Source organism: Nelumbo nucifera, chromosome 4 (genome assembly GCF_055504915.1).
Source record: "Nelumbo nucifera cultivar China Antique chromosome 4, China Antique-T2T, whole genome shotgun sequence".
NCBI classification, from domain to species: Eukaryota; Viridiplantae; Streptophyta; class Magnoliopsida; order Proteales; family Nelumbonaceae; genus Nelumbo; species Nelumbo nucifera.
Window position 1 is genome coordinate 12,332,276 of NC_142652.1, and position 105,862 is coordinate 12,438,137.

Genomic DNA, 105,862 nt, shown 5'->3' on the forward strand with positions numbered 1-105,862 from the left:
GTGAGTTCTCAGTTTTTGTCCCTTTTGTTTCTTTTTCTTTTTAAGTTATCATCCTCCATCATTGGCATCTCAACTTGTGGATTAAACATTCTATCATCTCCAAATGCTAAGCACAGGTATATAATATCTTCTGCAAGAATATGAAACATTGGGTTTCCTCTCTTTTTGCTCTTATAGGACCCAAGAGTTCTTCAGAAGGCAAGCTTTACATCCGGTCCATACCAGAAGCCGCCTAAATCATCAGTCAGGCCCCCTTTAATTCCAACTGATGATGAACTAGAGAGGCAAGAAGACGGCTTCTTTGGTTCACTGGGGAGACTTTTCATTAACACTGGAGCATCTGTGACAGAAATCTTTGGAGGATTATTCTCAGGTTTCAGAAAGAAGCCAGTGAACCATCAATACCAGCACCAGTACCAGCAACAGAGCAAGCGTCAAAATGTTTGGCCACTGCAGGAAAGCTATGTAATACCAGATGAAGATGAGCCACCCTCTATAGAAACCAGGACCCCAACTCCACGGAAGACATATGCTTTTATGACCAAGGACCCAGAAAAGACTCATCAATTGCGACAAAGTAGGGCTTTCTATAGTAGTTGGGATGGTGACTTTCAACAGCAGCAACAGCAACAACAGCAGCCGCAACAACATCAGCATCAGCAACAACATCATCAAAGGCACTACTCTTCAGGTTCGCAGACATACTACGAGCAGAGCTGCGAGACGACCAATGAGATTGTGTTTGGGGCAGTTCAGGAACAGGACGGTCGCCGGGAAGCTATGGTAATTAAGGCCGTGGATTATGGAGACCCGATTTATGATCATCACAATATTCGCTCTCGACTGAATTATATGGGTTACAGCCATGGTTATTGACTTTTAATACATATAGAATATAAAATATTTTGGGTGTTTTCCCTCTTAATATCTCGTCATTTGTCTTTCAAAGTTTATGGATAGAGAGAGAGAGAGAATCAGCATAAGAATTATTGTAATGGAGTAAGCTCCAGTTATGGTTTTTGAGGAAGGTTGGTTCTCTATAGTTTAGCCGGTGAATGAACGGATATCTTCTTTTTCATCTCTATCCCTATGTGGATAAGGTATGAGTATATGGAATTGAATTGCAAAACGCATTAACTTCAATCAGGCTTTTAAAATAATCAGTAGAATGTGAAATGGACAGATGAGTCAACTAAAAGATTTTACATTTTAGAGTCGATAGTTGGATCGATCGGGCATTCTTAGTGCTTATTGGCTATTGCTTAAGCACAAGACGTAACGCTTGCATTACCGACACTAGCAAACAAAAGATCATACGCAACAAGCCACACCTGAACTGAATGTTCTGTAGAACTTTTTTGGTAGGTAAATATAAAATAGGATTAGATGATAAAAATGAAATTTTATTTGTCAATGAGAATACATATATTATGGCCTTATGGGAGGATGCAAACGTCTTGGCCCTTTTAAATGACAGCGCAGAGCATCTCGTTGGAATTGATGCTGTAAATCTATGAGGATGGCGCGATCTGGTAACTCCATGGTTTTCAAAACCGGACGGGATCGGACGGTCGGACCGGAAAAACCGGTAACTGTTCAGCCCCTCGGGTCCGGTTGTACTATAAACCGGTAAACCTTTAAAACCCATTGAAAAAGTCAGAAAACCACTGACCCAGGCGGTTGAATCATTAAACCATTCGACCCAGGCAGTGATTCGCAGGTTGTCATTTTTATTTTCACGGATTTAAATAAAATAAAAAACAAAAAAATAAAATGACCCCATATCCCCAATCCCGTCTCTTACGTTTAGGGTTAGAACGGCTCCATTTTCGTTCTAATCCTTAGGGGTGTTCACGGGTCGGGTTGGGTCGGTTTCTTGAGATTTTCCCAACTGACCCGACCTGGTCGGGTTAGCTAGGTGGGAACCGAAACCGACCCACTGACAGGCCAAACCGACCTGATCGGTTTGAGTCGGGCTGGGTCGGTTTCAGTTTTGCTCCTGTACAAAGCCAAATTAAATCTGAATTAGTTGATAATTTGATATTCAAGAGTCAAAGATAAATATAAATTTAATTCACGTAAAGAATAAAATCAATAAATTCTTCATGTAAAAACAAGTGTCAATAATGGGCCTTCTAGAGTAAAAAACTAGGTAAATCTAGGTAAGTAAATCAATAAAATAAAAATTTAGAAACCTTCTAAATTCTAATCTAGGTAAAAAACTAAAAAAGGACACCAAATTGAATTCTAATTGTAATTGCATAATGGGCCTTCTAGAGTTCTAGTTCTAGTAGAAGTCTAAAAATAGAAGACTATTAGGAATTAGGAAACTACTCAAACTATGAATGTTAGACAGTTTATGTATGCCCTTAGCTTCAATCTGATTTGATGTACTTGTTATTTAGTGGAAATAAATAAAGTGCATGTTTTGATTCATGTTGTTTGGTTTAATTCTGTGTAAAACCCTAAAACTGGACATTTATAGAGATTCCTGTTAGTTTTAAATGTTCACAGCCGTTGGATAAGTCTGGGGAGATTTATCCTGCCAAGGCTGATGCTGGTGTGCCACCAAGTGTTGGGATGGCCTGTCTCAGCCATCAGGGTAAGACCCGAGGCACATGCAGTATGGGATTACTTGAATCCTTGAACCGGACCAGATTTCCAGTCTTGCCCTGGACCTTGGAGATAGATGGGCAAAACTGGAAAGTTACACCTGACCCCTAGACTCGATTATGACACTTCACTAGGTGCTGGATCAGGCTGCCTTTGATATGCCAATCAGTGAGATCCTTAGCGGGGATCAAAACCTGGGTAAGTTGGGGCAGTTTGAGAATTCATCTGAGTGGGTGGTCATAGTGACAGAATCAGCCACTTTGTCGGACAAAGGGTAATGATCGGGGATGCACTCTCTCTGATGGAAACCAAACTGCCGGCAGTTGATTTCAATCGTTGGAATTTTGTTTTGCAAAATTAATATACTTATATTATATGTACGGTTTCAAAAATGTTTGCAAATGGTTTTAATTCCCGGGATCCATATGAGAGGGAGGTGCGGCGCTGTTCCTTGCAGCCGAGGGAGAGGTCTTCTCTTGTCGGGCAGTGCTTGATCATTAAGGGCTGAGAGGTTAAGTGTAAGACCATTTAGGATAATACCTGATGGGCTAATCTTGCACCTGCCCACAGTCCCTGGGTTTTTATAAGATGGCTTGGCCCAGGGACCACTTAATGTAAGTGTTGGGCCCATAGGGTCCATACGATGGACTCAAGGGGTTCATTGAGCTTTTCAGTGAATTCGGCTGGGCCTTGTTTTAAAGGCTGGGCCGAACCCATGTGGCTGGTGTGTAGATCAATGCTTGGGTCCCACGCCATACAAAGAAGCCCAACTGGGCAGCAGATTGGAAACTAATTAAACACTGAATACTTAGTGGGCCAAAAGCCCATTTCGAGCTGGGCTGATATGATCACCCAAAAAGATGGGGCGAATCTGAGATTAATGTTAGTGAAAAGGATGGGGCTTTTAACCTATCCACTCTGGGAGACCAAATTCAAATCAGATTTGAATCTGGTAACCTCCTGATAAGATCAGGAGTAAACTAACTTTATCTGCAGATAGGATTAAGATGATCCTCTATCTAGATACTGATTTGGATTGGGATAACTCCTGATTAGGAGGTTTCTTAATCAAGAAGAAAAGAGGAGAAACCCTAAGAAAATACATCAGATTTCGAACCATCCTTTGGATACACAAGGGATACCTTCTGCGATTTTGAGATAAGATCTCATACTCTCCAGAAAAGAGAAAAAGCAGTTCAGCTTTTTTTGTTTTGGTTCTCTCCTCCTGCCGCCACCATCTGCCATTGCAAGATTGGATCTTTGCAAGAAAAGAAAGTCAAGAAATCTGTTCTTGACATCAGTCTTGCAAGAAAGACTGAAAAGGTTACAGTGTTTAGTTCTTCCAGAGGATTCTTGTGAAGGATCCTGTGTGTAGGACGCACCCTGCTGGTTCTGTTCCATCCACAGCTGTGTCATCTTCAGCAGGAACGGATCTTGGAGCGTTCTTTGGGCGTGAACACCAACTTTGGGAGATAGTGCTTCTCCGGATCAGGTATATTCCTCCCATTTACCTTTTGGTACAGATCTGGTTTGATTATGGTTCAAGTAGGATCCTTGAATAATATATTCTAAATTTAGGGAATATGATTCCCAGTTGGGAGAAGGTAGGAAATTTTTGAAATTCGCCCACCCATTCCGCAACCTTTATGGCGTCCATTGGATGGATCCTACCATTCTTTCAGTAGGAACTACCAAACTAGTAGAATACTAGTTCAGTTCGGGTCGGGTTGGTTTCGGTTTTCACGCAAGAAAACTGAAACCGACCCGAGATTTTGGTTTATGTGTGTGCCCAACCCAAAACCGACTGGTACGGATGAAAACCCGGCTGACTCGGGTTGGGTCGGTCTAGGTTGGTCGGTTTGGTCGGGTTGGGCATTCTTATGAACAGCCCTACTAACCCTTCCCTCCTCTCAGCCGCGACACCCAACCGATCACCTGCGGCGGCCACAACCTATGGCATCCGATGACGACACACAGCGACCGATGGCAGTGAGCTTTATCTATGGCGGCCAGCATTGATTTTGCAGCAGATCCAGCCGTAACAGTTGTGGGTTGCGGCAGTAGCAGGTCTAGCAATGGACAATTTTGCAACCTTACCTATAGTGACGGTGATTCCTACCCACTATTCTCCCATGCTTGCGAGAGTAAGTTTATTCTTCTATCTGCAACTTCTAGGAACCACCCAACCTTCAGTCCTTCGAGCTTGAAGGTATAAAATTCAAAAAAAAAATGTAAAACTTTTGGTTTCCCACCAATTTCGAGCTTGACAAGCTGACACTCAGTTGGGAACCCAAAAGTTTTGCTTTTTTTTTTGAATTTTATACCTTCAGGTCCGAAGGACTGAAGGTCAGGTGGTTTCCAAAATTGAAAATATATTTTTTATTTTTTAATTTATTTATGACATCACGGGCCAAATCGTTCGACCTGGATGATTGAACTGCTTAACTGGAAACCAATCCCCTGATCGGTTCTGTTTCCAATTTGTTTTTAAAAACCTTGGGTAACTCCATGCTTGGAGGACAGTTTGGACATCGGGCTAGTGATGTCACTTGGTCGAGTTACAAAACAAGGCAATCAGAGTGCATGGAGTGTTTTACCCGATGTGAGCACTTCGATGCTTAAGTTAGCGATGTGGAGATTTGAGAGAGATGAGAACTTAATTGCAGGGAAATTCGAGAGTTAAATCACGCGTACCTTGTGAGGCTAGATGTAAGGCCTTTATAAGTTCATATAGGCAAGCTACTATGGGCCTCACAATACGTGTCTGAGATCGTGGGTCCGTCTAGTCCGGAGTTAGTTTCGCACCCGAAGATGGACTCTAAGTAAACTGATAAGGCTTATCCAGGTCCGTCCAAATCGGGGGGGGGGGGGGGGGGAATAGATAAGATCCATTGACATATATTGTGATTCTGATAAGATTGAAGATAGCTGGATTGCTTCTAAAAGAAGACTACGTGGCACCTTGGCAGGTTGGTGCATGTAATTGAACTACTTGGGCCTCAGTCTAGCTAGGTGACCCGAAATGTCCCAAGGTGACTGGAATCGCTGAAGTGTCATTACATCATTCCGTCACTCCACATGTCATATCATTGGACATGCCAAATTATTGCTCACCAATTTCTATTATTGTTTCTCTCACATAGTCATTTTTTCCATAAAACATGAAATGTTGTTTGGTCAAACTGTTTACCAAATAGATATTTTTTTTGGGATTGCGTGAGTTATATGTTCGGGATATTTTCCCCATCGGATTTCATCCTCACAATATTGTGCTCACACCATTCACGCAGTCCCTTACAGCCTTTGCATTGGGACTATCTCCCCATAATAGTCCCAATGCATGACTGTAAAAGGCTACAAGGACGGTCTTGTAAGCATTGAATCTGATCTCTTCCACCTCAGTGTCGGCTTTGGCTTTTGAACTTATGCGGCACCTAATATTGTCAAAATGCGCTTAAAAAAAAAAAAATTCAACAATTTTTGTTGCCTTTCAAGATATGTCATACAAAACATTTTTGTAAACAAATGGCAATAGAATTAAATAGAATTAAACAGCCCCTCCCCTACATTATCGAGTGTCCAAGTGTGGTATCACAAGGGACCATTCCAACGTTGTAAGACCACAAAATGGGGGCCTTTTCCGGGTCCTGATTTTAATGATGGTTTTGGCAGTTTTACAAGTTTAATGGGATAACTACCTGGTTGATAAGCAAAATCAGAACCCGTAGAGCATTTCGAGTCTTGGTCCAATTCAAGGATTGCAACATTGGACCGTTGCGAACATCTCCATGACAAATACAAATATGTAGAATACAAAACCTTAAATATTGTATGTAATATTTGTATTTGTAATCTTTCCAAACTGAACCATACTATTTGAATCTACTGAGCCCCACTAATGATGTGGTTGAAGAAACCATACCACACTTCATAAGGTGATTTGAACTGTGGCATGGTCCGCGTGGATGCATTGTTAGAAAATTTTTAAGGAAAAATCTATGCTGACAAAGAGCTTTGACCAATCAAATCCCCCTCCCCTCCCCATGAGTTGTAATAAATAGAACCTGACTGGTTCCAACTTTTATTTCAGCGGTTTCATTGGTTAAAAGTTTTTCCGGGTATCATAGTCGAACCCAAATTTTAAATAAAATATTTCAGCAATCATCCAATTAATGCTGTGTGGACTGCTCCACAAGATTAAAGAAATTGCAATATTTTGTTTTCCGCTCCAAAACCATGTGTGACTGGGTGGAGGATGTGGATCACTTGTTCTTTGTCCTTTTGCCAGAGCAGCGTAGTTGGAATCTGTGGTGAGTTGTCTAGTGAAATTGGATGGCCAGTTTGTTGGAATTGCTTGGCTGTAGCCTGTGACAACAGATCAATGCGATGAGGAGAGATTTTGCCAAGAGGAAGCGACTCGTACCTTTGGTGGATATGATCTATGAAAGCAAGAACAAGGTTATCTTTGAGGGAGGGGAAGCAGATCCGAGATGGGTGTGGTTGAACTCTGGTGTGGCGGTGGGGGATGCCGATCCAGCACACAGACTGAATCCATTCGACTGGATAAACTGCATTGTTTCAAAATTAAAATCATGGAGCAAAGGGGTCACTATGGCTTCCGAACACCATTTCTAAATTAGTTAGTAAGAGAGAAGGGAGCAGAAAGTGAAGCACTTTCTGGGACTTTATTCTTCAAAGTTCAGAATCAAGAAGACCATTGGGATAGAAACTATAAACTAGAAATTGACATATATTCACATAACTATCCAACTTGTACTTACAAACAAGAGTCTGAGTGCATAAAGTTTCATTGAAGAAAGCCATCCTCAGCTTATCTTTATCTCCTCTTAACTATCCAACCAGCAGACAGAGACCGCTCTGATGGGCTTTCCTGGCGAGTGAAATCCATAATGGCAGCTTGTATCATTCCATCTAATATTCCACCATCGTAAGTTGAGACATCACTGTTTTCATGTTCCTCATCTCCTTTCTGGAGGTCTTCCTTCAGAACCATGGATGTATCCGGCTCACCATCAAAACTAATCATATCCTTCAATTGGTCAGCTAAGATTTGTTCTTTTGACAACTGATGGTGACATGAAACATCCAAATCAAGCGAGTAAACAGGCTCCCTACAAATCTTCTGATTTTCTACTTTATGAATCTTAAATATTAGACAAACATGAGACTGAATCAGCCCAGCAAGCCTAAGCAAAAATGCCCAAGGAGTTGAGCTAGCAACTGCGCTTCTGATGTCGGAGAAGATTATCACTACTTGAGTCCCCAGAATGATTTGGCAATGCTTCCATGTCTTGCTGAAACAGTGAGGGCTGAAGACGTCCTGTCTACACATTGACATGTCAAGGTATAAGTATTCAATACTCTTCATGCAATACGGGTATGAAAGAAGAAAAACTCACGCGAGCGAGAAACCGATGAGCTGCAAGCCACATTGCCAGGCTTAGTAAACATGCAATTCCCAGTCCAAGCGCCCAGACCCAGGTTGATCCCAGCTCTGGAAGAAAACAGACAGATGTTACTTGATTCACATATGAGAAAAGAAAATCTTCATTCACATGGCAAATAAAGTTCTTATAATGTTCCCAGGGTATGAGAATGACACTAAAACAGTATACTCGGCAGATGTTGTGTTCCCAAGAATAAGTATACAATTGAAAACCAAAAGCATGAAATACAAAAAAAGGCACCAGAATACTAGAGGTATAAAAACCGGTTAGAGTTCCCAGAATGTTCTGGTAAAAGAATTCTCTTAGCCATCCAGCCAGGTCATTGCGATCTAACTTTGTATTACTGTGTAGTGTCAGCTGCAACTTTTGGTTTCATGACTGTCCCTTTAGTCCTTAAACAACACTAAATTTTAAACCTTTAGTTATATTATATATGACCTCAATGGTAAATTAGCTGCTAGGGACCATAAAGAAGCATCCTCCATGGTTGCCATGGCATGTGTACCTACAATCTTGATGACAAATGGGCTTCACAATACCTGTACTAAATCAGTCAAATAATTGTGAACCAGTCCATGTAAAATTTGCTGGAAGCTTACTTAATTGAGAATGCGCACAATCCTCATGCTTCAGAATCATTTCTCGGACCAACCTATTTCCACGATCAGAAATCAATAAGGAGCATCTTTCAGATATGAAGATAAGCTCAAAATCTTCTGAGAAAGATGCACTCTGTGCAGGTCCATCCATTTTCCCTGGACCCTTTGAGTAGCCTCCAGCAATAGTAGTAACACCTGAAAACGTCATCAACAGTCCAAAAACTCACTCATAATTACAAAAAAAAAAAAAAACAATAATAACAGAGATTTATTCAGGTAGGAAAAAAAAAAGTAGAATGAATTGGATAACAAGAAACACACCGAAGACAAAGTAAATCACAAATATTACCACAAGGTATTATTGTTATTTTAATTGTAGGCATATCAAATAAATTTCATTCTGTATCCAGTCCAGCCTTCCCAATACCCCACACATCTGTGACCAACATCAGGTAATGGCCCTTTTCACATTTCATGATAAATATCAGTAGGAAGAGAAAATAGAAATTAGATACGGACCACCTAAACCCTAAGCACATTAACTTCCAGATTTCCAAATCTCCAAGTAGAAATTTGGTATCTGTGTTGGCTCTGAAAGAAGGGACCTACTTGCCTCCTAGAGTTGCAAGTGAACTGCGAAGACATAGAGTCTAAAACTCTAAATCCGTCCAAGAAGTTGAAGTTATGCTGTAAGGAATGTGGTAGGTGCATAACCATCTAAGCTTTAAATTTTGAAGAAAAGGAAAATATAACAAAAACAAATAATATAATACCCAAACAAAACATTGACCTTTTAACATTTCCAAGTAATTTTGTACAAATAAAAACAAAAAAAAAATCACCAAGTAAATGGCACATCCTAATGTCAATCCATTTGATGTCATCAGTTGGAAAACCCCAACCAATAGGCGGCATCTACGGTTCAGTAGGCTGGCCAGCATTGTTCTATCTGTGTACATTCTTAGGAGCTATTAAGATGAATGAGAAAACACATATTACATTGTTTTTGAACTCCATAATTGTAATTTGGAATTCTATGTCTGGAAACAGCAATTTAGCCTCATAATCAGTAGCACCTGTAAAGTTTCAAAACAGCATTAGTGCAATATGAAGGGAAAGGTCCTCTCCATTTGGACTGCTAAATTGTTCTACCACTCCCCTTCCCTCTTGTAAATGTTTCCTTCACACCCACCATCCCGTCAGAAATATGCCCACTTATCTGGATAATCCAATGAAAAAATAATAGAGCCACAAAGAACTAAAAATGAATACAGGCAAAACTACGTCAAAGAAAGTGGTTAGATGTGAAATTAATTATCATTCACTTTGTTCAACTGGTGGGAAACCTATTGATGAGTCTCAGAATCAAATCAAAGTTGACGAAAACTACTATTTCGTGAATTCATGCTCAACTTCAATTCCATGGGTATTGCAATTTTTTTTTTCACTTGATTGCTAGGAGTAGCCGAGTAGAACTACTCGATCTTGTGCAGTTGGAATCTTCATTTTATTGTTAGATGTGAAATTAATTATCATTCACGTTGTTCAACTGGTGGGGAAACCTATTGATGAGTCTCAGAATCACATCAAAGTTGACAAAAACTACTATTTCGTGAATTCATGCTCAACTTCAATTCCATGGTTATTGCAAATTTTTTTTCACTTGATTGCTAGGAGTAGCCGAGTAGGACTACTCGATCTTGTGCAGTTGGAATCTTCATTTTATTCTGAAAGGGCAGTTACAATCTTCTTGTCTACAGCCAATATTATGGCTTATGGATGACCAGACCCTCTGGATGCCCAAGTTCAATGTGCATGAAATGTGAACAATAGTGGAGGTTAACTGGTAAACTTGGCTAGGTCGACCTTTTTATTCTTGATGACATAAAATCAATCAATAGAAGAGATCAATGGAGATAAAACCAAAAAAGACTACCCAATAAAAAGAATTTTCACCCACTTAGCATACCAAAAAAAAGGATTTAGGAAATATATGTTCTTCGCAAATCTCAATCCAGAGGGGGGTAGTGATGATTACCTATCAAAAAAAAAATTGTAAATAGCGATGGAAATGTAGTATCTAAAAGAAGTAAAGATAACAAAGTTTCTACTGTGCAATGACAACAGATGAAACCCCGGAAAATAAAACGAAGAAGTCGAAATACCTGACTTGCTAATCTTCCGTATAGCATGGTTGGACCTATCAGCGACGTAAATATTTCCCTTGAGATCAACAGCAAAGCTCCGTGGATGACTGAACATTGCAGAAACGGAATCTCCATCAGAGAATCCGCGAGAACCATTTCCCGCTAACTGCCTGACCTCACAATCTGCGAAAGGTAAACAGCGAAACCCTAAAAAAAATCAACTACATTCGTCTCCCTGTGTTGTTTTAAGCTTCTGGGTTTAAGGTGTTACATACCTTGAGAGAAAGGGGACGAAACAGTGTAGAAGGCATTGCCAGAGGAGTCGAGGATGATAAGGTCATGAGTTCCGGGTCGGGGGAGGACGGATGAAGGGTTAACACGTAGTTTGTTACCGTCGAGTATGGTCGACACTGTATATCCCTCCTCCAATACGAGTTCAGATGTCACTGCAAGAACAAGGAAAACTATGACCATTGTTGCTTTGTATAAGAAGCCAAATAAGAAATAGAAGAAGAAAAGGAAGAAGTTAAGCCCATTAATTCAGAGAAAGCGTGATGTTTGTCATCACCTCGATTCGAAGCTAAACAGAGGATAACTAGGAGAAGGAGATGGAGTAACATCGCCATGAAGTTCCAAGTTTGGGGGTGCTTCTGCTTGCTGCCTGAGAACAAAGATGACAGTGCGGACTGCGGACTTTATAAAGAAAAAGGTGACACTCGGGTGACCTCTGTGTAAAAAGGTGAATGAAACAAAATTTGGTGAAATTTGTGAATTACTTTGGAGGCCTGGTTAATTATTAGTGATTGATTCTCGTTCTGCGGCTGCGTTATTACTACGAGTGTAAGTGCTCGCCCACGGCTCGTTCGACAGTCATGGCCTGAACAAAATATCATGCGCCCGTCCCATCCACCGGCCGGTGCGGGGTGTGCGTGTGTGAATGATCCGTTCACAGTACGCGACACCCTGCGTAAGTACTCCGGATCTCCACATTTCCAGCATCTTTTTATGAGATCGTAAAACCCCTTAGGCTGTGTTTGGTTGCAAACTTGCAATTCAAATTTATTTTCACTTATGCAAAAGCATGGTAGTACAAATGATTTCGGTGCAAATTATAATTTATTTGTTTCAAAATTTATCACATTTTGTTTGATTGTCGTACAAAATGAAGTAAAATAAGACTGACGCAAACAAAATTAAATCAGAATTTGCATTTTTTTCATTTGCACTCTTAGCCACTTGTATTAAAGACAAACAAAATAGCACTACAACCAAATACAGCCTTAGGGGTGTTTTTTTTTTGGATTTTGGGAGGTGGAAAAATTGGTTTATAGGATTTTGGTTCCCATTGATCATTGGGCAGTGTTTGGTGCCGACATCGTTGCCCCAAAAAATGGTGCTGCATTGGTGCTATGTCAGAAAAACGTTGCCCCATAAAAATGGCCTCATGTTTGGTTCCATTTTTTCAAACAAATGTTGCCCCAAACCACACCTTGAAAATCAGGAAGCAAGGTTCAAAGTATCATTATGGTCGATACGTATTGTATCGAGAGCACCCCGATACGCCCCTACGGAGGATGTATCGGGGTTTTGACCGATTCAGGGGGGGGAGGAACCGTAAACCGCCCCCTAAACCGGATTTGAAAAAAAAAAAAGTACCGATACATAGGGGTGGAGCTAGGGGGACCCAGGGGAGCCATGTCCCCCCCTATGGTTCAGAAACTCCCCACTGAAAAACAGTTTTCCCTATAAATTTTATCCTCTCCTCACTCTCCATTTCAATGGTTGGCCCCCCTATGGTCCCATCCATATTTCATTTATGTTTTGCCCCCCCTTATAACAATTTCCTAGCTCCACCCCTACCGATATGCCCCCTACTGGCGTATCAATATTTAGAACCTTGTCGGGAAGGTGTGGTCTAAGGAAACGCCAAATTCAACATTTTCTAAGGTTCCAACTCGTTGTTGTTAACGGTACAATGACATGGCACCAATGTGGCATCATCTGAAGCATCGGATAATGTAAACCAATGCTGAAAACGGTTATACAACATTGGTACCAAAGAAAAACAGCGTTGTTTCCCCATAAAACTAATTATGTGGTAGCATCAATGCCAAACAAAAAAAAAAGGAACTGTTTTTCTCAGAAAAACAGTGTAACAAAACCCTCATCCATACATCATTGTTTTCTCAAAAAATAACTCTGAAGCAATAGCATTGATGCCAAACACCTACCAAGATATTAATGTTCTTTTTTCAGATTTATGTGGAATTCATATATTCTTAGGTATTTTCGGATAAGTAGTACCAATTTCTTAGGTGGGTGAGTAACTTTCCCACATGTGGGAAACTTGTCAACACTTGAATGGAACAAAAGTGTCCCTTTTAATAATGGATTGATAGGGTTAAAACAATCATTATCTTATTTACTTGAGAAATTAAAAAAAAAACATAAAATAAATGCATTGATCCAAATAAATAAATTATGGAAAAGCAAATGGGGTCTTACCATTACAATATGCTTACATGTATGGTTTCTTTTAAACTTAACTTTATCTTTTTTGGTCCACAATGCCTTTTAACTTTGACCCCTTGGAATTATAGGCAACCTTTTTTCCTATTTTATTCTTCATCAGTCATGAAAAAGAGCATGTTCTATATCTCTAATGGAAAACTTGCACAAAGTTCCAACAAGTGAATCCATGATTCATGACTGAATAAGAACGAACTTAAACTAAGCTCTCCTCGAAAGTTCTAACACCTTCCTTGACATAGTAACCATGGTAGTCTTGCAAGGGTTTCGATTCCAAATGGGTCATGTTGATGGATGTGGAGTCAAAGTTCAATGTATCGACACGTATCAGCCCGTATCATCCGATACATATCATGTCAATGACTTTCCGATACGTCCTTCCAGGGATTGTATCAGGTCAGACAATGGTTTAGAGGGTAATCGGGCCTTAAACCAACCCCTCTAAATCAGTTTTGAAAAAAAAACAAATAAAACTTTAAAAAGTACCGATACAGGCTGATCAGGCTGATACACCCTAGTGGTGGTGTATCGGCCTGTATCGATATTTTGAACCTTGTATAGAGTTTAAGGGCATGGGGACCATGTTCGGAGTGATTTCATGTTTTTGGGTTTCTCTAGATCGATTCAAAGAAGTATTAAGAGAGATAACAAATGTTTCATTAAACTTAATTTTTTTATGTAATGGCATGTACCAATAATAACTACTAATAGAAATAATAAAGGCTTTAAGTTTTGCCTTTGTTTTTTTGTAATGGCATGCATCAAAATTTCATTTTCATTCGTTCATAAAAGTTTGGCTAAAATTTTATTGAATGATTCAATAAGGTCACTTTGACCAAGTTCCCTTTGGCTGAGTTTGGAAGGAGTACAAATGCAAATATGTAGAGCACAAAACCTTATATTTTGTATTATTTTGTATGTATTTACATTGTACATATTTGCATTTTTACTCTTTCCAAACTGAGCCAAATTTAGTTTATAAGAGGTATGATGCAGTTCATGATTACTAATGCCAGGTTTCACAGCACTGCAATGCAAAGAATGAAATAATAGTTGTGAAGATGATGAACCTAACCGTGAAGAAATCCAGCCTTCTATGAGATTCCAGCGCATAGAAACTGCTATGAGGCCCCAGCGCACACTAGTAAGCATTGCAATGCAACTATTGTAAAGTGTGATGATGACCCAAAGGTTTAGGGTCCATTTAGTTTGCAGTTAGAATTGAAGCCGAAATCTTTTGGAATTGGAATTTGAATGGTATATTCTCATAATCTGTTTGGTTCAGACTTCAGATAGGAATGAGAATGAATATTGTAATCAACAGAAATAAAATTTCATTCCCAAAGGAGGGAAAGGAAATGGCCACTCTCTCAAATGAAAAAATGCCAATAAGAATGAAAGTGGGATTCCAATTCCATCCAATCAAACAGTTAGAATCGGAACAATCCCAAACCCCTATTCCTACGACCCAAACGAGTGCTTAGTGTTCCTGTCATTGGCCCCTCTACGAGTCTTCCTCCATTTAAGAGTACCCAGCCACACCAAGATACAATGGAATAAAATCTCTTTTTAAGCTTAGTTTTGATGTCTCCACCATAGCGTCCTAAACCTGCTTCCATTTAATTTAATATTCGAAAAAAAAAAAGAAAATGAAGAAGAGAAGTCGATGGGAATAAGGGGAGAATAAGGGGATTGACTTCAAATATGATGGCAGTTGCACTGATCACTCATTTCTCAACCACAATAAGCGCAAAATAAATAAGATTTTATTCTTTCAAGAAAGGATTAGAAGAACAATTTCAAAATATGGGTTTCTTGTGTCCATTGCCCAATCCATACCAGGTAAATCTCCCCTTGTAAATCACAGGAACTCAGGAAGAAAAAATGTATTGCCCATTTGCATCTTCTCCTCACGTCTTGAGCATTGACTACTATGAATGTTTTGAGAAACAAGCTTCAATAATTAGATGTTTATTCTCCAAAGTAGCAATATAATAAAGGGAAAATTCCTAATTAGTATCCTCTATAATTTGTGCCTAATGCCACTTTGGTCTCTAAACTGTAAAATGCGATAATTTAGTATTCAAACTTTTAAAACTAACAATCCAGTACTTGTCATTAATTAGCAGTTAACTTGTCATTAAGTGACATTTGAAAAGCACATAAATGCCCTCCGAGTATCATTTAATTTTCTTTATCAACTATCTAAACATTGACAAAAAATTAACAATCCTAAATCCTCGCTTCTTCCATTCAAGAAAGTTGGGGTTGCATTTGAGTGGACATTCTGGTGACCATAACTTTCTTGAATATAAGAGTCAAGGATTTGAGACTATTAATTTTTTTGTTAGTGTTTGGGTACTGAATTGTCGCATTTTAAAGTTCGATGACCAAAGTGACACTATGCCCAAAGTACAGGGTATTAATCGAGAATTTTCCCTATAATAAAATGTATTTTGGATTAATCAAACACTTTACATGAACCCCTTGATCCATAGTTAAGAAATAGTGCCCTGAATCAATAGTAAGTCTAAGCTAACAACCTCAAAGCTCTTCAATAGCAGTAAGCCTATAACTACTGTTTTAAATTTTGGACCAGACCGAATGGTTGAACCGTTTGACCCAGGAACTAGTCAGTTTTTAGGTCCATTTTAAGATTGGACTGCTCTTTTTTTTTTGAAAAAAAAAGTTGAATTGGTGAAAGAACCGTTAACCCAAATGGTTGAACCACTAAACTGTTTGACCCAGGCAATGATTTAATATTTTTTTAAAGATTATTAACAGATAAAATAAATGAGATTGAGAGATGGGGGAGGGACTGAGAATCCGAGACACAATCTCATATCTGAGATATCGATGAAATCAGAGAGAGAAAAAGAGGTTGGAGAGAAAGAGATACAAGCTGAGATTAGAGATTAGAGAAAGAGAAAATCGAAATATGAGATCTCTAATCTGGGATAAGAGAAAGAGATCATCGTCTCCATTGTTGTTGCCAGAGAACGTTGCCTTCTTCTTCTTTTTTTTTTTATTATTATTTCCGTCTTTCTTCCTTTCTTTACTTCCCTTCCTTTCCGCTTTTTCCTTTCTTTCATTTCCTTTTTGTTTTCTTAGCCAATAACCACATAGCTCTAGCTCTCTCCTCATAAAAGAAGAGAGATAGCACCTTAATATTCCAAAGGTCAAACAACTATTTGATACGGTTGAACCATAGACCTGAAAACCAGTGATCAAAGAGGTTCCGTTTCCAGGTCGGTTTTTTAAATCATGCATAAAACTTCGAAGATAGTTATGTTTGCTCCTCATGTTTCTCTTGCGGATATATTTAAAAGGGTTGTTACTAGATTTGAATTTGGGTTATTTTCTCTAAATTTGATGTTTATGGTTAGAAAAAATGTGTTTGTTTGTAAATAAAATATTTTATTTTTGTATTTTCTACTTAATCTTAGCATTGTTGAAAATTTGGATCCATTGGGTATTATTTTGAAAACTCTAAGAGAATGAAGGCAAATTCAACATTTGAATATTTCCTTCACGATGTTAATTGACATAAAATTTATGAGTACTTAAAGGGATTTTGCAAATAGTATGGAAAGTTTTAGTATGTTTCCTAAAACTTGTGGTAGCTTAAGGGATTTAGCCTTTTATATAAATAGGTACTAGAGAATGACCCCCCATACTAAGTATGGGGCCAATATTCAATATTCAGAATTTTTTTCATGTATTTTGATGAATTTTGTTTGACACTTACTTTTGTTTAAGAGAGTTAACTTTTTATATAAATAGGCATACATATATACCATACACATCCAGTTATACTTCAATCCATTTTATACCGATTTTGGCTCTGACAACCCTTGAGCTTTGTGAAAGGGCCAATTTCAATCCTAAAGAATTTAAAATGACCATTTTCAATCTTAGACTTCGGAGAAAAATGACAACTCTAAAAAAAATAGACAGCATTTGAAAGGATGTTGATAGATTTGTTAGACAACGTTATGTAACACTGCTAAAGTTCGAAAAATGTCACTTTTGATCCTAAAGTGTGAAAATGTGCCGATTTAGTAAAGTTAATTAAGTAAATTACTTCATGGTCTAATTAAATGACCATAAAATATTTAATTTATTTAATTAAATTATATTATTTAAGATAATTAAAGGAAAATTCTGTACTTTAGGTCAAGTGCCAATTTAATATCCAAACTTTAAAATACCACAATCTAATACCCAAACTTTCATTTTGGACAATCTAATAGTTTATATTAATTCATCATAGGAAAAAAGACCCCTTAAGTTTCATCTAATTTTCTTTATCAAATGAATCCCAAACGAAAAAGATAATCTTTTCAAACTCCAACGTTCCACCACCCCCACCACTTATTGCCCTCGCGAAGTCCAACCACCTCTGCTCGCGGATGGGGGCGTTATCTGCCCCTCCTGAGAAAAGGCGAACTCAGGAGCGCATGGAGAGCGTTTTGGACCTTGTTTACGTGCTTGTGGTGGCGGATGCGTCGAAGGACGTTGTCTTTGTCCAGAGTTTCGGAGGCGTGAGAAGGTTTTAGATACATGCAGTTTGTGATGGGGTTTTGGGTTTCAGGGTTCTTCTTCTAATCTCGATTTTTTTACTGCTCATCGTCTCCTTCGTTGAACAGCGGCGGCACTCCTACTCTTCTACCACAATACTCCTATGATCCCTTCATCCCTCATCATTTTCCTGCTTTCTTCCATCGAGCAAGAATCAAAAACTCCATTTTAATTTGCTAATTCGAACCTAAATTCACTGATCACCTTCTTCGATTCAACACAGCGGCGGCTAACACTCAATCAGCTCGCAGTGGTGAAATCCAACTACTTTTTTAGCCACATTCTAGTGGCTCCTGATCATTTCTTGGGGGTAAATCTTCGTACAAAATGCTTCATCTGTCTCCCCGTCATCGTTGACTCCTCAAACACATCCAAAGCCATTACCTAAAGACAAAAAGTCAAAACTGAGCGAATAGAATCGTCTCTTGCCACATCGTCTGAGTTCAGGTTATGACATAACCCATATGCATTTTAATTCAACCTATTGAAAATGGTGCACCAAATACCAACCGCAGACCTAGCTGATGAAGCAAGCAGCCATCGGAAGGGCTTAAACGCAGTAAGTGGTGGCCAGCGCGTGCTGTTCATTAGACGGACGGTCTTAAACTCGTGATCTTCATCGTCGGTCTAATGCAAAATCAACCCATAGCTTTGTTTTCTATGAAAAGAAACAAAAAGGCTTGCATCAACACCGGGGAGCACTAGACTATCTTCAAAGACAACTAATTAATTATTAACGATTGTCTTAAACAGGGGAATATAAGCTTGCCTTTGCAATCTCTCCGCGAGGGTGGGAGAGGCTCTCGAAATTTTTGTACTGCTTCAATCTCGTCTCTTGGTACTTATCCCTCGTAAAGTTCATCCTCTCCCATGGAATTCCCTGAATATCCTTTCCATTTTGAGCCTCAAGAGCCGAAGTATCAGGCTTCGCCTTATTCTGAAACAAGATAAAAAACAAAGCCAAAGCCCAAATCAAATCAATTACTTCGACTCTAAGGTCAAATAAATTTAGTAAAGAGCCAATTACAATCCTCTAAACACACCATGTCGAAGTCGTCTTCAAAATCCGTATCTTCTCAATTTCTATTTTGCTATGTTTCTTCAAAAGGATCATCCTCGAAATCAATCAAGTCATAGTAATCATCAACCATGTATTCATGCTCGTCGTTCTGGTACTGATCCATTAGCCTATAATTCAGATAGACTTTAGTGAGCAATAGTAGAATAACCTTTACATGAACCGTTGAGTCCAAATGAAAAAAAAAAAAAAAACTAATGAGATGAAGAGAAAATAAGAAAAACAATAAGCGAAAAAATCAACATCTCTCAAACACACAAGGTCAAGAAAGAAAAGAAGAAAACAAAAGACAACAGAAAAGGCAAACCTGTAAACAAAAATATCATATAATCAACATTGGGTGGAACACAATTATCGATTCAACCCAAATCATAAAAGATGAAACCAGACAATCGTAAAACATAACCAAAGCAGGAAAACGGGAAAAAAATCGAACAAAGAACTCCACGGCACCGCTTTCTCAAAATAAAAAAGCACTGACCACAAAATAAGCAAGAGCATAACTCAAACAACGAAAGGACGACCACGAAACCTTGATTAGCACCAGTAAGCAACTAAGCACAATTAGTTAAAAAGATGATAGCGACGAATGAAAAGAAGAACATGAATAAAGAACTATAACTCACCTCCGAATCTTGAAAGAAGAAGATCGAGAAACATAATTAAGAAAGGCAGATCTCAAAAGGGAATTTTGACATTTTCAAAAGTCTTAAATCGCACATGAGGTCATGTGATATATATAATTGACGGTTCATTAACGGTAGCTACTTGATTGTTGCAAAATAAAAGGTTGGATACTAGATTGTGGCATTTTAAAGTTTGGGTATTAAGTTGGTACTCGACCTAAAGTATAGGGTACCTATCGGGAATTTTCCCTTAAATTAATTAAGAGACAAAGTTAATTAATTAGATTAATTAAAATAAAAGCAAATAAATAATAAATAATTAACAAAAATATATAATTGAAATGGATCAACCCATGACATTAAAAATTAAAATATAATTAAAATAAATCATAATTTAAAAACCATTTAATATATTGAATAATTTAGCACTTGAATCGTATGGGACAATGGTTTGTTAACCAAATCAATGTTTTTTTTTGAAAAGTTTATGGATCAGACAATTGACCAGTTCTTGGGTTGAATGGTTCTACCACCTAGGTATAAAATGGAACTAGACAATTGATTATTTCTTTGGTTGAACAGTTTGATCGCTTGAAATTTCAACAAACAACTGACCCAAAATGGTTGAACTGCTACATTATTCAATCCGATAAATGGTTTTTTAGGTCATTTTTTTTCAAAGCATCATGGATTGATCCATTTGGACCAAACAAAACGAACCCCTAAATGCCATGCTTTATGGCCATTTTTAGTTGATTACCTTCATTTATTTAATTTAATTTACTGATTTAGTTGCTTAATTATCTAAATTAGTATAATTTATTTAATTTAACTAAATAAATTAAATATGTTAGGGTCATTTGATTAGACCTTGAAGTAATTACTTAATTAACTTTATTAAATTGGCCAAATTTCAAACTTTAGGGTTAAAAGTGGTATTTTTCAAACTTTAACATTGCCACATAACCGTACTAATGGTTGAAATTGACCTTTTTGTAAAATTCAGGGGTTATTAAAGCCAAAATATTGATGTGTGTGTAACCCTTTAAAGGAGCATTCTTTTTTTTTTTTTTTTGAATTTTGAGAGGGGGGAAAGTTGGTCAATGGGATTTTGATTTCCATTGATTAAGAAACCTATGTTCTTATTTCAGATTTATGTAGGGACCAAGAAACTGGGTACCGCTTACCCGAATAAGTGATATCTATATCCTAAGTGGGTAAATAATGTTTTCACCCGGGGAAAAGTCACTAATACTTGAATGGGAATAAAAATGTCCATTTTAATAATGACTTTTTATGGTTAAAATGGTCATTACCATATTTACCTATAAAATAAAAGAACATGAATAAATGCACTTAATCAGGTAAGTATTTTCCAGGAAAGATTTACCTAGATAAATAACTTATTGAAAAAACAAATAAGACTTAAATACATGCACACGATAGATTTGGATTTGTCATGTCTTTATTGCATAATGCTGATGCTTGTGTTGCCTTGATGTCTTAGACCATAAAAGCTAAACTGTAAATATTTTAATGGCCATCGTATAATGTCAATGTTTGCAACTAGTGCTTGTCGAAATATTTTAATATTTAAACCCAATCAATGAGTTAAAGACATCTAAAGAAATATGGTGAAAAAATATTTACTAGTTATTCCCCTCATATTTTTGTTGTCCAAAAGGCATTTCCTAAATTTTAACCATTTTCTCTAAAACTAGTGGAATAATATATGCCTTGCATGTGTTCAAAGTAAAAATAAAAAGGCAAAAAGATAGAAGAATATTTAGATTTTTAAAATATATTTTTCTTTAAATGCCCTAACTCATAGATTATATTTAAAATTTAAAATATTGGAGGCACTATCATATATAAACATTAACATTGTATGATATTAATAAAATAATTCTGATTTCAATCCTATGCTCTGGACATGAAGCCAGTGCAAGTGCTCCTCTAATCTGTAAGTGTAATATATGGAAATTTAATAAAAAGGTGTAGTACATGGAGGCTGTTATTTAGGCGGTGTTTGGTTGATGGTTCTAAAAAATGTTATGGTTCAATAAATGAATCAATTTATTTTTTCTTCCTATAAAATGGATCGAGATCCCATTTTCAGACATGTAAGGCATTCTATTAGTGAGGTAGTGGTTAACTGGTTATGTTTGGACTATACGGTATTGTATATGTTGTTTTGTTTTTGTTTTTGATCAAACACGTTGTAACATTTTTCTTTGTAAAAATTTTATCTCTCACCACAGGCCTTTGATCATACGGCTAATATCGATCGAATGTCATTTTGGATAGAGATCTCAGCGCTATGCAGTACGATTCTAATGTGTAATATATACCAATCACTTGTCTTATGTATATTATTTTAACATGCCAAAAAACCCCATTTTTTTTACCATATATTGCATGGGTGGGAATGCCGTAAATCACGTGTTAACAAATGTCCATTTTCCTCCTGATTATGAAACCATGGATTAGAGGTGTCAATCGGACCTGATTTGGTCCAATGCGATCCAGTCCAATAGAAGACCATTATAAATGGATTAGATCCGATCCAATTGATGGATACTTTTGGTTATTTTAGATCGGTTCAGTTTAATGCCTAAACTCTCTAATATGTTCAAATTGATTTTAATTTTGATGGGTTCCAATGCAAATTTGGTTTATTGACACATATATTTTTATCTTCTATCAATAAATTAGATGATTTATTTGGTTTGATTGATCCAATCTAATATAAATCTATTATGGATGGATTAGGTCCAATCCAATCCAATAAATATTTTGAACCATTAAACCTGGACGGGTCCAATTTAATATGTCTATTGGTTTGTCCTATTTGTCTAAATTGGTTTTGATTTGGACAAGGTGGAATCCAAAACCCCATTGACAATTTGACACCTTAATATCAACAATTTATCAAACAACAATTCCACCTTTTTTTTTTTTGGTAGTTTAGAGATATGCACCACTATTAAGTATTAACCCCCAGTCCCCCTCTCCAAAGTTGGTAGTTGTGGGAATTGAGCCCGTGTTTATGCTGGAGGCCTGGAGCGAACCAGTTAACATACCAGCTTAGCCATCACTCAATTGGCATCAAATAGAGCTGTAAATCAGGCAATGCTTCTCGTGGTCTACACGACATGGGCTGGGCCAGCACGACCAGCCACTGTAGCACACGAGCTGTGCTGGTACGGGCCCGCGGCCTGGCCTGGAACACGATCCATATATATTATATAATTATGTATATATATATGTATGCATGTATGTATATATATAATTCTATAGGTAACAATAATTATAATATATATATATATATTCAATTTCATTATACTATTTTATTCCAATTGTATTATATATTTTTTTTTAATTTCATTTTATTATCTCATATATAAACAATTGTAAACATCAAATTTCATATAAAATAAAATCTCAAGGTTTTTTTTTTCATTTTTTTGTCTATTTTGTTAATTTATTTTAAAATTTTCATTATTTTTTTAAAATATGCCTCTCATGGCCTAGCTTAGCCTACGACCCAGCCGGCCTGAACCCTCCTGAGCTCGTGTTCTAGGCTGTGCCGGGCCTGACCTCTGAAGTATCTAAGAAGAGGCAAGCATGGTCCAACACAGCCCGCCAAAGACTGGCACGACCTGATTTACACCTCTAATATCAAATAATAATTCCACTTGTGGCACATTCTAGAACCAAATGAAACTTAAAATGCATTCTTGACCCAAACGCAACCTTGGTTAGGAACATTTTTCTCCGTCGATACGTGTTGGTGTGGTCCGTGGAGTCGTCATTGTTTTCCAGCGATTTCAATCGTAGATGAAAAATGATCTCGAGTATTTCGATTTCGAACCTTCGATGGAACCGCAGGTGGGCCATGTCTACAGATCTACTGAACTGTAAACAAAATTTACGGCCCAAAACCCATTCAAGGTCCATTCAACTGGGTCCGGAGTTCGACTTCTCGTGAGGACGTTGTGTTGGGATTAATTCACAATGGTACATGCGTTTCATAAAAATAAATAATTTTGATTAAATTTATGGAATTAAAGCCTTGAATTCGAAGATCTGTTCTCTCCCATCCTTCCGTTTACAGGACAGACGGGAGAGAAATCATAAAAGAAAAAGAAAAAAACCATCGCGGAAACAAATAGCTCTCTCAGTAGCACTATATCTTTCCCCGATCCAAATCCCTCCTCTGAATCTCTCTCATTCTCTTACATCCCACTGCGTTCCCTCAAATTGTCACCTCGGATCTTGACCTTTGTCTTCTCCCATCCCTTCTAACTTTCGATCTTCGGCTTCTTTCGTGATTGAGATTTCCCCGCTTCTGTTCTTATTTGGATCGGATCGAGCTCCCCCGGATATTCACAAGGGACCAAATCATGAATCCTTTCTCTTCAGGAACGCGGTTGCGGTAAGTGGCGAAGCACTGTTTCCTCTTTGTTAGATCGAGTATGCGGAAAATGTTGATTTTGTGTTTATGACCCTTATTGATTGCGAGATGTGAGCTTAGAGTGGTTGAACTACCGCGGATTTCAATTGGCTTCTCTATGATAGCAATGGGATTGATAATCAATGGCATTAGAATTCTTACCAACGGATACATTTCTGTGGGGAAATGAAACCAAATTTGTGGAAAAAAGTGCATTTTTTCCTCCTATTTTATGTTTTTTTGCTTAATCTGGAATTGTCACTGGAGTCTGGTTAGAGCTAAATTAGAAATTGAAACTAGATTTGTCCACTGCAAAACGAGATGCAGGTGAAAATGCTCGATTCACGCCGTATACTCTCAAATACAATCTTCTGTGTTAGGATGTTTCCTGGACGTCTTCCATTAGGTAGGGTGCAGATGACCTCAACCTTTTGCATTATGGCACACCTATGGGAGATTATTATTTTTATTGCTCCTAGAGCAAGGGGGACGGAACCTGTCTTGATAAGAAGAGGAACGTGATGTTAAATGGTGCTAAGATTCGGGTGATTTTATTTCGTTCTTATTCCATATTCATAGTTCTAGGAACGAACAAGAGAAAAAATACATAAGGCTTGCTGTCAAATTGTTCCTATAAACGGCCTCCCTTTTAACTCCCTGATCCAAGCGGGTCCCCTATCTATAGTTCTAGGAACCAACAGTCACCAACTTAACTTTCCTTCTCTATGGTTGACATGGTCTCTTTTCTTATTGATTGTCTATTGGTGAGTTTATGGCTTGGGGAGAACACGGGGACTTAAAGAAGCACGTGGGCACTGCTTTGAATTCTTCGTTAGGTTTAGCATTGGGATTAGAAGGCAAGCAAGTTGCTCACTTACTCATGGAGGCAATTGACTAGATCAAGTTGAAGGAAGACATTTTTTTTTTCTGGAAAAAATTATGGGACCTATAATAGTCTTGTTGCTGTAGGAGTGTTTGCTTCAATTAAGGGCCATTACAATTCATGAGTGATTGCTCTAAAAGAAGATAACTTATTTCCTGGAAAAATTACAGGGCCTATAATAGTCTTGCCCTTTCAGGAGTGTTTGTTCTAAAGCATTAAAATAAAGGGCCATTACCCAGTGTTTGTCTCGGCAACCTGGGCTCTTGGGAGGGTTGGCTAGATACGGACCTAACCTTTGGAATATATTAGCATTAAGTGGCTACTCTCAGACTGAAACCTGCATTCTCACAATAGGTGAGTTTGGTTTCTCTTCACCATTTATCAAGATATGAGTTCACAGAAAATACTGTCCTGATTTGTGGACAATGTCACATTCTCATAGGCAAGGTGAGTGGTTTGAGGTTCTAATTGGTAAGTTAGGGGTGGATTTGGGTTGGATTAGTGGAAGAGTGCAGAATGCCAAAAACGGTGATGTTCATGAGGTAAGGTTAGCAGCAAAGGTTTCTTGCCAAGGAGAACCTTAGAAGTACTGGGAATCATTTTAAAGGCACCAACAATCTTGGTGCATGTAACTAAAAAGTTCTCAAGGTTGAAGAGTTGCTTGTGTGGTGCATGCCCATGTTAGAAGTTCAACAGAGTTTATGAGAGAAAGAGGATCAAAGGTCAGGGATGTAGAAATTGCCAATATGAGGAATTGTCACTGCTTGATAATTCATTGGCTGAGTTTAATTGAATGGGATCTTTCAGGGAGGTAATGGTCAAAATAGACATTGGGTAGGATTTAGGCATCCAGTGTGAGACAGGGTAGAAGATAAAGCTCCTAGTGATGAGAAGAATTGTGGGAACATGGCTGAGGATGACCCTTATCAGATCAAACGTTTTAGAATTGGATTCAAGGAGGGGCTGGTGGCATTCAATTGGATGAAGAAGTGCAAGGCAATAAAAAATAGAGATCAAGATGGTGGTTGATAAAGCTAAATTTTGATGGAAGTAGTGAAGGTAACCCAGGCCCTTCAGGTGTAGGAGGTGTCTTCAGAGATGAGGAGGGGAAAGTGTTGGCATTGTATTCAGGCTCCATTGGGATTGGGGATTCTTTGAGAGCTGAGATCTATGCTGTATTGAAAGGTATTAGAAAGAGCAAGGAACTGAATATACAAAAATTAATTATTGAAGGGGACTCAAAGTTGGTGTTGATCTGGATGCAGAGGGGGAGTGGCCTTTGGAAGTTCACTAATGAAAGAAAGGAAATCAAATGACTAACTAGGGAGATGGAAATACAATCTCAGTGGGTGAAAAGAACAGCAAATGCCTTTGCAGATGCTTTGGCAAAGCAGGGTGTGGGAAGGGTTCATTTGTACTGGGCTGTATTTGTGAGCTTGTTGTTGCTTTCTTGGGAGTGTTAAGCCTTTTTAACTCTCTCTGATTGCTGTACTGTTGTTTTTATATATTAATATAATAAAATTCTGTTATTGATAGAAAAAATGGTGGTCGATATAGAGGTTGAACCGTTGAAGAGAATGCAATTTTTTTTTAAATTATTTATTTATTTTTTGTATGGAATTAGATGAAAGAAAGATAAAGAAGATTATATCAATCTTCAACCTTCAAACTGGCTGTTCTCAGGTCCGGTGGGAATAGGGTATTCTACAACGGCTGAGTTATTGGCTGCAGTACAAGGGATCCAGATTGCCAACCAACTTGGAGTGGAGAAATTATTAATTGAAGGGGACTCAGGTGATTTTGGCCTGGTTCTCGAATCCAGATTCAGTCATTTGGAGTTATAGGGATTTCATAAAAAAAGTCAAATGCTTAACAAGAAACATAATATTTAGAGTCCAATGGGTGGGTAGGTCGGCAAATGCTCTGGTTGACTCTCTTGCTAAACAAGGGTCCTCTAGGGGTGGGTTATTTTATGCAGCTTGGTAATCTTTATTTCTGATCTCTTGTAATGATTAGGAGAGGCTGCACCTCGTGCCTCTTCAAGGGATGCTTGTAAAGTCTTATTCTATTTGATTAATGAAATCAACTTTCAATTATAAAAAAAAACTTCAAACTGGGATTAGAAAAAAATTGTACCCAGTAATAACAAAGATCTATTTGGGTAGAATAAAGTAGAATGAATTGAATTACAAGCAATACACCACAGATGAAGTAAATCACAAGCAAACCCACTATTTTCCTGCAATCTGGTACAAGTCTGTCAGGGAATAAGGCTTTCAAAGGGGAGTCATTGCACCACGAATCCTTCCAGAATCTAACTCTGTTACCAGATCCAATTTTGTACTTAATGCCATTGATGAAATGAGGAAACACCTTACAAATGCCCCTCCATATGGGGACTCAGGAACATTGGCATCTCACCCACTGCTTTGAAGACCACACTTGTCCACAATAATCTTTCTCCAGAGGCCATTTGAACCATTAGAAAATCTCCACAACCAGCAGCACAGTAGAGATAAATTGAAATTCCTCACCTTTCTTATTCCCAAGCCACAACACTTGACAGGTCTGCGACTGCAACTCAATCCCACTTAATGAAGTGGGCTTTTGATTGATTGTTCCAACTTGACCAAAGAAAGTCTCTCATTGCATTCTCCAACCTATTGGCCACAGGCCCGGGAATAGGGAGAATAGACATATAGTAGGCAGGTAAGATTTCAAGGATTCTTTTAAATAAAGTTATTTTACCCCTTTTGTATAGGAATCTAGACTTTCAAGTAGGTTTTCACAAGGATAAAAGGAGGTTTGTTTGGTCTTGGACCTTAACAAGAAAGTAAGGAAACACAAAAGCGCAGCCAGAAGACAACAGGAAGTTTGCAATAAAAAAAATTAACAAGTAGTTTTTTTATTTGGAATTCATTGGGGGTTTGGTTTTTCGCAATGGGTCTTGGGTGGGGGGGGTTGTTTGCTTTGGGTATTGTACGTGCTTTTGTTTTTGGGTTGTTTGCTATTCACAAGTTGGTTCTTTTCGCTTTGTATGGGGTTTGGATTTTGAGGTTTTGGATTTGTTGGGAGGGTTTGGCCTACCTGGATGTTTTGAGAATTAGTCAGATGTCCTTTGGAGAATCTTGGAGTAGAGATGCACACCTTCATTTAATTCCTCCATTTCTGGCGAAGGTTCATTCTCATCAAGTACTCCAAAAATTCCCAATTGTCATTGTTACTGGACAGAACCATTTTGATTACAGGGTCACGTGTTGAATAATCTGACAGCTCAACTTAAATAAAAATTGTGAAAAAATAAAAACTATGAAAATTCTAAACGGATTCACACTATCTTTTAAGCTATTTTACATGAAAATAAGCTTAAATAATAAATAATATAGGTTATAGCACCTATTAACATATGTATTTGGGGGAACTCTGATCAATCCAACATTTGTAAGAACCAGGCATCACAGAATCTGTTTTGGCTGCTTGTTCCTGACCTGAAAGGTCCTATTATCACTGTCCAGTCCAATCCAAGTGTCTGAAAACACTTCCATGAATCACATTTTCATTTTTGAACTACCAATAAGCATTTAATTGAGCTGGTCTCCATTTATTTGTTTACTGCCATTGGTGTTGGTGCTGAAGAAAATAACCAAACTATCATAGTTTTTGTGAATTATCTTTTATTTTATCAGCTAATAGACCTGATTGCTTTGCTTGACCTTGTTCATATCACATTCATCTGATATAGACTTTCTGTTTCAATGCAGGGATATGATTCGAGCAATACGCGCTTGCAAAACTGCTGCAGAAGAACGTGCAGTTGTGAGAAAGGAATGTGCTGCCATTCGTGCTGCAGTTAGTGAGAATGACCAAGATTATCGTCACCGAAACCTGGCAAAGCTCATGTTCATTCACATGCTTGGTTATCCCACACATTTTGGTCAAATGGAGTGCTTAAAGTTGATAGCATCTTCTGGGTTTCCAGAAAAGAGGATAGGATATCTTGGTCTCATGTTGCTTCTTGATGAAAGACAAGAAGTTCTGATGCTGGTTACAAACTCTCTGAAACAGTATCCTATGATTTTAACTGATTGCTAGTAATGTGCTTAACTAATTGACTAATTGCATAATTTCCTTTATGGTAATTAACCACTTCACAATGAGCTAAGTATATTCGTTTTTGTTCTTTTTGGATGAATCAAAGATTCTTTCTCTTACGTATGAAGGAAACCAAAGGAAAAAAAGGAATATGCTTTACTTTGAAGAGAATCCTTAACATCTGCACAGAGACCTAAATCATTCAAACCAGTATATCGTGGGGCTTGCTCTTTGTGCTCTAGGTAATATTTGTTCAGCAGAAATGGCTCGTGATCTTGCACCTGAAGTGGAAAGATTGCTTCAATTTCGAGATCCCAACATTCGGAAAAAAGTAATTCTTGCTTTAGTGAAACATGTCTTTTCTTTGGTCAAATTTTTGATTAATTTTTATGGGCAGTTACATTAATTTGAGAGAGGATGGACCATAATTATTCGGAAAAGATGCAGAAAAATGATCTGTGACCAACCAAGCCCAAAGTTTCAAACCATACTTATAAGTATTTTTCTTTTCTTGCTTGCAAGAGAAACTTTACAAAGACTAAAAATATTGACCTTTTGTGATTTTCTTCTTTTCTCAAATTAATGGTTTGTAGATCTAACATTCTCAAACTAGTTTTCTTTTTCCCTGCTTTCACGCAGTTATTTTCATTTTATATCATTAATAATTATGGGACGAGTTTATTTGTTTATTTGTTCTTTTCTCCTACCTTGCTTTGTTTCTTTCATGGTTGTGGTTGATGGTTCCTTGCTCTTCTGTTTAGGCGGCATTGTGTTCTATAAGGATTATAAAGAAAGTTCCCGACCTGGCAGAGAATTTTATAAGTCCAGCTGCTGCCTTGCTTAAAGAAAAGCATCATGGAGTTCTAATTACTGGAGTTCAGCTTTGTACAGATTTATGTAAAATCAGCACGGAGGCCCTTGAGTACTTTAGAAAGGTATTTGGGTGCTATAGGCCACACTACATGCTACCTATAATTCATTCTTATGCAACAACTATTCTATAGAGTGTTTTGAATTTTGTTTAAGCTTCTGAAGTACTCCACAGGCCCCATGCATTGGCCAAATTGAACCACTTGAAGGCATGATTTCTAGTTTGGCAAAATCACAGGGATAGTTAACAAAAAGGAATATCTTGGATATTAAGATGCAATTTCTGAATTCCTTTCTGAAAATTTTGAAGCCCACATCTGAGGTGTTATGCATTGATTTGTGAATTTAGTTTAACTAATAGAAAGTACTTATGTTGCCCATGTCTATGCATATTTATTTTATTTTTTAACAAGTTTGTAAACAACAGAAAAAAAATCTTATGATTTACAATATGTTTCAGTATTTGATTTGATTCGATTTAACTTTCTCTATGATTTACGATACAATTATGATTTTCAGAAGTCTAGAGAAAATGGTCAAAATATGCCCTATACAATATTTAAACACTCCCCTAGTTCCTAATTCTCCTAGATCTCCCATGCTATACACATCAAAGTTCAGCTTGAGAAAATTAGAAGGTAGGGTCCAATGGTTAGGTACGTACTTTACCAGACCTGATGTTGCAATAATTTGCCATCCTCTAATTATGCCATTAAGTCTTGGTTTGGGAAGAGTACAGACACAAATATGTTCAGTGCAAAACTTTGTATATGTTATTTCTAAACCTTGTATTTGCACTCTTCCCAAACTGAGCCTAAAGGAAAAGTGGGCAAAGATTTCTGTTGTTTTTACCCAATAGGTAATATTGATGCAAATGTTTACAATCACTACTTCTTTGGTGAGTCTTTTCTCTTCAAATGTTCTTGCATTCTCTCTACCCAAATGACCATATAATAATTTCTCTTATACATTTCCATAGTATCTTCCCTCTCTTCTTAGAAGGGGGAAAAGGATGTTATAAAAATGTTACCAACTCCACAGGGGGCACTCACCTGCAACCAAAAAGAGGGAGAAGAAACTCCTAAATACTAGAAACAAAGGGACATGAGATTAGGAAATAAAATATCGTGTATCTTCTTGATACTAAATTATCTCAGGCTAATTTGTTCCTGAAAACGTATGCACCATGTTCTGCCAATATTGCCCAATTGGCTGCTAAGTATGGAGCTCCATACTGTCTTACTTTTCTTGCTTAGGCCTTTTATATACCGACCTGAGAGTGCCTCTGCCACTTCTAGAATACATGAGCTTAGATTAAGAAGCTATAAGAAATAGACCCATATTAAGGCACTCCAAGGGCTGTTAATAAAGAGATGATCCGTCAGTTTCCAAGGCCCACAGGCATCCGGGCACAGAACACAACTGTCTGTATGGTTTTCTAAACCTCTTCTTATCAATTTACCTCTTGTTAGGTCCTAGTTCTGCCACTCAATCCATAAATGAACCATTCTTGATGGGGAAAACTGCCTAGAGTCGAGAAAACTTCATGCTGAAGTCTTCCTTCAAGCAGTTCTTATCAAGTTATGGCTAATTCCCATCAAAGGTGGCATTGAACCCCTAGTACCTAAAATGTCTATATTATGGTTTTGGAGAAGCTATATGAAATGCCTAACAAGAGATAACTTGAACGGTTGAACCTTTATAGTGTTCTCTAAGTAATATTTCAATATATTGCCAAGTGCTAACAATGTATCATTTTGGAAATTGCCTTGGTAAATATTTGAGGTCCCTTTAAAATGTGAATTTTTGGAAAGTTTCAGGAGAATTTAATTCCATGCTGGCATGCTCTTATGAGTAAGGTTTTAGAACTGGTTTAATGTGGTAAATTTGGTCTTATATCTCAAAACCTTCAAATGATGCAGCTCGATGTGATACTTTTATGTGGCAGGGCATTGATGACTTTCACTTTAGGCACAATTCTGAATTTCAGTGTAAAAATTCAAGTGTTGCAGTCTATTCTGAGCAGTATTGAAAATTTGTTAGTGTTTCATTGGCCAAGTCATAAATATTTTACAGCATGCCCTGCCCCTTAATTTTTGATCAACAATAAAAAAGTGAAAATTTGATCCAGTCATATATTTTCTATGGTGTATATAAATGCATGGGCTTCTTCAAAATGCTGATAATTGGTAGTGTTTTGAATGCTTTGCACTACTTGAAAGGATTCTAGATAATAACAATATCAATTAGTTTGGTGGAGCTGCTGATAGCCTTGTGTAGTAAATGGCAAATCCTTTTTTTTCTTATAATCTTCATTTGGAACTTGGTGAAATATGTTTGTTGAAAGCAGATCTGGTTATGTTTTTGAGTATTTAAAAGTTTCCTTCTCATGTTGGAATTAATCCCTGAAGCCAATAATTTGACTTGATTCATCTCATTGGTCCGTTGCTTCTTACCATGGTTTTAATTAGTTGCACTTTTAAGAATAGGCATATTGTCACTTTATTGTTATTGTTAAAAAGTGTTGGACTTTATTCTAATTGGAAAACCTTCCATCAATTTTTTTTGTTCCTTAAGTTCTTTGGTTTATGCAGTCTTTGACATTTCAATGTATATTGCATCTTATTGATCCATACAAGTTGCTTTTTTCTTTTTCTTTCCTTAAAGTTTACTAATATAAGGTTTTCTTTCATTCATCACAGCGTTGCACGGAGAGTTTGGTTAAAGTTTTAAGGGATGCTGTCAATAGTCCATATGCACCAGAATATGACATTGCTGGGATTACAGATCCTTTCCTCCATATCCGTTTGCTTAAACTATTGCGTGTATTGGGCCAAGGAGATGCAGATGCTAGTGATTGTATGAATGACATTCTTGCCCAGGTTTGTTTCTTTCTGCAGTCAACTTCTCCTGCTTTTAGTCTTTTCTTTGCTACATTTAGAGGCAGCAATAAACACTTTTTGCTGTTTTTTTGTTCATGCATGCAATAAAATTTCTAAATGCAATTGGAATAGTGTTCATTCTTTTACCCCTTTTCTTGAGGACATAACTGTAAGCACTGCTTTGAGATGCTCTTGGAAATCCATAATGGCTATTTTTCCTGACATTTTCATGGCACTTCAAGTATGACACCACAATGGGTGAATGGGGTCAAGGGTGAAATTTTGAGGAGATCTGTTGTGGAGACACCACCATCTCAGGCCTTTTGCTAGAATTTATGCCTTGTCTGCCAACAATAATTATAAATCCATTTCTACCATGGCTTCTCTGGGTTCTCTCTCAAATGGGGGTCTTTCTTGGGATCTGTCTTAGAGGTGGTTGAGAGATTTTGAGACTCCACAAATTATGAACTTAATTTTGCCCTTAAATGGGTTTTCTTCTCCTGGTTCTGATAAGAGAATTTGTTCCCGTTTTCCAAGTGGTGTCTATTCTTTGCATCATCTTCACATCCCTTTATTTGGAAAACCCTTTTCCACACCCTTTCCCTATTAAAATTATTTGGAATGGTTCTTGTCCACCCAGAGTTAAGGCTTTGTGAGATTGTCCTTCAGATCATTTATACGTGTGAGATATTACCATGAAGGCGGAGGACTAGCTGCTTGTTTTTGAGTATTGAACCACATTATCCTTGTTGTTGGGGTATCATGATCACTTCTCTTAGATATTAATGATCTGTTTTGTACACAAACTGTTTTTTGTCACATTGATAAGGAAAAATATAATGTGGCAATGCACTAGATCAGTCATCTTGTGGAGTATATGGGTTGAGTGAAATACTAGTTTCCTTTTCAGAAAGAAGTGGAATGATAGAGTTTTTGAAGACAATGCATAGAACACAGACTCCTTTACAAGCTTCTCTTCTTATAGACAAGTTTTAGTCCTACTTATTTCTTTCTGTTGGGGACTGACGTGAAGGTGGGGACTGATGCGACCTGAAAGAGGCCCATCGGAAGGAGAAGGTAGAAGGAAAGGAAGGGTTTAATCTCGTTAATAGATGGAAAAGAATCAGAAATGGAGAGGAGGAGGAAGGAGATGGGGAGTGGAGATGTGGTATAACCCAGGCCGATCAAAAGCTAGGTTAAGGAGGAACCTCTCATTCAAGAAAGTGGAGATGGTGGGAGTCTGGCCAAGTTTTGGGCTAACAGAACCCAGGAAAGTTGGAGAGAGACTAGTTTTAGAAACCTTGGAAGAGGGAGTTTGTGTGAGAATTTCCTTCCTGCAGAGATGTCTGGTGGGCTGCTTTGACAGAAGAGTTACGGTAGAGGAAGTGGAATACTGAGTGGCAGGGTGCTGGGGGGAGGTGGGAGGGGTGGGGGTGAAGAAGCTGATTGAAGAGTTGTACCTATTCATCTCTCTTTCCAAGGATGGGGCGAATTGGGTTCTATCAAATGGACCTTGGAGTCTCAGTCAGAACAGATTGGCGCTGGACTGGTGGGAAGAGACGATGATGAGCTTTTCTCCTGAGAAAATGGGGGCACCCGAGCCAAAGGAGGTCTGGATTAAAGTATTCAGACTGTCACTGCCTCTCTGGTGTCTGAGTATAGTGGAGGGGATTGGTAACCTCTGTGGGGGCTTTCTAGGAACATATGACTTTATTGAAGAATTAAAAACTTGTGAGTAGGTAAGAATAAAGGTGAAGTCGGGGGGAGAGATCCCAGAAAAAGTGCAAATAGTCTTTGGGGACTTCTCTGTTTGGGTGTGGATTTGGCAGGAAAGAAGGCCACGGGTGGGTTGAAGGGTGTTGAGAGGGCTGGGATTAGGGGAGGAGAGGAACCTAGAGAAAGAGGGAGAGAAGGAGTCAATGGTGAGCAGGGTGCTAGTTCTGGTAGATGAAGAGGAAGAAAGCTGTGGGGAGGGGAGATCTCAGGAGACAGGGAAGACAAAGGGGGAGACGAGGCGAAGAATCAATAAGTGCTGCATACAGGTTCCATTGACCCCTCTCCACTTTCATGGAGGGAATCGATTCCTGATCCCTCTCCTGAGGGCCATCCGATGGAGCTTTGGGAGTTGGGCGGTAAAAAGATAGAGGTTCAAAATTCAAATAGTAGTCAAATTTGGGCTGGTTGTTCAAAATCGTGGCTTAAAGCAGCACTACCAGAGTGTTTACAGGAACTGAATCTGTTGCCAGCTAGCCTCTCGAAAGAATTGAAAAGTCAAGAAAGGTTGGAGGCAGTGGAGCTTATGGGAAGCAGGGGAGGGGCAGGTGTGGAAGAGCCCGGTTTGCTGAGGAGCAAAGAACCTGGTTCAACCGGTCGGGGTCAACCTAGTGGTAACTGGTTAGAAGAGCCCAGTTTGCTGAGGAGCAAAGAACCTGGTTCAACTGGTCGGGGCCAACCTAGTGGTAACTGGTTAGATTCGAACCCGGACCTGGCTCAAAAGAGCTGGGTAGAGAGTGGGCCTTTAGCTTTAGAAGGTCCAAACTGGCTTGCAGCCCCTTCCTAGACATGCACAGAAAATAGGAGGGGTCCAGTTCATCTCGAAGAATTTCGTAAGACTCCAGAGCAGGAAAGTCTTCAAGCATCTCTGCAGCAGCCAAGGAATCCCTAGCCGGAAAAACCATCTCCAGTGATGCAAGAGAAAGGTAAAAGTGGGTCTCTGGCGCTTACAACCTTCACTAGTCCAGTTTTGGCAACTCCTCTGGCAATGCCAGAAGCTACGGAAGCCTTTGTTGCAAGTTTGACTCAGAACTCAGGAGAAGACAAAAGCCAGGTATGTACTTTGGTTATGGGGAGGGAAGAGGGAGAAGGTAGTGGGGTGGCGATGTCAGAGGGAAATGGAGAAGGGAGGGAAGGTAGGGGAGGGAGGGAGTTAAGGGGAAGGGGGTAGAAGCCACTTTGGCGTGGGTAAATTCATAACTTTTGGGACTATTTAAATTCTTGGGGGTCTCCATTGCTGGTCTGGAGGAAGAAACGAGTCATTACTTAGAGAACATTGAAAAAAGGTGGCTAGAAGAAAAAGGAAAACTAAATGTAAAAAAAGGGGGGAAATGGGGCGAAGAAAAGTAGGAGATAATGAGGCTGTCATGGGGTCTAAATGAGAAGGCCGGGAAAGGGGAAGGTCCTTCGAGGGGGGGGGGGCAAGGAAGGTCAAGGTGTAGTTTCAGGGGGTTGTTGGGTTTGCTCTTCTTAGTCTTATGGAGTTAAAAATTTTTTCGTGGAACGTGAGGCGACTAGGGTTAGGTAGGAGGAGGATGGTGGTTTATGATTTACTGAAGAGGTGGAAGTCGGATGTGGTTTTTTTTCCAAGAAACTAAGCTGGGTACAGTAGATGCCAGAGTAGTAAGGAGTATTTGGGGCCAAGGCTAAGTAAGGTGGGTGGGCAAACTAGCTAGAGGCAGTGCAGGGGGCCTGTTAATCATGTGGGATAAGTTAAAATGCAAACTGATTTCTTCGCATGTTGGGAATTTTTCAGTGTTGGTTATTCTGGAACTAGAGGGGGGATTCCAAGGCCAGTTCACTAATGTGTATGGTCTAACTGAATACTCAGAGAGAGAGAGAGAGAGACTCTGGGAGGATCTTGCAGATGCTAGAGGTGCGTATTCCATCCCATGGGTGATAAGGGAGATTTCAATGTGGTGAGGTTTATGGAAGAAAGAAAGGGAGGAGCATGGAGAACCAGAGAAATGAGAAGATTTAGGGAATTTGTGAATCAGCTTGAGTTGATGGATCTACCCCTGATTGGGGCTCAGTTCACCTGGACAAACAATCAGGAATCCCCGATTTGGTTAAGTTAGATAGGTTCTTGATTTCTCTAGGTTGGGATGACAGCTTTCAGAATACAAAACAGATGGCTCTCCCGCACCCTGTCTCACCCCCCCCCCCCCCCCCCCCTACAGTTAGTTTGTGGAACTCAGAGGACCAGAAAATGTCCATTTAAAATGGAAAACACCTGGTTTGAAGAGGAAGGGCTGGTTCCCTTATATCCTCAAAATGGTAAGATTTTCAGTTCGAAGGAACCAACTCTTTTATTTTGGCAAAAAAGATCAATCAAATTAAGGAGTTACTGAAAGGTTGGCGGCTGGAGTTTCAAGGGAGTTCAAAATTAGAAAAAAAGAAATGTTTAGAGGATATCAAGGAAGTGGACTTGGCTGAAGAAATTGGCCCAACGACAGAAGAGGAGGGGAAAAGAAGGTTAACAGCTAAGCTGTCCCTAGACAAACTAGCTGTCAGGGACAAAGTGAAATGGAGGCAAAGAGCCAAAGTTAAGTGTCTTAAAGCAGGGGATACAAATTCCAGTTTTTTTCCATAAGATGGCAAATGCTAGGAAAAGGCTAAACCATCTGGAGAGGCTGGAATCAGATGACCAGGTAGGAGAAAATTGGGAGGAAATGAAAAGCATTGTCACTACTTATTTTTCAAACCTATTCAAGGAAAGTTGGAAAAGAGGACCTCTCCCGGTTGACAACTTTAGGAGACTCAGAGTTTCAGCAAAGGGAATTGGAAGCCCCCTTTTCAGAGGAGGAAATCTGGCATGTGGTAAAAAATTTGGAAGTGGATAAGTCACCAGGGCCGGATGGTCTTACCAATCTGTTCTATAAACAGTGTTGGGAGGTGGTAAAAGTGGACATATTGAAGGTGTTTCAGGATTTCCACCAAAATGCAGCCTTGGAAAGAAGCCTGAATTCTACTTTCATTTCCTTAATTCCAAAGGTGGAAGGTGCAACAAATGTTAAGGACTTTAGACCGATTAGTTTGCTAAATAGTTTCTATAGAATCTTGGCTAAGGTCCTAGCAGAGAGATTAAAGAAGGTTCTAAACAAGGTTCAAAATATCGATACGCCCGATATGCCGGTATGGGCGTATCGGGCGAATCGTTACTCATTTTGGTGGTTTTTATTTTTTTTATTTTTTTACGCCAACTGGTTCAGGGGAGCCGGTTTAGGTCTTCGCCACACCCTGAACCGGTCAGACCACCGATACACCAACTGTAGGGGCGTATCGGTGGGGTGCCGGAATGATACGTATCAGCCGATACGGGCTGATACGTGTCGATACTTTGAACCTTGGTTCTAAATACAATAATAGCAAAGAATCAGTTTGCTTTTGTGCCTGGCAAACAAATACTAGTGTTCTAGTGGAAAATGAACTGATTGATTCAAGGAAAAGGGAAGGGATGACAGGGCTGTTATGTAAGCTGGACCTGGAAAAGGCATATGATCATGTAAATTGGAATTGTCTGGATTTTGTATGGGAAAGGATGAATTTTGGTCAGAAATGGAGGAATTCGATCAAGGTTTGTATCACCTCTCCAAAATTTTCAGTTCTAGTGAATGGCCAATCAGCTGGTTTCTTTAAGAGTTCTAGAGGTCTAATGCAAGGAGACCCCTTATCCCCCCTCCTTTTCATCTGTGTAATGGAAATTCTTGCTATTTTTACTAGTCAAGTGGGGGAAGAACGGTTGTGGAGATGTTTTGAGTCAACCGGGGGGGGGGGTTCAACTACTCCAATTTGTAGATGACACACTCTGCTTCATTGATGCTGAGGTGGAACAATTGGAAGTTCTGTTTGGGGTGCTGAGCTGGTTTGAAAGTGAATTGGTGAAAGAGCAGACTAATCTCAGTTGGAAGGTGTAGAGAATTTAGAAAATCTTGCTGAGTTGCTGGCTTGTTAGGTTGGTTTCCTACCTGTAATGTATCTTGGATCCCCTTTGGGAGCAAAGTGCACTTCTTCTCTAGTGTGGGATCCAGCGGTGGATTGGTTAGAAAAGAAACTGGCATCTTCGAAAGTGGCCAAAAAAATAGAAAAACTTCAGAGGAGCTTCTTATGGAAAGGTTGGGAGGAGGAAAAGAAAATCCACTTAGTAAATTGGGACCACGTGTGTTCACCAAAAGAAAAAGGAGGTCTGGGGATCAGAAACCTGAAGACCTTCAATCAGGCCCTATTAGGGAAATGGGTGTGGAGATTTGGGAAAGAAAGGGAAAGCTGGTGGAGGAAATTATTAGCAGCAAAGTATGGTACAGAAATTGGTGACTGGGTAACCATTTCAAATCTCTCCTCTTTGGGTTGCTCCCTTTTGAAGAAAATTATGGAAGTTGCTCCACTTCTAAATAGAGGACTTTGCCTCAAAGTTGGATTCTGGTCACAAACTGAAATTCTGGAAGGATATAGTTGGTGTAATAGCAGGCCTTTAGCTGAGTCCTTTCCCCAGTTATACCAGCTTGCAGAAAATCAGGATGCAATGGTGGCTGAATGCTATGAATTGAGAGACAACAACATTTCAACCCTTACTTCAGAGGACAATTTCAAGATTGGGAAATAGACCAAGTGGTAGAGCTGTTTCAGTTGTTGTCCAACCAGTCTTTAAACCAGATGGAAGAAGATACTTGGACTTGGAACTGGACTGCAGATGGGCTGTTCTCAGTTAACTCTTTTGGTAGAAGCTTAACAGTTGGAGACAGAGCTGAGGTTCCTGCTGACAAAATCTGGAATCCGGTGCCCCCCTCAAAAGTAAATGCTTTGGTTTGGGCTATAGTGTTGGATAAAAGCCTCTCCAAAAAGAACCTGGTCAGAAGAGGGATTCAGATTCAAGACCTGCTGTGTGTGATGTGTGGCCAAGAAGAAGAGGACAACAGCCACTTGTTCATCCATTGCCCTGTTTCTGCAGAAATCTGGGGGCGTTACCTCTCCTTTGTGGGCTTATCTTGGACTATGCCAAAGACTGTGAAGGATCTGCTATAGTGTTTGGAGCTCCAAGGCCTGTCAAGGATGGCAAAAAGTGTTTGGAAGACGGTTCCTGCAGCAGTAATAAGCACCATCTGGGTGGAAAGTAACATAGTTTTCAAGGCGCCAAGGCGAGGCTAAGCGATTGGGGGGGGGCGCCTTGTCGCCTAGGCGATGGATTTTTTGACAAGTAAAACCATATATCCTAGGGTAGTTCCCTAGGTTCCACCTTAATAATTATTCATAATTTTCATAAGAGAAGTAGAAGTATAAATTTCATGTTTAAGTCTAGAAAATATAGGGGCTGAACCCCTACTTTTGTTATAAGAAAGAAGAAAAGAAAAAGGTGGAAGAAGAAGAAGAAGAAGATGTGGAAGAAGAAAAGTGTTGATTAGACAAAATTTTAAGTTCTTCCCTTGATTATTGTTTTAGGTTTTGAAGATTTTGAGGGTTCATTCAAGGATCAAAATTTCGATACAATACGCCCCGTATCGGGTGTATTGTATTGTATCTTTGGGGTCCCGATACCTGTTTACAGGTGTTTTCGGGGACCCATTTTTTTAAATAATATATATACACACACAAATGAAATCAAAAACCAAAGAAATAAAAAAATAGGGGGGCATCGTTATAAGCAAGGTTCAGAGTATCGATACGCTACTGCGTATTGACAGTATCGTATCGCTACTTAGAAACACACGAAACACTTTTTTTTTTAGTTTTTTTTTCAAATGTTGGTTTTTGGGAAGCTAAAAATAGTTTTTTTATTAAAAAAAGGTGGGGTTCCTGAAACACCTGTAACAGGTGTTTCGGGGTTGTATTGGGCGTATCGTATCGATACTTTAAACCATGGTTATAAGTACCGATACACCTCTGCCAATACACAGAGGTGTATTGATACTTTAAACCATGGGTTCAATACAACAGTTAGCAATGTTTGCGTTGGTTAAACCCTAACAAAATAAGAAAATAATAAAAAGAAATTAGTATATAAACACATAAAATGAATATTCTAGTTTAATAATGTCTATTTTATAATTATAATGTAAAAAAATTAAAAATATAAAAGTATTTTATAACCCAGTGCACAAAACTACTTAGCAACTGGGCGAGGTGAGCCTCCAAGGGTGCCTTGTCGCCTAGGCGCCCACCTAGGCATCGCCTTGACAACTATGGAAAGGAATAGAAGAATTTTCCAGAATTGTTCCTATTTCTTTTGGCAAGCTAATCTCCTGGACAACAACTGCAAAAGGTCTTCAAAGCAGGGTGCTTGGAACCCAACTGGGGTATAGAAGTTTATTTGAGTTGTAATTCAGTGTTGGGTCTTTGGACCCGATCTGTTGCTCCCTGAGTGGGGCTCCTCTGTAATCTTCTGTTCCTATTAGTAGAAACCACTATTTGCTGATTCGGTCAAGCTTCTTGTGAAAGGAAGAGGAGAAAGTTGTAGATTTCAGCAATAGGAAGAGAAAAGGGAAGAAAGGAGAAGGTCAACTAGGATTGTGTATCATAACCCTAGCCGCCAGCCCCTCATTCTATTTATATTTAACTTAAATATGAGATATTACAAAGATGCCCTTAGTTGGGCAGCAACTCAAACTAAATAGTTACAACCCTTTTAAAAATAAAAACTAATGGGCCCAAGGCCCAACGACTTCTTAATTTAAAAGAAAATAAACTAAACACAAATCGGCCCATTCAACAACACAAATCGGTGGCCCCACTCAACACTCCCCCTCAAGTTGGGAGTAGATGTCACACATTCCCAACTTGCGTAGATCATGATCCAACTTATTCTTTGTAACACCTTTTGTGAGAACATCAGCAAGCTGCAGATCAGAAGAAATGTATGGAAGACAAACTTCTCTAGAAGTTACCCTTTCTCTGATAAAATGTCTATCTACTTCAATGTGCTTAGTTCGGTCATACTGGACTGGATTATGGGCAATATTAATTGCTGCCTGGTTATCGCAGTATAGCATCATAGGTTCTTCTGCCTGTACACCGATTTCTTCTAATAGATAATGGATCCAGAGAAGTTCTGAAACTCCATGTGCCATGGCCCTATATTCGGCTTCTGCACTTGATCTTGCCACAACTGTTTGTTTTTTACTCTTCCATGAGACTAGGTTACCCCCAACTAGGGTGCACACTCTGAAGTTGATCTTCTGTCATCAAGGCATCCTGCCCAATCCGCATCTATATAAGCCTCTAGCTTCAACTGCCCATGATCAATAAACAATATGCCTTTGCCTGTATGTCCCTTCAAATAAGCAAGGATCCTATCAACTGCCTTCCAGTGCTGGTCTCGTGGAGCATGCTTGTATTGACTCACTACACTTACTGCATAGGAGATGTCTGGTCTTGTCATACACAAGTATAGTAGCCGACCCACAAGTCTTTGGTATCTCCCAAGGTCCTTTACTGGTTCACCTTCTGATGCACTGATTTTATGGTTCTGGTCAATGGGGGTGCTAGCTGCCTTTGTTCCAAGCTTCCCTGTCTCTTGGAGAAGGTCCAAGACATACCTTCCTTTGAGAGATAAAAATTCCATGTTTCGATCTTGCAACTTCGATGCCTAAGAAGTATCTCAGTTCTCCAAGATCCTTAATCTCAAATTCCTTATGCAGGTTCCTCTTCAGACTATCAATCTCACTCAGATCATTCCCAGTGACAACAATATCATCCACATAAACAATTAGGATTGACACCAAAGATCCCCTGCGCTTCACAAACAAGGTGTGATCAGATTGAGTTTGAGTGTAGCCAAAAACAATCATGGCCTTTCTGAATCTGTCAAACCATGCTCTGGGAGATTGTTTCAAGCTATATAGTGACTTCTTCAGCTTGCATACTTTTCCCTTTTTAGCATTATCATAAAAACCAGTTGGAAGATCCATATACACCTCTTCTTGCAGATCCCCATTTAGGAAAGATTTCTTCACATCCAGTTGAAACAAGGGCCAAGAGTATGAGGCAGCAAGAGAAAGGAGTATCCGAATAGAGGTCATCTTTGCAACTGGCGCAAATGTCTCTAGATAATCAATGCCATAGGTCTGTGTGTACCCTTTCGCAACAAGTCTTGCCTTGTACCTCTCTATACTTCCATCTGCCTTATACTTTACTGTGTAAACCCATCTGCATCCAACTGTCTCCTTGCCTTCTGGTAGGTCCACAATCTCCCATGTCTGATTCTTAATCAAAGTTTCCATTTCTTCTTGCATAGCTGTCTTCCATTCAGGTTTGGAGAGAGCCTCACTAACACCCTTGGGTATAGACACTGAATCAAGAGAAGAGAGAAAAGCACGGTAGGAAGGAGAAAGTCCACTGTAGGATAAGTACTGTGAAATACAATGAGCAATAGGGAGATCAAGGTTATCTGTAACAGTGTTAGTAGGACCAATGGGAACTGAAATAGTAGTGGGATCAAGAGTAATACCTGAATCCGTATCAGTCGAATCTGGAGTCTCCAAGGGATCGACAGGAAGTGGTGTGAGTTCTGCTGTAGTGGAATCAACCGCCTTATGAAGTCTCTGCCGTGAGTAATGCTGTGGGAAGGAACGCAAAGGAGGTGGCAAGGTAGGTGACATCGGGTGGTGGTCAAGCACAGGAGTAGACACAGGGACTGGAACTGGGAGAGGGATAGACTGCTGACTTACTTCCCCAAAACACTCCCCCTGAGAAGGATTCCTTGAGAAGAAGTATGTAGATTCAAAAAAAGGTAATGTCCATAGTAACATACCGGTTCCCAGAGACTGGATCATAGCATTGGTACCCTTTCTGATTCTCTGCATATCCAAGGATGACACATTTCTTTGCCTTGGGATCAAGCTTCGAACGGTAAGGACCAAGGATATGCGCAAAGCAGACACACCCAAACACCCTTAGAGGAATATGCATCTCCCCCTGAGGAAAAAGAAGGCTGAATGGAGTGCCGAATCCAAGTATATGAGAAGGCACCCTGTTAATCAGATATACTGCCATGAGAACTGCATCACCCTAAAAACGAACCGGAACTGTAGCTGTGATCATCATGCTTCTTGCCGTCTCAACAATGTGTCTGTTCTTGCTCTCTGCAACACCATTCTGCTGTGGACTGTAGAAGCAACTACTCTGATGGACAACACCATACTCCAACAGATATGAGGCAAGATGTCTCTCAAAATATTCCCTAGCATTGTCAGATCTGAACATCTTTATTCTCGTTCCAAACTGTGTTAGTATCATTTGGTGGAATTGCCTCACCAAGGATGGTACTTCATCGCGGTTTTTCATCAGGTAAATCCAGGAATATTGAGAGAAATCATCCACAAACAGGAGAAAATAGCGATAGCCGCCCATAGAGGGAACATGATAAGGGCCCCACACATCCGAATGAATAACATCAAAAGGAGAACATCTTTTATTACTAGGTTTAAAAGAGTGTCTACAATGCTTTCCAAGTTCACAACCTTCACACTTCAAACTTGTCAGACTCACAGACTCAAACAGTTTTGGAAACAAAGAACTCAAAGAAGAAAAAGACAAATGATCTAGACGATTATGCCAAAGCATAATCTGATCCACAGTTTTTGACTCACTGTCCCTGCAAACATGATTACTTTGGTGAAGAGGAAGAGCATCCAGGGGGTAGATTCCATTCACTTCACGACCACTCCCAATCGTCCTCTTTGAATCCAGATCCTGCAAAATACAGCATCCAGGAGAAAAAATTACTGAGCAGTTCAGATTCTTAGTCAAACTACTAATAGATAATAAATTGGTGCTCAATCTAGGAACATGGAGGACAGAGGGTAAACAAATGGAATCATTAATCTTGACAGATCCCTTCCCAGCAATAGGAACATGGGATCCATCAACTGTGGAGACCCTATCTCTGCCAGAACAGAGCTGGTAAGAGGAGAAAATAGTGAAGCAATGGGTCATGTGCTCTGAGGCTCCAGAGTCTATAATCCAAGGAGATCTCTCCTTACCTGAAGCAGAAACATAGTTTGCAGTGACATGTGAACTACCTGTGTGGGCAAAGGAGGTAGAGTGAGCTCCACCTGTGCTACCTGTACCTTGTTGTCCGCTTGCGGCTGAACTGGAACTAGCTGTGTCCCTCTGATTTAGAAGTAACCCAAACCTCTCAAGCTCGTCCCTTACTGCAGTAGCTGCAACGGACTCCAAAGCAGCTGTAGTAGGGGGGCCAGAGTGTCACCAGTAACTGCCATGTGCGCATTTCCTTTCTTATTCTTCAATCTGGTCGGCACAAGATGTGGGTGAAGCTTCCAACAAGTATCTCTTGTATGCTTAGGCTTCTTACAGTAGTCACAGACCAAGTCCCTTTTGTCTTCCTTCTTGTTTTCATTGCCATTCTGTTTAGATTTCACAACACTTACCATAGCAGACTGATCAGAAATGAGATTCTTCATCATTACATCCCTCCTGCACTCCTCTCCTGACACAAAGGCATATGCTTGGGAGAGAGTGACACTGTCCCTGGAAAGAAGATGCTGTCGTGCAATGTCATACTCAGGGTTAAGGCCAACAAGGAATTCGAACACCCTATACTTCTCTAAGTGTCTTTGATAGGTAGCTGCATCCTTGGTGGTTTCCCAAGCAAAAGTCTCTAGATGGTCGATCTCCTGCCACAGGGTCTTAAGGACTGAAAAATAGGCTGCAACAGATCTATCTCTCTGCCTTGTAGCAATAATCTGATTTCTCAATTGATAAGCCCTAGCAACATTCTCCCTTTGTGAATAGGTTTCTGCAACCCCATCCCATATCTCCTTAGCAGTATTTGCCCATAAAAAATTTTTACTTATATGTAGCAACATGGAATTACACAACCATGTCATTACCATATAATTTTCCTGCACCCACCAGGAGTTGCCAGTTTCAGGTTTCACCTCTTCACCAGTAATATACCCCAATTTTCCACGAGCCCCAATGGCCATCTTTGCAGTTTGGGACCATTCCAAGTAGTTTGTACCATCCAACCTAACTGTAGTAATGGTTCCAACTCTGAAGGCGTCTCCAGCACCTCCTCTCACAGGTCCCATTTCATTCTCGGGCTTATATTCAACTTTGTGTCCCTCCATGCTTCTTAAAAGGGTATAGAAACAAATAAAAAATGCAGCAAGAACAAACAAAACACCTTCTGGAACCAACGACACTCCTTTGGTGTCCTGGACTTTCTTTCCACGAAAGATTCCTTTTCTGTGGGATGAGAGAAGAGAGAGAAAAAGCAACCACCCTCTCTAGAAGCCTCCAAACCACGTGGGACTTGAATCGCCCCTTATAAAAAACTCCAAGGAACCCTAAAAAATTAGGGCGCCACTACCTTGGTCAACAATGAAGAGTCCAACAAAAACATGACTCTTCCCATTTCTCCAGTTTTTCCTGATTCTGATGAGAAACCCTAGACTAGCTACAGGGCATACAGATACATCAAGAAAATCCAAAAACTGGGCTTACTTGAGAGCTTCGATCAGCCTCTTAAATCTCCATGCAGTCGGCCGATCTAGGGCTGCATGAGAGAATCACTTCCAGAACCTTTAACCTGCTCTGATACCAAGTAGAAGCCACTATCTGCTGATTCGATCAAGCTTCTTGTGAAAGGAAGAGGAGAAAGTTGTAGATTTCAACAATAGGAAGAGAAAGGGGAAGAAAGGAGAAGGTCAAGTAGGATTGTGTATCATAACCCTAGCTGCCAGCCCCTCATTCTATTTATATTTAACTTAAATATGAGATATTACAAAGATGCCCTTAGTAGGGCGGCAACTCAAACTAAATAGTTACAACCCTTTTAAAAATAAAAACTAATGGGCCCAAGGCCCAACAACTTCTTAATTTAAAAGGAAATAAACTAAACACAAATCGGCCCATTCAACAACACAAATCGGTGGCCCCACTCAACACAATTAATACAATTACCTTACTTTTTTTCAAGAAAAGAAAAAACAATAAAATGTTAATTTTATGGATTGAAAAAAAAGACTCCTTAATTCATCTTGTTATGGTGAGAATTGTTGTGGTCAAGATCTTGACAGAACCATGAATAACTTCTTATGAGAATTAGTGAATCAAAGAGAGATCACTTGATCAGTTGGGATATAATGTGAAAAAAAAAGGATGAAGGTAGTCTTGGATTGGGGAGATTGACTTTGAGAATTAGAAACACATCATTATGGGGTAACATGTTTGCAAGTCTGGTTTGGGTTCCTGGGGAGCTGAATGCTTTAGCTGATGGTTTATCTAAATTTATAGGGATCCTTTGTACAGCAATTACAATCTTCCTTTATTATCTGTGTTTGCTTCTGTTTTCCTTTTTTTACATCTTCTCATGTAGTCTTCTTTATTAAGGAAATCTCTGTTACCCTTTCTAAAAAAGTGGCTTTGGAGGTACCCCATCAACTTACACAAGTTGTGTCACTTTGTAATCAAAAGTAGATTCATCTTCTCATGCTGCTGCCATCAAAGTTAAATTTCATCCAACCACCACTTGGGGGTAACCAAATCTCAAGGATTTTTTTGTTTCCTAGAGGAAAGAGCCAGATATTGCCCCCAGTTCCTGAAAAAAATCCTCCACTGCAAAATCCTGAGAAAAGTTTTAGTGTCTTCACTCAATGTGCAACTCTTAAGGTTATTCTAAAGTGGTTGTTTATTGTTTATTCTCTTTTCATCCATGAGTAACAGTACTTGTTAATGTTCAAAACATAAACAGAAAGTGCTTTGCATTAATAAATGCTTTTTACTTTCTAAATTGCATTGTTTTGTAATGCGTTCTTTTTATAGGTTGCAACAAAAACCGAGTCAAACAAAAATGCAGGGAATGCAATTCTTTATGAATGTGTTGAAACTATAATGAGCATTGAAGAAAATAGTGGCTTACGCGTACTTGCCATTAATATTTTGGGAAGATTCTTGTCAAACCGTGACAATAACATAAGGTTAGTTATCTTTTGCTACTGCTCATCCTATATATTTTTGTGCTCATGTCCTTTAACTTTCCTTCATTGACAAATAAAAGTCACAATATTGTCTTCAATATTTTATACAATAATGACTTTTTGTTGCAGTATCTTTTCAAAGACATCTCTTCATTGTTTTGTTTGTGAAAAAGTAATAATAGATTTATATGAATATGCCATTATCAGACTCTCTACAATGTATTCTTCTTATCCAGTTTGCAGTATAACCTTCTGAACTGTATGAAAAGATATCTGTACTTGCTGGTATTTCTGATAATTCTTCAATCTTGGCTTTGTCCACAAATGAGGTAGTTCTCTGTGTTGAGGAGTTTAGGGTCTAAATTGGAGTCTCATATTAAAAGAGCAACCCTGAAAATCCTTGAGCATGAGACTCCATCTATTTTTCTTTCTCTCTGTTCTCCCAATTAGAGACTCAACAGATGCACTTTTCATGTCGAAGATCAGGATACTACTCTCCCTTACACCCCCACAGTCCACATTCCAAGGATGAATGAACTCCAACAAATGTGCAAGGAACTGATTTATTTTTCTTATCAGCTTGAACTGGTTGCAGCTTGTATAAACTTGTCACTCATCCCCTTGAGCAGAACTTTCTTCATGATATGATCCTTCAGATGTCTAAAATTCAAAAAACAACCCATCATCAATAGTAAATTGCCGAACTAACTATAAATTTTTATCAATGTGTGGAACATGTGAACTACCTTTCAAAATCGGTCTAGTGAATCTGTTAATGTGACCAACCTGTGATTAAGATTTTTCAAAACCTGTACCATTTCCAACCTGCACTTGTTCAGTACCTGTGTAAATTCTGAGTGCAGCTTTGAGTTTTTTGAGATCAGGTATAAATGTGGTGCGACTTGTGAGGCTCCTAAATCCAGGTGTCAGTCCTGTTTGATGGTAGAATTTAATCTTGCTATATAAGCAGTGGTTTGTTTCAGTTCTGGCCAAAAATTGGCATTGCACCTATTATGACAAGTGAAGGCTGAATGATGGTAGAAACATAGGCAGATCTAAGGAATTGGTGACTTTATCTCACATAGAAATGGTATTCTTTTTAGGCTTATTGTGACCTTAAGGCCATCTTTGCTCTTGATTGAAGTAGGATCCTCTAATGCCGTTAAGAAAAGGGTTTTGGAAGAGGCCTGTGGAGAGCATCACATATGCTGAAAGTTGGGCTTCTCTTTGGTTCTGGTTCTACTGTCTTGAGTTGAATTCTTAGGGATTAGAATGCACTTCAGATGTTATAGATAGATGTGGAATCATTTAGGATGGAATTGTTGATGCAGTATGGGATTCAGGCCAACTGAGTAAACATTTACTAGGTTGGCTTTCAATGATCCATCTCAGTTTGTATTTACCAAGATAGCTTCATCATAAGATTTCTGTATCTATCTTGATTTGCAATTACCAAATTAGCATAATAATGGAATTTCCGAATTTGTCTTCAATTAGGACTTTCGTTTTGAAGAGATTTGGTAGACTTCTAATAAGGAGTGTTCGATTAGATTAGGAAACTTTCTTGTAGGAGCCTAGGAGGCATAAGGGTGCAAAAGAAGTCTACAAAAGGAGAAGAGGAGGTTCTGTTGATTTTCTCTTAATTATTCAGTGAAGAATTGTTCTTCTTCCTGTTTTTTGGCTTTATTTATTTTTTCTTTTAAGCTTCTCTGAATCTGATTTGTTTCTGAACTGTGCCAATTTCGTAGTGGGTACATGTTGCCATTTTGGGATTTTTTTTATTGCATATGCATCTTTTTGATGGCTATACTTCTTGTCTGGTACTCTGATGTCCCTTTTGTATATCACCTTTTATTACAATTTTTTTATTACCACAAATTCTTTGAAGATGTATAGTAATGGACTGACAACATCGAACACTACTAAGGCTTTAATGGACTGACAACCAGATATGCAAAGTTGCCATAACCTTCCTTTGGAACTCAGATTCTGAGATGGCCTTGTTCTCAAAAACTGTAGCATTCCTTTCCTGCCATATGGGCTGAATAAAAGCATTGTGAATGATGCTCCACACTGTTTTACTTTTACCCCTTTTTCTAAGGTTCTTGATTTCCCATTGCTCAAAGGCTCCTTTACAGTCCGTTTGGTTTATGCTACTGGGATGGGAAAATAGGAATATTCTTCACAGATTCCTATTTTCCCAGGTTTGTTTTGGGCGAAAGGGTGAGACGCGACGAGAATACACGTCTCAATTTCTGGGATGCGGGGTCTCACGAAATAGGTGCGACCCCACTGAGAAAGGAAGCTGAGTGAGAAAATTTCATCGAGGGAGGCAACTGAGCATAGTCTTCTTCGCAGACGCCATCCAACGGTTTACTCACTGGTGCCATCTCCGGTTTTCATTATCAGAAAACAGCTTCTGGCGTCTGCATCTTCCAGAAAACGGCTTCCAGCTTCCGGCGTCTAACGGTTTTCATTGCCAGAAAACGGCTACCAGCGTCTGCCTCTTCCAGATCTGGCATCGTTCTTCCACCGGCGTTTGCCTCTTCTGGCATCTACCTCTTCCAGAAAACGGCTTCCAGCTTCCTGCGTCCAATGGTTATCATTGCTAGAAAATGGCTTCCGGCATCTGCCTCTTCCAGATCTGGTGTCGTTCTTCCACCGCCGTTCTTCCACCATCGTTCTTCCACCAGCGTCTGCCTCTTCCAGAAAACGGCTTCCAATAACTTTCATTTCTTCTCCCTTGAACAAATTGGTCTCAGCAACCAAACACAGGTGACAGGGTTGAGAAAAAAAAATTTCCCTTTTCATCCCATCCTTTCTCATCCCATCCCATCTCATCTCATCCTTTCTCAGCAACCAAACGGACCATTAGTGATCTCAAACAGCAGCAACTTCAGTGAAAGAGATACAATAATTTTTTCCATAAAGCATGACCAAATGGAAAATGCAGAAAAATGTTCTCCATGGTTTTTACTTGTAGACAACCAAAATACAAAGCTAGAGGGTTGAATCTCCATCCTTCTTGATGCAGGTACGAGAGCAAGGAAAGACTCCTTGGAGAAATAAATCACTTCTCTAATTCCTGCATAAATTTCAATTTTTTTGATTGGTATTTCAGAATTTTTGGGTGATAGGTATATTAACCTTTTTTTTTTTGACTTTTGAATTTATTTTCTAGTTGTAGGTGTCTTAAGAATAGGGTTTTAATTTTTCTAGCAATTTACTGTTAATCTGTTATCTCAAAATTACTATTCATGGCAATTTTTGTACCTACTATTTATAGTAAAATCACAACTTACTACTTTTAGTGATTTCTGGTTTCTTTACATTAAGATAGTTTTAATGAGATTAGTAAAGTTTAATATTAGAGTCAAATGGGTTAGAAGGAGTGCAAATGGGCTAGCTGATTATCTTGCTAAACAAGGGGCTTTGAGGCAACAATTGTTTTGGGCTGCATTGTGAAAGGGACAGAAATATGTTATAGTGTGGGACTTCTAGTCCCATACACAAAGTTGTAAAACTTTTAAATCCAATTTCAAATAAAAGTCTCCTTTGATGATCAAAAAAAAGTTTAATATTAGACTCCTTATTTAAGTGTTTCCATGGGCTACCTATGGGGTTGTCTTAGCTTTGAAGTGGTGGAAGTTGTTTTGACTTTTGAATCAGTTTCCTAGTCCAAATTGGAGTCTGTGAAGGGGCATCTGAGTTCTTATGATGAGCCTATAAATAGAGCCGTTTTCATTGCAATTTAGAAGGGTTGCTTTAATGAAATAAAGTTTGGTTTGGTGATTTTTGGTTCTTCTAATTGATCTATGTCTTTGTTGTTTACTCGAACAGCAAGAGTTATCCTTGTTTCTAATCTCTTGCTATCTGATTCTTTGGTGGACAACAAGCTGTCTACTCACTTCTCCATCCCCATTCTTTATCATTACTGTCACCAAAGTCCCTTCATCCCACAAAGCTCACCACTAGATCTGTACTTTGTAGGCCCCCTGCCCTATCCTATATCACCTTTTCTCAACTGCTTGTCTCTTGTTAAGCATTTCACAATGCAACAGTTGAAACCATAAACATTTGTTGGGACATGGATCCCAAGAGGCTTGTGGTGGGAACTGCATCTTCCATGTGACCAAAATAAGGTAGTTTGTGTTGAGAACAACATTTCTTGTTTCACAAGGACCATCAGGGGTGGGTGATTCTCTAAAGGCTGAGCTGTTGGCACTACTACAGGGGCTAAAACTTGCTAAGCAAGCTGATTTAAAAAACATGGAGATTAAAGGGGATTCTAGACTGCGATTTCTTGGACTACCAGCAGGGATAATGTTCCTTCTTCCTTGGATTTACAGGCATGCCATAAGGGAGATTGAAAGCCTAGCAAGGGAGCTCAATGCTTCCTTTACATGGTTTAGGAGGACAGCAAATGGGATGGCTGACTGATTAGCCAAACAGGGGGTCTACAGGCAGCAGTTATTTTGGGCTTTATTGTAATATTCTGTAGGGCAATGACTATCTCTTGATGCTTTATGTAATTCTGTATTTCTGTAGCTTGTTCACTTAACTACTTTGCTGATAAAAAAAACAACATTTCTTGTTTCACTTTGTTGAATTCACCATTCTTTTCTATTGAAATTGAGCATTAAATTATGCACTTATTTTGTTTCTGAATTAATTGGATAGTCGCCAGAGGATTTAGGTGGTACTTTCTATTTATTGTGTTTTAAGTTTTCCCCCCTGTTGCTGGTGTAATCATGGGTTACCTTCTTTTGTTGTAGAACTCTGTTAATAAGCCTATGGCCTAATTTGCCAGTTATATTCTTTAAATGTTGTATAGATCTCTTAAAAAATTGGTCTCAAATTAATCAATTATGTATTGTGCAAATATCCATTGTCAGGTATGTTGCATTGAACATGCTGATGAAAGCTGTTCTAGTAGATGCTCAAGCAGTTCAGAGGCATCGGGCAACGATTTTGGAGTGTGTAAAGGTACTGCATATCTTAATGCTTTGTTACTTACTAGATCATTACTCAAAACTGTAGCAGTGTTGTATGGCTAGAATTTATTCTCTGAGGTTTTATCTGACTTGTTTTCTTTTTCGTTATGGTTGAGCAATGAAAAAGATGATTGTGCTAATGTCATGGAAAAGCTTACATGGAATTGGAAGAGCACGTTGCAGTAAAAATACAAGCTACAATTTTATCCACACATCCCCACAGCAGAAGCATCACTCCTTACTAAAAGTTCATTTTTTTAATGGCAAAAGACCTAACAACTCAGAGAAGCATTACAAATCTCATCTGGAAAAGTACAAAGTAGATTTCTTAACCAATACAGAGGGTCACTAGTGAACTTGAGCTTCTGATCATGTATATTTCTAGATCTGCTAGCTATCTTATGGGTTATACTATTTATGTTCCTTGGTATATACAAAAGTGTACATGCAACCAAGATTCAAAATATCGATACGACCGATACACCGGTAGGGGCATATTGGTCTTTGTCGAGGCTCATTTCTCCTATTTTTTAGTTTTTTTTTTCAATCTGGTTCAGAGGGGTTGGTTTAAGGCCTGTCTACCCCCTGAACCATGGTCTGACCCAAAACACCCACTGTAGGGGCGTATTGGGAAGCCCCCGATACGACACGTATCAGCCGATACGTATCGGAACTTTGAATCTTGCATACAACAAATTTACTCCTAAGAAACTTGAGCATGTTCCAGAGCAAAAATAATCACCTACCGTTCTGCATGAGCTGCCTGTCTAGCCAAACATCTTTTGTCCAATTGCTGACACAAATTTATTAGTAGAAGATACAATAATGAAACCTGTCGTAGCAGTTCGGTTACTCATGAAAGAACCGTCGGTATATATGTTATAAACATCATACTCAAATCGGTAACATTGGAACTCTTTCAGCGTTGTTTGAAGTTGTATAGTGGCCTTGTGTGTCGATGTTGCTTCAATCTCTCTGGTTTTAACGTCAAAGTACAATTGACTCCATTGCTGCACCTGTAATTCCTTACTAAAAGATCATGATCGCTATCTCTAAACTCATTCAAAATGGAAGACATGTTAAAGAGGGACCAAAAAATCTTCCCAAATCCTTGATGAACACACCATCAATATACTGCAAAAATCTATTAGCTGTGTACAGAAGAGGAGAGACTCCTTGGACCAGTTTCCTGTTAGAAAAGCAAAGGCAATAGGCAGTAGCCTGAACTGCTCGTTCAGGTGGATCTGTAGGATTTCTAATGGCATGGCTAACAGTCTCGCAAAAACTGGGGTGATGAGGCAGAGATGCAGAGTCTTGTTTGGGGAGTGGCTGGGCATGGGAGTGAATTGAAAATGGAAAATATATGTTATTCCAGCTATGAACTGTTTGGTTATCATAAAATTCTATATGTGGTGATTTGGATCCATCACCTAATGACCGAAAAGGCACTCCTAATTAATAGCCAAAAATATTCTTATCTAAAAAAGAAGAGAAGTACTGTAGTATGTTTTTTTTTTATCAGCAAGAAATTCAGAAATATATTAAATTACGAAGCTGGTTAATACAATGAAAGGGTAAATCCACCGAAATAACAATCCAGACCCGACAACTTTATAAGAAGTACTCTAGTATGTTCACTTCCTTTAATATTATGACAAGTCTTTTTTCTTTTTTTTTTGATGAATAAATTGAGTTTTATTAAAGAACTTTTTGTAAAATCTTTACAATCATTCTTTAGAGAGGCACAGGCTGCTACCTCTCACACAAAAGAAAAACACATTACAACTGTTCCCTGAATGAAATAGACCTGTTTACCCCTTGTTTAGCCAAAGCATCTGCCATCCCATTGTATTCTTAAATTCATATTCCTGGTTAGCCAAGTAAATTTTTTCATTTCACTCCTGTAGCACCAAATTATAGACTCAGGATTCCTTAGCCATTCTACCACCACTTTCGAGTCCCCTTCGATCACCACATTTGTGAAGTTTAGCTAACTAACTATCTGCACCCCTTGAATTGCAGCAAGCAGTTCGGCTTTGAGAGAGTCCTCCATACCTGCAGGGCCAGAAAAAGTGCTATGAGTTTACCTTCTCCATCTCTCACCACCCCTCCAATTCCAGAAGGGCTTGGATTACCTTGGCTATTCCCATCAAAATTCAGTTTAACAAAACCTTCAATTGGTGGTATCAAAGTCTTTTTTTCTTTTTTCTTTTGTTTTTCACAGAGGATATTACATGTTTATCAAAAAATGATTACCTAGATTAGCACCCAAAACATATTGTACAACTTATGATCTTCCAAACCCTAATTCATAAAGAGACACTGCCTCAGAAATTCAATACTTGGTTGCAAGTATTGTAAATATGGCTTTATCTTTTATGTCTATCTCATGTTCTAATGTTTTCCTAAATCATTATGCATCTAAAACAAGGAAATAATTTATCTTGCATACCATTGTATCATTGATTTATGTTGCAAAAGGAATATGAATTTGCCATGGTTCCATGCCAACCTGATATTCCATGTTTCATTGGAGTTTATTTAAACTGAAACATTCAATATACAACTAGAAAGTCTTATGGCTTTGTTTATTTGGTTGTACAGGATTCAGATGCTTCCATTAAGAAGAGGGCTCTTGAGCTAGTTTTTCTTTTAGTGAATGACAGCAATGTGAAGCCCTTGACAAAAGAACTCATTGATTATCTGGAAGTAAGTGATCAGGAATTCAAGGGCGACCTTACTGCCAAAATTTGCTCCATTGTTGAAAAGTAAGTTGAAGATATTTGTAGTTCTATATGTTTCAGTTTTGCTATTGACTTGGAAAACTTAAGATGGCTTGTTGGTTTTGTTCTTGTTGTAATAATAATGCTTTATAATTTATATAAGTTATTTATTTATCATGACTAGACCATTCTAACAAGAATGGAACCTGGCCCTGGTTGTCACCACTTCTCCTCTAGACCTTAAAATCAACGAGAACCAATATAGCTAGTAAATCCATGGTATTCAAATAGTTGGACATGCTAAGGGCACTATCTTTTTTCCGCGGTCAATAATGAGACAATGTGTTCACTAGAAAAGATGAAAGCATTAATCTAGAAAGAGGTGCCGGCCACATGATCTGCCACATAGAACTGATACAAAAACAAATTATATCACTGTGAAGATATTTCCTCTTCTATTTTCCAGGTTATCTACCACTAAGTATTGACTTGGGTGTCCATTTGAATTAGATATCCAGTTTAGCTACTAGTATGGATGTGAGGCAACCAATATTTATTCTGGAAACAATATGGATGCTGATAGATTGTTGGTTTTATTATTCTTGAATATGTGGTTGTCGTAATTTCTAAGAGTTTATGTTCAGTGTACAAAATAATGTAATTGGTCTAGCATAGCATTTCTTACTATATTCACAAATCACAAGTACTAGATTTCCTTAGCACAGTGGATACGGCTTGATCTGTTCATGGAGGTCTAGTGACCTAAGGAATCATGTTGCCATTGCATGTGATGATATCAATGTTTTCCTGTTAATTTTTTTTATAGTTTCTTTTTTTTTTAATATAATATGGTCTTATTTGAAATTCTTCCTTGTTTCCACAGGTTTTCCCCAGAGAAAGTATGGTACATTGATCAGATGCTCAAGGTTCTTACTGAGGTAAGCAATGAAGTATATCAGGTGAATTCGGCTGCATGTTGGAAGCTTGTTAGGTAGCTTTATATCCCTGTGTCAGACAGGCTATTGTGTTTATTTTGTTGTGAGTGGAATATGTATAAAGAATACTTGTATATATGGCTTTGTTTTTTCTCTCTGGGATATGCTAACCCTGCCTTCACAACCCTTCTTTTTAGCTGGTCCCTAACATCTAAGCCATTAAGAAGTGTCTACCAATTTGTATTTTCTGGTGCAATAAGCTTAAGGCATGCATTGGCCCTCTTAGATGGTTTAGAAGCTAGTGACTGGCCAAATAGATGCCTTAGGACAGTCCTAGCATCAATCAAATTACCAAATGCTTCTGCAGACATGCTTTCGGTCTAAATTTGTATTTCTTTTGTTGGGTGGGTTAGGGGGTCTTCAAACTCATCTGAAGGGGCGACCTACTCTAATGTATTTATTGGTCTATATACCTGGGCAGATGCCTCGGTGAAGTAGGGAGCAATCAGAAATCAACTATACTAGGGGGCAACTGGTTTTGGGGATCATGGTTAAATGATTGTAACATTTTGAATATATTATGGGGTTAGGTAGCATGAGCTAGCCTAATGTTTATGGGGGTGTTTGGCACATTTCTCATGTACATTACTTATTTTCTTTAATAATTAATACACATCAATAAGGTTACAAAGTTGGTCCATGCCTATTCAATTCCGTTTTCCATTATTTGATAGTTCTCTTCCAATAAAATAACTACTGAATTGCTACAACCAACGTTTTGGAAACCAGATTGGGCATTGAAGCAGAAAGGGGCCAAGCCCTGGTTTACCAGTTTTACTTCTGGTTCTATTTTAATCTGGTCCTACTGGACAATCTTACTTGGTTTCCTAAACATGGGTTACAAAAATCTTGTCATCTTGAGCTGCCCCGTTGACCTTTTATGATGAACACGTACATATTGGCCACAACTTCACTTTGCTGCTACAGAATATTGGCCATTTTTTTACTTCTCCCTATGCTAAAGAAGAAACTGCAGATCTGTTTTTATCTCATATGCTTGTTAAAGCTTATGCACAATGTCTTGATTTTATCTAAAAAATTGCTGGCATAAGATAAATACTAACCCAAAAATCTTTTACTGTCCTTACTGTTTCTCTATATCATGTAAGTTACTGGTATCATTGTTGTTTTTCTATATCATGTAAGTTACTTGTGTCATTATTGTATTTTTATATCATGTGAGTTAATGCCAAAACATGGACAATTAGCTTGAGTCATTGCAGTTGATTGGTGAGACACCATTTCATTTGGTTATGGAAAAGCCTTTTGACTTTTTATTATTTTCAGTTACTCTTTCAGTTCAGTTATTGTTTTGTTTGACTCTTGAGTTAATGTACCAGAAAATATGGTTTTTGTACAAAGTCATGCTTTATAATAGTAGTGTGTTTGTATTATTGTTTTTGTCTATAATAATAAGATTAGTTTTACAATCACTGCTTCTATTTTTAATTTCAAAAGAAAGATACCGTTTCCTGAAGAAGCAACCACTATAATCATTTTATTTATCTTTATCTGATAACTGTTTCAAGTGGCCTCCAATGTTTTCTCTTTTAGTTATTTTCCTTTTAATTCTGATGTATGTTATTCAGTTGCAATTGTACTCATTCTTGTTGTGATTCTAGGCTGGAAACTTTGTGAAGGATGAAGTATGGCATGGCCTTATAGTTGTGATAAGCAATGCATCTGACCTCCATGGATATACTGTAAGGTCCCTTTACAGGGCATTCCAAATATCAAGTGAACAGGTACTTAAATTTAAAATGCATGCAATGCTTATATACTAAGGGCCCGTTTGGCGTGTCTTTTCGCTGTTTATAATCCGGGAAGACCGATTTTCGGTCTATTCCCGTTTGGCTCGCGGAAGATCTAGCTGCCAAAAGACGGTGTGCCAAAAAGACGCGAGAAGCCCATTTCGGGCTGATTTTGGGAAGCTTCAAATGAAGTTCCCGCGTCTTTCGCGTTTTAATCTTGCGCGGAAAGACGCGGGCAGACATATGGAAAGATGTACGTCTGCCAAACTGTCTTCGGGCTGCCCAGATCTTATGTCAAAAGCTCAATGCGTCTTTTGACTGTCAGAGCTACAAGATCTTCTCAAAAAGCTGCACCAAACGGGCTCTCAGACTCTAAGAGTTTAGTCTATCTATCTTTTTCTTTTTTTTTTTTTATGAGCAATAATGTTCTCATTGATATTTTAGCATTTTACTGATCGAGAGGGAGTTCTTTCCGTTTACATTGCTTTGAGAGGTTTATTTTAATTCTCTTCTCAGGAAATTCTTGTTCGAGTGGTGGTTTGGTGCATTGGGGAATATGGGGAAATGCTGGTCAATGGTATTGGGATGCTTGACAAAGAGGATCCAATTACTGTGAGTGCATACTTCTCCCTAATTTTATTGTTTATGAGCTTTGTAGTGGCTCAACCCCCTCCCTCCCAGGGCAAACTTGGGCCCTCATGAAATAACTTGGTAGGACTGGTGTTTCTCATTTCCTATGAAGGTAGAAACCCAGATACCATTTTAATGGTGGCGAATTCAGCCCCCCTCGAAACTGTTCTTAACCACTTTTGGTCTCTACCAGTTTGTGGTTTACATTAAGCTGAATTTCAATGGAAGCAATGAAGGCAACCCAGGTCCGTCAGGCATTGGAGTTTTCAGGATTGAGGAAGGGAAAGTTATTGCTTTTTTTCTCAGGCTCTATTGGTGAAGGTGATTCACTTAGAGCTGAGGTGATGACAGTAATGGAAGGTATAAAAAGGGCTAAGGAACTTAATATAAGTAAGCTGATAGTTGAAGGTGACTCAAAGCTGGTTGTAAAAGGAGGAGAATGGATTATTGAAAGTTGCTAATGAAGAAGGTTGTTTGTTTCTTTTCAGGGAGGGTTAAGAGAGTTTTCCTCTCCCATTTCTTCTTGTATATGTTTCTTTTTAATTTGCTAATAAAGTTCTGTTATTGATTGGAAAGAAAGGCAACTTTACTAATATGCATGAGTAAAGATCTTTAAATAGACTGGAAAACAGATCCTTCATACAAGCAAGATGACTTCCTAGGAGCAAAGAATCTACAACAAATACAGTCAAGTATATTGTCGATGCTTCACAATCTTATTCCACTGATTCTTGATATCAATTCTCTTTATGTCCTTAAACTCTTTCTAAATCAAAGCCCACCCTATAATTGTAATGCAAATACCTCTGAATATGCTTGGAGACGTTACTGTTTCCACCTAAAAAATTCATATTTTACTTTTTTCCCTTATTCCCCTAAAGAAACAAAACATCAATGGTTCTCCAGCGTAGTGACCTTCTCCTCAGTGCTTACATTTGGCCGTTCTTGAATTGCAATGAGGTGGAACCCTAGAAGTTGACAACTCATTTTCAAAATGAAGACAAAGAAAGCTCCACATGTCCTTTACTGTTTGACACTTAAAAATCCTTTACATCAATGGTGTCAAGCTAAAAATGAGAAAAACTCCACATGTAGCATTTATCCAAGGCAATGATGTCATCGTTTCTTGGCCCAGATTACCAATCAATTCACCAAAGTTAGTTAGAGAAAATATTCTGATTGCAGTCATATTTTAAATCACAGAGAAGGTTAATCAAATTGTGAATTATAATTTAAATCATGAGATTATTTCTGTTTGTAAAAATCTCTCAAAAATAGAGATCGGATGATGGTTTAAGCAACTGGTTTCAAGTTCATGTGAATATGACATATACACATGTAATAATTTGGGTTTCTATTTTTCAACCTGTCACCTTTATGCACAGCATATGGTAGAGTACATCTTGTAATTGATGTGGTTGATCATATTAGAATTTATTTAACGTTTTATTTGTGAATCACAAAATTTATCCAATCATTTACAACATGGGAGTGCTAGTTTCTTCCATGAGCATGTTGTTCCAGTGGGCTATTTTTATGTCCTTTTTCTACTTGTCCCTTAATGTATTCATTTCTCTGAAAATGAGTAGGACCAACTTGAGTTTTCCATATCAGGTAACAGAATCTGATGCGGTGGATGTTGTAGAGATTGCCATAAAGCGCCATACATCAGATATCACCACTCGTGCCATGTGTCTGGTTGCTCTTTTAAAACTCTCATCTCGTTTTCCATCTTGCTCAGCGTAAGTTTTGTTAACTGAATATATATAATGAGCTTTTCTTTCTCTCTTTCATCTTTTTTATCTGTTTTCCTTTTGAAGTATTACATATTTACAGAACTTCAAAACCTTTTGTGTGAATCTATGTGCTTCGTTTAGAGATACAGAAATAAGCTATTCTTTCTATAAATGTTTCTAGTTGATGTTGCTTCTTTGATTTGATGTGCATGCAATTTTTAGTTGCCTTTCTCCATTCCTTTGTTGTTCTTTACTTCTTTATTCCTGATGTTATACTTTTTTTTTTTATCAGAAACGATAACTTTCATTAGAGATAAATTAACCTGAAATACAGAATTCAACCCTTATTAGAAAAGGTTGATCCAATAAACATCAAACATTACAGCACTGCCCAAAAAAGACTCTCCCTTGCAGTCTCTCTAGTAAAAAATCCCAGTCCACCATGTCATATGCCTTTTCAAGATCCAATTTGCAAACCAATCCCTTTTCCTTTCTCCTCCTCTTCATCTCAACACATTCATTGGCAATAAGTATTTGATCTACAGTTTGTCTTCCTTCTACAAAGGCCCCTTGATACGGTGAGATTAGAGACGGGAGGATATTTTTTAATCTTAGCACTAGGACCTTAGAGATGATCTTATACATGCTTCCCAACAGGCTTATAGGTCTGAAATCCTTTGGTTGGAGAGCGTCCTTCTTAGGAACCAAGGCAATTAAAGTTGCATTTGCTCCCGAGTTAAATTTGCCTCTCTCATAGAACTCTTCAAAAACCTCCAACAAATCCTCTCTAATTATCTCCCAACAATCTTGATAGAAGGCCATCGAAAAACCATCAGGCCCAGGAGCTTTAGCTTGACCCATGGAGAAGATTGCATTTCTCACTTCTTGGGCTTCAAATCTTCTTTCCAAAGATTCCAATAAGACACTATCTTCCACCCTCCACTCCAAGTCCTCTAAGCTCTCACTAGGTCTCCCTGGGTTGTCATACACTAATTTGAAGTGATTAACCAAAGCTTGAGCTATATCATCTTCCCTTGTCAGCAATTGCCCATTCCACTTCAATTTTGAAACAGAATTCTTCATTCTCCTCCCATTTGCCAACGAATGAAAAAACCTTGTATTGATGTCCCCTTCCTTTAGCCATTTGCACTTGGATTTTTGCCTCCAACTTATCTCCTCTTTCCTAAGAAGATCTTTCTGTTCCTGTTTCAAATTCCATCTTTCCACCCTACCCTCTTCCCCCAGCCTTCTTTCAGCTTCTAGTCCATCTAGCTCCTGCACTCTCTGACCGATTTCCATTTTCCTTTGCTCTAATCTACCAAAAACCTCTTTATTCCATATCTTGAGTCTAGCTTTCAGGAGTTGTAGTTTCTTGTAAAACCTATACCCCTTCCATCGGAATTCCACTTGGTCCACTTCCCACCATTCTTTCACCTTAGCTAGAAACTCTGGATGAAGTAACCACATATTTTCAAACCTAAAAGGGCACGAGCCTCCATCTAGTCTTTCTTGAGACAACCTGATTGGGCAATGATCTGAAATAGGTCTCGGCAATGCTGTAACACCTAAAATCCCCCATTCAGCTTCCCAATCCACTGTAAAGAGGAACCTATCCAATCGACAACAGGTAGGGTTTTCTTGGAAGTTTGACCAGGTAAAGTTTGCTTGCTGAAGAGGGAGGTCCCGCAATGCAAAATTCTCCACAAAGAGATTAAACTTCTTCATGCTAGATGTAATCCTATGACTGGGGTTATTGGACTCGTTTAAGAATCTTATTACGTTGAAATCCCCACCCAAACACCAAGGGCCATCCCACAAACCCCTAACAGCTGCTAGTTCTTCCCTTTCCCTGTAAGATGTGGGACCATAGACATTAGTTAGCACCCAAGCCCACCCATCTTCCTTTCTCTTCAATTTTATTGACACCGAGAAGTTCCCAATTAATTCTTCTTCACACTCCCAGTCTTCATTTCTCCATAAAGTAATAATTTCCCCTGAAGCTCCCCACGATTTTGCAAAGGCCCAACTCAAATTTCTTGTTGACCAAATGCTCCTCACCCATTTCTCGTCCACCTTAGACAATTTTGATTCTTGTATTAAGACCACATCTGGCTTTTCTCTTCTCAAGAAGTCTTTGATCACTCGCCTTTTCTTTGAACTCCCCAAACCTCTTACATTCCAGCTTATTAGCTTCATGGACAAACAATTCAGGTAGCCCCAACCAAACCACCCTCTTTACTCCTTTTTTCTATCCTTCCTACCCCCACTCGCTTTATCATAAACCACCCCACTCTTCAACCTCTCCACCTCACCCAGCTTTTTCTTCCTCTTCTTAGAAAGCTCTCCTACCTTCTTACTAGACTCTTCCACCTTCTCAATTCCTTCTAGTTTCTTACCTGACCCCTTTTTCTTCTTTTTCTGTTGTCCTTATGATTTTCCACTGTATCCACTTTTCTCCACTGTATTGGGAAATTGAATAATCTCCTCCCCAACCCTACCCTCTTTCACATTCAGCTCCTCTTCCATTCTGATTCTAAATAGTTCCAAGATCGACTCCCAAATTTTGTCCCCTAGTTCTCTCTCTTCTGCTTCTGAATTTATCTCCCCCACTACCTCTGTCACTTGTCCCGACTCAAACGAATTGGCAGACTTTAAAGCTGGGCTGGAATCACCTGTAGGCCAGACACACACAGGACTTGGGGAAACAGAGTTAGTAACCAAAAACTGAACCTGAAAACAATCCAAACCTTGTGAGGAAGAAGGCGCAATATTAGTTGCTGGAATAGCCTGAACCCCTTTTGTTTGACTTTCGCTGGGAATAGGACCCTCGAAATCAAGATCTGGATTGATTGCAGTGGGAAGCGGGCAGTTTATAGCTCTGCTTGGAGGAACCAGATTGCCAACACACACCGTACAAGCACTCATTCCCTGGTCTTTACAAAGGATTGAATCCCCTTTTCTCCCTGTTTCGGTTTTCTCCTCATCCGAGCCTGTTTTCTTTCTTTCCAACTCCTTTCTAGGCCGAACCAACTCTCCTGGAAGTGTACAAGCCTCTTCTTCGAACAGTAACTTTAATCCTGGGTCATCTTCCTCCCCAAACCTTGAACGACATTTACTCTGTATACTACCATAGCTGGACTCTTCAACATACAACTCCTCTTTCAGAGACTCATCATCTACACTTACCCAGTCTGAAGCAGAATCCTCCTCTTCTAACCTCGTGCGATTATTATCTCGGATTAGGTTTATCTGGGCTAGTGGAGTAAGAGACCAGTCTTGGCTGCCACGCTAAAGTCGGACCAGACAAACGTTTTTCTTTCGAGCCAGTTGCAGACCAATCTGAAGAGGACGAAGATATACCACAGCGAATGTCCATAGTCTTTTGAACCTTGTTCCACCTCACGTGCCTATTTAAGTGGTCACCTGATTTATCTATGGGCTTACTTGCTGTTGGAGTCTTATTTCCAGGCCCATCCACTTTAAGTTTAAGACTGGGCCCACCAGTACCCCTCACTTCTACCGTTGGCCCATCCTTATAATTTTGAACCTGACCCAGTCTTTTTAAAAGTTTAGTATTGTTCCCTGACTGCAGGCCTGGGCCATTTCAAATGACAATCCACCTGGTTTCTGTTCCAATCTACCTCCACCTGTCCCCACCTTTGGACACTTGTTCAAATTCAAAAAGTCTTCTGACAGACTTTCTCCACCTTTGGACGTTACTACCTGAGCAAAAGTCCTAGTCCGATCCTCTGATTTGCCAATTAAAGTGGAAGACTGGGGTACTGCTTTCCCATCCCTTGCTTTTACAGTTTCCTTCCCAGTGTTAACTCGAACCTTGGAGGCCACGTCATCTTCGTCTTCCCCACTCCTCCCCAATCTCCACCATCTAGCTTCTGTAGAAGTTGCAATCCAAACCCTGAGTTCTACATTATCTGAAGTTAAATCCAAAGACCTTGGGGTAAGCTCTGGCTTTGCTCCAGCTACATTAATCTGCACGGCACTCAGGTTGGAAGCATCAAAGGAAACCATCTCGCCTCCACATAGCTTCTCAACTTTCCTGAATACCTCCATCTTCCAAAGACCTTGGGTTCTACCAACTGTACATTGCAAAAAGGCTTCCATTTCTCCAACACCACCACACCTTGCTCTGTTACAGCCGAAACAGTAGCAAAATCCAGAGGAATCCCCTGAAAATACACTACAGCCTTGTGGTCGTCAAAGGGAGAAATCTGCAACACCTCTGTAGTCTTCAATATCTGTTGGACTTCTTCACCTAGTCTCTCCCAATCTTTTACTTTCTTGTTTACCGAGAGGACAAGTTTAAGCTGCCAATCCTCTTTAGGTTTGTTCACCTACAATTTCACCAAACCTAGTCCAGCATCAATCTGCAATTTACTTTCCGTCCCTATCTCTTCATCTCCTGGGATCTCCCTGAAAACTTTCCCTGACTGCCCTTCAGATTGTTCCTTAATTTTTTGACCATCTTTTAGGGCACTTTCCCTGTCATTAGTTACCACCATAAACTCCTGAATTGTTTCTGCTAACTGGTCCCATCCCGAGGCCTCCCTTCCTTCAGGGAAACAGGTAAACTGCTTCAGTCCCTCACCAAAGTGTTCCTGCACTCCCAAAAACCTCCTGTACTTGTTCTCTTTTCTTTCAGCCACGTACTTCCTGTTCTGTTCCAATAGACAGCACCTCCACTCCCTTGATTTTTCTGTTATTTTAGCTCCATCGAGAACTCCTTGGAACCATGGTACCGCCCTTCCTTCGAGAAGCAAAGAAGCTTTCCTCGATTCTACAATCTTTAGAGAGAGTCCATTTGTAGTCCAGATTTCTTCCAAGATGAAAGTCTTCGCTTCCACCTTCAACACTTTCTTCCATCTTTTTGCTCGCAGGAACTGACCTTCCCTCCCTCTTTCCAAGCTTCCCCCGCTGACCTTCATGTTTTTCTTCGCACTCAATGCCCAGTTGCACACTGCATCTATTAGTTACCAGTCATTCCCATGCAAATATAAATTATCTTACATGTGTAGAAGGAATTATAGACAATGAAATAAATTTGTGCCACACCCCCCATAGGCTAGTCCTACTACCAGATTACATGTAGCATTCAACTCTCCTGGAAAATAACCACCCATTGTAACTGGCATCTATTCACTCGTCTACCAAAGTACCCCTTGCTTAGCTAGACCATCTGCCAGGCAGTTCTCCTCAACCATTTCAGATTGTCGTGTCCTTTGAGAGCCATTTAAATCGCCTGAATTCATTCCTCAGATGCCATGTCACCCCTTCTCTCCCTTCTTCAGCCAGTTCACAACAGTTCTCGAGTTACCCTGGATGATCAGTCTATCAATACCCAGATACTGCAGTCAATAGTTCTGAACATGCCCTTATAAAGTCTTTGTTCAGACTAGTAATTTAAATTTTCTTGAGAAATCATTGTATGATTTTCAGAATTAGGATAAATAATATTTGTATTCCTTCTCATTCATCAGAAAAGGGATGTGTTTTCTTTCCAGCATTTCTTATTTTGTTAATAATTGCAAGTGGAACTCTTTGAAATTGTATTCCTCTTCCACCACCTCGTATACCTGTACTATGAAATAAGTTGTTTATAGTATATCTGAAAGTAAAATAATGGCTGTTTGTTGACAGAGTAAATCTACTCCAGGTGTTACATGCTTGTACATGTACAACATTTAAGCAAAAAGATGTATTATATTCATGTATATGCATCTATGCCATATTGCGAGTATCCTGTCATGAAGTTTCCATTTTGGCTCCAATAAGAGCCTCTGTCCACTAAAGCTTGGTTGTATTGATATTAAGAGAAATGAGCTGAAAACTGTACAAAATTTACGCTAACTGGTTATAAGGGAGTATGTTCAGCTACACAAAAGGTTTAAGTCAACAAGGCAATCATAAACAACCTGGTCCCTTCAAACCTTAAGCCTGGGAACTGAAAATATACTCTGAATGAGGTGATATGTGTCCAGATTAGTTGCCTACACTGTATACATTTAAAAGTGTTCATCCAAACAATTTGCATTTTCATACTCTTTTATCTTATGCATTTCTTTAGTGTTGGTGGGGTCTGTATCTTTATTTGCTTTCCCAGATGTGATCTTTGTTCTCTTTATTATTGGGTGTTATCAGCTGTAATATCAGTCGACTGATCATTATTCCTTCCATGTCCTCCTCTTGGTACAGTCTTTACCATACACCTTAATTTCATTGCACATATGATGAATCTTTAATGTATGCAGGAGGATTAAGGAAATAATCAATCAGCATAAAGGAAACCTTGTACTAGAATTGCAGCAAAGATCTATTGAATTTAATTCTATTATTGAGAAGCATCAGAATATCAGGCAAGTATTTGATGAATTCTGTTTTTCTTGAGAAGAGCAATGCTGTAATTCAATGCCTAGTGAAGCTGCTGTATGAATACGTTCAGGTCTTCTTTGGTTGAACGAATGCCGGTTCTGGATGAAGCAACTTATAGTGGAAGGAGAGCTGGTTCATTGCCGACAACTGTTTCAACCTCCAAGGGAGCTTCACTTAACCTTCCAAATGGAGTTGCCAAACCTGCTGCAGCTCCTCTTGTCGATTTACTTGACCTAAGTTCAGATGATACCCCTGCACCTAGCTCTTCTGGTGGTGATTTTCTTCAAGACCTGCTTGGTGTAGATTTGGCACTTCCATCATTATCAGGTAATTTTCTACATTATTTTATGCCATTTTCTGTAAGAATAGTGGAAACAACATTTCTCGTATTGCTTCCCTGCACAGACTACCAATAAAGGAAATAGACATGGTTATAAGTTCTGTATTTTCTTTTCCTTTTAGTTAAACTCCATTCTGGATGTTTTATATTTGATGCATCACTTAGAAATTATGTCCACAACTCACCAATTGTTATCCTTCCAATGCATTGCATTTGGTTAATTGGTTTTGGACTATCAAAATGCCATATTTTTCTTGTGGCTCAGTTTGTGTAAAATGGGAGTCAGGTAAAATTTTAAATTCAGTTTGGCTTTCCAGTTATTAGTTGAACACCATTTTACTTAGATTAGGCAGTAACATGTTACTCCTGGAACCACTATTTTACTAAAAATAATTCATGTGGACGAAAAGTTTACTTATTTTCAGAGAAATGGACAGTTATTGATTTGGGCCCATTTCCCAGTTGTGTTTCATCTAAACCTAATGCAAACAAATGAAGACAAATAAAAAGCTGGTAAAAAGTGGTGTTTTGTGCATTTAATGATTCCATTGGATTTGCAGACTTGACAAAGTGGAAGTTTGTGCTCTTTTAACAGGTTTTCAACAATGGTACCCAGATACCTATAAATGCCTAGCATACTGGTGTTGGATATGATACCAGATACTGCATGGATGCTTCAAGACATACTTTATAGCCTTTATACTTTTAAAATATGTAAAATGGTATATTTTAATAAATTATACTATAAAAAGACCTGTACATGTTAGAAATTCAATTAAATTTGACAAAAATCTTGAAAAAAATGATCTTTAGCTTTAAAGATAGATATAAGCATAGTAATGAGATAGACATACCCATATCCATGTCTAAGATTTTAGGAAATGGAGAGTCCAAATCCCTTTTCCTGTATTTGTGTCCATGTCCATATCTGTACCTGGGACTTGTAAGTTTTCCTAACCATCTTTTTTGTTGAGATATCTTTTTACATGATTCAGAGTATTGGTTGGAGGCCCTTTATTTATTGGTTTGGATAAAGTCTATATGCTTGGTGTGGCACAACTTTGTTTTTTCCAGAGTATTCATCTGTTACAGAAAGGACTGGTTATTGTTGGTTGAGTTTATTCCTTTTGCAGTATTAGTGGCAATTTCATTTGGTCTTGTTTTTCTCTATGCTTTATCTAGATTTCCATAGTTCTCTTTTCAAATTTTCCCTACAATGAGGTCAGTTTCCAGGCATATATACATTGATTTTGACATTGTTTAGCATTTTGTGTAAAGGCACAAGCCAGGCTCCATCAAGTGGCGCAGATATGCTGCTAGATCTTCTATCAATAGGAACACCTCCTGTACAAAACAACGTATCAACGGCTGACATATTATCTTCTGGTACCGATACCAAAAAACCAGTTGTGCCATTGGAGAGACTATCATCACTTTCTTCTCCACTTCCCACGCAAGTTTCTTCTGCAGGAGCTTCCCCAGTAATGGATTTATTGGATGGATTGACCCCTAATTTGTCAACCCCAGGTAACAAAACTCCAAGGACTTGATCTCTTTCTGAGAGAATCTTAAATAAAAATAACTTCTGTTAATCTCTGAAATTTTATGTTCAAAATAGTGATACCTTTTTTCTTTGTTTAAACAGGAGACAATGGTCCAGTTTATCCCTCTACAGTTGCATTTCAGAGTAGCTCCTTGAAGATAATGTTCAACTTCTCAAAGCAGCCTGGAAACCCACAAACAACATCTATCCAGGCTACTTTTACAAATATGTCTTCTAATGCCTATACAGATTTTATTTTTCAGGCAGCAGTTCCAAAGGTAACACTTCTTCACTGATCTACTAGACTTCCATACCTATATTATGGCTTTGTTTTGAATTTTCTTTTCTACCTTGCGAATTTATAACTGAAAAGGTTAATTTCTTGAGAAAAATCACTACCTTACAATAAATTTTTTATTTGATAATAGGTTACCTCTTTTTATTTTCTCCATGAAAGAAAATTTCATGGTTAATCAAAGTTTTGTAAGCATCATACATTTGGATTTTGAAGAACCATGCATGTAAAATGTTTTTAATCAAAATTTGTAAGAGCCTTATTTCATGATTAACTCACCGTACTTTTGTGCCTTATTTGTTCACTTCTCATGGGATGACATGAACTACTATTTTGTTTAGTGTGCTATTGTGCAGCGAAAGTAATAGGCCTTTAATATTAGACCCTTTAATCTTGTTGCCATTTTCAACAAGAAGGAGCTCAAGTCCCTATCATTTCTTATTTAGTTGTTGTACAAAGGAATACCTTTGAACTAGGAACAATTGAAACAAATAGCTAAGTACTCTATTTTGAGGGACTTGAATGTGGTTGCTTGCTTTGCTCCACAAAGATAACATTTGTTTTAGGCTGGGCAAGTGTCTGATTTTGGAAAGATAAAAGTGAATTTTTTGATGTCTGATCCCTTGGGAACGAAGGCCCATCAGGGGAGAACACTGGCTGACGATGATAATTCTCTAAGAGCTGAGCTTCTTTCTATACTGTAAGCTTCACCAGGCTGGCAGGATTTGTTAGTAGAAGTAGATTGCTGGGTGGTGATTGGGCAGAACTTCTGGAAATTGTGAGGGCCCATAGTCGCTTTGTCATCATCTCACAGTATAAAATACCTTATTATCTAAGTTGAACAGCTCATTCAGGTTGCTTCCTAGATCTGCAAATCTCTGGGCAGGTGTTCTGGCTAGGAATGGGTTTATGGGATTTGAGTTGGTTAGGGGACTCCAGATGTTTTGGCTAAATGGCTAGCACTTTCAAAAGGCACATGCTTGGTGTGCCTTGCGCTTCAGCCCAGGCACACGGCTTTTGAAAATGTGCATTTTTTTTGTATTTTATGACTGGAGCGGAGAGAACCCCATATTTGCTAATATTGCTCATTCATTCATCCTAATAAAAGATTTTTTTAAAAAGACACTTAAAGTTATAAAACCTTTTTATAGGGATTAAGAATTTAAGACCCTAATATGGACTTGCTTGGGCTTGCCTTGAGGGGCTTGGTACAAAGGCAGCCGTATATCAGGAATGCATAATGTTTAACATCACATTAGTTATTTGAAGTAACACAATTGGAAAAAAAATAAAGAGATTATTAATAAAAAATAAGAGTATACATGCTTGAATATGTTTTATATGTTATGCTTGACTTTATTTTTAAATTTTCATTTTAAATATGTTTTACATGTTATGTTTATGTATTTTAATTTGAGATAATAGGTTTTTTAAAACATTTATTTTAAAATTTAAGTTTATATTTTAATTAATATTGTGTATAATATTTTTAATGTTTTGCATTTTTTTTGAAATTTTTTGAATTTTTGGTTTTTTTTTTTGAGTTTTTTTACCATTTTTCGCCTTGCTTCAAAAAGGTGTGAGCCTCGCCTTGCACTTCGCACCTTAGGCGCAAAATGGCCCTTGCGCTTTTAAAACACTGGCACGCATTTATAACACATGCTCTTACACTAGGTATAAAGAATAAGGATTTGATAATCAAGGAAAGTTTAAAAGGTTAGATTTGAAGCTTTTTAATGAATTATGGGGTTCAAAGTTTTGATGGAAACTTGTAGTAAACCCATGCAATGCATGGGGTTGATTAGAAATTTGATAGTCTTTATATAAATATTTTTGTGCATACCAATTAATGAAGAAGTGTTTGAGAATTCTAGTCTGCAACTTGAGTTGGAAATATGAGCCCAGGCTGGCCCTACATGGGACTGGGTTAGGCTTCCAGGCCTATAACTTTAAATATATTATATTAAAAATATATAACATTTTATATTATGACATGTAGGCCGTCCTGTCCAGTAATTATCACCTCTAGTGAGAAGACTTTCAAATTTGAACAACCTGTCCAAGCCTAGTGGAACCCACCTGAGTCATCCTAAGTTGTTTTGGGTTTAGCTTAGGTGTGGTTTGAATTGCAAAATTGGGCTTTGGCCTTGGTCTATGGCTGGGCACAATGTACATGTCTAAGCAATGTTCTTAGTATCGATACAATACCCACCTGAGCCATCCTAAGTTGTTTTGGGTTTAGCTTTGGTGTGGTTTGAATTGCAAAATTGGGCTTTGGCCTTGGTCTATGGCTGGGCACAATGTCCATGTCTAAGCAAGGTTCTTAGTATCGATACAATACACCCCATATTGGACATATCACATCGTTCCAAAGGGTCATCAGAATGCTAAATTTTAAGAGTTGAAAGATTTAAATGGTTTTAAACATTAAAGATTGATGTGAGATAACCCCTGTCAAAATATGAAGCTGAAAATCTGAAAAAAAAAAGAGTTTTGGACCCTTGGTAACCTGAAATGCTTGATACACATGTTTGGGCATATCTAGTGTATTGGTACTTTGAACCATGTGTCTAAGGATGGGCTTGATTTGATCCTTTAGTAACCCATCCAATTTATACCCCTGTTTTATTAGAGAGTGGAGGGAGAGGGAGAGTTAAGAAGGATTTTATTTGAGATAATTAAGATTTGAGATGGTTATATGATTTTTATATTTTTTTAAATTTAAAAATAAATAAGCCACATGTGTGAGAAAGGGGAGGAGGAAAGTGCAAGCATTGAGGTGAAAGGACTCTTGACCAGGGTTCAAAGTATTGGAGATACAAGGTGTATTGGAAAGGCAACTTTAAGAGATGTATGTAATATGTTTTACATATTACAGGTGAGGTACAAAGGCAGCTCGTAGAATCATGAATGTAATATGTTTTACATTACATTAGCTACTTGAAGTAATGCGATTTAGTGAAAAAAGAGATTAGAGGTTTTATATGCTTGAAAATGTTTTATATGTTTTATTTTATTTTTAAATTCCCATTTGAATATGCTTTACATCTTATGTTTATGTATTTTAATTTTAGATAATAGGTTTTTTAAAACATTTATTTTAAAACTTAAGTTTATATTTTTTATTAATATTATGTTTAATATTTTTTGATTTTTTTGAATTTTCTGACTTTATTTATTTTTTAGCATTTTGTTTTTGTATTTTTGCACCTTGCTTCAAAAAGGTGTGTGCCTTGCCTTGCGCCTTGCGCCTTAGGCACAAATTGACCCCTGCGCCTTTTTTGCGCCTTGCACTTTTAAAACATTGGATACACATGGATATGGATGAAAAATCCAGATAAACATGGGTACACTAGGAAACTCAAATAAATCCTAAAAAAATATATTCATAACGACAAGTAGAAGTTTACTTAAATGTTGGAAGAACTAAAATGTGTATGTATATACCTTAAATTTCCGAAAATCAATATAATTTGTCTTGATATGTATTAGTATATAAACTTTAATGCATGTGATTTTGACAAGTAAATAGAGTATGGCGTAATGGTGGACTTATGGTCATTACAAACCATTGACCAGAGTTCAAATCGTATTTTTTTGGCTGATACACACCCGAAATAACCTGATACAGGCATGTATTGGCCTGATACATATGAAAGAAGAACACAACATTGGGTTTCTATGTGTTCCACATTTATTTTAAAATTTAAGTTTATATTTTTTATTAATATTATGTTTAATATTTTTTGTTTTTTGAATTTTTGGCATTTTTTGAATTTTTTGACTTTTTTTATTTTTTAGCATTTTGTTTTTGTATTTTTGCGCCTTGCTTCAAAAAGGTGTGCGCCTTGCCTTGCGCCTTGTGCCTTGGGCACAAATTGACCCTTGCGCCTTTTTTGCGCCTTGCACTTTTAAAACATTGGATACACATGGATATGGATACAAAATCCAGATAAACATGGGTACACTAGGAAACTCAAATAAATAAAAAAAAAATATATTCATAACGACAAGTAGAAGTTTACTTAAATGTTGGAAGAACTAAAATGTGTATGTATATACCTTAATTTTCCGAAAATCAATATAATTTGTCTTGATATTTATTAGTATATAAACTTTAATGCATGTGATTTGGACAAGTAAATAGAGTATGGTGTAATGGTGGACTTATGGTCATTACAAACCATTGACCAGAGTTCAAATCGTATTTTTTTGGCTGATACACACCCGAAATGACCTGATGCAGGCACGTATTGGCCTGAGACATATGAAAGAGGAACACAACATTGGGTTTCTATGTGTTCCACATTATCCCCTACTCGAACAATGTGTATTGGCCAATACAACCTGATACATTGCAAAATTTTAAACCTTGTTTTTGGCCTCCCTTTTTCTTCTATATAATATGGATGTAGATGTGTCAATCCTATGAAGTCAATGAAGGGAGTTAAGAGGTAAAGTAGGTTTTACGGGGAAAATTTGTTGAGGTTTGTGTTTGTTAATAACCAGAAAATAAGGAATTATAGGTCTGTTATGGTTACCATGGTTACCATCAAAAGAAAAAGAAAGAGTTATGTGAAAAATGATTGCCCAAATTGCTTTGGCATATGGGATAACTTCCCTAAAGTATATCAGTTGAGTGCCCGAAAAAAAGTATATTAGTTGAGCCCCCCCCCCCAATTTGTGTCCTCAGAAATATATGCTTAATAATTTAACTTTTATAATAGGATATGATGCTTTTAACTGGTTATCGATACAGTAACTTGCCACGTAAGTTGCTTCTAACATCACTATCTTTTTGTGCTTCGCAATTTGAAAATTTAGATCTTATCCTGTTATCCTCCTCTTAGAGCATATCTCCAAGCAATGTGCTTTGGTGAATGGAGTGGTATTTTGGACAGTCACACATTAAGCTAAATGTGTTGCTTAATATCTAATTTCATTGCATGTCTAATTACAAGTGGTAGTATTCTTTCATGTTCACTGCAAATATCATTGTGATCCTTTCTCTTTGTTCAATCCACAGTTTGTCCAACTGCACTTAGATCCAGCTAGTAGTAATACTCTACCTGCAAGTGGTAGTGGGTCAGTTACACAAAGCTTGCATGTGACCAACAGTCAACATGGACAGGTATTGAAATTACATTTTCTCTGGTATATTTTCTTTTTCTCTCCATATGTTGCACATATTCAAGTGAATGGAATATTCATTAGATGGCTTATTTTTTTTTTTCTTTTTTTGATGAATGATTAGGCAATTTTATTAAGGAGATAGAAAAGGGACGTACAAGCAGCCTTTGAGGAGGCACAAGATGCTACCTCCCCAAAGGAACGAGTACAGACCCAAGCACTATAAGATTACAAATTAGCCCAATACAAAGATGCCTGAGAAACCCCTTGCTTAGCCAAAAAGCCTGACAAAGCATTAGCTGATCTGCTGACCATTGGAAATTTACTGTCATGCTTCTTGTAATCCATTTTACTTTCCTCAGAAGATCTCTGTAGCCCCAAGTGACAGTGTCCGAATTCTGCAGCCAGCTAACTATTACCTTGGAATCTCCTTCAACTACCAGATTTTCCACTTCAAGTTGGCTTGCTATCTGTAAGCCTTGTACAGCTGCTAATAATTCAGCTCTTGTTGAGTCACCCACTCCTACTGGGCCTGAGAACAAGGATACAATGTTGCTGTTATTATCCCTCAAAATTCCACCAATTCCTGAAGGCCCTGGGTTACCTTGACTGCTGCCGTCAAAATTCAGTTTAATTACTCCTTCTGGAAGAGGAGTCCACCTTGCTTGTGATCTGGAGGAGTCCATCAAAATTCAGTTTAATTAGATAGCTTCTGTTTTGATAAGGCACCTCTGGTATTACTTCTCCTTTTGGGTAGATTTATACCATTTCTTTGTAGACATGATTATGTTAACAGTAAATCTACAGGGTATGTTGCTGAACTTCTGCAGCATCTGATAACCTTCTCCGTCAAAAAATGACAACCAAAAATCCTCTAAAAGAAGTAATTGGACCAATTGCTACAATCAAGTTTACTAGGGACCTTGCCCATTCTTCAAAAGAATTGATTGCAGTTTAAACTTTTTCATTTTTTTGAAAGGGTGAAGTATGATATTAAACTAATGAAAGAAAAAGATTACAAGCTCCATGTACACCAAGGAACTGTACACTTGGAATGTACAATTTAAGCTTCCTGATTTACAAAAAAAGTATCTCTATCAAAAAATGTGTTGTATGGTTTACTTTGAAACAACCTGTGAACACTAACCCAAAACAAAGTTCTGCCCTTCAAAATAGACGTCATCCCATCTTGAGATTCAAATTTATTTTAACAAATTCTTAGATTCCTCTCAGTCCATATACTCTACATCACCACATCGACATGTACAGAAGTCCTCCAAATTATGAACCCCTCTTTGCTTAATTCCTTAAGCTTCCAACTCAAAAGAAGTTCAATAAACAATTCTGAATTTCACCCTATCAACTCAAAAGCTCTCTTTACCCAAATCCACCAAGCATCTGCAACCTTGCAATGGATAAACAAGTGATTGGCAGATTCTGGAGCATCATTGCATAGGCTGCAAGTACTGCTTGGCAACCCCCTGTCCCCTCCTTATCAAGTTTTCCTTAGTCAGACACCTATCAAGAGTGGCTGTTCAAATCAGGATTGATATCTTAGAGGGAGCAACAGAATACCACACTAAAGTAGGAAAATAACCAAAATCTGATCCTGTTGTCCACTCCAATCATCATCATGCCTTATCCCCAACTATATGGGGTCAGATACATGAATCCTGTTTTGCCAATCTGTTTTATTTAATGCCATATCCACTGTTAAATTATTAGTGCTTAAATAATTTCTTACTCTTTCTACCCATGTCCTTTTTGGTCTACCCGTAGCCCTTATTAGCCCTTCAACCTGTCCACTACAATGCTATACTCAATTCCTTTATTAAATTCGGATTTAGCTTTACCAATTCCTTTCCACATAGCACAACTGTAAGAAGAAGTCACCTCTCTAGTATAACCAACCTAATTCTGTTCTTCCATATTCAGCCCCAATTGCCTCCTTCCATGTCCCCCCCCCCCTTCCTGGCTGCCAAATTTCCACAGCCACTTACCAAGCAAAGATAAGTTCACGTCTTTCATTTTTTCACTCTACCCCACCAGAACTTCTAGAAGAACAAACCTTCTTCCAGCTTACTCTATATATTTTAGAATCATCCCTCCATCCACTCCAGAGAAAATCCCTCATCCCTTTTTTTTTGACAATACTAGCTACCTTTGATGGGGTTGGGTTGGAAACAGGGACAAAAAGCAAGTTGGCAATGAAGAAAGCACACTAGTTGAAGGGAACTCTGAGCTGGTTATTTGTTGGCTTCAAAAAGAGGAGTGGAGATAGTGGGGTTACATCAATGAAAAAAACAGGAAATTTAGACGTTCGATTCAAGGAATGGATATCAAGCTGAATTGGGTGAAAAGGGATGCCTTAGTGGTGGGAAGAAACACTAAATTCTGGATGTAGTGAGAATGGGCCGAAAGTGCCTTAGCGTTCTTTATTTCTTTTAAGTAGTATTTAAAAATTATGTTTCTTAGTTATGGGCCTTCTTTTGTAATCCATTTTCTTGCCTCTTCCTGAGGGAGCTAAGAGAGTTTATCTCCTCCTTATTTGTATCTTTTGTTTATGAATTAATAATGCATTAATGATTCTCAGTTATTGTCAAAAAGAAAAAAAAAGAAGCACACTCTTGATTAGGGTAACCTTGCCCCCTTGAGAGAAGTATTTAGCTTTCCAAGAAGCTAATCTTCTATCAATCCTCTCCACAATGGGATCCCATAAAGAGCTAGAAATGCACCTAGCACCCAAGGGAAGTTGAAAGCTATTTGGAAGGTAAGGAACCATTCTTGCACCCAAGAGTATCAGCCAATTCTTACAAGTTCACCTTCATCCCTGACACCATTTCAAACTTGCTTTTTAGAATCATTACAAAGAAACAAAGTATCATTGGTAAAGTGCAATAAATTCACCTCCCTATGCACTCCCTCAATTGAAAAGCCACGCAATAGAATGGCTTCCATTAGCTCTATTCATCATTAGAGACAGAACTAAAGTTATGCAAATAAACAAAAAGGGGAACAAGGGATTGATCCCTTTGCCTCAAGTCTCTTGAGCTGAAGAAAAACCGTAAGACCCTCATAAACATAGAAAATAAAGGGGATGTGATGTAGATTTTAGTCCAACTATGCCATTTGGAGCCGGAATTCATCCTGCTCACCATGTAATTCAAGAACCTCCAAATGATGTTGTCATTAGGCCTTTTCTATCTCCACTTTGCAAATAATACCCCCTGAACCACTTCTCACTTTGGAGTCCATGACCACTAGCACCCCATCTAAGATTTGTATATTTCCTACAAATGCACTCTGAGAATCACAATGGTATACTCCACCCTCCCCTCTTCATCCTCTTTTCTAGTACTTTTTGACAGAATCTTATACACTTCCAATAAGACTTACAGGCCAAAAGTCTTTCAGCTCCATTGCCCCCCTTAGGAGTTAAGGAAATAAAAGTGGAGTTGTGACTACACATCCCGACCCCATTGTTGTAAAACTCCTCAAATCCTTTCAGGATATCATTTTTGGTAAAAGACCAACATCTTTTATAAAGTTCATCGTAAATCCATCTGGCCCTGGAGCTTTGTCTCTTTCCATATCAAGAATTGCTTATAGAATTTCTTCTTGCAAGAACTGCAGACTCCCTTGCCTAACTGTGACCTAATGTTGTATTGGATAAAATGATATTTATTAACAGCCGAACAGAGGAGAAGAGAGGTACGAGAAGAGAAGAGGAAGAGAGGAGAGAAGAGAAGAGAAGAGAGAGATTTGGAGTCTGCTATAGTGCAACTACAATTCTGGCGGCGCTAACTTATATTAATATATATATATATATATATAGATAGATAGATCACTATGGAAGTACTCTTTTGCATTGTTCGACTGGAAAATGTGAATTTCAGTTTGAAATTGAGTGAAAACCATTCGTTGAAAGTTTTTCACAATCTTTGGCACTTCATCTCTAGATCGCATAGGATACACCCAAGTATATCTAGAGTAGTCATCGATCAAAGTAATGAAATATTTATATCCAGTCTCAATAGGTAGAGAAATAGGGCCCCAAACATCAGAATAGACAATATGAAAACGAAATTCAGATCTTTTATTTCTTAAAGGAAAGGAATTTCTACAATGTTTGCTCAATTGGCATGTATGACATTGCAATTTACTAACTAACAAAGACTTAAACAACTCAGGAAACATAAGTTGTAAAGACTCAAACGAAAGGTGACCAAGACGATTATGCCACAAGTAGGCATGATTCTCACTAGAAGAACTTAAAGACTCTGTAGCCACAAGACTGGCTTTACTCTCCAACACGTAGAGGCCATCCACCATGCTTCCTCTACCAATCGTCTTCCCCGAGGTCAAATCCTGAAATACACACGAAGAAGGAAAGAAGGTCACTAAACAATTCAAGGAATGAGTAATACTGCTAATGGAAAGTAAATTGATAGGTAATTTAGGAACATGCAACACATTAGAGAGGGTAAGATCAAGAGGAAGGGAGATGGTTCCTTGACCGACTATGGTGGAATAAGACCCATCATTCAGTCTCACCTTATCTCTCCTAGAGAGGAGGTTATATGCCTGAAATAAATTTGACTTACCAGTCATGTGGTTTGAGGCTCCAGAGTCAATTATCCAAGGGGAATCAGATGTATGAGATGACACATAGAAGGCAGTGGCAGTGTTACCTGATGTAGATGCAAAGGAGGTAGAAGGAGTAGGGCCAGAATCCATCTGGCGAAGTGTCCTACCATATAATTCCAAGTGGTCACGAAAGGAGTTGATGATCTCTTCCTTGGGGTCAGAACCAGAGTGTCGCTCTTGGGGTACCATGGGACTAGTCTCTTGAGATGCCACATTTGTTGAGTTATATTTCTTCTGACTTTGCTGGGTTGGCTTCTTACTCGGATCAGACTTCTTACTCAATTCCTAAGCCCATTTCAGCTTGCCATGGAGATCCCAACATGTGTCTCTAGTGTGCCTGGACTTTTGACAGTGAGTGCACCAAATTGTCTTTGTCATCCACTCTCTTCTGTCAATCTCCCTTTTTAAAAGAACCTCCAACATTTGAACTTGTACCCCATCGAACAAGTGCAATCGGTTCCCCTTCTGTACAATTCATCACACTTCTTTTGCTCTCTTCAGACTGAACTAGGGCATAAACTTCTTGGACTGAAGGTAGGTTCTTACTTCCTAAGATTTGTACCCTCATGGATTCATATGTAGGATTCAGCCCCAAAAGAAAGGCAAATACCCGTTGTTGGGAAACAAGTGATTTTTGGGCCTTTGCATCCTCATCACACTTCCAATTCATTTGATAATGATCCAGTTCCTTCTAAATTGATGTCAAGTCTGAATAGTACACTGAGAGACTCCTCTTCCCTTGCTTGCAAGTGGAGGATTCTGCTTGTAATTGATATATCTTTGCATAGTGTCTCTGTACTGAATAGGTAGATTTTGCTTGTTCCCATATTTCACAAGTTGTTTCAGCCCACATAAAGGCCTTCCTTACTTGTGGCAGAATGGAAACCAAGAGCCATGACATCATCATGCTATTTTCTTGGTCCCATCTGTCATGTTCAGCACTACCAATCTTTGGTTCCTTGATTTTACCATTAATATACCCATTTTTTCCTCTAGCAGTAATAACCATTCAAGATAGTTCTGTCCATAAAAGGGGATTATCCATCCCTCCTATCACCAAACAAACAGTCCTAGAAACACCAAGGATGAAGCCCACATGCACACACTGCAATCTGGACACAATCTGACCACAAACCAGCCTAGATTGTCCAAAAAAGGCAATCCATATCTTGAGTGCTTATAACTTGATCAATTGATGGCTAGTCTTGAGTGCTTATAAGTTTTGACAGGTATCATATTGATGTTGTAATTTTTTAAATGACTCACAACTTGATCAAATCCATATCTTGAGTGCTTATAAGTTTTGACAGGTATCATATTGTTTCAAGTATAGGCAGCTTGATGGCTAGTCTTGAAATATCCTTGTAAACAAGATAATAAATTTTATGTTCTGTAGAATATGAAGCTTGGTGCTGTAATGTCTAAATATCATCTTTGGGGGTGTTGTCCAGCATGAATGTTTTTGTTTTTCTTCTTTCTAAACATGCCACTTCAGCAAAAAAGAAAAAAAACACATTCTTGAATCTGTTTTTATCAAAATAAAATGAAACATTTTCAGATTCATTCAAAAAAATAACCTTGTTTCTGAAAAAAAAAAAGAAACTCCTTACGAAAATAGAACATTCATGCACAAGGCTGATACAGGCTACTATTTTGTGTGTTGTACACAAGAAATCTCCCATTTAAATGAAGGGATTAGATTTATTGCATGGTGGTCTGAGTGCGAAGCCAAACCAAGTATTGTTATTATATACCAAAGACTAAAGATCAAATCACCAAATGAAAACATGCTTTTGAAACCAGAAATTCAAGAATAGGTTTCTGGTTTCCGTTTTGGAATCAAAACATCCAATACACAACCAATAACTTTTCTTTTCAATGTTCTGTTTGAAGAATCAATGTTTTTTCAAACCTGGTGTGGGGCCTCTATTTTTGAAACTTAAAACAAAAGAAAAATCCATGCTGGAGAACACCCCATATCAATTGGTGAAAGCTGGTTATATTATTTACATAAAAAATGCCATTGCATTTGTATTTGAGGCCTTTGCTGATACTTTTGCTGTCTGTAACATAGCTGAAATCCCTCTTACCTGCATGCTTGAATGTATATATGTCTTGGTATATTATTGATTGAAAAAAAATGCATATATCCCTTAGGAACATGCTGATGGTATTTCATTTGGCTGAATCATAGATCATAGTCATTAGTTTAAAACTTTCAATCAGTGAATTCTTAAAGGCATTGTTTTTCTCAGAAACCTCTCGCCATGCGCATAAGGATAGCTTATAAAGTGAACGGCCAGGATGTTCTGGAACAAGGGCAAGTCAACAATTTTCCAGCTGGTTTGTAACGTTAAGGTTAGTCTGGTGTTAGAGTTTAAGATTGTTTTCATGTCTGCTGGAGAACCTGTTTTCTCTGTTCAAAGCCTGAGGGTGCAATGCTGGTTTCCATTTGAATTCTTCAGTGTGTAAATTTTAGCACCTGCCTCACATCCATGGAGGTTGGCTTTGGTCTTCGTCAATAGCCTTATGAGCATTTTTTTTTTGTGGCTTATGTACATTATGATGTCATGCTCTTGTAAGAGAAAGTTGTAGAACTTAATTCTTCTTCCGGGTGAGAGGAAGCATCATTTGCCAGTCATGTTGTGAACATGAGGTTCTGTTTTTACATGTTCTGTTCAGATGTTTGAACTTTGCGGCTCAATTAGATGATTGGACCTAGAGTGTGATTCTTGTACCTCGAACAGAAAATGATAAAGAAAAAAAAAAGGAAAATAATTATTGATGGTCGTTTTCTTCATTTCATCTTATTTTTTTTTTCTTTTTCAATCTAAAAAGAAAAATCTCATCACAACCTCGTAAGGAGGTGTTTTTGGGAGCAAAGAATCAAACAACTAGAATCTACCCATCCCAACTCGACAACTCCTATAGTCTTAGTATATTTTATGTGTTCAAAGATAAAAACGATACCTCATCAAAGTAATTAATTAATAGTATGCCCAATAACATTTTAGTAGAGCATCTCCTTCAAAATTTCAAATGCTCTACGTTGGGGTCTTCCTCCCCAGTCCCTTGGCGGATTCACTCAGTCATTGCAGATTTCTGGGATCTACTTCAGCAAATCTCCCATTGCTCAGTTCAGTTCGTTGGCGGTTCGGGTAATCAAGTGGCTCATTCGTTATTTTTTCTTCTTATTATTATTACACTTATTCGTAACCAAGTCTGCTCCTCCATACTTTATTCGTAATGCTTTATTGTCTGATTGTAATTTGAACCGAGGATGAATGCAAGCTTCTTTGCCTTCTAGGTGTCAAAAGAAAATTACATTTTAGTAATCTAAAAATAATCTATCGAAAATACACAAATCGTTCTTTTTTTGGGGGATGGGGGTGTGGAGTGTGGACCGTGTGGTATTAAGATTAGGGTTTCTAACTTTTGGGGTTTAATATCAATAAAGGTAATATATTTAAAAAAAATTGAAAATAGGTTAATTTTTTTAAAAACAATATCAATAAAGGACAAAAACACTGTTCATCTTCTTCTTCTTGCCATTTGTTCATCAGAGATGCCGTTTGTCATTGCTTGCCACCACTTGCCTCCGTTGCCGTCCGCCGCCGCCTCTGCCTCTGCCTCTGGCAAAAGGTGGCAGCGGCGGCATTGCCGGAGGTAGAGGCAGAGGTGGGTGGAGGCGGTGGTGGGCAGCGGCTCTGGTGAACAAATGACAAGAGAAGATGAACAGTGTTTTGTCCTTTATTGATATTATTTTTAAAAAAGTTAATATATTTTTAAATATATTACTTTTATTGATATTAAACCCCAAAAGTTGTCTTTATATGCTATTACCCCCTTAAGATAATGGTGTCACAACGCACTTTCTACATCAGTGATTTGGATCTCTATCTCTCTAGTATACATAAATGGGAGAATGACGGTTCAACCCTGAGTTAGAATTTGTAGACCCAAAATACTGTTGGGGCAAGTGTCAGTTCGGAATTGACTTCAATTTGAATTCACCATCGGAGTAGAGAGCTGGGATCAAATCCCTCTGCCACAAGGGGTTGGGGGGTTAAGGGAAAGGGGATGGGCTACCCCCGTTGTCTAGCCCCATGAAGCGAAAAAGAGAAAAAGAAGTTGGCGTTAATTCTGAATTGTATTATTCACTACGAAATTCCGTAAATATTGTACTTAAATAATTATTTTTTTTAAGCGGAACTTAAATATTTGTTGGCCAAGAGTACCGTCTAGGCTTCTACTGTTCCCCTATAAATTCTTGGCGAATGTACTATGTACTATGTACGCAGTATGCGAAATTACAAATAAATCCGCATTTCTTTCCGTTATTTTATGGCTAGATAATAAAATGAGTAAGGGGCATTTTAGGGTATAAAAAAGGTGCCCTCTTTACTTTAAATGACGTGGTTGAGAGTCTCGATGGTTGCCTAAAGTGGAGCGAAAACTACAGAGCTTCGGAGGTTGGAGTTGGAGAAAGAGATCGAGAGAGAGGGAGGGAGAGAGCCTTTGAGTTTTTAATAGTCTCTCTTATTTCTTTGCAGCGAAGTAAACACCGAAAAGGATGAATTCCCGGGTCACCATGATCTTCATCTTCATCGTCTTCGCCTTCTCGTCCTGTACCCTTCCTCAGGTTTGGCAACCTCCTTCATCCGTAACCAATTTCTCCCGATCATCGAAGCCCTACACCAAACTCCTTAAATATGTTTTTCATGTCTTTTGTTTTTTGTTTTTTCTTTTCTTTTGTGTGTGAGCAGGGAGGCGCTGGGAACTTGGAAGACTTGTCTCGGTTCTCCAATGCATTAGAAGCCCTGCAGAAGCAAATCGGGTAAGTTTTGATGCTTTCACCTCTCTGTATAGCTCCATCTATTTTATTATTTATTTTCTTGATGAGGCTCTTCTAAATTGTTTTGCTTTTCTCTATCCGCTGCAGATACAAGTTCAAGAACATAGAACCTCTTCGTCGGGCAGTGACCCACCCCTCCTACTCCGGAGAGAACTACAGAGCTTTGGCGATTTTGGGTATGAACGTCATCCAAACTTCAGCGTCTCTCCGCTACCTCCAACGGGATATAGAGATGTCGGCCAAAGAGTTGAATCGTCGGGTAACCGATGTCTCAGAAATGCAGTCTTCGTGCGCTGCCGACGCGTTGCGGTTAGGGTTGGACAAAGTGGTGAGGGTTTCAAGGAAGACAGACTCTACCCTGCCGTCCGTCCTTTGTGGTGCTTACCGAGCCATCTTTGGTGCGATTGCCCTGGACATGGGTAAAGCTGATGCCGCGGGTAGTGTGTTCTGGGATGTTCACGATGCTGGCGATTTTCATGCAGAGGAGCACCATGTTCTTGGAGATGTTGCTCTCTAACCTCCAACACATAAAGAAGTTTCTGTTCTTCCGTCCATCAGATATTTACTGTTACCGTGTGTCTATCCTAGCCTGTTCCTGTGTTACTCCTTGGTGAAATGTTTAAACAATAATTTTTCTGTATTAGAGATCTTGTAGCCACTAGAAATGTTTATGTTTAGTTTAAATGCTAGGAAAGTTCAGTATTAAAATTTTGTTCGTTCCTTGTTATGGGTTTTGTGTTTTTGAAGGGCCGTCTTCTCCATCATCAAAATATTGGTTTTGGGGAAGCTGATTCATTGCTTCTACACTATGTTGGTTGTGCGTCCAACCGATGAATGAGGTGCTATCACTAATCGAGCAGTCCAGCAGATCAATGAAATGTTCTATGCTAGATTTCGAAAGCAGTTCATCGATTGCTGAGAAATGCAATTTGATTTATAGAAATAGGACGAAGCGTCTGGTTGCTAGTAATCTTTTAAAACTGATGAACTCCGAGTCAAGGCGAATTAGGGGTTTCTTTAAGGTCTCCCATCTGTTTGAAAGTTGAAACTCCAATGTTTTACTAAATTCTAATTTATCAAAACTCAAAAGAAAAAAAAAAGTTTTACTGAATTCTTGGACTTCTTCTTTTCCTATTCGATTTTAATGGATCTTTTCCTGCTTTAGGAAAATTCCAATGCTCAAATCTTCCTTTGTTGTAAATCCACATGACCTTACAAATCTAATGAACAATTATAACTAGAAATCTCAACTTCTTACTCTAGAATAGAATAAGGGGTTTTAGATTTTGGGGTCCTTGGGGTAGAACTTATAATACGAGATAGAAGTTATGTCAATTATAAGTAATATCCGTGCAAGTATAATATATATTTTTGTTTCAATAAAAATAAGTTTTTTATATGTTTTTATTTTTTTTTATCTTCAGTCAATAACAAATAAGTTGGCTTTCATCTTGGATTCAAATGGGGAGTAGGGCTCTAATCGGATTGAATCGATTTGGATATAAGTAGAATTTGAATTAGATCTTAATTTGGACTGTAGTCTGATAATGAATGATATAAATCATTAAACAAAAATGGTGAAAATATTATATATTATTAATAAAATGAACAAAACATGACTTTGATATTGTATTTCATGAAAAAAAATGTATTGAAAATTGTGTGTACCTACGGGCGAAGAAAAAAAAATTAATTGCATGAAACTTGAACCTATGATAATACAATATAAATTTTAAGTATATGAGTACATGTATTTAAATTGAGTCCAATTAGATTGGATTGGGGTAGATTCATATTTGATATAAATATATAATTATAAATGGATTAAATTTGAATTTGGACAATCAAATACCATTTATAGCCTAACGGAAAGAGAAATTGGAAGGAGGTGTTCTGTATTCTAACAAATGATTCCGGATCTCCCGCCCATCAAAACTCTGCCCATGCCTACCCACAATACACTACCCCCGTGAATTGGGAACATCTCCCCCTGTATAATACTATGAAGAGGATGAGATATTCTCCATGTATGACTGCGATAAACGTGGGCAAGAGATTCGGGCTCCAAGCAAATTGGTTATGATATGGAAATGTGGTTTGTGTAATTGTGTTATTGCACATGCAAATATATATGGTTCATGAAATTATAAACTTTTTTTTATTTTATTTTGATAAATTCTGTATTCTTTATGAATTCATGAAATGTATCTGGTTGTCACGTGTATAAACATCAATTCTAAGATTAATATTAACTTTTTTTATACATTGTCCAATTTTGAGGGCAAAGTTTATTTTTATTTTGTACAAACAAATTTTGCTTCTATTTTTGAATTCAAATATACTAGAAAAACAAATTTACTTTCACTTATGCTTCAAATCATATTCTTATCAAATGCCTGCATTTCAGTTCAGAATTTATACTCCTATCAAAATGCAAGATTAAACAGTTTGGCTTGATGAGTTCCAATTATCTCAGAACTTTTGAAGTATTAAACATACAGTTATACTTAACATAGGGAGAGAAGAAGAAAAAGAGGATGGAAAAAAATGTATTAAACATATAATTATAGTTAATACTAGTGGGGACGCATGCGATGTATGGCCTTTGTTAAAACAATTTCAGGCAATAGATCTATGGGTGCAAGTTGGGTGTATCCAATTCAAATCCAATCCGATTCAATCAAAGCTTTTGCACAGGTTGGATTTGAGTTTTTGAATTTTAAAATGAACTTGAGCCAAAAAAAACTCGAGCCTAAATTAGACTCAGATTGGGCTTAGGTTGAGGCCTCGGGTACTGATCCGATGTAATTTAAGTTTGTCCAACATTTTATGATATATATAACCCTAGCTCGAGCTGGGATGACAACAGAGTAGGTTCAGAGAGGATTTTGTAAATTATAGACTCTACCCGCCTAGCAGGTTGGATTTTGAGAATCCAAACCCTCCCCGTATTCAAGGGCAATAGTGGGTTGGATTTAAAACTCACATCTAAATTTCTATTATTTTTTATTATATAAAAACAATAAATAAATAAAATAACATAAATAGACAACAAAATTTTCAATTATTAGATTAAGAAATAAAAGAATACATAAACTATTAATTATCCTGTACATCTGATTCAAAATATTATTAAATTCATCAAAACATATAATTATATAATTATAGTTAATATAGCACGAGCAGCATATCTGTGCTCATGTCAAAACGGTCTTTGTGACTCTTTATTCTTTTTTCTTTCCTTTTGGTAAACGATTCTTCTTTGTATTCTAGTTTCGTCCAATCTCAACCCTAGTGTAACTCCATTACAATTTTTTGGGGGTTTTTTCCGGTATTCTCCTCCGTGCTTCCTCGTAAATTCCAGTTAGGTCCCACCTTTGTGATGTTGATGTTATGAAGATCAAACACGTGGCAAGTTTTTTTGGAGTTGTTATTTGGCTAGGCATCAAAACCATCCATGAAGGTACTAGCAAAAGTTGTTTTTATTAGTGGGTGAGATATGGATGGTGGGGGGTTTCTTCCTTGTTGGTGGTGTTATAGACGATGTATCCTGTAAGCTCAATTAACAAGAAAGCGCAAGTTTTGAGTGTCTCTATTCACTCTCCACTCTCTACAGATTTCTATTCTCTCTAGTTGGTCATTTCCACTTGCACGCAATCACCATTAATTGTTATTATCTCGGAAGCTTCGATCTCCATTTGAAAACATCTTGGGGCTGGGGTTGCTTTCGTTTTGATGGAGAAGCCAAGCTTTGTGATTTGTTTACATTTTTCATCACTCCAACTTCCTCACTTATTTCATATCTCCATACCTCCATATATTAAGGGTGTCAATGGACCGGTTCTGGACTGAACCCCGTTCAGTCCAAAATCAAATTGGGCGGATTGAATGGACCAAAAATATATAGTGGATTGGATCAATTTGGTCCAAAATATTTATTAGATTGGATTGGACCCGATCCATCCGTAATAAATTTATATTGGTGATTTGGTTGGATTAAGTCAATATCTGGTCCATTGATATAAGATAAGAATTTAGGTGTCAATGGACCGGATTTGGGTTGAAACTAATCTAAATTAAAATGAATTTGAACAAATTGAACGGTCCAAACATTGAATTGGACTGATCCAAAATGGTCCAAATTATTCATTGGATTCAATTAAACCTGATCCATTTGTAATAGATTCACATTGAACTGGATCGGATTGGACCAAATCCAGTCCAATTGACACCCCTACCCATACAGCCATACTGCTCTTGTCTTGGGGTCTGTAATTTCATCAAACCACAACCCAGAGATGAGGGCCGCAACCAATTCAGGAAAAGGTCAGTGCAAATCCGATCAAGAGCTTCGTTTCTCTGCATCTTTCCATTCAAATACACCATTTTGGCGATCACCTTAAATTTTATTAATCATTTTCAAAAGAAAAATCTATAATAACAGGAAAGAACTTAACCCGCCTTTCCTCATTACCCACCATCTCAGGCCCACCAGAAATCGAGATTTTAGTTCCCCGTCCAGGAGTTATGGGCCTTGTGGACTCGGAATATAACCAAATGAGCCTTGGAATTTTAAGGTCTATCCACTAATGTCAGGTGCATCTACTCTAGTCTAATCTATGCTTGAGGTTGAAGTAGGGGTGGCAATTCATATTTATGTCTCACATCAAAGGTATGGAAGGGTATTCAGATAAACATGACCTCTTTATTATACAGGTAACACCACGTAACTCGAATTAATATTAATATGATTAAACTCTTTAATTCCTTGTAAATTGACACAATTATTAATTGTATTAAACAGATTGAAACAATTTTAATAACAATACAATTAAAATAAACCAAAACCTACTAATCCTGTTCAAATTATATTCACAAATCGTGTCAAATATTACAAACCTTAACTTGGAGCATGGCACCTCAAACCGTCCGAGCTCATTTATATATATTCTACCTGAATTAACTTTGCCAAACGATTAAGTTTTATAGAGAGAATAGAAAACCTTCTTTCCAGATTTCTCTGTTTGTCCACTAAGACCATTACACTTCATTGATGGACAAGTAACCAAGTTATATGTCAACCGTCAGAGTGAAAAAATAAATGTCATTTCTGCGTTGTTTGTTAGGAATAATTTTTTTGGGGTTTTTACTTTCAGTCTACCCTCAAAAATCTTAACTCGGGGTAGGTGCTAGTTCGGAATTGATACTAATTTATAAGCAGGTATGGGTGTTATAGGTGGAGTTGTTTTAAATTTTGAATTGTTGTAGGTCTGAGGTGGAGTGCAGTCAACTTATCCCTAATTTTTTCCTAAATTACAAACACCATTTTTTGTACTTAATGGCATTGGCATTGTGACACTTGGCCCTCAAACAAAGTAGAACTCGTATTCAGTCCTCACAAAACGATGCTCACACTGTCTTTATAGCCACTTGCAATTATGTATTGAGAATATCTTTATATTTAAAAGTTTTTATTCATGGGGAGATATTCCCAATGTATAATTACAAGTGGCTGTGAGTATGGTGTGAGAACCGTTTTGTGAATATTGAATTCGATATCAACAAAGTAACCCTATTCTATTCATTATTTTAAAAGGCTTAAGCCTTGAGGCGTGAGGCATATGTCTTGAGGCAAAGCGTGCAGATTTTGCCTCAAGCTTTGTGAGGCTTAAGCCTTTGTTAGAATGAGGCGTAAAAAGGCGTAAGCCCTAAGTGTTAACGATTAATTAGTGATTTAATGCAAAAAAAATGTATTTTTATAATTTAAAACATATAGAAAAAACACTTCAATAATTATCAGCCAAATAAAAAATAAAAATGAAACGCCAACAAGGCAAATCAAATTCTATTAGCTTTTCTTAACATTTTAAGAGAGTCCAATGCAAAAAGGACTAATCAAGTTCTTAGTTTCTTGTACATAAATCAAGTGAGATCTTTCTTATTATTCTAAATGTGATGCCCCAAGTTTGTTATTTTTTCTCATTTCTTCTCATAAAGAAGATGACAACAACAACAACAATTATTATTATTTGCATAGATTAAATTAACTAAATTGTTTCCTTTCTTTTTAACTCTTGGATGGCCATAAATTTAATATCAATTATGTGGATGATTCTTCATATATTTCTTTTCTAATAAATTGGTTTGGTTTTTTATATGGATATGTGTAACTTCTATCATTTTAATTTGGTATATTATATATTTACAAAGTTTAATTAATTTTTTTTGTTAAACTTTGAGTCTTTCGCCTGACCTTTTTGGGCCATTACGCCCCAATTACGCATTCAGCCTTTTAAAACCTTGATCCTATTCCAACACTTTGTTCTTGATTAATTAACAATTTAATCATACAAGTAGAATTATCAAATTACCCCTCAGATTTTATAAGCTAACTAACAATAATGACAATTTTCAAAAAAAAAAAAAAAAAAAATCAGGATGGACTCGTTCAAGACATGGAAGATGAACCATTGGTTCAGTACCACTTCGGTAGAGGATAGATGGTGCGACCGTGTGAGTCTCTATGAGCCTTTATCGATCGAGAAAAACGTGTGAGAGTTATATATATATATATATATATATATATTTAAAAGGACATAATGGTCTTAAGGTGTAGTTTTGAATTTTAAAACTTGCAGATAAAATCAAATGGAAATATTCCATATGATTAAAAGCTGGGGGCAAAGTGACAAAATCCGCAAGTGTAAGAGGTCTTTGCTGTAAAACAAAAGTGGGCTAAGTATCAATTCAAAACTTCTTTAAGTAGAGAATGGGTAGAAGAGGGAAAATTTGTCTAAGAAGAGCTGATTTATTGGAAATGGTATCTATTTATTATCTGAATTAGATTTGAATTTGATCTTTATATATATATATATATATATATATATATATATGATTATACTCGTAAGGTTGTCAACTGGCTAATCGGTAAGGTCTCCAGCAGAGACTTGGGATGAAAGCATGCCTACACAAGGGTTTATGGGTTACTAAAATAAAATTACAACATTTCGTTCTTGAAATATAATATTAAAGTATTTTATTAATAAATATGATATTTTGAGAATTTTGAATTTAACGGATAATACTATTCAGTTGAAATCCAAATTCGATATACAGAGAAAATGGGGACTCGGGAATCTAACAGATCGACTATCTAAAGTAACGCTAAAGATCAGCAAGATCCTGCTGTGCACGCCAACTGTTCGATGGAGTTCAGTCTAGATTAAGATGAGCGATCGAAGATCATGTGGTTGGAGTTCAGTCTGTGTAGTTCACTAATTAATCATCACATGCATTTCTGTTTGATTGTACAAACAAAACAAACAGAATAAGAATTCTCATCTTCTTCACTAAAACACGTATCAGGTCACAGGAATAAGAATATTGCCCATCTTATGACACATTATTTTCATACTTTACACAATCAAGTTTGCGTTTTGAAGTTTGAACTACTACTTATATAAGATATCAACTCCTCCTCGTCCAAGCAACTCAATTAATATGATGAAGAATTAAAAATCTCTGTCGCTAATCGCTATGAAGAAGAAACCGTCGTAAGTCGTAGGTACAGGCCACCACTAGTGGCCAACTCCCGGACTTGGGCCGGATTTCTTTATCCCTTCCATCAAGTAGTTAACGTCTGCAAATCGGTTCCCCTTCTCTCTAGAAATCTTTATTGCCTCGAGAGAGAGATTGCTAATAAGTTGGAATGTATCTCCTTCTTCCATGCATCCGTGCTGTTTTGGATCGCTTAATGGTCGGGCTTGAGTGGTGGAGAAGAGAGAGGCGATGGAGCCCAACAAGAGAATAATTAGGAGAAGGAAGCGGCCAAGGTGGGAGTGGGATGATTTAGACTGCTTTCTAGCCATGAATATATCTTGTATGTATGTGCGGTATCCTAATTAACCAGCTTCGATAAATTATTCTCTTCTTGCTAATGCCTAATGCTAGGGAGGAGGGCTATATATGCTACAAAACTGAGCAGTTTGGTACTAGTATTTATAGCAGTAGTTGATAAGTTCATTTGACCAGGGAAATTAATTGCATGCATGGGACATTTCTATATTGATAATATTTTCTTCAAGCTCATGTGGTGATGGGTCTTTGAAGGAAGAAGCATCGAGGGGGATTCATGGAGGGTTTATGTTAACATAAATTAATTAAAAATGTGAGAGAAATTAAGTTGGATATATAGTTAGAGAGAGAGAGAGAGAGTTTATTATATCATTTTATATATGGGCTTAATTAATATTAGACATGATATTCTGTCAAAGTGCTTTTCAATAGTCAAAGATGAGCATGATAGTAACCGTGAAAATTTTCCAACCTCCAAACAACGGTCATTATTAGCCGTTATCTCAAAAGTAATAATTTTATAACTCTAGTTTTACTAGTCTTGACATATATAGAGACTAGAGAGAGAGAGAGATGTTAAAATAAAAAAAAAAAGTATAGTATAGTGCCGAGAATGGTGATCGGGATCGAGGATCCAAAACCATTGCTAGCGGTTTGTGTGATTTTCTTCACAAGAATGGGAATGAAATACTTGTGGTAGAAGAAAAGAAAATTTGATCCAATCCACATCTTTGAATGGAATGGAGTCACTCGATCGGAAGTTGGAAAAGTAGAAAATGGATTCAAGTCAGCCATTCTTGGTTAGCTACCTACCTACCCATGTGACGTTGCTTTGATCGAATTTGAAGGAAATGCAGGAGCCGTATGCTGTATGCATGGAACCTCATGAGTCTCGTTCAAAAGCTTATAATTAACTTAATTTGGACAATGATGGTTGATGGAGGTTGGTTCTCGTTGGGGATCAAAATATATACATATATATATATATATATATTCCCATTTGATTAATAAGATCGATCCGACCAGCAGTGTATCATCGCTCGGTATATGTGTATGTGACTCGCACTCGCTCCACTTTGTGACCCGGCCCGGCCGTTCTGGTCAAAGTACGTACGTAGCAGACCACCAACCACCCAAACCCTTTGGGTTACTTTCTGTCTTGCAAGCCAAGTTTCAAGCTGCAAGCATTACTGGATTGAAAATAGTGTGGTTAGGACTTGGAATTAATTAATTCCATTCGCAGCTGCGATGATATCGATGATGTAGAGTAGAGTCAGTCATGCACGTGTTGAGTACTGCTTGTGAAAGTCATCAAATTGATGGAGCGAAATGTTTGAATAAAAAACCTCACGAGAATATGTTTCAACATTCAAGAGCGTGTTGCAACCTTTATTCATTTATTTTCCTTTCTAATAAGCAAAACCAACCCTTCATTCCATCAGTAATCAATCCCTCCTGATTATTATGGTTATGTTGGAGAATAGCTTAATTTCTCTAATCCACGTCAGACCCACATCACATTCAGTATCCCTTTAATTTTTTATTCTCCGTCTGTGAATGCCGCTTAGTTAACTTAGGATTAGGAGGGTGACAAGTGACAACTACTTGGAAAATAGGAGGCTTTATTTTCCAGAGTAAGAAAAACCAGCCCAGCCCAGTCCGGCCCTAAGCATGGACTGATGATGCACTTTAATTGGTAGGAAAAATAACTGCAATATCAGCAAAAACCAATGACTTAGATGATGTTGCACATTCATGTGGGTTGTCTTGTTCTTTCCTAGACCATCTTATTTGTGGGCTTGCTTGAGTTCCAAGTCTGACAGAGCCCATCTTCTATAAAAATAGCCCAAAGTTTATATCCAAAGAAAGGCCATTTTTATTCACAGCTCTTCTTCAAAACGGTTCAGTCGGTGTATGCAAACTCAATCAAATCTGAAAGCCTCCCACACCCAACACCCACACGGGCTCATTGTTTCATCAATCCAACATTCTGTATCACTAATTGTAATTGCGAGCTCACAACTTTGCTACTTATTCAATGTATAAGAGGTGGTATCTCGATAATCCCCTGAATACTTTCAATAATAAATAAAAATGATAATTCACATCCCATTCAAATATATGTAAGATATAAAGAAGTCCAAGACTAAAGTGGGGCCTATTGGCTGATGGTAATCGAATTGGCATTGGCATTAGAATTCACATCACAGCAGCGTGCCCCAAAAATGTCCCACAGCACATTCTAACCGAATATTGAAAATATTTCTCAATGACAAGTAGAAAAATGTTCCCAAAATACAGATTGAAATATGATGTGAGACATTTTTTGGGCGTGCTCTATGGGGGTGCAGATGTGAACTCCTGGCATTATTGGAATTTGAAGGAGTGGTTATCTCATGAAGACGCTGGTATTTTGTTAAGTTCATTTTAATAAATTTATATAATATTTTAATTATTTTTTAAATCAAATTTGGATCAAGATGAATATAAGAGCGCTCTTATATTTATTTGTTTGGGTTGGGTTTTATATATAACGTCTTCACTTATATATATATTCCCTTTACTTTCTTCGATCGTTACAAGAATTTTTTTTAGTACGTCCACCCACCACATTAATAACCCCCTCAATCAGCGGGATTGAATCGGCGTTTATACTGGAACTTGGAACTGGAACGAACATGTTAACGTACAAATTATCAACTGAGCCACCCCTCAGTTGAATAACGGGGATTTGCGGGAGAGACGGGCGGGCGGTAGGCCTCCACCTCCAGGCTCCAGCAAAATAGTTATTCCGATGCAATGTCAATGAGCCAGCCGTTCCAGGAGACAACTGGCAACTGGGAACTACCGGTAAAATTATTCAATAAAATCCAGCAGCTTGGAAGAAATAATAAAGAGAGAGAGAGAGGGTTAGGGTTCGGCGGTTCGTAGGACCAGGCAAGGATCTTCTCCTTGCTTTTCCTGCTAACCTCCTCGATCGATCCCTTTGGATCCTCTCCGTTCGATCCTCTGAACAGCTTTTATGAAAGATATGACCACAGAGATTCTAGTGTTGGTGAATAAAGAAACGGAAGCGGGTGAAGACTTGGATCCGGATGTTGTGCATGTCGGGCCCAAGAGAGGGTGTTGTTTCTGGATACCATGTTTCTCTTCGCAGCGACCGACGAGGGGCAAGGGATCACTGTGGTGGGAGAGAATTCGGACGGCCGACAGGAAGGATAGATGGTGGTTGAAGGGATGGAGGAAGGTCAGGGTGTCGGGGCCGCGGTGGAAGGCTTTCATTCGTCGTTTCAAAAAGAGCAATGGCCGAGGTCGAGGTGCTAGGCTTGGGAAATTCCACTACGACCCCTTGAGCTATGCTCGGAATTTCGATGAAGGTCCAGGGCAATACGATCATCTCGACGATGATATCGGGTACCGCCATTTCTCATCCCGCTTTGCTTCAATTCCATATTACGCTAAGTCGTCTATGGATCCCCGTAATTTCTCGCCCGCCTTTCACGTAAGAAAACATTTACAGATCTGAATGAAGGCGGTAATGGTAATGCGCGCGGCGGAGAGTCTGAATGAAGGCGCTTCCGTCTCTGTGGGAATGCGCCGAGGAGACGAGTTGACTTGGGGGTGGACACCGCGGGGACTCGAGAGGATCTCCTATTCTCCTTCCTGCTTTATTATTATTTTAGAAACATTATTACTAAGCAGTTCTAGAAATTTATTATTGTTATTATCATCCTCTTACAAGAATAAGAATATGAAAGAAATAAGAGATCATTTGTAAATAAACTTAAAAAAAAAAAAAAAAACTAGTTTGAAACATTGTTATGTAACTTCAATTATTGTATAGCAGTGTTGTGTGTAAATGAATTTAGGGTGTGAATTAATTGTTTAAGAGTCTTGGATTTTAAATTCATGAGTCAAACTTAATTTCCTCTCTTTTTTGCTTCAAAATTTCTTATTGTTTTTATTAGTTTAAGAATGTATGTAACAAGATGATATCAGAGCAAATGATACTTGTTCCCTTAGCTATTGGATGATATGAAAGATAAAAGGTCAAGTTATGAGCTTGCTTTGTTAGTGCAAAATGAAAAGAATTCAAATTCTTTTGTTTTGAGTTTTACTTTATTGGCTTATTTCACTTAATTTGCACTGCAATCAAAATAAGGTAAAACTTGAAATAAAAATTAATCAGAATTTACACTCAAATCATTTAGGCTGCATTTGGATGCGATGTAAATCAAGAACTGATATAAAATTTACACCGGTTCACTTTTGTATGTGTTTGGCAAAAGAGTGTAATTATTGTCGACGTAAAACTACACTCTGGTTTAGTTTTGCGTGCATTTGGATGGAGCATAGTTTTACGTCAATAATAGATGTAAAACCTCATCACCTTTAAAGTTTTACATCGATTATTGATGTAAAAACTACATCGATTTTATCGATGTAAAACTTTACACTTTTTTACATCAATTTTCAAATTGTAATGGTCATTATATATACAGTTCAGTGTAAAACCTCATCAGTGTATTTTTACACTAATGACATTTTACACCTCTTCCAAACACTGTCTTATATTATTATAATTTTGTATCAGTGCAAATGAATTTGCATTGCAATAAGATCAGACCTTGGCAAATAAATTTGGCATTCTTTATTTTAAGGGCTTATCTCCTTTTTACTGTTAAGTCTGACCCCAAAAGACACATAAAGTCAGGTCAATGTTGATTTACCATTTAACCTGACCCATTGACATTACTAATTTTTTTTTGTTTACAAAATCTCCCTTGTAGTTTCACAAAAACTACCTTGGATCCCTTTTATCTTTGTCCTAGTAATGGATATTTCAAAGCTACAAAATTATTCTTGCATCTTATTAGGGCTTCTTTCAATATAATTCAAAGGGAAAATTCCGATTAGTACCCTATACTTTGGGCGTAGTGCTACTTTCGTCCTTGAACTTTAAAACATGATAATTCAATACCCAAACTTTCAAAACGTGTCAATCTAATACCTATCTTTAACGAGTTGTTAAGTGGCATTTGAAAACATATAAATGTCCTTCAAGTGTAATCTAATTCTCTATATCAATCATCTAAACATTCACAAAAAAATGAACAGTCCCAAATCCTTGCTTCATCTATTCAAGAAAGTTGGGGTCACGAGGCAAGGATTTGGGACTATTCATTTTTTATCAATGTTTGGATGGTTGATAAAGAAAATTAGATGACTTTCGAAGGGCATTTATGTCTTTTCAAATGTCACTTAACAGTTGGTTAATGGTTAGTTAACGGTAGGTTCTAAATTGGCAAATTTTGAAAGTTCAGGTACTAAATTATCGCGTTTTAAAGTTCAAGGACCAAAGTGGCACTAGGCCCAAAGTACAATATTAATCGAAATTTTTTCCTAATTCAAAATATCATATTTTCCCTTTTAGACTTCACTAGACAAAATATTCTTTTCAATCTGACTCAAGGAATTTTTTAATTAAAAGTGAAATTCTTTTGGGGTATTTTTGTAAATTTTCATCTGAATTGATAGGTATAAGGGTAAAATAGCTACTTTTGAAAAACTAATTCATTAGGCCAATATTTTCCATCGAGAACAATAACCAAAGGGATGCAATGCAGGTTTTTTCAATACTACAGGGGATGGTTTTGTGAAAGTGCAACCTCAAGGGGGGGTTTGATGATTGCCAGAAACCTTAGTGGAGGTTTTTATATTTGACCCTTTTTATAAGCAAAATATAGTCATTAGCTAAACAAACAAAAAAGACACAAAAGGGTTCTAATTAGGGCTGTCAACATGTTGGGTCTAGGTAAAACCAGTCTAGAATCAATTATTAATTGGACAAAATCACAGACCCAGAACCATTATGGTTAATAGTCGGGTCTATCAGGTCCAGACCTGATTATACTGAAAACTATATTTGTTTATTTAAATAATAACTTAAAAGTTAAATTTTGATAATATAATCTTAATGAAAATAATAAAAAAGTACTAAATTATTTATATGTTAATAAATTAAACATCTTTAACTAAATTATCTTATTTATTATCTATCAAATTTACCATTTCAAGCATAAAATATGATACAAATTATAAGAAAATTATATATATATATATATATATATATCCAGGTCTTAGCCAGTTCGGGACAGGTAAGAAATGGAACTCTCCATTGACCCATTTCTTATCAAGACAAAATCATGAAACCAGAACCATTATAATATGTTCTGTTTGTTTGGGTCCATTGGATAAGCCCAACCCATTGACAGCCCTAATTCCAATCAGTCGTGTAAATCATGCCAACATCCCTAGTCTTACACTGAAAATTCATAGTCAGTTGGGCTTTGGAATTCCCATGTCTTCTCACTTCAAGCTTTTATGACAAAAAATTTTAATTTCTAGAATGCGTTCTGTGGACCCAAAAAGGATCTCTCCGTTTTATTAAAAAAAAAGAATAGTAACGAATAATTCTTCCTAAGCTAGCTAGTTCAGTTATTGTGAAATTTAGCTGGCCGGGAAACCTGCAAATGCACAAGGCCGCAATGAATTTTTCCTCCTTTCTTCACGTTTCGATATTAGTTAACTACTTATTAAATAAGTGATTATTCCGGTAAGTGCTAATGATCCTTTTAGTGGAAAAAAAAAACACTTATTCCAAACAGGGGTAGTACAGATATTTTCAATGCGAACCAGTATAGGCCAGGAAGGAAATAAACACTTAAAAGAAGTTCAAATTTTAGAGTTTTCAAAATTCAGGCTTATTTTTCTAACACAAATAAGTGTTTATTAGTGTGGTCCGGGCCCATTAAACACTCCCAAACTTAGCCTTATAATCTGGGCTGTGCATTGTTTATATTTAGAATGAACTGTCTGGAACGGGCCAGACAGTAATAAGTTAGGCTCCATTTGGCACGTCTTTCCATAGTCTTTTGGCTGTTTACAAGTCAGGCAGACCATGCCATGATCTTTTTTTCATTTGGCTCGTAACAGATCGAGCCACCAAAAGTCGGTGCATCAAAAAAATACAAGAAGCCCATTTTGGGCTGATTTCAGGAAGGTCCAAATGAAGCTTTTCGTGTTTTTCTCGCTTTATTCAAGCACGGAAAGATGCACGGCAGTCAAACTAGTTTCAAGCTGCTCAAATCTTCATGCAAAAGCTCAATGTGTCTTTTGATTGTCAGAGCTACCAAATCTTCCCAAAAAGACTTGCCAAACGCCCCCTAATAACCCAGCCCAGAAATTGCCATTCTGCATCATCATGCATTTTCCGGTTCCGTAGGGAAAGGGAAATGTCATAATACCAAAAAGCTTTTAAAACACGCGTTGTTCCTTTAGATACAGTGTCACTACACCTAAACATTTTCCACAACAGCCAAACTATTCACGCTTAGTTTCTCATCTTCTTAACAGACTTGATGTTCAGTAGAATATCATCTAAGATCCATGGAAAACTCAGACTGTTCATGCCATTATGACAATACTTTGGGTGGTAAGTTACATGATACCATGCGGATGCCATCTTGTGACATTCATGAGACTTGCAGCTACTATGGAACCAACCCTTGGCTTCTTTTTGTAGGTTTCTAACTGCAATCAAAACCCGGTCCTTCATTTCCCCATACCTAATCTTGTCTCTCTGCAAACACAATGATGGGCTTCGCAGATTACCCGTCAGTATCTCATCTTCACTCCTGGCCCCATAATAATTCATTAATGTACTTAATTTCTCAGTGTATAACTTCTTGTGACTTTCTGCAGTTTCTACAAAAGATTCAAACCCTCTCACTTCAAGATCTTTGTCATAAGCAGCTTGAGCAACCTCTTCATTCCAGACAAAGTCAGGCTCTTGATTCTTGGTTGAGTCAATGGTGGACCGGTAGAGTTTACCTAATATACCAGGGGAGGCATACATTGGTCTGTCTCCTCTCTCCATGAAATCTGGATACTCTTTTGGTTTCAGTACCCTTGGCATCTCAGCTGGTGCCCCCGTCTTTGCAAAGTCAACAGCCATGGAGTGGAGGGCTGCCAACTGAAGGCATTTTGGACTCCTTGCTTTACTTGGTTCACGGTCTGCATGAATTACATGTGCAGTCGAAATGACACCAAGGGTATCATTGATCATGTAATTGACAAAATATTTCTGAATCTCCTGCATATTTCAGCAAAGACAAGAATAAGACGAGGCAAAGGCATAAAAGGAACAGTCGCAAGAAATAGAGACGCAAAATGGATCTCAGCCTACGTTACCAATTAATTGAAATTGATGTTGTTTCAACATTACCTCTAAGGTTACTTCATGATCCATCAAACGTGATCTTCTCCCAATGTAATCCATTGGGGTATCAGTCTGTGATGGGATGAGATTTTCATCCCAGCAGACAAAGAATAAATCGCCATCAAGATCACCACCAGAACACTCATTTGGATGAGGCCTGCATATGCAAATATCATTGATTAGAAGGAAATAACCTTTAGCAAACCCTTTCTTGTCTTTGTATCTTACTTCCAAGTTGTAGGAATAGGATTCACCATACAGTTGAAAGATTGAAAGCATTGCTTAGTAAGGAAGAAAAAATTAAAATAAAATGACCATGTTAAGCTTCCTATACTCTTGATCATTTTTCCTCAATTCCTCAATTAGAATATGGTTAAAAACTGCTCTACCAGAGAGGCCACTCTCAGTCATTATAACAGTAATAAAAAAGTAAAATGTAGCCTATGCCTGTCATGTGGAGGGATGATACGTTAAGTACAAACTTTTCACCATAAATGGGATCCCATGCCACCTTTTCACTCAACAACATCCCTTTATTTATTGATAAATAATAAAATGGTTATGATAATGATCTTCATCTGTTCCTTTAAGTATCAAATCAAACATTAAGCAACCTATCAGAAAAAAAAAATCAGACATTAAGCAGGAAATATGTCAAACAATTTGTTAAAAGGCTGTTATTTCTCTTAGTATAGTACCGCAGGAGTACTATTGTAATTTTCTCCTTTTATTTTTTTATATTCTGTCACCCTAGTATATATACCAAAAGCTGGCGCCACCAGCAGTACTTTTTTGGCTCTCAGTTCTCTCTTCTCTCTTCTCTCTTCCTTTCTTCTTCTCTCCTGCATAACATGGTATCAGAGCGGGACTTTCAGATCTGAAAGGAGAGGTCGAGTGAACAGTTTTCTTTGCACCAGATTTCCAGATCTGCCGCCCTCATCTCTTGTTCAGCTGATTGAAGATCAAGGTTTTCTCACACATTGAAGTAACTTCTCTCCCTCTCCTCTTTTTTTTTCTGGTCGTGTGCCAGGGCAGAACCTGTACTAGGTCTGCTGGTTGGATTTGAGGTGATCAGCACCTCTTTCTTTCATTTTTTGTGGGGTCGACTGACCCCTGTATAAACTGCAGGTCATGAAGACCTTTTGTGTGCTGCAATAGCAGCTTTTATGGTGGACTGAAGGTCAGAGAGTGACCTGTACTTGATGTAAGCCTGTAACAGCTTTTCCGTTGATGCGTAGGTCAAGAGATGACCTGTTAGTGCTGTAACAGCACCTGTGTTTTACAGAAAAGAGTTGTTTTTCCGAAGAAAAAAGGGTTTCCTTTCTCCTTTGGTGTTAGACCTTTTTTAAGGTTTTGTACCCACTTTAAGAGTGTTTTGAATCTGTAATCATGAGTGGTGAAGATTCTGTTACATCCAGTGTTTCCTCAATGCAGAATGGAATGAGTGGGGGTGTGGACCTATCCTTTCCCATGGCTGTTATTCCTCTCGATAGCTTAAATTATTTAGAGTGGTCAAGAGGGATAAAGCTGTACATCACTACAAGGGGAAAGATAGGCTATATAAATGGGAGAATCAAAGGACCCAATTCTAGGAGTGCTGAATATGACAGATGGAACCAAGAAAACAACATGGTCATGTCCTGGCTTTTAGTGTCTATGCAACCTCAAATAAGAAGGAATTTTATGTGGGCTGAAATAATCACCAAGAGGGGAAGGGAAAATTGTAGAACTGATAGTATATGTTGATGATATAGTTATCACTGGTGATTGGAATGATGAAATTTAGAAGTTGAAAAATTTTCTTGCTACCCAATTTGAAGTGAAGGATCTAGGTCCTCTAAGGTACTTCCTTGGGATTGAAGTGGCCCGTTCACAAAGGGGTATCTTTATTTCCCAAAGAAAGTATGCCTAGATCTACTCCAGGATACAGGAAAATTGGGAGTGAAGCCAGTTGATTCCCCTATTGATCCTAACCACAAACTAGGTGACTGTCAAGGTGAACCCATCAAGGATGTGAAACAGTTCTAGAGACTTATAGGAAGATTGTTATATCTTTCTATGACTCGACCAGACATAGCTTATGCAGTGGGTGTTCTTAGCCAGTTCATGCATGCCCCTAAGACTGTCCATCTTGAAGCAGCAAAAAGAGTTCTCAGATATCTTAAGAAGTTCCCAGGTGCAAGCTTGTTGTTTCAAAAGCATGGACATTTGAAAGTTGAAGTGTATACTGATGCAGATTGGGCAGGATCCCTGAATGACAAAAAGTTAACTAGTGGTTACTGTACCTTTATAGGAGGCAATCTAGTTACCTGGAGAAGCAAAAAGCTGAATGTGGTAGCTAGATCTAGTGCTGAAGCTGAATATCGAGCAATGTCTCATGGAGTGGCTAAAAAATTTGTTAAGTGAGTTGGGTTTTCCAGTTGACGGACCTATGACCCTATTCTGTGATAACAAAGCAGCCATAAACATCGCTGCTAATCCAGTGCTGCATGATAGAACTAAACACATCAAAATTGACTAACACTTTATCAGAGAAAAGGTTGTCACAGGAGAAGTGTGTACTCCTTATGTTAGCTTTGAAGATCAACTTGCAGACATCTTTACAAAAGGGTTACACCACTCACGGCATCATAATTTATGTGACAAGTTGGGCATGATTGACATCTATGTCCCAACTTGAGGGGGAATGTTAAAAGGCCGCTATTTCTCTTAGTATAGTACCGCAAGGGTACTATTGTAATTTTCTCCTTTTATTTTTTTTTTATATTGTCACCCTAGTATATATACCAAAAGCTGGCGCCGCCAGCAGTACTTTTATGGCTCTTAGTTCTCTTTTCTCTCATCTTCTCTCTCTCTCTTCTCTCTTCTCTCCTGCATAACACAATTCAAATTAATATTCCAGATTATAAATTCAAGTTAGATCATATCACATTCAAGCAGTCCTTGGGTAGTCAGGTATCAAATTATGCTTCAAATCTTTGGAATCCAGGTTGTAGTGCTCACTAAGATGGCTCCCTAGATCAGCAAATTCAGTGGCAATCGGTTAGCAAGACAGGGGGTTGGAACTAACAATAGTTCATGTGTACTGAGGGCAACTGGCCTGGGGTCATTGGCTGTACTCTCATGCTAGAAGTATGCTCTTGTTTTTTGTTTACCTTAGTCAGCGGTTTTCACTGTACTCACCCCACCTATATTCAAATCCAGATGTTGTAGTGCATTCTTATCTTCTTTCCTTAGTCATCATGGGTATCATTCTTTTTTTGATAATTTCATCATGGGTATCATGTTAATGATCAATAAAAAACAAAACGTAGAAGCTGAAGTCAGTATCCTAATTTAGTTTCAGAAAAAAGAGTCAAGCCCATACATATTGGAATAAACCCAACAGTGTGATCAGTAAGAGATATCAAAATCCAGGGACAGGTTACACATGGATGAAACAAAGATTTGACCATGGTTTTCAAACCATTGTTGACCTAGACAGTTGGATTGTTTGGCCTGGAAACTGGTCAGGATACCGTTTTAAATTTTACCCCAAACCATTTTTTACGCAAAAAATGTTTACTTGGTCAGCAACCCGCTTGACCCGGGCAATCGAACCATTGACCCATTCAACTTGAAAAACGGTTTTTGGGCAATTATTTTTATTTTTTTAATTTTTTAATTTTAAAAATTTTTAAATTGTCATGGGTCAATCCATTCGGACTGGATGGTTGAATCACTGACCTGGAAACTGGTCGTCAAAGCGGTTCCAGTTCCAGGTTGGTTTTTAAAACATTGGATTTAACTCTTATGTAACAGTTTACTGATAAAAAAAAAAAAACTCTTATGTAACAGTTCTAGTTCCAGTCCCAAGCTGCAACAGTGTTATCACTGTACCCATGATGCTTATGTTTAATCAGCTAAGCCACCAAAGAGATCTCATTTTAGAAAAACTATCTTTTTCGCAGGTTGTCATTTTTATTTTCACGGATTTAAATAAAATAAAAAACAAAAAAATAAAATGACCCCATATCCCCAATCCCGTCTCTTACGTTTAGGGTTAGAACGGCTCCATTTTCGTTCTAATCCTTAGGGGTGTTCACGGGTCGGGTTGGGTCGGTTTCTTGAGATTTTCCCAACTGACCCGACCTGGTCGGGTTAGCTAGGTGGGAACCGAAACCGACCCACTGACAGGCCAAACCGACCTGATCGGTTTGAGTCGGGCTGGGTCGGTTTCAGTTTTGCTCCTGTACAAAGCCAAATTAAATCTGAATTAGTTGATAATTTGATATTCAAGAGTCAAAGATAAATATAAATTTAATTCACGTAAAGAATAAAATCAATAAATTCTTCATGTAAAAACAAGTGTCAATAATGGGCCTTCTAGAGTAAAAAACTAGGTAAATCTAGGTAAGTAAATCAATAAAATAAAAATTTAGAAACCTTCTAAATTCTAATCTAGGTAAAAAACTAAAAAAGGACACCAAATTGAATTCTAATTGTAATTGCATAATGGGCCTTCTAGAGTTCTAGTTCTAGTAGAAGTCTAAAAATAGAAGACTATTAGGAATTAGGAAACTACTCAAACTATGAATGTTAGACAGTTTATGTATGCCCTTAGCTTCAATCTGATTTGATGTACTTGTTATTTAGTGGAAATAAATAAAGTGCATGTTTTGATTCATGTTGTTTGGTTTAATTCTGTGTAAAACCCTAAAACTGGACATTTATAGAGATTCCTGTTAGTTTTAAATGTTCACAGCCGTTGGATAAGTCTGGGGAGATTTATCCTGCCAAGGCTGATGCTGGTGTGCCACCAAGTGTTGGGATGGCCTGTCTTAGCCATCAGGGTAAGACCCGAGGCACATGCAGTATGGGATTACTTGAATCCTTGAACCGGACCAGATTTCCAGTCTTGCCCTGGACCTTGGAGATAGATGGGCAAAACTGGAAAGTTACACCTGACCCCTAGACTCGATTATGACACTTCACTAGGTGCTGGATCAGGCTGCCTTTGATATGCCAATCAGTGAGATCCTTAGCGGGGATCAAAACCTGGGTAAGTTGGGGCAGTTTGAGAATTCATCTGAGTGGGTGGTCATAGTGACAGAATCAGCCACTTTGTCGGACAAAGGGTAATGATCGGGGATGCACTCTCTCTGATGGAAACCAAACTGCCGGCAGTTGATTTCAATCGTTGGAATTTTGTTTTGCAAAATTAATATACTTATATTATATGTACGGTTTCAAAAATGTTTGCAAATGGTTTTAATTCCCGGGATCCATATGAGAGGGAGGTGCGGCGCTGTTCCTTGCAGCCGAGGGAGAGGTCTTCTCTTGTCGGGCAGTGCTTGATCATTAAGGGCTGAGAGGTTAAGTGTAAGACCATTTAGGATAATACCTGATGGGCTAATCTTGCACCTGCCCACAGTCCCTGGGTTTTTATAAGATGGCTTGGCCCAGGGACCACTTAATGTAAGTGTTGGGCCCATAGGGTCCATACGATGGACTCAAGGGGTTCATTGAGCTTTTCAGTGAATTCGGCTGGGCCTTGTTTTAAAGGCTGGGCCGAACCCATGTGGCTGGTGTGTAGATCAATGCTTGGGTCCCACGCCATACAAAGAAGCCCAACTGGGCAGCAGATTGGAAACTAATTAAACACTGAATACTTAGTGGGCCAAAAGCCCATTTCGAGCTGGGCTGATATGATCACCCAAAAAGATGGGGCGAATCTGAGATTAATGTTAGTGAAAAGGATGGGGCTTTTAACCTATCCACTCTGGGAGACCAAATTCAAATCAGATTTGAATCTGGTAACCTCCTGATAAGATCAGGAGTAAACTAACTTTATCTGCAGATAGGATTAAGATGATCCTCTATCTAGATACTGATTTGGATTGGGATAACTCCTGATTAGGAGGTTTCTTAATCAAGAAGAAAAGAGGAGAAACCCTAAGAAAATACATCAGATTTCGAACCATCCTTTGGATACACAAGGGATACCTTCTGCGATTTTGAGATAAGATCTCATACTCTCCAGAAAAGAGAAAAAGCAGTTCAGCTTTTTTTGTTTTGGTTCTCTCCTCCTGCCGCCACCATCTGCCATTGCAAGATTGGATCTTTGCAAGAAAAGAAAGTCAAGAAATCTGTTCTTGACATCAGTCTTGCAAGAAAGACTGAAAAGGTT

The 105,862-nt window shown here is 38.1% G+C and overlaps 5 protein-coding genes across 9 annotated transcripts in view; 3 read left to right on the top strand and 2 right to left on the bottom strand.

The window, feature by feature from the left end:
• LOC104607906 (uncharacterized) overlaps positions 1–1,143 on the top strand; it is a 4,247-nt gene extending 3,104 nt beyond the window's left edge. For both annotated transcript variants that reach the window (XM_010273678.3, XM_088903509.1), the window contains exon 7: positions 178–1,143. In XM_010273678.3, the coding sequence (XP_010271980.1) occupies positions 178–876 (699 nt within the window). In that variant the 3' untranslated portion in view covers positions 877–1,143. The remainder of the gene's footprint in view (positions 1–177) is intronic.
• Positions 1,144–6,682: 5,539 nt separating this feature from the next.
• On the bottom strand, positions 6,683–11,555 carry LOC104607907 (uncharacterized). Of its 4 annotated transcripts, none has more exons than XR_737025.3 (7): positions 11,396–11,555; positions 11,103–11,273; positions 10,846–11,010; positions 8,681–8,875; positions 8,034–8,128; positions 7,395–7,954; positions 6,683–6,978 (listed from the first exon to the last, which is right to left on the bottom strand). XR_737025.3 is itself a non-coding variant. In XM_010273679.3 (6 exons), the coding sequence occupies exons 1-6, from the start codon at positions 11,451–11,453 to the stop codon at positions 7,451–7,453; spliced, it is 1,188 nt and encodes a 395-aa protein (XP_010271981.1). In that variant the 5' UTR covers positions 11,454–11,555; the 3' UTR covers positions 7,280–7,450. The 4 variants fall into 4 exon arrangements, 2 of the variants coding, with proteins under 2 accessions (XP_010271981.1, XP_010271982.1); XR_016068563.1 differs by lacking the exon at positions 6,683–6,978 and adding an exon at positions 7,006–7,181; XM_010273679.3 differs by lacking the exon at positions 6,683–6,978 and having other exon boundaries at positions 7,280–7,954.
• A 12,147-nt stretch (positions 11,556–23,702) lies between these two features.
• LOC104607908 (AP-1 complex subunit gamma-2) lies at positions 23,703–81,488 on the top strand. The gene is made up of 18 exons (XM_010273681.3): positions 23,703–24,079; positions 28,742–29,044; positions 29,262–29,403; positions 29,834–30,007; positions 32,645–32,824; positions 47,378–47,532; positions 52,428–52,518; positions 55,131–55,294; positions 56,133–56,187; positions 57,867–57,989; positions 58,512–58,607; positions 60,240–60,367; positions 66,628–66,732; positions 66,819–67,075; positions 68,367–68,615; positions 68,734–68,909; positions 73,953–74,057; positions 80,959–81,488. Exons 1-18 carry the CDS (start codon positions 24,048–24,050, stop codon positions 81,052–81,054), a joined length of 2,631 nt encoding a protein of 876 aa, XP_010271983.1. The 5' UTR covers positions 23,703–24,047; the 3' UTR covers positions 81,055–81,488.
• A 1,637-nt stretch (positions 81,489–83,125) lies between these two features.
• On the top strand, positions 83,126–84,266 carry NFD2 (Ribonuclease III family protein). Its single transcript, XM_010273682.3, has 3 exons — positions 83,126–83,345; positions 83,470–83,540; positions 83,646–84,266. Exons 1-3 carry the CDS (start codon positions 83,277–83,279, stop codon positions 84,073–84,075), a joined length of 570 nt encoding a protein of 189 aa, XP_010271984.1. The 5' UTR covers positions 83,126–83,276; the 3' UTR covers positions 84,076–84,266.
• Positions 84,267–98,229: 13,963 nt separating this feature from the next.
• Positions 98,230–100,968, bottom strand: LOC148792022 (putative RNA-dependent RNA polymerase 2). The gene is made up of 2 exons (XM_088903932.1): positions 99,700–100,968; positions 98,230–99,567 (listed from the first exon to the last, which is right to left on the bottom strand). The coding sequence occupies exons 1-2, from the start codon at positions 99,970–99,972 to the stop codon at positions 98,806–98,808; spliced, it is 1,035 nt and encodes a 344-aa protein (XP_088760058.1). The 5' UTR covers positions 99,973–100,968; the 3' UTR covers positions 98,230–98,805.
• Between the last annotated feature and the right edge of the window lie 4,894 nt (positions 100,969–105,862).

Excerpts from the sequence above, each read along its gene's own strand:
- LOC104607907 (XM_010273679.3), bottom strand. The coding sequence starts at position 11,453 with ATGGCGATGTTACTCCATCTCCTTCTCCTAGTTATCCTCTGTTTAGCT. Across the intron at positions 11,274-11,395 it reads CTGTTTAGCTTCGAATCGAG|TGACATCTGAACTCGTATTG; the intron begins GTGATGACAAAC and ends TTGTTCTTGCAG. Across the intron at positions 8,876-10,845 it reads ACGGAAGATTAGCAAGTCAG|GTGTTACTACTATTGCTGGA; the intron begins GTATTTCGACTT and ends TGACGTTTTCAG.
- LOC104607908 (XM_010273681.3), top strand. The coding sequence starts at position 24,048 with ATGAATCCTTTCTCTTCAGGAACGCGGTTGCG. Across the intron at positions 66,733-66,818 it reads GAGAAGCATCAGAATATCAG|GTCTTCTTTGGTTGAACGAA; the intron begins GCAAGTATTTGA and ends GAATACGTTCAG. Across the intron at positions 67,076-68,366 it reads GGCACTTCCATCATTATCAG|GCACAAGCCAGGCTCCATCA; the intron begins GTAATTTTCTAC and ends TTTTGTGTAAAG.
- NFD2 (XM_010273682.3), top strand. The coding sequence starts at position 83,277 with ATGAATTCCCGGGTCACCATGATCTTCATCTTCATCGTCTTCGCCTTC. Across the intron at positions 83,346-83,469 it reads CGTCCTGTACCCTTCCTCAG|GGAGGCGCTGGGAACTTGGA; the intron begins GTTTGGCAACCT and ends GTGTGTGAGCAG. Across the intron at positions 83,541-83,645 it reads GCCCTGCAGAAGCAAATCGG|ATACAAGTTCAAGAACATAG; the intron begins GTAAGTTTTGAT and ends TATCCGCTGCAG.
- LOC148792022 (XM_088903932.1), bottom strand. The coding sequence starts at position 99,972 with ATGCTTTCAATCTTTCAACTGTATGGTGAATCCTATTCCTACAACTTG. Across the intron at positions 99,568-99,699 it reads ATCATGAAGTAACCTTAGAG|GAGATTCAGAAATATTTTGT; the intron begins GTAATGTTGAAA and ends TGAAATATGCAG.